General features: G+C 46.6%; 1 protein-coding gene across 1 annotated transcript; it reads left to right on the top strand.

The window, feature by feature from the left end:
• The first annotated feature begins 42,130 nt into the window (after positions 1 to 42,130).
• On the top strand, positions 42,131 to 133,999 carry TMUB2 (transmembrane and ubiquitin like domain containing 2). The gene is made up of 3 exons (XM_078645200.1): positions 42,131 to 42,314; positions 98,601 to 99,200; positions 129,602 to 133,999. The coding sequence occupies exons 2-3, from the start codon at positions 98,626 to 98,628 to the stop codon at positions 129,954 to 129,956; spliced, it is 930 nt and encodes a 309-aa protein (XP_078501326.1). The 5' UTR covers positions 42,131 to 42,314; positions 98,601 to 98,625; the 3' UTR covers positions 129,957 to 133,999.
• The last annotated feature ends 10,180 nt before the right edge of the window (positions 134,000 to 144,179 follow it).

Raw genomic sequence — 144,179 nt, 5'->3', positions numbered from 1 at the left:
GCCATATCCAAGTGAAGCTCTGCATCCATAGGGCCCCCAGAACATGGTTGAAAAGTTCCCTCGCGAAGCAGGACAAGACCTTCGAGTCATCAGTTAATTTCACTCCACGGATCCTGACGCTGTGGCGCCGGGAGCAGTTCTCCAGGTCCTCCAGGTGAGTTTGCAGATCAACTTGTTGGTCATGGATCCATATGATTTCCTGTTCCAGTGGCGCTCTTTCGGCGTCCTTCCCATCACTTTTGCCTTCTAGGTCCGCTACTCGCTCCCCAATACCGTCCAAGTCCCTGCAAACCTCTTTGATCTCCCCCGTGAATTCCTGCTTCAGGGTGTGGATATTCTCCCGCAGGGTGTTAAACAAGGATTCCAGAAAAGATTTGGTGATGGGTTTCGACCCTTCCTCCCGCTCAGAGGTGGGCTGGGTGACATTAGTAGCCATGGGGTTGGGTTGCGAACTCGTCTGCGCTTTAGCGAACAGATCCTTCGAGGTCTTGTCCTTACGCCCCCTGGAGGTGGACATTGCGCGTCCCAGACACCGCTGAAATCGTGGACTAGGCGCACTCCCTTCACAATGATTCCAATTGTTTGAGCAGCCCCAGGAGCCCTGACTCGGGCTTCAGCAACCAACCTAGCTCCAAAGGCTGCACCTTCGCACTCTGGGGCAGCCGGGAGCCTCCGCCACCAGAATCCCCACCTCAGCTCGGCTCGAGACCCGCAGCTCCCAGGCTATGCCAGCCCCTGTGTCTCCAGCCAGCCAGCGCTCTCATCTCCCCAGGGTCAATCTTCGAGAGGTGTACTCTGGATCAGGCCTTGGCCAACGTCTATCAGTAGGGCCACCACAACCACCACGACCACCACGAGCCTTCCAGCCCTGAAGCTGCCGAGTCTCTGTCAAAATGGCGGTCGGGCCCCTCCCCTCCCTGGCAGTCCTCCGGGCCTTATGGGAGCGGTGGCTCCTAGCGACTTGTAGTGCCTGGTGCCCACATCAGCCAGCCAGCCTCCCTTGTGGCTCCAGCCAGACCCACCAACGGTCCCCACACCGGCCAGAAAGCCGGCCTACCTGACCGCCTGATGTCACTTGGGGTCCCGGCTCCAGTCCTCTTAGGCGGCACTCTGGAGACCCGCTGGCGACTCCTCAGTGGGCCGTCTCCGTGGGGGCCCCCGGCACCAAAGACCCTCCGACGCAGTGCTGAGCCTGGTCCGCTCCGGGCAGTCGTGGTGTATTCTGTCACGCAGGAGTAGGCCCAGGAAGGAGGGGGGGCACCGCACCCAACCTAAGGCCTCACCGATCCTCGTCCGCCTCAGCCACAGCGCCCGTCGTGTATTCCCTCCGGCTGCCACTCAGCAGGAGTAAGCAAAATTCAATAGTCTGTCGGCTGCCTCCACGTGGGTCCAGACCCACAGACGCCAACAGGGTAGGCCACACACGCCGCACTCCTCCGTTGACTCTCCACAGCGACTCCTCCGTGCCCCGACACCCTCTGACAGGCTCCCTCACTCTCACCTGTCTCTTCCCGGGCTCACAGGGCCGCCGCGCTTCTCTTCCAGCCGCCCAGCGGGGGAGCGGCAACCTCCGCCAGCGGGCCCACAACCGCCGCCGTGCAGGCCCAACAACAAAGGCACTGCGTAGGCAACATGAGGGCCGGACACCACCAGTCCTATACTGCAGCATCCTCTCTCCTTCCGTACCCTCTCGCCCGGGCCGGTGTGTCGAGGTCAGTCCGGGAGTCGCTGAGCTCTCCGAGCAGATCGGGGACCCGTCCCGGGTCCGCCCTGCAGCCTCCACAGCTCCCAGGCGTCACCGCTCAGCCTCGACGCCCTCGCTGCTGTCCTCCGCGGTCTGCTCCACAAGCACAATCCTCACTTTGGACAAGCCCAGACGTTGCTAGGACATCTCCGACCCCAGACAAGAGTCGACAGGAAGCTAAAACAGGCTCTAGGCCAGTGCTAAATCAGGCCGTCGGCGGGAGCTCACGCCGCCATCTTGGCCACGTTCTCCTTCACGAATACTTTAAAAGAAAGATAGCACGTCACAGGACAACACATAAGACACTGATCTCCCTATCCAAGGAGTGACATCACAAACAAATGAGGGTCGGGGTGAAGTAGCCTCGCATCATCTCAAGCTCCAGAGAAACACAAGTAGGCAGGGACCATGACGGCGGAGGGTGCACCCAGTAAGGAAGTGAGAGCCGAGGATCTGTGCCAGCGTCTCGAACAAGGAGCCAGAATGGGGAAGAGTGACAGAGTGCCAGCTCCATTTTATGAACTTCCGAGGCTTGATATTTAACAGCGGAGGGCCCGTAAAACTGAGAAACTGCCTCTGTAACCTTATTGTTTTTCAGTCAGAGCAATGCACGCACGGCGCGGGGGCCCTCCTCTCCACAGGATGCTGAAGGCCCCTCGGGGACGGGAGGAAATATATATCATTTTGTGCCCCAGGCTCTGGGCAGGTCAGATATATATACACCATGAACATGGAAACAATAAGTACACAAGGCCTGGAACATGCGCCGAGTGACTTCCAAGCTATTTCCCCCAGGAATACTTTATGCCATGTCTTAATCCCCAAAAGGGGGTGGTGATGGACAGAGTATCTGAGTTAATCAGAACACTCCTACCCAGTCAACAGATCAGGGCTTGATCCATCACCATTTTTTAGCTCACTGCACCATCCCAGTTCAGAACCTGGCTATATGCAAATTAGTCTGTCCCTGGCCCAGTGCATCATGGGAACAGGGCAGACCAAACTACCAAGCCAATTCTTGCAAGCCGGGCCGAAGACGGCTGAAATGCCAGAAACCGGTCCCCGGAAGCTTGTTTCCTTCCCAGTGTAAGAATTGGCTTTTGTAGTCTGGTCTGCCCTGTTCCCATGATGCACTGGGCCAGGGACAGACTAATTTGCATACAGCCAGGTTCTGAAACTGGGATGGTGCAATGAGCTAAAAAACGGTGTTGGATCTAGCCCTGATCTCTTGACTGGGTGAGAGTACTCTGCTTAATTCAGAGACTCTGTCCATCACCACCCCTTGTTGTAAATAATGTCTTAATCCCCTGCCTCGGCTGGGTACATCTGTGTGGTATCCTGTTCTGGGGCGAGAGGATTTGGATTGGGTGAAAATGAAAGCCTAATTTACAGAAAAGTCACAGATGGTCAAAGAGCGACAAAGACGGGAAAGTGATGGTGGAGGCCAAGGTGTGGGGGGAGTAGGGATGAAGGGGTGTGTGGTGGTGGGTGTAGTATAGTGAAAAGGCCTGCTCTTTTGGGGTATGTCTAACTCGTTTCAGGATTTTGTAAGGTGTTTTTATTCATGGATCTCACACCACAGGAACAAGTCGCAAAGTCTCACTTGTTTTCACACTTGCAATTTCCATTTCTCGCTTGTTCCGGAACTTTCCAGCCAAAGCGGAAAGCAGGGTGGAGGAGAGAATGGGGAATGAGAAAGGAGCGGAAACCATGCAGAAGGGAAAGTAGGCGAGAAAAGGAGAAAGTACATGGATAGGATATGGAAGTGAGGAAGTGTTGAGAAGGAGTGTGATTGGGAGAAAGGTGAGGAGAAATACAAGTATATAGGATGGCAGGAAGACGTGGAGCAAGAACAAGCAAAGAAGACGAGGAAAGATAGGAAGAGTTCGAGAGAGAGGGGAATGAGACAGCACATGGAGTAGAGGAGTGAGTGAGACCAACAAACACCGGTAAAATGAAGATTGAGGGAGAAACATCTGAGTGAAAGAGATAGGGAGTGAGTGATATAAAATGATACTGAAAGAGAGATTGAAAGGAACCGATGAAAGATACTTTGGGAAAGAGAGGGATAGAAAGAGGGGGACAAGACAAACAAAACGACAGAGAAAGACGTGTTGAGAGAAGGGGGAGAGGGATGGGAACAGACAGGAGCCCATAGAGAGAATGTAAAATATGGAAGGTAATATAGCGAGAAGGAAGACGGCTGATAGAGAAGAACAGAGAGAAAACGACAGAGGGGATTAGACAGATAGACAGGAAAGCAGACAGACTATAGAGCAAAAGGAGCAGGAGAGAGTAGATCAGGGAGAGTGGAGGAGAGCGAGAACCACCGCTACGGGCACTACAGCGACGTATTGCATCCAATGAGGAGCACGCTGCCTACAGAAAACAAGCCCGAGAGTGGTGCGTGCATGCGCGCGCAGGCTTCACTTTTCAAGCACTGCACTCGTGCTTGTGGCGCGCAGCTGCTCGCTCCCGCAAGGTGGATGCTGCCACAAGCATCAGTGTGTGCTTGAAAATGAGCAGAGCTACGGCTAAAGGCCCTCCTATGCAACACATGCGCACTGCGTAGGCGAGACCTAAAAAAAAGCACTATGACGCGGCCAGCGTTAACTGTGTTTTTGGGGTCTGACATTAGCCAAGACGTATGTATAATAAACTTACATAAAGGGACTTTCATCCACCTCTGTTCATTCATTAGTATGTTCTTGTGCCATTCATATTTTGCTTCCGCCCACTACAACAAACAGAATGGGGCAGTGGGTCAGTCTACTCAACCCCTAGTTAACTTGACTTTGAGTGACTGCATTTTGCTCTCTCACAATGAGCTCCTCCACACATAAGGTATTCCCTTCAGTGCCAGCGTTTTTGTTTTTACTTTATAATGTCTGTAGTGCTGCCTTTGTGTTGAGAGCCCAATGTGATAGCAGGGTGCATTCTAGCACAGGGCACATTCCATTCCGGCTTTATCAGTTCCTGTCTCCTGCCAATGCTGTTTCAAGTTTCCTTTGGAGCCTCCTGTGTTTATCTGACTAATTGCATCCATTTGAAACTGTTCTTTATTAAGTTATCCTCATTTTACTATTAATGCAATACACAAACAAAAAGTGTCAACATTATACAATATGAATTTATAAGCACACTATTCTTCAGAACACATTGATTATGGACTCAAGTTTAACCAATGGTTCTTTAATAAATATTAAAAACGAAAAGGAAAGCAGCCAGGCTGCACTCAATTGGATCGAAGAATCAATTCTAAACAAATGTACAACTTAATTAAACAGAATTAGAAAAAACGCGTGCAACAGGAGAAAGGCCCTGCAAGAAAATTACCAGACAGTTATCTGGGTAACCTGATGCACTGCAACAAGTCACTCGAAAGAGTGTACAACATCAGAAACACTTATAAACATATAATCAATAGCATTCAATGGCAGGACACAATTAAACAATCATTAGTCCACATTTGAGAAATAATAGGTAACATGTAGTCTTCCAACGTTGATTTGATGCTTTTTTTATTGAAAGTTCATGGAGATTGTTATGAGTTTCACAAAATCCAGATTATAGGTATTCCATAGTGACATCATGATTGTGAATTAAAAATCTCAATGCATTTTGGGCAATAACATTTGCCCTTCTTCCGGGGAATCTATGGAAGACAATGATAAGCAATTTGGTATATGTGTCTTGTACAGCAGAAACAAATAAATTCTTACAAATGAGGCTAGGAAAATTCCATAGTGAAATATATTGAATGATAACAAACGATGTCAGCAGCTCAATGCAACAAGGGGAGGTAAAGGGAAGGTGAAGGGATGTAGGTGTATAGAAAGATACCATGTCAACCAGTGGGACAAACAATTAAGTATGGAGTGAAAAAGAAACCAAATGAACCAAACTGAAACGAGTGAAAAAACGTATGAAAGAAACTAAAACAGGTGAAGGAAACGAGTGGGAAGGATATTGATAAGCTTTACCAACTCGAGTGGAAAGCTCGACTAACAGGAGATTAGAGAAAGACAAACCACGCGGTAGCGCATCTTTAGCAGATAAATACGTCTCGGGAAGTGAATGACTGCGGAAAAGATAGTAAAAACCGTAGTCACTAAATGTGAGACCAACTGTGCCGGTTAGGAAACAAACGGTGTGTGGAAAGCTTACCAGACGCTAATAGTAATTAGCTGAAGATTGGGTTCACAGTTTAAACGAGGATGTAAAGCCTCCTAAAAAACAGAAAAAAGGAGCATTCTAATAGCGGAACGGCAAACGCGTTATGTAAAGAAAAGTAAAATGTGCAAAGGACACTCACCAGAATGTGAAAGTTAAGTCAGAAGCTAACAGATACACCAATAATTCACTGAGTTTGCCAGCTACCAGCAGACGGGTCGCAGTGGATGCAAACAAACCGTATTGCTGCACGTCGTTAATATTGTGATAAACAGAAAGAACGGATTACGACAAGGTACAGTGTTGTGGCGGCCATATTAGAATGGGTAGTAAAGGGGAAGGGGCGGTAAAGGCGAAGCAACAGAGATCACAATCACATAATACATCAGCTTATAGAAAACATTAAAATACGTGCACATCAGGGGTAGCCCAGCTATAAGAGTCAAATTAAATAATGATAATATTCGATGTAAACGAAGATGTTTACAAATGCATACAAAATATAAACAATCAGTAATGCTAGATCAAGCAATAACATTTCTAAAGAAAAGGCTGATGTTAACCCTATCACGACAGTCAACAACCTGAGTGATAAGAAAACAGGACAAATGCATAATATACAGAATCATAAGAAACAAGCTAGGTCACATTTATCATTTAGCCCAGAAGGGGATCAATGATTGCATGAACCAAATCCAGTGTGTCTCTCGCTGGGATAAAAATGTACTCGTATCTCGATCAGGGCGATGCTAAATTTCTTCAAGTACCCCACATTTAAGTTGAGCAATGTTGTGTCTCTTCGTGCGCCAATGCTGAGCAATAGGAGAACTGGCTGTATTAGTTCTAATGCTACTTTTGTGTTCGGTTATGCGGGTGCGCAAGGCCTGTTCAGTTTTCCCTACATAAAACAAGTCGCAAGGACATTTGATAAAGTACACAAGATGGTGGCTGTTGCATGTGGCGTTAAATTTCAAAGGGATAGGTTTTCCTGACCTGGGGTGATGTATGAGTGCACCAGTGATAACATTGTTACAATTTGAGCAGTTCATACAAGTCATCGTGCCTTTAAATGTCACGAGTGGTTTTGGTGGTTGATTTAGAATTTCTTTCAAATTTCGTGATCGCTTATAAGCAAACACCGGAGGTTCAGAGAACATCCCTTTGATATCAGGTTCTGATTGTAAAAGAGCCCACCTCTCCAAGTATAATGGACTTCAACCTTTTTAGATTGTGTTGAGTACGTGGAGACAAAAACCTCTCTCTGGGGAGAGTTTGGCTTAATAGTTTTTTTCAGTAGATCTTCACGTTTGAGAGCAGAAGCCCTGGTGGCTGCCTGTTCTATCACAGTGGTAGGATAGCCTCTTTGTGAGTATTTTTGCTTGAAAGTATCTATGGTCTGCATACCAGTTAGCTGATTGGAGTTTATAGGTTTAATGCGCAAGAATTGCGAAAATGGTAGGTGACGCTTCAGTGACCAGGGATGAAAGCTCTGGTAGGCAAGAGCATTGTTACGATCAGTCTTTTTTATGAATATGGAGGTCTCAATGTTGCCATCAGTTAAAGTAATCAAAACATCCAAAAATTGAATATTGACTGCCTCAATTTGATAAGTAAATTGAATGCGTGGATTAATAGTGTTGAGATCATAAATATTGTGTTCAAGTTCAGAACGTGATCCACGCCATATGATGAAAATATCATCAATGTAACGTTCACTACAATCTAACACTTCGTTGCACTTCACTAGAGCCGACAAAGGCGGCGCTCTGGTGGTTATGGACCAGTAGAAATATGACCTTAAAATTGAAGGTATGCTACAAGATGCATCCACATATCTCCCATTACTCAATGACCCCACTAATGATTTTCTACGCATCCTTGATGTGATTTTGACTAAGGCTATTGATATGAAATGGATCAACAACAAAACAAAAGAATACTTGTTTACGAAATTCCCACGCAGACCTAGTCTGTACATGCTGCCAAAAATTTATAAATCTTTAACTGATCCCCCCCTGAGACCAATAGTGTCAGGGTGCGGTTCCCTTCATGACACTCTGGGACGTTATCTAGATACATTTTTGCAGCCAATTGTTCAATCAAGTTCAACGTATGTTCAGGACACCACCCATCTACTTAGCATCTTGAGTAACACCCATATACCAACTGGTGAAGAGGTCTGGTTATGTACAGTGGAATTTGTTTCACTGTACACTTCCATTCCTCACCTTGAGGGCATAGAGGCCATAGAATGGGCACTATTGAGAACTGACAACGTTAGAGCCAACCGTGTCTTTCTATTGGAGATATTACATTTCTGTCTGTTTCACAGCTACTTCCAATGGAAGGGACCTTTCTTTCTCCAGTCCAATGGTACGTCTATGGGCTTTTCTGGAGCCCCCAGTTACGCTAATATCTTTATGATGAAATATGAGAACGAATATATCCTGTCTCAACCAAACTGGACTCAATATCTAATAGAGTTCAAACGCTACATTGATGATATTTTCATCATATGGCGCGGATCACGTTCTGAACTTGAACACAATATTTATGATCTCAACACTATTAATCCACGCATTCAGTTTACTTATCAAATTAAGGCAGTCAATATTCCATTTATGGATGTTTTGATTACTTTAACTGATGGCAACATTGAGACCTCCATATTCATAAAAAAGACTGATCGTAACAATGCTCTTGCCTATCAGAGCTTTCATCCCTGGTCACTGAAGCGTCACCTACCATTTTCGCAATTCTTGCGCATTAAACGTATAAACTCCAATCAGCTAACTGGTATGCAGACCATAGATACTTTCAAGCAAAAATACTCACAAAGAGGCTATCCTACCACTGTGATAGAACAGGCAGCCACAGGGCTTCTGCTCTCAAACGTGAAGATCTACTGAAAAAAACTATTAAGCCAAACTCTCCCCAGAGAGAGGTTTTTGTCTCTACGTACTCAAATCAATCTAAAATGTTGAAGTCCATTATACTTGAGAGGTGGGCTCTTTTACAATCAGAACCTGATTTCAAAGGGATGTTCTCTGAACCTCCGATGTTTGCTTATAAGCGATGACGAAATTTGAAAGAAATTCTAAATCAACCACCGAAACCACTCGTGACATTTAAAGGCATGATGACTTGCATGAACTGCTCAAATTGTAACAATGTTATCACTGGTGGACTCATACATCACCCCAGGTCAGGAAAACCTATCCCTTTGAAATTTAACGCTACATGCAACAGCCACCATCTTGTGTACTTTATCAAATGTCCTTGCGACTTGTTTTATGTAGGGAAAACTGAACGGGTCTTGCGCACCCACATAACCGAACACAAAAGTCGCATTAGAACTAATACAGCCAGTTCTCCTATTGCTCAGCATTTGGCGCACGATGAGACACAACATTGCTCAACTTAAATGTGGGGTACTTGAAGTAATTGAGCATCGCCCTGATCGAGGAACGAGTATATTGTTATCCCAGCGAGAGACACACTGGATTTGGTTCATGCAATCATTGACCCCTTCTGGGCTCAATGATAAATTCAATCAGGCAGATTTATAGAGCGCGCTACTCACCCGCTAGGGTCTCAAGGCGCTGAGGGGGAGGGAGGGAGGGGGGGTCCGCTACTGCTTGAATAGCCAGGTCTTAAGTTGTTTCCTGAAGGAGAGATAGTCCTGGGTCAGCCGTAGGTGGATGGGGAGGGAGTTCAATGTCTTGGCTGCCAGGTAGGAGAAGGATCTTCCTGTGGCGGTGGCTCTGCGAGTCCGTGGGACGGTGGCGAGGGCGAGGCTGGTCGAGCGGAGCTGGCGGGTGGGTATGTAGAATGTGAGGCGGTTGATGAGGTACTTGGGTCCCAAGTCATGGAGAGCCTTGTGTGCGTGGGTGAGGAGTCTGAACGTGATCCTCTCGCTGACGGGGAGCCACTGCAGGTCTCTCAGATGATCAGAGATGTGGTCGTGGCGGGGGATGTCCAGGATGAGTCGTGCAGAAGCGTTCTGTATGCGCTGTAGTCTTTTCTGGAGTTTGGCTGTGGTTCCCGCGTAGAGGGTGTTCCCGTAGTCCACACGGCTGGTGACGAGGGCCTGGGTGACTGTCTTCCTGGTTTCAGTGGGGATCCACCGGAAGATCTTTCGGAGCATGCGCAGGGTGTTGAAACAGGATGACGAGACGGCGTTGACTAGTTTGGTCATCGTGAGGGAGGAGTCCAGGATGAAGCCCAGGTTGCGTGCATGGTCCGTTGGCTTGGGAGCGGTGCCCAGGGCAGGGGGCCACCAGGAGTCATCCCAGGCAGAGGGGGATGATCCCAGGATGAGGACTTCCGTCTTGTCTGAGTTCAGTTTCAGGCGGCTGGTCTTCATCCACTCTGCGACGTCTTTCATTCCTTCCTGGAGGCTGGCTCTGGCGGTGGCGGGGTCGTTGGTGAGGGAGAGGATCAGCTGGGTGTCGTCAGCGTAGGAAATGATGTTTAGGTAGTGTTGGCGTGCGATGGCTGCGAGGGGGCTCATGTAGACGTTGAAGAGGGTGGGGCTTAGCGAGGATCCTTGAGGTACTCCGCTGATGACTTCAGTGGCCGCGGATCGGAACGGGGGGAGGTGGCCTCTCTGGGTTCTTCCGGCGAGGAACGAGATGATCCACTCTAGTGCCTTTCCTTGGATTCCGGTGTTGCTGAGGCGCTGTGTTAGTGTGCGGTGGCATACTGTGTCGAATGCTGCTGAGAGATCCAGGAGGATGAGGGCAGCTGTTTCCCCGTTATCAAGCAGTGATCTGATGTCGTCGGTGGCTGCGATGAGGGCGGTCTCGGTGCTGTGGTTAGCTCGGAAACCGGACTGTGAGGGGTCGAGGGATCCGTTCGTCTCGAGGAAGGTGGCGAGTTGTTTGTTGACGGTCTTCTCGATGACTTTGGCAGGAAAAGGGAGGAGCGAGATGGGGCGGAAGTTCTTGAGATCCGTGTGGTCCGCGGTGGGTTTCTTCAGGAGAGCGCTGAGCTCGGCATGTTTCCAGCTTTCCGGAAAGGTGGCGGTGGCAAAGGAGATGTTGATGATGAATTAGCTTGTTTCTTATGATTCTGTATATTATGCATTTGTCCTGTTTTCTTATCACTCAGGTTGTTGACTGTCGTGATAGGATTAACATCAGCCTTTTCTTTAGAATTGTTATTGCTTTATCTATATGCATTACTGATTGTTTATATTTTGTATCCATTTGTAAACATCTTCGTTTACATCGAATATTATCATTATTTAATTTGACTCTTATAGCTGGGCTACCCCTGATGTGCAGGTATTTTAATGTTTTCTATAAGCTGATGTATTAAGTGATTGTCATCTCTGTTGCTTCGCCTTTACCGCCCCTTCCCCTTTACTACCCATTCTAATATGGCCGCCACAACGCTGTACCTTGTCGTAGTCCGTTCTTTCTGTTTATCAAAATATTAACGACATGCAGCAATACGGTTTGTTTGCATCCACTGCGACCCGTCTGCTGGTAGCTGGCAAACTCGGTGAATTATTGGTGTATCTGTTAGCTTCTGACTTAACTTTCACATTCTGGTGAGTGTCCTTTGCACATTTTACTTTTCTTTACATAACGTGTTTGCCGTTACGCTATTAGAATGCTCCTTTTTTCTGTTTTTTAGGATGCTTTACATCCTTGTTTAAACTGTGAACCCAATCTTCAGCTAATTACTATTAGCGTTTGGTAAGCTTTCCACACACCTAACCAGCACAGTTGGTCTCTCATTTAGTGACTACGGTTGTTACTATCTTTTCCGCAGTCATTCACTTCCCGAGACGCATTTATGTGCTAAAGACGCGCTTCCGCGCGGTTTGTCTTTCTCGAATCTCCTGTTAGTCGAGTTTTCCACTCGAGTTGGTAAGGCTTATCAATATCCTTCCCACTCATTTCCTTCACCTGTTTTAGTTTCTTTCATCCGTTTTTTCACTCGTTTCAGTTTGGTTCATTTGGTTTCTTTTTCACTCCATACTTAATTGTTTGTCCCACTGGTTGACATGGTATCTTTCTATACACCTCCTTCCCTTTACCTCCCCTTGTTGCAACGAGCTGCTGACATCGTTTGTTATCATTCAATATATTTCACTATGGAATTTTCCTAGCCTCATTTGTAAGATTTCATTTGTTTCCGCTGTACAAGATACATATACCAAATTGCTTATCATTGTTTTCCATAGATTCCCCTGAAGAAGGGCAAATGTTATTGCCCGAAATGCATTGGGATTTTTAATTCACAATCATGATGTCACTAATGAATACCTATAATCTGGAGTTTGTGAAACTCATAACAATCTTCATGAACTTTCAATAAAAAAAGCATCAAATCATCGTTGGAAGACTACATGTTACCTATTATTTCTCAAATGTGGACTAATGATTGTTTAATTGTGTCCTGCCATTGAATTCTATTGATTATATGTTTATAAGTGTTTCTGATATTGTACACTCTTTTGAGTGACTTGTTGCAGTGCATCAGGTTACCCAGATAACTGTCTTTAATAAACATTGGCAGGGAGAAAAAAGTCCTTTATTATGTTTGATTTGCAGCACTTGTAACACTTTTTTCCTTTCTTCCTGCGTTTTTTCTCTTTGTTTCTTTCCTACCTTCTTTTGTTTATTCTTTGCTTCTTTCTTTCTTTCCTGCTTTCTTTTTCTTTTGACTTCTTTCTTTCCTTCCTTTTCATTTTTCGTCTTTCAGTGTTTCTATTGTTCTTTTCCTTTTTTTATTCTTTCTTTCTGTTTTCTTTCATTCTTTCTAGTTTTTTCTTTTTCTTTCATTCTTTCCCACCTTCTTTCTTTTTAATTTTTTTCCTTTTCCTTTCTTTCTTCACAACAATTTGCTTTCTTTTATGTTTGTGTTAGCCAAGAACTTTTCATTGTTTTACAGCTATGTATATAACATAATTACTTACAGGGGTTTTCATCCACACGTCATCTATTTGTCTCTGGTTGAATCATTCACATATTTTTTCTACCCATTCGCACATGCATCAAGGGGCAACGTGTCAACCCACACCAGCCATTGGCTCTACTTTGAATTATGCCATGCTTTCCTTTCGCAATGATCAAATTCCCACACAAAGTATATCCCTTCAGTGCCAGGGAGTACTATGACAATGGGTGGTATTTGAGACCAAAACATTGTTGCCTTTGTAATTTTTTTTTATTGATTTATGCCTGGGGGCAGCTTCCTGAACAATAATGAAAAAATGACAAAACAAGAATTGCCGAAAGGCTGAAGGCCAGCGCCAATCTCATTGGCTATGCCAATGTCTGTTTTAACTTTCAGACAAGCTACACAGTAGCTGCACTGCTGAACAACGTGGCTTAAACATTAACAAGCCAATAGATCTTGCAGAGGCGAAACTTATTGGCTTTGCCAATGCTTGTTTTATAATGGAATAAACAAGACTACAAGCCCCAGAATTCAAAGAAAAAACCTGGACTTGAGCAGCACAATAATCATTGACCCGAGAAACGTGGCAGGGCTGTAGTAATGGGGTGAGGATGTGGTGTGACGGCCAGAGCTGCCGACTTTGGAACCGGGTTAGAATCTTGGCATTAGCTCAACACCCTGTGATCCCAGCCAAAGTGCTTAATCTCCCTGTGACAAAATCATGAATATAACTTTGCGTAATATGCCTAGTACTCATGTAAAGCGCTCCAGTACCTCCGGGTCGAATTTGTGCCACATAAAACTGCAAAAGAATGAACGTACAGGTAATGAATTATGTTTCGAAGTTTGGGCCTCTAGCCATCTTGGTACTTCACCTGACGAAGTTTATAGTCAGACAGTTCCAGTGATCTCCAAGTTCTAATGTTTTCTGAAGACATTAGAAATAGAAGAAAATTCTGTATAAGAGATGATGCTTATCTTGTATATGTGTAAATGTACTTGGTCGAAGGGAAGTAACTACCTTATTCACACTAATGCAGAACCCTCAAACAAACAAGATATGTTCTCCTATCTTGGGGGAGGATGTGGCATAATGGCCAAATCAAATTAGACCCTGAATTATATCTTGGCGGACGGGTTACTCCATCACAACGGTGACGGATATCCCCTCATCCGAAGTATAAATCCCATTATATCCTACGGGATTTATATATCGCGAACGCGATATCTGTAACCATTGTGGCGGAGTAACCCATCCTCCAAGATATAAATCAGCCCCTTTATCTCCTCTTGCCTACAAATAACAAGCATTGGCATAGCCAATAGGTCTCGCCTTTGGGACCTTATAAGTATTTAGTTATGTAGCACAATATCCTTGGTGCAACAACATCAACTGTTGCATGGCTAATTACTCATAAGATGCCAGAGGCGAGACCTATTGGCTATGCCAATGCTTGTTTTAAGAGCTGAAATGAGATTCATCTTTCAGTAGTCTCTGAGATATTGGACGGTACCGACAAGACAGAAGAGTGTCAGAAACTTTCTTTTTTCCCAAGGTTTTGTTTCATGAACACTAGACGATTTTTTTATGTTACGAATATTTATTTATGGATATGACACCAATAATCATCATGTCAAATTTGCTTTTCAGTAACATGTATGTCTTTTGTTATATATCTAGCTGCACTGCAGGCTAAATACCTCATCTTTCCACTGAAATGTAGTTGAAAGCCTCGAGGAATTAGCATTATATAGGTGCCGCTGAAGTGCCAGGCATCCCACCCCTCCCCCTTCGTCTAACAGCTGGTTGTAAAACCACTTCCCCTGGTACCCCACCAAGCCATCTACAGCTGCCACTGCAGATTAACTAGCTCTCCTGCGGATTGGTTGGACGTCGGAGTGACAGAGTGCTGGCCCGCCCACTTCTTATCTGAATTTCTTGGAAGAGGAGCAGTTCCAGTGAACTGCGCAGGGAGGCAGCTGTGCCTTTTATTTCTTCTCCAGAAGATGATCTCATGCGCTGTGCGAAGAGCAGCAGTGTTCTATTTGCTCACAATGACCGAGTCCTGCTTCTCTTGTGTGCAAATAGCAGGAGACAAGGAGGGAGTTGCTGGGGGGGCCCAACAAGGTCAGACGAGCGAGTGGGCGGTGAGAGAAGGTCGGTGAGCCCCGGGGGCAGCGAGGGAGCGTGTTTCAGACACAGCTAGGAAAACAGTGTATCACAGGGAAGGGAAACGGAAGGGTATACGTAAAGGAGGAGATCAAATGGGGGGCAGGGGCTAGCAGTACCTCAGCAGATGCAGTTGTACCGGGCTCAATGAAATGGCACTAACCTGTTTGTAATGTCCGCTCTATTTAAATCTGCATAGCTATGGCTATAGCTAAGGGCGGAGAGGACCAGGGCAGTTGCCTGTTAGAGCCTGTTAAGGACGGAGAGGACAAGGGCAGTTGCCTGTTAGAGCCTGTTAAGAGCGGAGAGGACAAGGGCAGTTGCCTGTTAGAGCCTGTTAGAGACTGGTCGGGACTAGGGCCAGAAATGCTGCCCTTTTTCTAATTTAGCAATACCCAGCCCACACCATCCACATCCACAAACAGAGCAACACACTCACACCAAATGTACACCACGCACAACACTATGCACAGATTAATGTACCAGCATGCACTACAAACCCAACCAAACCATATCTACACACCCTACTATCCCAACTACCACACATATCCACCATCACCTACAAACAGTACACAACTCTATCCTATACCACTAACCAATCCACTCATCACTAACACAACGCCAATCAACACCATACATAACTACATCCCATTCAGACACACACTCCCTGCTGTAATTACACCTAACAGACCACCTTTTATCACTAACAAACTTATAATCATCCTTCCATCAGTTGTCCAACAAACACCCTCCTCTCCCTTCTACCATAATAACACTAACACACAACACACACACTGCACACCACCACACTTTGTAACTCTTGCAGCAAACCAGTCTAAGATAAACACTCTCACCTCTACTTCATTCCCTCCTACACACAACATACACTCTACTCATAAACACATCACCACCCCCTCTACGTCACAACCTCCTCTCACAAACAATACTACAAAACCAAATCCATTGCATGAAACATATACATCAGCTCCCTTTTTCACTACTCCTCAAAAGCAAAACATATCACACACACACCAGCACAACTAGATCTTCAAAGCGCAACACCTCATAATACTTACCATCACAAAATACAAACATATACCCACCTTTCAAACCACACAAAGGAACAAACTCCAATGCCAAGCTTTCACTCTTCCACCACACCTAACACAGATACAGCAATACAGCACCTCTCTTCTAACCGTCTCTCATCCATTGGACAATTTAGAACATTACTACATGACCCACATGTTGCACCACCTCCCCTGACTCATACACCTTCCGCCTTAAACACACGCAAAACAAATAAGCAACATGCCACACCACACAACTTTGCTTCCCCATGTCTACTTCACAACAATGTTGCACCACAAAAGCAATACAACACTCCAACTCACTCTCAAACACCATCTCCAACACATACACCTGCAGCCCCTTCAAAATGCTTTCTTAGTATGCTGGATGAGGAACAAGATACAGAACAGCTACACGATTGCTATCCTAATAGAGCTAATATCAGCACTAAAAACACACCTGCTACAAACCCACACAATACTGATCACTCTTCTACCAAACAAAGTCCCACTTTCACCAAAGGCCACTCATTAAACTGTCTACTAATAAACGCTCGATCCCTCTCTAAAAACAAGCATCATATGTACGACCTTCTCACCGATGCAAAACCAGACATACTATTCATAATCGAATCATGGTTGGGAGAAGATATGGCTCCAGTCCTGCATGAAGCCATTCCTCTAGGCTATCAAATAATCACCCAACATCGTATAGCCAATAAAGGAGGTGGTCTAGCTGTTGTATTCAGGCAAACAATACATATCACTAAAATTGACAACATCTCCATAAAGAATTGTGAGGCTCTTCTAACAAGATGCAATCCCACACCGCCTTCCTCCTGTAACTTCCTGCTCCTTTACAGACCTCCACCTAGCAAGGCAACATGCCCAGACGCACTTCTAGACACAGTTTCAAACCTGATAACAATACACTCCAACCTATGCGTTCTGGTTGACCTTAACATTTGGTTCGATAAACCAAATATGACCCATCCAAAAACTATAATCACCGGCCTAGACCCATTGAACATGCATCAGATTGTCCACAATCCGACACACACCGCTGGACATATCCTAGATGTCATTGTTGCTAATACTGATCTAGTTACCTTTCAAACTATAACTCCAGTCACATGATCACACCACCACTTACTTGCCTTCCAACATAAAACAACGCTAAGCGACTAACCTAAAACTACCTTACATCCATCCACCTATCGGCCGTGGAACAAACTCAATTTGGAACACTTGGAAATACAACTAACATCCAGTACAAATCTGGAAACCATAAATTCTGTCCAAAATCTATGAGAGTGGCTACAGGAAGCTTTTGACATTCTGATACCACTCAAAACCACACAACAGAACAAAAGAAAATAAGCGCCTTGGAGAAACATAGAAATAAAAGACATAAAAAAACAAATTAGAAAGCTGCAACGTACCTGTCTCAAAACAAACGCCAAACAAGACAAACTTCACCTACAGAAAATTAACAGATTATACAAGTCTGCTATCAAAAAAGCTAAGAAAAGGTACTATTCAGACAGAATTCCAAAACGCTAAATGTGCAAATAAAGAATTCTATAAAATACTAAATGAATTTCGCAAACCAAATTGCCCAGAAGGAACTCATCCTGTTACTCAAGATTTCAGAGACAAAGTGGCAAATCATTACACGGACAAAGCAGACACGATGTACTTTTTTAAAAATAATTTATTTATTTAGATTTTCAACAATGCAAAAAGAGAGAAACAATGAATATTACAAATGTTGCAGCATCCCATTCGAAATTTCTAGAAGGATGTTTGAGAAAAATACAAATAAAATCAATTGTTAACAAAAGAAGTCTATCGGGTATCTGGCTCTGTGCCAACATTTTGTCTTGAGACTTTGCAGGAGTATATTCAATATAAAGTTGCATCTTAACATTATCTATGTCATATGATATTGGGTGAGTGTTAGCTAGGTACATGCAATTTTTAAATTTGCTGTGCGGTCATACCACGGGGACTCACTTATTGAAGTGCCGGATTGTCAGTTCTGGACAATTTGTACAGCAGTTGTCCCACATTCACATAGGCATATAGCATCGACAAACAGCCTCTACATCCCTCTGTTCATATATATTTCACTTGAATTCTACATCCCAAGCTGAGTTCCCTCTGTGTCACTTGGTGCGGGTGAGTTTGCCCTGGCCCTTGCCCATTGCAAAAACGGTTCCCAGATGTTACGAGGTCTAGACGCAGCTGGCATTAGCTCCCAGTATGTTCCCAACTGTGTGTGTCCGTATGTAGCCATGCATCAAATGTAGGTACTTTTGATCTACCCCAACAAATTGCTATTTGTCTCCGCGCATAAAGCAATAAAAGAGCATGCAGCTTCCTGCTTTGGGGTACAGTTTCACATACAAGACCGAGCAAGCCTAGGTGCGGTGATGGGGGATCATTCCGTCCAAGTATTTGGTTTACGGCTTCAAATATCCTACCCCAGAACTCAGCCAGCCTCGTACATTGCCACGACATATGTAGAAAGGAAGCCGCTTCGAACCCACATCTCCAGCACCTCTCATCCTCCCTAAGATGCATTATGTGCAGGCTAACTGGAGTGCGGTAAAACCTGTGAAGGAATTTAAAGTGTATAAGTCTCAGCCTATAATTGGGGGACAATTCCAGCAATTGCTTGCAGCAGAAGGACCACTGTTCATCCGTCAACTGGGGGTTTAGCTCCGCATTCCAAACCTGCATGGACCTGGGGACTACGACCGGCGCCTGATCTTGCATAGCTGTATATAAGCGAGTCACCAACTTTCGCGGTGAGGCCCTAGCAAGAATATTCTGCAGTGCCTGCAATGTTGGGGGGCATCAGGAAATCCCTCCCACAATGAACAACATGCAATTTTCAATTTATGAGAGGCAAACCTCTCTTGAAAAGAGATTTCTCGACCCTCTTCGTCAACTGGTGGGAGCTTAAATATGTCTTCCGGGTATAAGTCTGCAAATGTATGTAACCTCGTCGCTCCCAGCATCACCTCCCCACCACTTTCTTCCAAGCAAGCCAACATAGTATTGTTCCGTAAAATGATAGCAGGCGCATACAGCAGCGGAAGTCGAGCACGACTTTGCAGTTCCCGCTAAGCCCATTTCAGGGTATCCGCTGTGTCCACCTCTAGTGTAGGTCGGGGGGATTTTTTATATAGTGCTACAGATAGTGGCGTTGGCTGCACGGAGTCCAGTTCCACTGCCACATGTGGCTGATACGGGGTTGGATACACCCAAAAATTTAAGAATTGGAGTGCATATAGCTGCATGTCTGGGGCACCAAGGCCCCCCTGTTTCAGTAGCAAAGTTAGGTGGTCCCACGACACTCTGGCCTGGCCCCCCGCCCAGACAAGCGATAGCGGCTGGGAGCGGAGACGCCGGAAGAAATGCCTCGTGAGAGGGATATGCACATTCGCAAATAGATATAAAAATTTGGGCAATACTACCATCTTTTGCAGCGCAACTTTTCCTGCAATGGATAGCGGTAGCTTGGACCAGATTGCTACTTTGCCTTCCAGCCAGTCCACAGCCCGCCCGAAATTCAAGTTCCAGATGTCTTGCATATTACGACTGATCCAAATCCCCAGGTACTTAACCTCTTCGACCTCCCAGCGTAGAGGGAATTCCGACCTGGCCTCGGGTGTGCTGTCCGTTAGTGGGAAAATCACAGACTTCTTCCAATATATGGATATACCGGACAGGCCACCAAACTTAATGAATTCGCGCAACAAGGGATCCAGATTTTCGGCTGGATTTGGGACATATAGAGTCACGTCGTCCGCGTACATGGATATCAATAAACTTGGCGTGCTGAAACCTATTCCTCTGGCCGTATGGTGCTGACGTATACTGGCTGCAAGAGGTTCCATGGCTATGGCAAAGAGCAGAGGTGAAAGCGGACACCCCTGTCTGGTGCCACGAGTCACACTGAATGCCTCCGATATCTTGCCATTTACCCTGACCCTAGCCAGTGGCGCTGTGTACAGCAGTTTTATTTGGGTCATGAATAGATGACTGAAGCCCATCCGCATCAGTATCCGAAACAAATATGGCCACTCTAAGGAGCCAAACGCCTTCGTGGCGTCCAGAAAAATTGCAGCAGCATGCAGTGTGGGATGTAGGTAGTGCAGCACCGAGAAAATCGTTCGAAGGTTGTGTGATGTCGACCTTCCAGGAATAAAACCCGACTGGTCAGGAAGAGCTACCATCACGAGAAGGGGTTGGAGGCGATTTGCTATAAGCTTGGCATAGATTTTGACGTCCACATTTATTAGGGATAGTGGCCTATATGAATCTATCGCCGTTTCTGCTTTATCAGGTTTCAATAAAGTCATTATCACTGCTTCTCGCATTGACGCTGGCAGTACTCCGGTCTCTAATGCTTCCGCTCATACTGCATGAATGAAGCCTTGAGGCCAGCTCCTCTGCGTAAGTCTTATAAAACGCTGCAGTTAGGCCATCAGGTCCTGGGGCTTTATTCAGGGGCAACCCATTAATCACCTGCATGATATCCGAAATGGTCGTAGGCAGGTCCATGTATCTACGATGAGTGTCTTTAAACCATACCAATGCAATGGAATCTAGGAAGTCTTGTAAATGTTCTGGGATTGTCGGCTGAGTGGCAGTGTATAAGTCAGATTAGAAGTCCCGGAATGTGCACAAGACCTCGGTCTGTCCTGTTAAGGTACGACCCTCAGGAGTGGTGATTGTGTGTATGAAAGTGGCTGAATTTGATTTTCGGATCATTCCCGCTAGCGTACGCCCTGGTCGGTCCCCCTCTCCTCGCTTCAGCATATTTGCCCAAGAACTTGAGTTCTCTCTGGGCCTCCTCTGCGAATTCCAGTAGTTTCTCTTTCAGTTCCGCCGCCACCCCGGGCTGGGGATCAAGGCAGAATCGGTGCTCTAGGTCTCAATCTGTTTCTCAAGCGATGTTAGTGTGCCCCTGATCGCCTTAAGGACTCCTGCCTGCCGGGGTATGCAGGCATATCACCACTTAGAATGCGTCCCATAAATTCGCCATAGCGTCTACTGAGCCCGCGTTTAAATCAAAATGTGATGTCAGTTCTAATCTCCTCTTTAAAGGCGTCATTTAGTAACGCTTGTGAGGGGAGTCTCCAGCTAAATGCTTGTGAGGGTGCTTCTGGAAGTGACAGTGTGAGTAAGCAAGGGGCATGATCCAATAGTGAACGAGCTAGATGACCTATTTCTTTCGTCCAGGAGGCTACCTCTGAGGACACCAGCCAGAAGTCCAATCGTGACCAGGCGGCATGTTGGCTCGATATACAAGTGCCCTCTCGGGTTAGTGGGTGTCTGACTCTCCAGATATCAAGTAAATTATCCTCTACCATGATATCGTGTAACGCAGTGCAGGCGTGTGGGTGCAACTGACGGGCTGGCCCCTTGCTGTCCATCGCATTGTTTAACACTACATTGAAATCACCACCCCAGATGACAGTTGCACAGTCTATAGAGGAGATACGTGCCCAGACATCCCTAAAGAAGTCCGGTGAGTCCGTGTTTGGTCCATAGACAGCAGCCAGTATCACAGACCTACCTCCCAGGCGCCATGGATGTGGCGACCCTCCGGGTCAATATATACCATATTCTCCGTCCAATCTAGACCTTTTCTAACAAGGATCGCCACACCTCTTGCATAGTTTGAATAGATCGCTGAATGAACACCCTCCCACCGACCGTGTTTCAATCTTTGTGATGGCTGCGAATTGAGATGCGTTTCTTGTAGGAAACAAATGTCAATGCTGTGTCTTGCTAAATATGCATGCATTAGATGGGCTTTCCTGCCATCTTTCAGTCCCCGCACATTCCACGTCAGAATCCTAATATTTTAATTAGTCAGTCCCATTGGAGACCCCACATAGGCATATATCCATGCAACACCCAGACACTCACTGTTCGGCAGTGCAACTCCATATTCTCCGTAGAGCACAGGCACTGATATACGACAAAACAACCAACAATCCCAATCCGCCCCCCACCCACTCCAACCCCCCATAGCCACATAAGAAGTGGAACAGAACGAACTTAGGGAAACACCCCAGGAGGGCGAGGAAGCGCAGGCATACTCCCCTGTTTTCACAGGGTGGCCGAGGGTAATGGAGTCGCAAGCTGCGAGGAAACAGGTAGCCTGTGCGAATAACAGTAACAGATGAAACTTAGGTGCAATAATAAATCCTCACAACATAGCATTGCAAGGCAGAGTGGTATATACTACAAATTTGCATTATCCGAGAGCTGCGCTCACTTTCCTAAATCTAGCGGGTCATGAGTATGCATCCGCATCCACAACATTACAGTTTCCCGGCACTACGTGCGCATGTTTAAAACTGAAAGATCATGAACAAGAACCTGTAATTAGTACATTACTGGGAGTAAGTAGGTGAGGAGACAGGTCAATCATTATCGCTCAAATGATCAGATCTCAGTTCACGTCCCACCTGCATTGTTTTTGATTTAAGACCACAGATATGCTTTGCATATTTCACAGCCGATTTGGCGTCAGTGAAGAATTGCGCTGTCCCGTCGTAAGATACTTTAAGCTTTGCAGGGTACAAAAGTGAGTATGGAATTTTTGCCTGTAACAATAGGCGTTTTGCAGGGAGAAACTCCCTACGAGCCGCCTGGACCGTTGGAGTGAAATCGGGATAGAAAGAGATAGAGTTTCCTTTATGAGTTATCTGACCTTTTTCCCTTGCCATCCCTAGGATGATGTCTCTGTCCTGATAGTTCAGTAATTTCGCTAGAATGGGCCTTGGAGTGCCGCCTACCGGTGGTTTCGGGCCAAGCGCCCTGTGTGCCCGCTCGACAAAGACTGAAGACAGGTGAGGGTCGAACAGTTCGTGTAGAAGGTCAGTGATATATGTCTCCATTTTGGTTATGGCCGTAGTTTCGGGAATTCCAAGGACTCGAAGGTTGTTCCTTCTCCCTTATAACCGTCAGCAGCTTGTCCATGTGTAGGAGTTGTTCTTTCGTTTCTTGTTGGAATTCGTGCGTTTCAGTGTGTCTGTTTTCCAAGCAGTCCAATCTTGTTTCATGCGTGAATACTTGGGTTTTGACCAAGTTCAGCTGGAAGGTGAGGTTATCCAATTTAGTGTCTATATTACGTAAGCTGGAGCGAATTTCCAGCATCAGCGATCGTAGATCTTCTTCTTGGCTTTCTGTCACTGCATCCTCACCTGTGGCTCCTTGTGCGTCTGTATCAGGTCCTGGGGGTTTGCCAGTGCGTTTGGCCTCAAAGTTTATTTTGGCCTGCCTCGTGTCGTTTTTGCCCATGTCGCTTGCGTTCCATGGGGTCTTAGGTCGGAGGAATATTACTCACTTTGCTGTAGTGCCTGTCCGGCCAGATCCCAGTTCAGTGGGGCACCCCAGGCGCTAGGGAGGGAGATGCTGGCCTACCCGCAGGCCTCCCGTGTGAGGCGAGGACTTGACGTATCACCACCAGCACAAGCCGGCACAGTCAGCAGCACCTCCTCATTTATTTTAGTTTTGGAAGCGTGTACAGTAGCACCCGGGTCCCCGCGACGTGGGTCACAGAGGCTGCAACTCAGAGGACACCGTTGCTGCCCTAAAGCTGTATAGTGTCACAATTCCTCTTTGAGCTCCAATGTTTGTTGCCCGCTCATAAGGTCACGAAACAGTGCGGGGCTTTCCTCGTAACAACACCCTCAAGCGGGGCCTGTCAGTCGTGGCTATTTCCAGGACGAAACCGCGGCACTACCACATGCTGGTCACCCACTCCTTAATCTGCTCAACGTATTCCTGTGGCAATATATGACAGAACAGCAGCCACTTGTAGCTCTACCTCCGTGTGGGTGTTTAAGGAGTAGTCTCTATGTGTAAGGCACAAATTGTTGACCGGGCAGCTCACCCCGTTCCCACCTACATCGACGTCTTCAAGCAGGTCGGGTTAGAAGAAACTTGTGCCCCTACGTCAGTTGTGCCTACAGGGCTGAGTCGCCTCTGCTCCGCCGCCACCCGCTGGGACTGCCACAGTAAGGCGCCGCGAGTCGGGCGCACAAGATGGCGCCTCCCGCCAGGCCTCAGGTCTTCCCCACGGTACCTTGGATTTCAGCTGCTCTTCAGCTGCTCGTTGGCTCTTGGTTCGGCTCCGTCTGCAGGGTCGGCCCGTAGCGTGTATGTTGTGCGCTAAGCTCAGTGCTCCGCAGGCAACTTCCGCCAGTTACCCGGTACGACGCAGCTGGGCCCTCACGTCCTCGGCCTCGAGTTCAGCGGCCAGCCGGCAAGAGCCCCACAGCATCCGGCCCGTGCCTGCGAGTTTCGTCGGCCGCCGCGAACTCCAGGGAAGGAAGGTCAAATCACCTCCTCCGCTCGGGAGACTTAGTTCCACCGGTGCCTCAGCGGTTCCTCACCTCAACGTGGCGTATTCCGCTCCTCTCGCCTGCAATTTAATCAGGATTTTTGTAGGATTAAGCCCTCGGCCGGCGGAGCTCGCCTAGAAAGCGGCCATGTCGCAGCCCGGCTAGCCACGCCCCCCATGGAATCGTACTTAAAACAGAAACAAAGCACCAGAACTAACCCTTGAACAAAACAACAATCCAAGAATGCTCTAATCAAGCCTCTCCGTTCCTTCCAACACATCTCACACGATGAATTTATGGACCTGGTCAAAGCAAGCAGGCCTGCCGGCAGCCCTTCTGTCCCCCTTTCCGCCACAAATTTTCAAGACAATTCTTTTAACAACCTTTGCTGCCACTCCAGTAAGAAGAATTATCAACGATTCCTTAACTACTGGCATATTTCCAGAAGAACTCAAAAAGTCATACATACGCCATTTACTGAAGAAAACAAACTTGGACCCACTGAACTCTGACAACTACAGACCCATTACAAATGGACCGTTCCTGGGCAAACTGATAGAAAGAGCAGCGTTCGCCCAGATGTCACATTTCATTGAAGAGAATGACATACTTTCAGACTTCCAAACAGGATTCCGTCCGGGAAGAGGCACTGAATCTGCCCTCCTTGCCGTCTGGGATGACCTAAAGAATACAGTTGACCGCAACGGGGTTGCTGTGCTACTCCTCTTGGACCTCTCAGCTGCCTTTCACTTTGCGTGCTATAACTATGCAGATGACACGGAAATACTCCTTCAACTGGAATGCCCCAAAGACATTGGAAAATCACCAATTTTCAGCTGTCTCAGAGCCGTGGATCAGTGGATGACCTGGAGCCATCTCAAATTGAATGCTTCAAAAACTGAAATACTCACGTGTGACGATTGGAAACGTTACAACCCGCTTGCTGCATGGCCTGATGAACTGGAATCACTGCATAAAGTATCGAAGGAAGTAAGAAACCTCAGAATGACCATGGACTCCAAGCTGTCGATGAAAGCCCAAGTGGATAAACTAGCAAGATCAAGCTTTGCTACTATAAAAACGCTGTGACAAATTTTCCCTCATTTGGGATTTCCACACAAGGTCCAAGCTACCGTCTCCCTTGTTCTGTCCAAACTCGATTACGCCAATAGCCTCTACCACAGATCACCTTTAACGACCATGAAAAGACTACAACGGATTCAGAACACGGCTGCCAGACTACTCTTGCATATCATACCGCGAGACCACATCTCCCCTGCCTTGAAAGTCCTGCATTGGTTACCGGTTGCCAGAAGATCCACGTTCAAGCTGCTTTGTATCACCCACAAAGCAATACATGGTATGGGACCACTCTTCATCAGGAATAAAATCACCAAACACATTCAACAAAGGAACCTCCGCTCTAAAGGAGCATCTCGCCTCAAAATTCCACCATACACGAAAAAAACCATGGGTGGCACATCCTTCTCTGTTCAAGCAGCCAAACTATGGAACTCTTTACCCCCCCCAACATAAGGTCCACCGACAACCACCTTATCTTCAGGAAAGTACTCAAGATTTGGCTCTTCTCCACATAAGCACCATACGCAAACAGAAATTTACAGCATATCCCTCTGTATACAACCATTTTTTTCACTATAGATATGTACCTATCTTTGTGTATTACTTTGTATAAACATGTAAAATAATTATGTTGTTGAGAGAAAAAAATAATAATAATAATAAATAAATACAAATATCTTTGGTCTACATGTACATACTTCCATTGTGCATCTATGTACCTTCCGTGTACTTGGATCTGTGTGTCTGTTACTTTTCTCCTGAAAAAGCGTATCCAATGCACTACCCTATTTCTCATCCTATGCCTCTATCAATATCTTTAATCTACATATACTTACCTCCTTTATGTATCTATATACTTTCAATGTAATTATGGATCTATATATTTATCACTTTCTTCTCATTTAGCATTTCCAATGCACTACCCTATTTCTCAGCCTATACTTCGCTCAATATAACTTTTAGCCCAACCTTCGGACTCATCTCAAACTTCTTCTACTACTCGTTCCAATGCACTACCCTACCTCTCATCCTATACATCTATCAATATATCCTCTACTTCCACTCTCTCATTTATCTCAAACCCCCTACCGCTAGTATGATTGCCAACATACCCCTTTCTAGACTCTCTCTTACTCTACCCTTCCTTGCATCATCTGAACCCTCTTTTACTATACCGATCCCCTAAAACAAACCTTTCTAAACTCTTCCCTCTGAGTCCTCCCCTCCAAAACTCCTTTTTACTCATCCAAAAGCCTCCTCCTACTGCTAAAAACTATAAAAAAAAAATCCTTCACTCTTTTATCCCTCCACTATCCTTTTCAATCGAAATTAATAGACTAACATGTTCACTTCTCAAATTCCATATTAAACTATAATAATATACTACCCAAATAACTGAATAACATATCTACTACTCAAATTACTACATATTTTTTTTACTATACTAATTTTCAACAGTAATCCTTTATGGGTTCCGGAGTGGCGTGCTACTCGCCAGAAAAGTGCTTCAACACCCATCAGGGGTAACAAGTGCTATATGAATGCAAATCTTTCTTCCCCTTTTATCCCTCCGCTATCCTTCTCCCTCCAAGTAACTGACTAATATCCACCACTGAAATTACTTCATATTTCACCATATTAATTCACCACTAATCCTTTGTAGGCTTCCTGAATAGCGTGCGTAAACAAGCGCTATATAAATATAAACCTTTGTCCTCCTCTATCCTTCTGCTATCATTCCAAATCCAATTAACTGACTAACCTATCCACCACTTAAAATGTACTTGCATGTTTCACTATACTAATTCAACACTAATCATCTATGGGTCCCGAAGTAGCGTGCTACTCTCTGAAAAAGCGCTTCAACGCCTCGTCAGGGGTAGTAAGCGCTATATAAATTCAATTACAATACAATACAATACCCCACCGGTAGAAGGTGGGGTGATAAGGGATTAAGGCGATAAAAAGGGTATAGAAGTAATGACGTAAGTAACACGGTAAAGCGAGGATACTGGAAGACGTATGATGTGAGGAGGACTGCAAATAATCAATGAAAAAGACAGAAGAGGGGGAAGAATACAAAATGAATAAAGTAAGAACGCACAAGAGAGATGCAGGAGATGAAAGGAAGTGTAAGTTAGAAAAGAAGAAACTGAGGAAGGACAAAACTTATGAGAGGTTGACAATGGAAGGAAGGAAAATAATAAAAACTATAGAAGAAGAAAAACAATAGACGTGGACAAATGGGAGCAAAGAACAAAATAAGACAGGAAGGTGGTGAGCGATACAGGGAAGAAAGAAAATAAGGAAGGGTAGAAAGGAAATGTGAACCAGAAAGAAAAAGAAACAAACGAAGAACGATAGATAGACAATGTAAACCAGGAGTGTGTCTGAAGACAGCGAGAAACCAAGATGTGAGTGGCAAATCTAGTAGAGATTGGAGACAAAAGGCACCAATGTGGCACGTGGGCCCTGCTCATGTCGGCCAGAGTGCTTAACGGTGACCACTAGATGGCAGTGAGTCAAAGGGAAATCCACATTAAAAAACAATCAGTCTTCACTTTTCAAGCACTGCACTCGTGCTTGTGGTGCGCCGCTTCTCAATCCCACAAGGTGGATGCCGCCACAAGGTGACATTGACTATATGCTTAGCTCACCATGCAATATTTGTATCTCCGTCAGATCGGTTAGCCAATTTATTTAACCAACAGCACTGTAATACTTGTAAAACTACGCATATATCTTTATCCAAGGTGCATTGATAGAATCCTGTACTTCTACCCCTCTGTTCTGTTTCTTTTATTTATTTTGTGTCTGGAAAAAACAATAAAGCTTTTGAAATCTGAAAAGTGAAGACCGATGGATAAAGGCCCTCCTAGAGCAATACATGTGCGCTGCCTAGGCGAGACCTAAAAACAAGCCTCGGCAAAGCCAATAGGTCTCGTCTATGCGAGAGCTATTGGCTTTGGCAATGTGTTTAGCCAATATGTACACCAGTGTGGCTGTTGTTCAGCATGGCTAAAAGCTTTTGGCGTGGAAGGGGGGGTGGGTTCGATTGAAGTGGGGTAATTTGGGGTAGAGTGATATGGGGTAGATTGGCATAGAATGACGTAGAGTGGAGTGGGGTAGAATGGAGTGGGATGGATTGGGGTAGATTGGAGTGGGGGAGTGGTAGATTAGCATGGTAGACTGGAATAGGGAATATTGAATTGGAGTAGATTGGGGTGGAGTGAGGTAGACTAGGGTGGGCTGGGGTAGATTGGAGTGGAGTAGATTGAGGTAGATTGCAGTGGAGTAAATTGGGAGTGGGTAGATTAAGGTAGAGTGGAGTGGGATATATTGGGGTAGATTGCAGTGGAGTGGGGTTGATTGTGGAAGAGTAAAATGGGGTAGATTGGGGTAGAGTGGAGTGAAGTGTGGTAGACTGGACTTTTAGTCAGGCAGATTGAAGTGGAGTTGGGTAGATTGAGTGCATTGTAGTAAGGTAGAATGGAATGAAGTAGGGTTAGATTGGGGTAGTTTGAAGTGGGGTGGAATGGGGTGGAGTGGGGTAGATTGGAGTGGAGTAGATTAAGATCGAGTCGGGTGCATTGGATTGGGGGAGTGGGGTAAATTGGACTGGGGTGAAGTGGAATAGGCTGGGGTGGAGTGGGGTAGAGTGGAGTGTGGTAGACTGCAGTGGAGTTCGGTAAATTGGAGTGGAGTGGTTTGGATTGGAGTGGGGATAGATTGGGGAGGGATATATTGGAGTAAGGTAGATTGGAGTGGGTAGAGTGGGGTGGAGGGGGTCAGATTGGAGTATAGTGTGGTAGACTTAAGTGGAGTGGGGTAGATTTAGGTAGACTGGAGTGTGGTAGAGTGGAGTGGGGTAGATTGGGTGGACTGGAGTGTCGTATATAAGAGTGTGGTAGATTGTGGTAGACTGGAGTGGTGTAGATTGGAGTGGGGGAGTGAAGTAGATTGAATTTGGGTAGATTGAGGTGAAGTGGAGTAGTTTGGAGCAGAGTTGGGTAGATTGGAGTGGAGTTGGGTAGATTGGAGTGGAATGGAGTAGATCAGGTAGAGTGGAGTAGGACATATTGGGATGGATTTGAGTGGAGTGGGGTAGATTAGGAAAGAGTGGAGTGAATTACATTGGGGTAGGGTGGAGTGGGGTTGATTGGAGTGGTATAGTTTGGAGTGTAGGGGGTAGGGTAGATTGGAATGGGGTGGAGTGGGCTAGATTGGACTGGAGTGGCGTAGCTTGGATTAATGTGGGGTGGAGCAGATTAGGTAGAGTGGAATGGAGTGTTGTAGATTAAGGTAGAGTGGAGCGGAGTAGATTGGAGTGGAATAGACTGGGGTAGAATGAAGTGGGGTAGATTGGAGGGGAGTTGGAGGAGTGGGGTTGGATAGATGGGAGTGGAGTCGCAATTGGAGTGAAGTGAGATAGATTGGGGAGGAGTGGAGCGTGGTAGAGTGGAGTGGGGTAGATTAGGGTGGAGTAGAGTTGGGTATATTGAGTGGATTAAAGTAGGGTAGATTAGAATGGAGTATAGATTGGAGTGGGGGAGAATGAAGTGGAGTAGATTGAAGAGGTTTTATTGGAGTGGGGTAAAGTGGAGTGAGACAGGTGGTGTAGATTTGAGTGGAGTCTGGCATAGATTTGGGTACAGTGGAGTGTGGTAGAATGGAGTGAATGGATAGATAGATTGGGTAGATTGGAGTATGGTAGATTGTGGTAGATTGGAGCAGGTAGATTGTGGTAGACTGGAATGGGGTAGATTGAATTAGGGTAGATTGGGGTGAGGTGGAGTAGGTTGGAGTGGATTGGGGTAGATTAGAGTGGAGTTGGGTAGATTGGAGTGGAGTGGGATAGGTTGGAGTGGGTCGACTGGAGTGGAGTAGATTAGGTAGCGTGGAGTGGGATACATTGGGGTAGATTGGAATGGAGTGGGGTAGATTGGGGAAGAATGGAGTGCAGTGGATTGGGGTAGATTGGAGTAGAGTGGGGTAGATTGGAGTGGGTTATATTAGAGTTGGGTAGTTTAGGGTGGAGGGTTAGGTAGATCGGAGTGGGTGGCGTATATTTGGGTAGCATGTGGTAGATTGGAGTGAAGTGGAGTGGGTAGATTGGGTAGAATGGAAAGGAATGTGGTAGATTGGGGTAGAGTGGAGTGGGGTAGATTGGAGTGAAGGGGTTGGAGTAGAGTTGAATAGATTGGAGTGAATTTGTGATTGCAGTAGAGTGAGATAAATTAGGAAGGAGTGGAGTGCTGTAGAGTGGAGTGGGGTAGATTAGGGTGCAGTGGGGTAGATTGGATGGATTAAAGTTGGGTAGATTGAAATGGAGTGTAGATTGTAGTGGGGTAGAATGAAGAGGAATTTCTGGAGTGGAGTGGAGTGGGTTGGATTGGAGTGGGGTAGAGTTGAGGTGGGGTACATTGCAGTGGGTTAGATTGGATTTGAGGGGGGTAGACTTGGGTAGAGTGGAGTAGTGTAGGTTCGAGTGCAGTGGGGTAGATTGGGTGGATTAGAGAGGAGAGCAATTGGATAGATTGCTGTGGAGTTTGGAGTGGAGTAGGGTAAATTGGAATGGAGTGGGGTAAATTGGACTGGAGTAGAGTGAAGTGGAGTGAGGTAGGTTGGAGTGGGTTGGACTGGGGTAGATTGGAGTGGAGTGAGCTATATAAGAGTGGGGTAGACTGATTGGATTGAAGCAGGGTGGGGTATATTTGAGTGGAGGGTGGTACATTAGGGAGGCATGGGGTGGGGTTGATTGGGTTAGTTTGAGTGGAGCGGGGAACTTTGGAGAGGAGTAGAGTGGAGTGGGGTAGAGTGGAGTGGGGTAGATTGGATCATATTGGAGAGAATTGGGGTAGATTAGAGTGGAGTGGGTTAGATTAAAGAGGGGTAGATTGGAGTGGAGTGGATTGTAGTGGAGTGGGGTACATTGGGGTGGATTGGAGTGGGATAGAGTGGAGTGGGTGGAGTGGAGGGACGTAGAGTAAAGTGGTGTGTTGGAGTGGGTGGCATACATAGAAGTGGCGTGGCATGTCGTAGAGTGTCTTAGAGTGGAGTTGCGTACAGTGGAGTGGCATGGCATAGAGTTGAGTGGAATGTCGTAGAATGGAGTGGCATAGAGTGGAAGGGCATATATAGTAATAGAGTGGCGCAGTGTGGAGTATGCATGGTGTGGTGGTGCACTGCCATTACACACAACACATTTTCTGTTGAAATGACCATTATATTTGCACCGAAATACAGTTTTACGGCACACAAATGATAATGTGTGCAAATGTCATCACCTTGTGTATTGAAGTGTTATTGATTGTATTCAAATATTTGTTTCCACCACACTTCATCATTTTAAGAAATGTGCTTCATTTGTATTAATTCTGATATATTCTGAAACATTAGCTCAGTTGATTTTTTTTATTGTGTACTAGAACAAAATGCTTCTTATAACCTCTCCTCTTACATAGGTACCCAGCAACATTGTCACATAAATTCTCTCACTTTGTAGTCAGGAGAAAGAAAAGTAAACACCAAGCTCCCTGGACGACAGCTTGACATTTGATCTCTGTCTTTGAATGTACAGCAACTGTGTTAAGATAAAACAAGCATTTGCAATTCAATAGGTCTCGCATTTGGGAGAGATGTAGCCTTACGGCTAGAGTGGTCGACCTCGAAGCTGGGGAACCGGGTTTGAGTCTCAAGAACAATGCTCAACATCCTGTAATTCTGGACAAATCACTTAATCTCCCTGTGCCCAACAAAGATTTATGTGTCAGCCTGTAACGCAACTGGTGCTAATGTAAAGCGCTCTGATACCCGATGTCTGGGGTCTGGTTTGCTCTATATAAAACTCTTTATAAAAAAAAATAGCGAGAGTTTAAGCTATTTACATTGTAAATGACTATGCCTTTTATTTATGTTTTCAAAAACCAACACATAAATCAAATGCATTATCATTTAACAATGCCAATAGCTCAAAGCCTCGTAAATGCGAGACCTCTTGTATTGCAAATGCTTCCTGTGCTTCCAGCTGCCGCCTGCCTCTCTTCTCTGCCTCATCTGCTCCACAGGTTTAAGAGCTTAGTGCGAGGGGGAGGGGCGGGGCTGAGCCTTCTTTTAGCGCCGCAGCTCGGTTTCCACTACCCACTTCCTGGCACTTGCAGGCTGTATTGGCGATGGTACATGAATGCTAAAGACTACATGAAACAGAGTTGTTTTTCCCAAAGTTTTCCCATTTCAGGGAAAAATAGTGTAGAAATGTACATAGTCATGGATGCTGAGAAATGACACTCACATGATGACATTATCATTCTGACCCAGTACGTGTGATGCTAGTAAAACAAGGCTGTAAAAAGAGAATAACCCAGCGTGAGATAGCATCCCCCCAAATCTCTAGCCTGCCTCGCGAATGCCGGTAATGACTCGACTTTGTATGGGGTACTCACTGAAAGTAAACCGGAGGAGGCTAAATGGTTCAGTGGTCAGAGCTACCGACTCAGGAGCTGGGGACCAGTGTTCGAGCCTCGGCATCGATCTAAGCAATTTAAATTAAAAATAAATGCACAGCGGCGAGCAGTGTTGATGGGTGAGGAGAGACAAAACAAATATTTGCAATGCAATAGGTCTCGCATTTGTGAGAGTTTAAGCTATTGTAATTTATAATGCCAATAGCGCAAACTCAAGTAAATGTGAGACCTATTTAATTGCAAAGAAGCGGCTGCAATTGTCCATTGATGCTTTGAAAGTGAACTTTGTACCAAAGGGAAGGTGCACCAAAACAAAGTCAAATAACTCCAGGTGTATCCGAAAAATATATCTCTTTATTGTCGTAGAAAATTAGAGTTGAAAATCAGCCAACGCGTTTCGTTCCACAGCTGGAACTTCATCAGGGTTGAGAGAACATACATACAAAAATGACATTTAAATCACACTGAACACAAGACAAAAACAATAATATACCTACAATGTGTACACATAGATATTTACAATTACCAAATTCCAAGAACTTAAAAAACAATAACATTAAACTGAATGACAAAGAGGTCAAGACTCCACATAACATATATAAACTGACAACACGAGTTACAAAAACAAGACTCTAAAACTTAGAGATTATACACTAAATATTTATACCATCATAAAGTTCAAAACAATATTATCAATATTTAAACGTTTAAAAGTGTCGCTTTCATTTTAACTTGCCACACAAATACACTAAACCATCAACCTTCATTAGACAGCAGTTATGTACACTTTGAATCCCATTGGGGGTACGCTGTGCATATATGCACATGTATAAAGTCAATTCAGAGAGGCACACAGAGAGAAGAATTTAACAAATTCGGAAGATTGAAAAGTGAAAGAGGAATTCAGAGTAGAAATTACATACTTTCAGGAGTAACATAATATCACCTAACAAAGACAATAGTATATTGGCCCAATTATACATGCATACGCTTATGTCACCATGCACTGTGCTTAGAATCCACACTCAAAGATTCAAATAAATAGACCAAGGTTCTCACCTTATCTGTTCGGTTTGGTCAAGGCACGGTCTGCCTGCATTAATGAACCAGAACCATCTTAAAGCGCATAAAATAGAAGATGTCTTGAGATCGGGTGAGGAGAATGATAGAACATTAGTCTACAAATGAATGGGGCATGATAGATAATGCCCATCCAATGAGTATATACCCAGACTTATAAATGTCCGGTCACATTCCTAACATCAATCTAAAGTCGGCGTCTTACCTCAAAGTTTTATTATTATAGTGAATTGGTGTATTCCACAATTCCATTCAATAACCCACAGTCTTAGTAATCTTGGTGATGGCCCGAATCCTATTGGGAAGGGGACATATGAACTTATTAGTTTCTTCTCCCACCACAAGATCCATAACATAGTCTATAGTCCAAAGAGTCGAAATTACGTTTTCAGTCTCATTGACAGGTGTCCAAGAATCATGATTCTAAGCCAGCCTTTCCAAAAAGCACACAAACACCAACAATAACATGTCTCCTATTTGAGCTAAATGGATAGTAAGAAAATGAATTATGAATTTTTTGACAATGCTTCCACAGACTCAAAATAAAAGAATCTCTAAGCATCCTCTTACCTCGACATCAATTTTAATGCAGTTCTGAGTTGAACAACATCGTTCAACACCCCACAATTCAGGTAGCCTCCGTGGTGGCCAGTGTCCTATTGTAAAGGGGACATATCTAAATTAGACATCAATATAGCGACGCATGTAATCTGTAAATGTAATCTAACTAGACAAAGATATCATCCCACGATATCACATATATGTAATGTACATGGCTCAAGTACACCAGAAATGCCAACCAAGTTGCTTCAACTAAGATAAACTAAAACCGAGGCAAGATACCTGCTTATGGCAACCAAGACAGGGAGGCACATGCAGCTTTGAACCACTCCAATACATCCTCAAAGCGTGTAATTCGCATGCACATAGGCAGCACAGATCATTTTGTAAAAATAAAACTGGTCTTTTCTTTAAAAAGTTTCATTTACAAACAGGATAGTCACCCAACACACATTGTCTCTAATAAAGTTTGTGAGTTGACCTATTTCAGCCCAAGAGTAAAATATAGGGAGGTAGCGTGCATACTATCCCATGCGATATGTCCCTCAAGCTGCACCAAAGTTAAGACATAGAATCCTATATCTGCGGTTACCCAAAGTAAGTCCATACAGATATGGTTTGCACTGTCACGTTTTCCATCCGTAAAGCACCAAATGGCAACGCGCACGTTATCACAGGCAATATTACACTCAATACCAAAATTGAAATCAAAATGTTTTTCTGTTAACCCAAGGACAACAAGCTTACGTTTAAAGTTAGCAGCACTGAATACGCTCACCTTAGTAAGAAACGACGACAGCAAAAGCACTTCTTCCTCCAAGTATTCGAAAACCAGCGCCATTCTCAATCCGGGGTTAAATAGGGGAATGGGCTGAGTTGCACATGCTCTGTATCGTTCTCTCATCAAACCGGTGTCCCAGCTATGTTAATATCAATTAGCAGCCACATTTACACAGGCGCCATATTGGAAAGGCGTCCTTGCCCACAATCGTGTGTAATAGAGTGCGAAATAAGCATAACATTGCTTGTTAAACCATACCAGATATCAAAGGGTATCTAGAAATAATTTTCTAATAAGACGGGCCACTTTGTAAGCCACGACGGGTATAGCGTTTGAAGAAAGGAAAAATAACCAAAAAAGCTCCTATTTTAAATCATTTAAGGCCTGGATGTAGTGATAGTGTAGATGTAGTGCACAGTGTCCGTATCGTTATATATTACCCTATATGTGTTAAAGAAACACACAAAATATATAACTGATATATCACTATATTCGGCAAAGTTGAACCACTAGCCAACACATTCTGACAGGCGCCATATTGGAAAGGTGTCCTCAGCCGTACTCATATATCATAAAGAGTGTTTAAGATTTGCATGAAAGCTTGTATCAAGAGATTTCTACAGCCTGATTCCCAATTAACCGGTCCGGTGTTACCATCGAAAAAACGGGGAAACATCCAATGTTATTCCTATTTGAGTATTGGATGTGACGTATATAGCAAATTAGTTAAACCGATTCCCGATCATACTAAGGTGAATAATTAAAAACAGTTTGTTTTCAAAACAGCAACCATGGCAATGGAAGACACCTAAAACCAGGCTAGTAGGTGTACATTGGCTGGGTCAGAAAGAACTAAAACAAACATAATGTCAACGCCAAACCCCCTGAAAAGCCTGGAAGTTGCTAACAGTGATTAGACATAGTTGTAGAAGAAGGAAAGGAACACAGTATCAACACATACATAGTGTTACAATTGAATGTGCTGTCCCCTTGCAGTATCATAGAATAACATGCCCCAAATTGTATCATGGGATCGGATACTAAACGTCTCACAATTGTCAGTCTTAAGGAGTTAAAACAGATAAAATCTGATTCATCGACTTTTAAAGCATACAGTGACAGAATGGTATCCAAAACTGGACCATTTCACAAGGTTGTTCATTCTCAAACATTATTATAAAAAGAAATGAATTTCTCCATCAGTGTTATGTCCCAACAGGGTAGCCCTCAATCGGCATATCCATTTTGACTCAGACTGCCTAAGCAGATGTTCCATATTACCTCCTCTAGTTTGCACAGGGACATGATCTATTGCATGAAACCAAAAGGTTAGGTCATCAGGATGCTCACTGTAGTAATGATTAGTGATGGGATACCTGCCGTCTCTTGTTTTTATGACCCTGCGATGTTCCTGAATCCTTACTTTAAGGCAGTGGATAGTACTGCCTACATTAACAATACCACATCAGCAAACAAGGACATACAATACATGTGTGGTGTTGCAATTGAGGAAATGTCCAACTGTGAATTTGTTTAGATGAGTTGTAACAGAAGCACATGGTTTTATATTTTCCCCATGGGCAAACGTTACCCGTCCCACAGGTGTAGAATCCTTTAGGTTTTGTGGGTAGCCAGGTTTGTATCGTCTTAGGTGTAACAACATAGCTAGGACAAAGGGAATTCCTTGACGACATTCCCCTCCTGTATGTAATGGATGGTCTGGATTCATAGTATCCATGAGCCCTGTGATTTCTGTAAGGAGGTGCCAGTTTGCTTTTAAAGTGAAAGCATGCATGGAGCGCTGAATGTTGCAGGAAAGCATGTTGTGCCTGCAGTACTCTCGTTAAAGAAATAGTGCTTACAAACTAACATAAACATACTGTGTAACAACAGTAGTAAAAGGGCCAGTCCTCATGGAAGTTTACAAATGAAAACACGCCTATTAACAAATCAGAAGTCAGCATTTACAAAAGGCAATAACACAAGCCAATGAAAAATATGGGCAGTGAGTGGGTGGGGTTTCAAGTCCATACTCAAATACAGCATGCCTTGTAGAGAAGCGTATGCACTGCCCAGGCTCGACCTAAAAAAGTTTTAAATGCTTGTTTACAGAAAGCGAGTCTGTGAAAGAATATAGTAAACTTGGCTTGGGCAAAGGGAGGGACAAACACAAGATGGACAACCTAAGACAAATAAAGCCAGCAAATAAAAAGCCAGAATATGTGAGTTACAAACCACAAAGGTTGGGGCTACTGCCCGAGAAAGATGGCTGCCTAGGCTGTGAGCTTTGCCACACCAGATTTCAAAATCGGACCATTCTACCGCCAGAGAGATTTCATTGATCCTGCTGGGACGATGCCTGGCTCAGCTGACATGCGGTGACCCCAACAAGATGTTCAGCACTGATTCAGCGGCAATGGTGATTGTGTTTTGAGCAGTGCTTCTGAAGTAATCTCATCCATCTTGGTCTGCTGCTGGAGCCAGCCTGCCCTCAAAATGGCTGACATGGGGACACTACATTAATGAAAGGATCCTCTGCTTTGCACAGACCTATCGAGCGGTGATCAAACCTAAGCACAAGTATTCTTCTTCCTGGCTACTGAACACCAGATGTATGGTAGGTGCATTTACCCAGGTGCTATCCTGCCCACCTCAAGCTATATAACATAGGGATCCATTAATACTGTGCCTGACCCTAAGATGGCCACCGTTGAACCACTGCTTTTTAGGTCTCGCCATACCATCGCGTTAGCGATACTTTGGCGAGATATTAAGTAGGGGCTTTCAAAAGTGCTCCCAAAGTGCGGATCGGGTACAGTGCATGTTCGCCGGGCGCGCACCAATTGTCCGCCTGCTGATCACTTTTGCTGCCGCTTTGATGTTCTCAGTGAGCCGCGCGGCCACTGAGAACATCAAAGCAGCCGCGAAAGTGCTCACCATTTACCACCCCCTCCCTTATCCTACTTCCTGCTTGTTTTGAAAGCAGTCAGCTGAGCCTGCACAGTGTGTTTCATGTTCACAAACGAGTGCAAAAGGGACTAGTATGTATGACTTTTACCACTAGCCTCTTTCTGTCTGGGTTACCTGTTCTCTAAGAATTTGGGCTTGGTAGTCCTTTCTTCCATTAGGAACTTGGCAGTGCACTCTCCGGAGTAGTCATTTTTGTTCTCATTTTCGCTTCTAATAAAAGCGTTTATATAATCTGCAAACAAGTGGCATGGTTTTCTCGTTTATTTAGCGGGGGCGCTATTGTATTATTGTTGTACTGTTGGACTGTTCTAAACCTCGGAGTTCATTACAGTACCCGGGTCTTGCAGGAGGGGAGCATTACCATTTCGGGGCTTAATCCTGGAAATGTGTTACTTTTGTGCTAGGTTTATTCTCCGTGTTCGGTATTTACTCCTCTCACAAACCCCGGCCCTCTCGCCATCTATGGGCGTAATAACACTAGCGCTTGCGGCCAGGGGCTTTGGAGCCCTCACTCCCTTCAGGATTTGCTGCCGGTGCCCTCGGGGTCAGCTCCTGTCTCCAGGTTTGACACATGGACACCTGACTTGCCTAGTCCTGTCTGGGGGTGGGGGGGGCTCTGCCTTTCAGCAAACAGGGCGCCGTTCATGAAATGAGCCACTTGGAATGGTTCTTTCCTCTGTTGCAATCAATGTTTAGGACGCCTGTTCTCCCACATTCGAGTCCGCGCGGTCCCATCCCACAGGAGCTGTCCTGTCCAGCTCTGCTGACGCTGTAACCTGCATAAAACATAGTCCGTGGACGCATTGTTTCAACCTCTACCAGGCCCAGAGGGCAACGTGTAGTAAAATCTTTAGCCTTGGCAGTTGTTCATTAACGAAAACGCACGTTCCGCCCCGTGACATTCCACAGGGTATAATACCTCCGGCTTTCGGGTGCTGGCTGTTGGTTGGAATGTGCAGTTCGTAGTCTGTATACATGTGCGAATAATGCCGACTGCAAGGTCTTCTGAACGTCTGCCACCGCCCCTGACCCCTTGCTTCATATCCTCAGCTCCGAAGGGTTGTCTATGTGCCGGAGGCATATGTGAGGGGGCAAGAAGGAAGGCACGTGCTAGAGGGTGAATCTTTAAATCTGTGCACACGCTGAGCTCTGCTCATGCAACGTTACTGTGTGCCTTTTGCTTCGTCTTGTTTGCAACCAGTACAAATAATGCCAGCACTGAATGCCAGGTGTGTGGGTTTTTTGTGTTTGAAGGGACCGGTGGGTGCGTGACTTCATGTGTGTCTCCCACACATTGTGGTCTCCTTTGTGTATCCTTGGTGCTGTCTTTCTGGATTTTTCAGCATTGCATTTGCACAACCTGCCCCTCTCCCTAAATCATGCCTGGTTGGGAAACATATCCATCCAAATCCCCTTTGAAGGCCCTCCGTTTTCTTGCCAGAGGGACTCCCCCATCTTTTCTTCCTGTGCTAGTTTCAGAAAGGCAGATCTTGTGAAATTGAAACACCAAAGTTGGAATAATGCTTCAGCAAAATTGAAGGTATAGCTGAAAATTTCTGTTGGGCGTCCACACACACACACATACAACCACACCCAACCACAAGCACACACACACAACCACACAAACCCCACACAACCACAAACACAACACACAACCACACACACAACCACAACCAGCCCCACACACACACACACAACCACACCCAACACACAACCAGAAACACAACACACACAACCACACACACACAACACACCCACACACACAACCACACACACAACCACAAAACCACAACCACACATACAACCACAAAACCACAATCACACACACAATCACACCGTCAGTGCACACTTTCACCAGGCACACACACACCACCAGCCGTCAGTGCACGCTTTCACCAGACACACACCACCAGCCGTCAGTGCACGCTTTCACCAGGCACACACACCACCAGCCGTCAGTGCACGCTTCCACCAGGCACACACACCACCAGCCGTCAGTGCACGCTTCCACCAGGCACACACACCACCAGTGCACAATTTCTACAGGCACACACACCACCAGCCATCAGTGCACACATCAATTGTTAATGCATCCACAATTAACTATTGTAGCAATCGCAGGATGGCGCACTTTACTTTAAACATATTCATCTAAAGCGCAGCATGCCACCATTGCTACAAAAATAAATACACACTTTTTTGGCCTACAATTAATAGACTTTTATTGCAATTGGTGTTGCAATATTTAGCAATGCCAATAGCTCAAACGTAATTAATGCGAGACCTATTGCATTGCAAATGCTTGTTCTATAATTATCCCAGATTAGCTGTACTTGTCTTCCATCAAGTAATATTGCAGGCATTTTTCGACCTATGAGGTACATCAGTGGGGCACTGGTGGGATATCAGTGGGTCAATTTGTGACCCTGAACAAATTTGGTCTCTTCCCACATTTGCCAGACTCCATGCACAGCTACTGCCAATTTATATACCCAGCTAGCCTAACCAATCACCCTAATTTGCTCCCAGAAAACCTCACGAGGGAGGCCGTACCCACCGACATGGCTGATCATGGGATACATGATACAAGGGGGAGCTCTAAGGACCTGAAACTGACGCAAAAGAGTTCTAAGAAGAAGCCTCCCACCCTAGACTCCCAATCAAATCAAAAGCTGATAACGGTACCAACAACTTACGGCTACCACCACCCGGACTTCTACCCCTACGGCCAACACCACCTCGGGGATCCCTCCAGGCTGAAGACCACCGCCGATGAGTGCAACAGAACCTGAAGACCTGGCTGAAAGACAGCAAGAAGTTCCTAATCGCTTCTTAAAATATAATCTTGAGCGATTTTGCATCTTTATATATCTGTAACTCTAACCACTAGTATCTTTAGTAGACTTTTGTACTTACTACCATTCTTATGTAAATTTTGAGCTTTTCTGTTTGTAGCTTTAATGTAACTCATGTACTCTGAAGTCCTTATGTAATCTAACTGGTCCTTTTGTAAAGCGCTCTGACACCTTTGGGTAAAGGGTATAAAATCGCAATAAATAAAATAAAAAACAAAACTAATGGGCAGAATGCATTCCTAGGTCAGCCTATTGAATGTACCCAAGAAGTCTTTATCAAACTAGGTTGACTTCGATCTAAAACGAATGGGTCCTTGTGTAATGTAAGGGGTGCAAATGTAAAGCTCTCCAATACCTTCGGGTCGAGTTCGCACGATATATAAAAAAATAAACGGCAAAGCCTAACCCACAGTAAACTATATAATGTAATAAAATATCCGTTGTTTTGATGTCCTGACTTGCATAGAGTACGAGTCGACCCCTTCTCAAAACCCGGAAGTGGCCCTTCCGTATTAGTGGCTAGTAAAATATAGCGTGTACTAATGAATCGGACGGCCATCTTGTAATGGAATATGTTTCAAGTTGACCATTAGATTGGTGCTCATGGAAACGAAAATATCAAGTATGCTTCAGTGTTTTGAATACAAAATGTGTTGTAATCTGCAACAAAGTGTTTAAGATTATGTATTGATGGTGTATCCGATACCACGCGAAATGCGTTTATAATACAAAAATGTAATTTTGTAATAAATTCATGATGATAATATTATTTACACATATTGTCTTGTATATTACTCAGGCTGCTTTTCAAATATAGCAGAAATCCATGACACCAACATTTGCGTCGGTTTCTTGATCTGTGCTCGTCCTTCTTCTCTGCCGCAGCCTTTCGCAGGGGCGCTCTCTGCAGATGTCACCGGCTACAACGGCTATCGCAAGTGACGTTCCTCGGAAGTGCCTCCTCTTTTCGATGACGTCTGACTGTGCTGTGTTGCTGTTGAATGTCCGGGCTGTTCCGAGAAGGGTAGCCATGGAGGGACCAGAGAGTGCTGTAGCGTGAAGCCGGGACCAAAGGTAAGGACGAATCCCCGAGCTTGTCCCAGAGACCAATCCGAAGGGCAGAGCCCCGTGGTAGAGAGTACAAGTTAGCCATGGGGGATTTTGGCCAGGAAAATGTACTCGCCTCTGATTCAGTTGTTACAGCTGCGATGCTCCGTGACAGTTCCTGATTTAATTCCAGACTCTGCTCCTGATTTATTTCCAGGGGCATTAATTTGCTACCCATAAATTAGCTTCCGGGATTACCATCATTTCCTTCATTTCCTTCTTCTGATGAAACCGTAGAAGCTGCCTCTGTGCAATGTAGCTCATGATCACCTCTCCTTCCCCGGGCTCCTACAACTCCAGGTGTGTTCTTCGAGGCTGTCAGTGTCAGCCTACCTCTTGTCCCGTGATTTAATCGCAGAGGATATCATACTGTTCTCTTTCACCCTATTATTCAACCCTTGTGCTTTCACCCTGCTCCTCGTTCATTCCACGAGACTGTCCTGTCACCTTTCAGCCCCTCTGTTTTACATTTGGACATGATTACATTCCGATGCAAATCCGTTCAAGTGCATTGTAATGATGTATTGTACATGTATTTATATTGCACTTACTACCCCTGTCGAGGCTTTGAAGCGCTTTTCGGCGAGTAACACTCTACTTCGGAACTCCAAGGATTAGTGGTGGATTAATGTAGGGAAATACAAGTTGTTAATTTGAACAGTGGACATGTGAGACTTTTAGTTTGATCGAATAGGATGGGGAGGGGAGAGGTGCAAAGAGTCTAGATAGTGTTATTTGGGTGATCGTATTAGTTAGATGATGTTTGGGATGAGTCAAATGAGGGACACCGGAGGAAAGAGTCTAGTGTGTGAGCATGTGATGAGCGAGCAGCTGATACCAGTACCCATACCGGTTATCAAGGAAACACTATGGACTGTCTCAGATGTGGAAGTACAATAACGTGTGCTATCATATATTTTTGCTGTCATCCCCAAAGGCCAACCTTTGTCCCCGTACATACTGACCAGCCTGTAAAGGGGATGGATTTTATTTATTCATTTATTTATTTAAGAGTTTTATACGGCGCTGGCTAGACCCGTAGGTATTAGAGCACTTTACATAAGGATCACCAATGTTACAACAATGATAACAATTACACGTTACATCAAAAATATGAGACGCCTTAAAGAGGGAGAGACCAAATAGAGTGGAGAGTGGGAGTGAGAAGGGAGAGGAAGAGGGGGTGGAGGTATGAGAGATGAAGGGAAAGTCTGCCCAATGACCGGATAGGTAGGTGACGGCCGAGGAGGGAATCCACAGCAGTCATCCCTATAGCTTTCACGGTAGCTCCATCGGGCATCAGTCAGATAGCTAGATAGATAGAAAGATGTGAGACAAGGAAAAAGCAGAGTTACTGAAAATGATGAGGGGGGAATTGCGAGACAGGGAGACATAGAGGAAACTGTGCCCAAAGTCCAGCTGGGCAGGTTACGGTCAAGGGGGTGAACCAAGGCCGATCTCCTCAATAGCTGAACAGAGCAGCTTCACCGGGCGTCGGACATAATGCTCAGACTCCGCTGTCAGAATAGGCATCGGGCAGATAGATAGATGGATAGATAGGAGATAAGGAAAAAGCAGAGTTACAGAAGAGCGATGAGGGGGGAATGGGTGAGACGGGGAGAAACTGTCCTCAAAGTCTGGCTGGGTAGATGACGGTCAAGGGGATGAATCAAGGCCGATCCCCTCAATAGCTGAACAGCAGCTCCACCGGGAGTCGGACATAATGCTCGGACTCCACAGTCAGGATAGTGATCAGGTGTACTCAGAGGTTGTCAGAATAGTGCGGGGGGGTGACTGAAAGACCATGGTCCGAATGAAATCCAGACGCCATCTTGAGGTCAGGCACAGTCCTGGTAGGTTTATGTAAGAAAAAGTTCAGCTCTGGGAAAGAGTCACCACTGGCGGCCATGTAAGGGTCAGGCACCCGTCAGCCACAGCTTCGATTAAATAGTCGCCCCAGCTTTACGAACTTCGTTTGGGGACGGTTTTTAGTGGCCCAACTCCTTGATCCCGTACTTGACAAAGGCCTCATTTACCTTGTAAGATCGCTCCCTTACTCTCACTCTTGGTAACATTGGTAGTACATGGCCTGCACTACAGACTGTCACACTGTGGCTACTTTCGTGAAGGGCAGTAACAGGTGTGACAGAGGTGCAGGATCACTGAATGAGTGGCTTGTTGCTTTGATGTGTGAGTTTCTACATGTGCATGATGTGGTGTCCCTCAGGTTTGGTAGTATCCCTCCTTCGTGAACACCTGATTCGTGCCATGTGGGCCACCTGGCCTCAAATTTGCATACTGGGGCTACTGCTGGCCTTATGGGGCCAACCTGTGGCATAATGGTGAATAACCTTGGTGCATAATGGCATTTCTTGGCATGGTTTGTGACATAACTGTGACGTCATAATATGGTAGTCTTTTTTGGCATTCGTCGTAGAAAGGGTGTCCTGATCCTGACATAATGATGGTTATTCATGCATAATGTGGCATTTGTGGTGCTATTGCTTCTATTCCTGGCACTGTGGTGACGTGGCATATTGGTGATGATGCTGGCCATGCTGTGCGTTGCCTTGGCATGGTCAGCCACACACCCTGAAATGCTTAACTACTTTGATTTATTTTTGGTATCCATTGAATAATAGAAATTATAGGTGTAAATATGGCCCATGGTCCTTTGTAAAGATTTAAGCTAGGCCTAATGCATTGCATTTATACATGTATAAATGTGTAAGCATTATTGGCAGCCCATTCTTTGAAAAATAATGATGTTTTAAAATCCTGCTACACTTTGAATAACCAAACTTGTACAGAGAAGATCTTGTTAAAAACCCACAAACCTGATTTTGTATACCACTCTAGTTATAACTCGGAGATTGCCACGGTCCAAGACTGGGTTGACAGAGCCCCTGGTTGACTATTGTATGGGAGTTCACACATTGGTGTTAATTTAGGGATTACAGAATCTGATTGGCAAGTAGTGCGTGGGTATATGCAGCCTATTGTTCGTGTCTGCTCAACTGCATGTCAGTTTATGCTCTCCCCCATCACCCACACCCTATATTACTGGTACCCTGCATAGCCATCTATAGCAGCACATACACCTAGCACTACAGTCTGCACTACCTAAACATCCGGTATTATACATACACTCCAAAGCTACCACAAACAACTATGCACACCTAGCCCCACACCCAACAGTGTAGCATCTCTGAAGCTAAAGATGGGAGTAAACAACAAGTGTACATCTCTGAAATGCTCCACTAAATATATTTTGGAATTGGAAAGTCGGGTAAGAGCTTTAGGTCTTTGGAATTATACATATAATTAATTTGACAAATAAAAATATAGAAAATGTCCACATGAATACAAGCTTCAAATAAACAAAAAAGGATTTTATTAACCACTTTCTTCATCTGCTAATGTTTTGAATGGGGTTTTGTAGCCAGTTAATGACCTTTAAACCTCAATCACCGAATCTTGGAGTATATTATTTGTGTGTTGGTTTTCCAGATTTCTTTTCAGATAAGAATGAGGAGATCAGACAAGACATTTGTGCCGATTAAAGGTTAGAATCTGCTTTCAATCAATCAGGATTTGTAAAGCGCTGCAAATCACCTGAAAGGGTCTCGAGGCACTGGGTTTTCTTTCTGCTTCATGGTGATCTGTTCATTCCAACAGCCAAGTTTTGAGTCCTTTCCTGAATTGCTGGAGCGTAGGGGAGGTCCTGAGGTGCAAGGGAAGGTTGTTCCAAGCTTTAACCACCAGGTGTGAGAAGGAGCGTCCTCCGCAATTGCCTCAGTGGATTCGGGGATGTCTGCGAGGAAGAGGGTCGTAGGTGTGTAGTTGGTTAGTGGGAGGTCATGCTTTTGTTGATGTACGCTGGTCCCTCGTTGTGCAGGGCTTTGTATGCATGGGTCAACATCTTGAAATGGCATCTCTGCTGGATCGTTAGCTAGTGTAGCTTCTTGAGGTGAGGCGTGATGTGGGTTCGTCTGGGGAAGTTGAAGATGAGTTTGACTGCTGAGTTTTGTATGATCTGTAGTCTCTTTGAAAGGCATGCAGTGATTCTTATGTAGAGCGTGTTTCTGTAGCCTTCTGGCGACGAGGGCCTGTGTGGCAGTCCTTCTGGTGTTGACTGGGAGCTACCTGAAGATCTTTTGGTGCATGCATAGGGTGTGGAAGCAGGAGGATGAGACAGCGTTTACCTGTTTCTTCATGGATAGCTTGCTGTCCAAGATGATGCTGAGGTTGTGGGCGTCGTCTGTCGGGCGGGGGAAGGGCTGAGTTCAGCAAGTGTTTTTCCATGGCGAGCTGTTGTTACCAAAGATAAGTACTTCTGTCCTGTCCATGTTGCGCTTCAGACAGTTGTTCTTCATCCTTTCGGCGATGTTCATCATGCATCTGTGGAAGTTGGCTTTGGTGTTAGTCAGTTTTGACACTGAGAGGATGAGCTGGATATCGTCAGCATTGGAGATGTTGAAGAGGGTGGGCTGAGGGACGATCCTTGAAGTACACTGCAGATTATCTTCTTGAGTTCCGAGGTGAACAGTGGGAGACAAATTCTCAGGGTTTTCCAGTGAGATGTGAGGCAATCCATTTGAGGGCATCTCTGTGATTTCCTATTTGGTGGAGTCTGAGTGAGGTGTTGTGGGAGAAGGTGTCAAAAGTGGTCCAGGAAGATGAGGGCTGCTGTTTCGCCATGGCCCTAGAGGGCTATGATGTCATCAGTGACTGCGATTAGGGCTGTCTCGGTGCTGTGGTGGGCTCAGAATCCGGTTTGAGAGAGATAGGAGGTTATTGTGTTCCAGGTGTTGGTTGAGTTGCTGGTTGATTGCCTTCTCGAGAACCTTTGCTGAAAAGAGGAGCAGGGAGATGGGCCAGTAGTTCTTTGATTCTGGTGGGTCGGCAGAAGGTTTCTCCGGGAGGGGCCTCTCTTTAGCGTGTGTCCAGGCCTCAGGTAAGCAGGCAGAGGTGATTGAGGCGTTCAGGGTTTTCTTGAGCTTGCAATTGGTTTGCTTCCAAGGTTGAAGATGTGGTAGGGACAGGGGGTGCCTGGGTGCTACTGAGTGCACGGAGTTCATGATGGAGATAGTGGCTTTTATTTTATTTTTTTTATTTTTATTTTTTTAGTTTTTTTATTTAAAGAGTTTTATATAGCGCTGGCTAGACCCGAAGGTATCAGAGCGCTTTACAAGAGAATCAACAATGTAATAGAAAAAGATCAGCAATTATACAATACATCAAAAAATAAGCAATACAATTAGGAGAGGTGGGAAAGGAGAGATAAAAGTGGTGGAGGGGGCAGAGGAGGTGAGAAAGGGAGGATAAGGGAAGAGACAACAAGGAGAGATGAAAGGAAGTCTGTCTAAAGCCTGTCTGGGCAGGTGACGACCTAGGAGGGAATCCACGGCCCATCTCCTCTATAGCTAAACCAGGTAGATCCATCGGGCATCAGACAGAATAGGTCAGTCTCGATACATTGAGAGAAAAGAGAAGGAGAGACATAAATAGAGGGAGGTGAGAGAGGGAGGATAAGGGAAGAGACAATAAGGAGAGACGAAGGGAAGTCTGTTTAAAGCCCGACTGGGTGGGTGACGACCAAAGGAGGGAATCCACGGCCTATCACCCCTATAGCTAAACCAGGTAGCTCCATCGGGCATCAGACAGAATAGTTCAGTCTCGATACATTGAAAGAAAAGAGAAGGAGAGACATAAATAGAGGGAGGATGCGGGAGGAGACGATAGGAGAGACGACAGGAAGTGCAACAATGTGGTTCAACAATATAACAGAAAAAGATCAACAATTACACATTATATCAAACAATCAGCAAAACAATAGGAGAGGAGAGAACGGAGAGAGAGAAGTAGTGGGGGGTAGGGGAGGTGAGAAAGTAAGGATAAGGGAAGAGACAACAGTAGAGACGAAAGGAAGTCTTAAAGCAGCGTTCTTCAATCTGTGGGGCGCGCCACAATCCCAGGGGGGCGCACACTCCACCTGAAAATCTTACCTTTGTTGACTTGTTTTTCCTCTGTCCCACGTCGCAAGTTATCACCCATTTCAAATGGGGATTTTTCATTGGCTGCTGCACCCGCTTTCTACAGTCCGCACGCAATGAGGGTGACATCAGCTGGGATTGCAATAAGTTCCGCGAAATGTGCGGGTATAAAGCTCCTGCATTCTGCTTTTGCTGCCTTTTCTTCCTGGTTTCCTGGCAAGGCTTTCCTACGTCGTCCCGACGCCTTCCTGTGAAATACTGCTGAAATCTGCATAGCTAAGAGGGCTTTCTCAAAGTCAGAGGGGGTCTTTTGTTGGGCTGATGTTCTTCTGTAACTGAGGTGTTGGTCACAATGCGTGCCTAGTAAAGCCTCCTCGCCCACAGCGATTTATCTGCACATAATGGCCGACCGCGCGATTTTGACACTGTGCAATCAATATATGTGACAAATATCAGCCCGCAGTGGCGGCCCAACCAGGCCCGCCTTAGTGTTGATGCCTCACAGTGCAGTCTGGCAGCATTGTGAGGGTTTGAAGCAACCATAATTTGAGAATGCTGTGGTGGGTGGCCTCAAGTTGTCGACTCGACTCTTGGACCCGAAGCCGAGCCCGTCGTGCTGGGGAGAGACATCGCACCAGAGGACAGTCTGACCCGTATCGTAACCAGCACTGCTCGTACAGTAAGTGCCGTTTCACCGCTTCAGTCCACCGTTCAGAGTAATGTGGAAACCGGTAGTGAATAGCGCGGATATCCCATTCACCTGGCCCAGTTTAATCAACACCATAGTTTTCATTGTATTGTACCTCTACAGTGCGTGATGAGCAGTCACGCGCGGTGTGTCAAATGGGACAGTTTCAATCAGGGGGGAAAACCAGGGGGTGCTTTTGTGTGCGCTTTCCAGTACCAGCCTTCCACCCTTCCTTCTACTAGCAGTGCAGGTTTAAAGTAGAGAGATGCACAGTAAACTACCCGGCTGCACAGTTAGTATTACAGGAGGCTGGAGACTTAATGGTAGACTTACAGGAATGAAGAAAAGCAAAGGGCAGTGTTGGGGAGGGGGTGCAGTGGGTGATCGTATGGTCGCTGAGGGACACAATGATGGACAAAAAAAGTGTAACTAAGTCGTGAAGGTGGCTCTCCTGAGGGTTGCCCGGTGCTCCTGCAGGCTGGGCAGCACTCTGAATCGACGAGTCAGCCGATTGTAGTGACACAGGAATTATAATATTTTATTAGCAGGAAGCTGAGATCATCCGCGCTGGGACCTCAATCTTCCTATTTGGTACAGTCAGGTCCCAAAGTGCCCTTCTATTTGCAGCAATTTTAGGATCTTCTTTGAGTTTCTGATTTCTCAAATGGTTTAATTTCTAATATTTATGTCTTCCTCTTCATTGCTTGATTTTGCTTGCGAGAAAGTGTCACTCATTGTCGTTGAATGTCACTCATAATTTAACTGAAATGTTCAAAATGTCACACATAAGCAATCTGAAACCTTGGCAGCTATGCGCATTGCTGCACTGCCGGTATCCAATTTAGCCTGTCTGCAGGTGACCTCGTTGGTATTTATACATAATACATATGCAATCTCACCAAATGCAAACAAACCACACGCACCTGTGCAAGGTTTTCAACATGCTTTTATTCTGGCTGGCGCAGCCTTCATTAGTGGCGCTTCCTGTTGCATTGCCATAATATGTTACACTTTGTCTTTCCGGACAAGCAAGAGAGCGACGCTTAAGTAATTGACCGAGTGATCGCTCACGGAAGAATGGACTGCTTGGTAGAGAAAATTGGGAGGTTATGGAGGATATTTACATGGCAAAACGGATCGGGTTATAGTTCGCCCTCCAAATGTAAGTGCCTCAAGACGTGGCTCCGCAGGGCAGGTGGAGGTGGACAGGAGCTGGCACTTATGTCCTGGATGCCACAGGGCCGTCTTGCAAAGTGGTTATCATTCACCCACTCTGGAACCCTTCTGTGCTTGTCGGATTTCAGTGCTGGGCTGGACTGTTTCAGTCCTACATCAATCACTATTGCACGGTTTGCATAGGGACGGTGTGGAGCTGGCAATGATGTTGGTTTTGCCTTTCTTGTGTGAAACTTGAGCCCGATAGCTTATCTTGCTTGAACTGACATCCATCACTAAAAATAGTGCAAAATTACAGTGGCAAATTTCGGATAATCCCGCTCACAGCTTTTACATTTCACAAATTTTGCAGGTGGCAATAAAATGTTACACAGAGTAAGGAAAAGATCATTAGACTAGGTACCCAAAACAGGTCTATGGGAAAAATAAAGTACTTTTTGCAGCATATACTTCACAAAGGGGCTTGTGAAAACATATGGTGGGAAAACACACATATCTGTGAAACTCAATAAAGGCAGGCTGTTCAAGAATCAAACAAAAATTTGAAGTGTTTTTTATTGTTTTATTTGGTAAGATTTTAGGACCACCTCGAAGTCTCAATGAAACATGTACCAAGTGCTATACTCAGTCATGAAGTATTGAGTGCTGTCATACACTTTAGTTCAGTGACTTCTTAAAAGTTTCTTGTTGCTCAACTGGGTGTGATTTCTGATATTAATGTTTCCCTGATCTTCTTTGCTTGATTTTGCTTGCGAGAAAGTGTCACTCATAGTCATTGAAATGTCACTCATAAGACACTAATATTATGAAAATGTCACCTATAGCAATCTGAAACCTTGGCAGCTCTGCACTTCTCAGGAAACCTGTTGACTTTAAGAGTCCCACACATGGAAAACCAAAATATTTGGGGGCAATGGTGCGACGTGTACAAGGTGGAATGGGGTGTTAGGGTACACTTAAGTCAGAGAAGTGTGGCTCACTGGTTAGAGGAGGCAGACCCTGATGCAGAGGTCAGACCCGGGACCAGGGTTCAATTCCCGACGCGGCAGGGTCTTGAGCCCAAATGTCCACGGACTCGATAATTCTCGCCTCGGTGCCTACTCGAATCATGGGTTCACACTCTGCAGCTCTGGGCAATAGCTTGCTTAATCTCCACTACGGCCCCCCCGCGGCGGGATGCCTGGTCTTCACCTTGGGGATGCCCAGTAGGGGTAATCTTGCAGGGAAAGCAAGGACGGGTTCCCAAAGCAAGCGCTAAGAGACCTGTCGGTGATTTGGCGCTATATAAATCGAAATTAACATAACATTAACATAACAGAGTTCTTCAATCAAGGGGGGGGGTCCGCCACCATCTGCAGCAGTATCGTCTTACCCACAGCCATGAGAGGACCGTTTGAAGAACTTTTGGCGTACATCCAGGTCAGTGGTAGTTTTAGGACCTGGCTTTTTTTCGAGTTGCGCTAACGTAGATCTTTTTCGAGTACGCTCTGATCCTCAGTGCATGTAATTATTCCCAGTACAGGTGGCCTGCTGTCTTTCACAGTCTTCTACCGTGCCTTCGTTTTTAAGGAGTACACAGCACATCATTGTTTTGCATTATATCGGCAGTTCCTGCTATTTGCATCGCTCCTGAGGAAGGGACACGAGGTCCCGAAATGCATTGGGCCGAAGGTCATCAATCGCCACGCTCTGTGTTCAGATCATCATTGATTATCATGAAGCAATGCTAATTGTCTCTATGGAACAATGTTCACATTTTTGCCTTATTTGAAAACAAATGAAAATTAATGGTGATATCAACATGAGACTATTGTTTTTATTATATTATCCATAAAATTGTGCTAACATTTGCTAACAAGCCGGTATAACAAGTGAAAACTTTCCCCCAGATGTGCACACTTTTTTTCTAGACTATCGTCTGGAATCACTAAACACGTTAACGTTACATGAGGGATCGGCAGCCCTCTGACACCATTACGCTTTAGTTTGATTCTTTTTTTCAAACAATTCATTTACGTTTAGGATTATTGGCTTGTACTTTTGGTGTGCAAGTGACTACCTTCCATTTGTTATCAATAAGTCATGTGTAAAACAAAGCATCTTAGTAAAAACAATGTTATCTTGGAAAATTTTGTTTTGAGCTGTGTAATAAGCCTCTGTCATTTAACCACACCCACTCACAAACCTACAGTTAACTAAACGCTTATTGCGTTGAACATTATTTGCCGGATATGTCCCGGGATATGCGGATGGGGGTCAATTATGTAGTGTACCAGATTCTAGAAATTTCTGTCAGGTGGTGAGGGGGGGCTCGACATTTCAAAAAATTCAGCTGGGGGGGCTCAACCTACAAAAGTTTGAAGACCTCTGGTCTAAAGACCAACTGGGTAGGTGACGACCAAAGGAGGTAATCCAAGGCCCATCTCCCCTATAGCTAAACCAGGTGGCTCCATTGGGCATCAGACAGAATAGGTCAGTCTCAATACATTGAGAGAGGAGAGAAGGAGAGAAATAAAAAGAGGGAGGAAGCGAGAGGAGACGACAAGAGAGATGAAAGGAAGTCTGTCAAAAGACCGACTGGGTAGGTGACGTCCAGGGAGTGAATCCCCGGCCTGTCTCCCCTATAGCTAAACCAGGTTGCTCCATCGGGCGTCGGACAAAATAGCTAGATCTCAAATGACGAGGGAAAAATTCACAGATAGAACGTGGGGGGCTAAAGGGCCCGACAGGTGAGGGCAAAGGTCAGAAGCAGGAAAGTGGGTAAGAGTAGAGCGGGGAAGGGTATGGGGTAGAGGGAGATAAGGTCAGAAGAGACGGAGGAGGGTTTGTTGCGGCCGTCATTTTAGGCAGGTACCAGCAATATTTACATGAGGATCAGAGTTACAGGTTATAAGTTACATTTGTTCCAAGAGCAAAATAAATATAGGAATTAGGAGTGTGACAGGGGGAGGGAGGGAAAGGAAGGCGGGAGAGATAAAGGGAACTCTGCCCAAAGACCGACTGGGTAGGTGACGTCCGAGGAGGGAGTCCCCAGCCCAGCACCCCTATAGCTAAATAAAGTAGCTCCATCGGTCATCAGTCAAAATAGCTAGATCTCAGCTGACGAGGGAGAGTTCACATAAGGAAGTCCAGTGGATACATATGGTGGTAACTATAAGCAGGGACAGGTGAGGATCCTTTGAGGTGAGGAGTGTGTTTATTATGGTAGCCATCTTAGGGTCAGGCTACATCAGAAAGAAGCTCCAGAGCTTTTTCCGCGATCCTCAGTGGACTCTGGAGACCGCCATGTCCCATGCTCAGCCTCCTCTGGGGATGTCACATCCGGCGATCCGAAGCTGAGTGGGAGGGTCACAGTCGGTGAGCAGGTGGTCGGGGTTTGTGTTCATGGGTGTCAGCAGACTGATGCTGCCAGCGGCGGACAGTTGGGGTTCAAAGATTTCAAAGATGATTGAGATGTTTTAGTGGAAAAAGTCTGTTAGGTTGTCACACGGTTCTTTGGAGGGGGTGATTTAATTCCCTGCGCTGCAGGGTTGGAGACCTCCTTCACAGTGGCGATGAGCTCCTTGCTGCGGTTTGTGCTGGCTTCTATGCGGTCTGCTAGGGTGGTGTTCTTTGTTTCTTTCAGGAGGCGGTGGTACTGGTTTAGTGTTGTCTTGAAGGTAGTGTGGTCTTTTGTCTATTTGCTGGTGCACCACTTCCATTCAAGTTTCCTGCAGTTGTTTGGTTGATTTCAGCTCCACGGTGAACTAGCTGGCTGTTCTGGCAGGCCCTTTGGAATTGGCTGGTATGGCCGGGGGGGATTGTGTTGGCATATTCTGTTATTCAGTGGGAGAAGTTCTCTTCAGCCTGATCAGGTTTGGATGTTGTGCTTGGGAGGTGGGAATTGAGTGTTGTTCCACTGGTCTTCTAATAACTTTCCAGTTTCTGTGTTTGGACCTGGGGGGTTGGTGCCAATGTTGCTAGGTCCTGAGATGGTGAAGTGGATGCTGTAGTGGTCGATCCAGGTACGTTTTGAGATGTGGGTGTAATTGACTCTGTTGCTGGATGTGAAGATGGGGGTCAAGTGTGTGTCCTGCTATGTGGGTAGTCTCTGATAAGTTGCTTGAGGCTGATGATCATGTTTTCCAGGAGGTTGCTTGTGTTGATGTTTCTGGAGTCATCGAGGTGAAAGTTAGATTCCCTAGGAAAATGTAATGCTCAGAGTCAATTGCAATTGGAGCAATGAGGTCAGGGATGGCGTTGCAGAACCTGGGGTATAGTCCTCAGGGTTTGGAGGCGAGATTACCTCTAATTGTGCTTTTTCTGTCTGTGTGGAGTTGGAAGTTGAGATGCTCCATTATCGGGTCGAGTTTTCTTAGAAAGTCGTGCAGCGGATGTTGTCCTTGTAAATGATGGCAATTCCACCTCCTTGTTGATTTGTTCCCGGCGTATTATCTTGTAGCCATTGGGGTTGGCCTCTGTGAAGATGACGTCCGGGGTGAGGGATGAGATTGTGTCCCAGATCTCCGTGGCATGTTTGCCGAGCTATTGTGCGTTGAGTTGAATGTACTGGAGTTGTGCTGTGGTGATCTTGGTCAACGTGGTGGTTGTGTTTGCAGTGTCTTTGGGGTTTTTGGTCACTACGGTGTTGCAGGTGAAGCGGCAGTGCTGGCAGGAGAATGGTCTGCCGGTGATGTGCGGAGATATGAGGTAGCAATTGTTGATGGGTTCGGGATCTAATGCTCGGAGGTCTGCAGTGGTGTAGCTGTGCATGGTGGAAGAGCCAGAATTTCTGGCCCTGGGCGCTATCCAGATGTGGACTTCAGTGCGCCAGCTGCGCACGTCCGCTGCACTGCATCTTTCATTAAGTATGCCGGGGGGGAGGGGGGGAACAGGTTTTAAGCGGCATGGAACGGTTGAGAAACTGGCGAGAGCACGAACTGGTGCAAAACAGGGAAAAGAAACATTATATGGCAACCAAAAACAAAAAAGAAATGCTAAATACTAAGTCAGGATGGGTCTAGAAGGCAGAACAGCTAGGCAGTTAGGGGCAAAAGGACCGGAGGCTGAATAAGCAGCAGCAGGGGAAGCAGGAATTAGGACATGCTCAATGGGGTCAGCAAGACAGTTGGGGGCAAAAGGATCGGAGGCTGATTGAGTAGCAGCAGGGGACCAGGAACTAGGAACTTCTTTCTTTTAGTAAACCCATGCACAACACTAGGACTCACTATTTAGGCAGTAAAGCAGCATACATTGAATTGCAGGGGACCAGGAATGAGGAACTTCTTTCTTTTAGTAAACCCGTGCACAACACTAGGACTCACTATTTAGGCAGTAAAGCTGCATACATTGAATTAGATACTTGTTGCTGCTAGACACTTTATCTTACAATAGAAGTTAGCTTGATTCCTAATTATGTTATGACTGACCTGCCACAGGATTGCACCTTTTACTCCATTTATGCTTGTCCTCTATATTTTGTACTGTATTGCTCCTTTTGAAAAAATCTTGAGTTGCTTTTATTATATTATGTATTGCATGCTGCTGCCTCATATGAGAAGTTCAAATCAGAGTCTGCTCTCTATCTCTGACAAACTAAGCCTAGAAATGTAGACTTTACTTTTACTTAGCACATGCACACTGATACTCTTCTCCCTTTAAACAGGAGCCAGGTGCAGCAGTACAATGGCGTATGTAAAATATGACTCTTTGTACCTGTCTGTGTTAGAGGGTGGAAGGTAAAGAGCCACTCTGCCTTTTTGCCCAGGCCCCATCGTATCTTTTACATCTCCTTCAGAGTTAGCTTATCTCACACCATAGCCCTGTTGGACACCCACACATGTATTATGCATGTATCTCTGTCTAGGCCATGCCCACTGCTATCGCTATGCTAGCTAGAGTAGCAGTGGGGAAACATTGCATACTTTTGAAAAAACTGTTTATTTAAATTTCCTATTACACTGTGCTTTAACGCTATCTCCTGTTTAAAAAAATAAATAAATTCTTGTGGCATACCAGCAGGCTACTGGTTCAAGTAGAAAATATCTCTTTGTGAGACATTTTCTTAATGAATCGGCCTACTGCTTGTATCTTGTGAGACTTTTTAATGTGTGATGCAACTTGGGTAAAAAAAGTAAATTATCAAAATCTCTTATTGTATAATTTCAAGAAATGTCACACATTTCGTATTTTATGAAACATAGGAATTTCCATTGTGTAATTAGAATCCTGCTCAGCCAATATCTATGCAGGGAACAGACCTAATCCGGCATATGGTTACGGGTTTATGCTTAATCACGTGGTCTGTGATCTAAAAAAAAAAAAAAATAGGGCACCTCTACAAGCTACTCAAAGAAGACGCTACTGATATATTCAATCTTTCCATGATTAGCATATTAGCTGGAAAAAAACTAATTAACAGAGATGGTGTGTGGGACGTGGCGGGGGATGCTTAGTCTTGCTGGAAGTCTGTGTCTTCAGCACCATCAATTGTGACATCTGCTTTTCAGACCAAGAGCTTGAGAGACCGATGCCACTGCTCTAGACTGGCTTGATTTATTTCATTTCAACAGCTGTCTATTTGTTTCTCTTTCTCCACTCAATTCTAGTACATATTAGATATGAGTCGCGTATATTCTTCAACACATAAATGCAACCTCTGGTTGAGCTAATCCGTTCACTCAGCATTAAGTTTATGAACTGTGTTCATAAATACACAAATTATTCTGCTACTGTATTTGCTTGACTCCTAATATAACAGCAGTTTAGATTTTGGTAATTGTACGATTACACTGGTTAGATGTTTGAGCCATAGAGTTTGAAACTCAATCAATTTAAAACAGAGTACGCTAGTAGGAAGCGCTGCCGGTAACACTGACAGATGTAACTATTCAAATTGGGACTGGTCCCCAAATCCACTATAGTCCCTAATCTTGGGGTATTCTGTGACACTGTTATGACACTGATTCCCTATAAAATGTTGATATTAAAAAGTCTACCTTGATTATCCCAACCACGCACTCCCTGGTAGTCATTTGATAGTGCTCTCTAAGTAAAACTATGCTAACTCTCGATCCTGCTATATAAAACGCTCCCTAGAGTTCATATCTCCCCTATTAAAAGAATTATATTGTCTCCGCGTTTCTAAACACTTTCAATTCATGGCTCTATGTATAGAGCCGAGAGTGCAGTAAATGAAATGGGTGACCTTTATTTGAAACATATATTGGTTCCTTCTAGGTCCCAGCGAACACTTTGTTGAGTGCCAGTTTTATTGCAGTTCTCTCCCATACCGCTATGTGTGGCTGCCTCTTTACATTATAAATGTCCTGGACCAGGAACAACTTACCTGCTATTTCTGATCATTTCCATACATATCTAAACATCAGGCCTTTCAACCAACCCACCAGTCCCCTACAAATGATGTGAATAGACCACTTTGAGGTGATCCTATACTTTTCATAACATAAACCTAATTTCTAAACATGGGTATCATTTAGGGGCAATGACACAAAGTTCAGGTGTGGTGGTGTTGCTGGCTATATGTACATTCAAAGTTAGAGCAGTAAAGCAGCCTGTTGAGTCACCTCCTGTGGGAAAATGCAAACTCGCCCATTTAATTTGGATTTGTACCTGCCAACATACTAAGTTGCAACATGCTATGTTGGAAGTAGATGACCTATTTAATTTCAGGCCGATACCGCAACGGCCGTCCCTGGAAAAGGTCACTGATTTATAGAGGGCAATGTCATATTTTCCGATTTGCACTGGGTTTTTGCCCCAATAGAGAGGCGAAGGTAATCGGTATTGGATGATATTTGTGTTCTGGCAGAGTGGGATGCTCCAAGCAGCTTTTGTAGCTATGGACCACCCCATTCTGTCAGGAGCTGCATCATATAGGGATGAGTGGGAAGGATCTGCAATTGGTAAACTTGTCTGTCACTAGAGAAGTCCAAGCCATAGCCAATTCCCTCGAATCCAGATAATGGAAGAGGTATTAGGTACCTCGGATCCATCGAAATCCAACAGTTTTTCAACATATGTAGGAGACTCCCTATTTACATCATAAGAGCAGTGGTTTAGAACTGTATGTATATTCTGATGATGCCCACTTTGTCCTCCATTCGTAAGGAGACCTGATGGAGACTGATCTTGTTTAAGGTGAACAACATGTCCGCCATAGTCTCTTCAGTTAGTCGAAACATGCTGATATTGAATCTATCTAAAACAATGTGCTACAGGTTGTGTGAATGTTCGCCAGAGCAATAGCAACTTGTCCCACACTCGTGATGCTGATATGCTGTCTTGCTTTCCTAATAGTACATAAGTTAACACTATGTCCACAGATGACAACAGTCCTAAAGCGTGGATTTATTTTTGCATTTCAGGCTGAGGCCAAGACTTCTGCCCTATTTGGCATTCTCTCATCAAATCACATTTGTAAGTCTATTTGTGGCTCTGGCTTTAGACTAGATCAGCAGTATCTCTCTTTGTCTGCCTAAAACAACTTTACAAAACTTCAAAAAATGCAAAATCCGCCAGCCATCATGCTGCTGGAAGGCAATAATAAGAATAACTTTTCCATTAGCACTTTATACTTTGCACTGACTTCCTCGGGGGGGGGGGGGGGGGGGAAGAGAAATCGTGTTCACACCAGCTTTTATTACCCAGCGAGCCTATATATGTTTTAATAGAACAATCTAACTCTGTGTACCATTGAGGACATCTGGCCCACAATGTCAGTTAGTATTGCTGTGTTTTAAATATCCCGAGAGGGAGCAGGAGCTTTTTTGGTGTAGGTGATACAAAGCTAAAATAAAATCTTGCTCAAACTGCCAGTTGCGAAGCGTACTATGATTTAGACTAGTTCTAAAAATACAGCTCTTGGCAGGAGCTTTCTGATACTCGGTTACATCACTGGTTTTAGTTACATTCTGCTTCTGAGCTCCTAAGTGCCATCCGGCAAAAGAACGCTTCAGCTACACCCAAAACCAGATACTCAACACCACAATCTACATTCTACACCTTTTGCACCATGTGCTGTTTACAAATATAACCTAGTGAATAGCCACACAAGTCTTTATTTTGCTTCATCTTCCAGTACATCATTACACTACTGACTACACTTTATACCCACTACGCAGATATTACTCCCAAACTGCACCTACACAACTACATGCACCTTTAAAAAAAAAAAAAGTAATATCTGTAATAAACTCAAGTGCTTGGTTTCTAGATTTTCTTGTTGTCCACATTACAGAAGCGTTTTGAAGTCAACCTCCCATTTATAAAGACTTGCTGGCGTTTTCCTTAAATTTCCTGATCTAATTTAGCCTTATAGCATGACGTCAAGTGCTGTACCGTTTTCAAAGGCCCTGAAACTGAGTTATATAGGCCCGATGCTTAGGCTAAGTCGTATAACGAAGGAGAGGGTCTTTAACAACCAGTATAGCCCAAGGCAGAAGGGCTATAAAGCTATTAGAACATTCCACAAACTAAGGATAGAATATTCTAAATTAGGAAAGGAGAAACATAAAGACAAATATTGGAATGTTGGAGCAGAAGGCTTATAAGCCCGGAGCAACTCCATTGTCTTCAATGGAGCTCTCAGCATTCAAATGTTCTAATGGCCCTTCCAGTATGGCCTATAAACACACATGTTCGAGGCATGTGGGCTGCTAAATTCATATCTATTGCATAGATCGCCGCCTAGTGTTGGGTCCGGATGATTGCACATTGTTGTCCTGGAAGAGTCTTCGAAGTATCACGAGATAGGTGGCTCCTCCCCTGGACTACAGTGCGCATGGGCATCGACTCCATCCCCAGATTGTTTTTTTCCGCCATTGGGTTCGGATGTGATTTCGACGTCTCCGTGTCGGAATCGAAAAAGTCTACTCTTTAAGGCCAAAAGGCCTTCGTTACCTGCGTCGGTATTGTTTGCGTACGGTCTCGAGCATCTCCAGCTCTTTGAGTCGGAATTCTGTGGAGTCGAGTAACTCTTCGGACATCGAGGCCCTCTCGTCGCAGCAAGACCCCGACGAACTTATCATGGAGCGGAGTCCGTTTAAGTTCTGCCCTGTCTGTGGATCCAAATATCCACATATCGACGTGCATCCAGTATGTAATATATGCCTCTCGCCGGACCACAACGAGGACAACTGCATGGCCTGCTCTAAGTTCAGGTCAAAGAAAACGCTCAAGCTTCGGCGAGCGGTGCGCCTTGAGGCCCAGCGAGCGGCTCCGGCACCCGACGACATATTCGACGACCCCGCAAAAGAAGGCCGAAGCCATCATCTTCAAATTTTACCACCGTCGGCGGAGGTCCAGGCCGATCCCGAAGAACACGTCGAAGGACAGGGCCAAGACCTTGAATACGTCGAGGAGGTAGGGGACGACGAAGAAGTTTATGGGGCCGCGGAAGATAGCTCAGAGGAAGAGCTATGCCCCGAAAGTTACATGACTCAGGCTCAAGTCACGGGATCGCCACTCGGCCTTACCCACGACCCTGCACCGCTATCCCCGGCCCCGCCTTCTGGCCCAGCCCCGGACACACCAGCGGAGCCGCCATTGCGCGTATCTAAACCGAAACCTTCGGAATCGACTACACCAAAGATGGCCGACGTCCCACCAAAAACGAAACCGAAACCATCGGATTCGACAACACCTAAAATGGCCGACGTCCCAACAAAAATATCAAAGCCTGCTCCCTCATCGACTCCGTCGCCCTCCGGCCCTCCGAAGTCGAAGAAAACTGTCGAGTCGACAGCGCAGCAGAAGGTGGCCAAGGACCCGTCCTCTAAGAAGATTGTCCATCACGTCTCGAGCATGGTCGCTCCGGCACGTTCCACTAAGGCTGTTGACACACCTTCGGACACAGCTGTGGCGCCGACAAGTAAACACACAGTCGAAGCGAGGTCAACTAAGAGCCACGATCCGAAGTCCGAAGGCACAACGCATCGGCACACGGCTGCCGGGTCTTCAGCAACGGCGTCTGCGCCTAAGCCTACAACGGAGCCAAGAGCCGTTGGAGCTGAAGATTTGTCGGCGGGACACTCGTCGACACCGAGGGCCTCCGATGCTACCGAACATCGCTCGTCGGTTACCAAACCCTCCGCCTCGTTCACAAAACAGGTCACCGACTCCCTCAAACGTATTCGGGAGAAGACTTTGACGTCAACGGCTCCCACGCCGTCGGCTCCGAAACAGGTGGACACACCTGCGAAGACTTCGACCAAGCTTCTCTACACTTTGCCACCTAAGGTGGCACCAAAGGCATTTGCACCCAGATCGGTGCAGAAGATCACTGACACGTCAGCACCCTCGACGCAAAGTGGCCGATCGGATCGACTTCCAGCCTCAGAAGAACAATCTGAGCATTACATCGATGCCGATACAGGGAAATTGACCCTCTATAAAAGAAAGATCACTTCCCAGCCATTGGAATCCTATGTCATTCCACTAAAAAAGAAGAGGCCGGCACAGGACATTCCTGCCCTTGTTGAACCTATTCAGCCACCACCAAGAAGGAGTCCATCACCTTCCCCAAACCAGTCAGGGGGAGAGGATGACGACCAAGATGAACAGTACAATTTCCCTGCTGACAATGACCCTGATGGTCAACAGGGGTCATATGACGACACTGGGGACCAAGGAGGTCATCAGGTGGTACAGGATCCACAGGGTTTTGGTGCCCGAACATCACCAACTTTGGATTCCGCAGCATTTAATGCTTTGATAGAGCGGGCCGCAGCAAATCATGATGTGGACATGCATGCTGACCCGGTGGAGGAAGATTTTTTGTTTGACACTTTCTCTGTCTCAGAAAGAACAGTCAAGACACTTCCTATGCTAAAAGGTGTCCTTAAGCATGCCCCAGAGATCTTTAAGGAACCTACCAGGGCGAGAGTGGTGAATCCACGTATTGAAAAAAAATACAGGCCGGCACCTGGAGACCCGGCATATATTCGGGGACAGTTGCCTCTGGATTCGTTGGTGGTCGCCAATGCCCGCAAGAGGGCAAACTCCCAAACAACGGGTGAAGCTCCTCCCCCAGACAAGGAGTCGAAAGTGCTTGAGGCATCGGGCAAAAGAGTGGCTGCGCAGGCTGCCAATATCTGGCGTATATCAAACACACAGGCACTATTGGCACGATACGATAGGGCGCATTACGACACCCTAGAACAGCTCCTTCAACACCTACCTGATGAGTTTAAGGTGGCAGCCGAAATGCTCATACAAGAGGGAAAGCTCATCTCAAACGCAGCAATATAGTGTGCACTTGATGTGGCTGATACAGCGGCTAGGGCGATTAACACTAGCGTCATGTTAAGGCGACAAGCATGGCTTCGCATATCAGGCTTTAAACCTGACATTCAAACAACAATACTCAACCAGCCCGTTAATCCTGACAGACTGTTTGGCCCAGATGTTGACACCACCCTCGAAAAAATAAAAAAGGACAATGAGACTGCTAAGTCCATGGGGGCGCTTCAGTCCCAACAATTCAGGGGGAGCACTTTTTCGTCGCTCAGGAGCACGTGGTGTTACCAGAGGACACTTGGGTCAACAGACACAATTCACGAAAGGTGGTGCACAATCCTCATACCCAAAGCAGGGTAGAGGGGGTTACAGAGGTAACAGTGCCAAGGGCAGGGGCAGAGGAAACAACAACTCCCGTTCCTCTGCCGCCAACAAACAGTGACTCTCTGTCACTGCCCCCCGACCATCCAACACCTGTCGGGGGAGACTCCAGCAGTTCCTGCCGGTCTGGACATCCATCACCACAGACAGGTGGGTAAGACAGCTTATCCAGTACGGTTATTGTTTGGAGTTAACATCAACTCCACCCACCATTCCCCCAAAACACCGTCCTATGTCGGCAGAGCACTTGCACTTATTGCAGCAGGAAGTTGTGGTGATGCTGCAAAAAGGTGCAATCGAGCTCGTACCAGTGGAGGAGGAAGGCACAGGGGTTTATTCCCTGTACTTCCTTATCCCAAAAAAGGACGGATCCCTCAGACCCATTCTGGATCTACGCCCCCTCAACCTGTATATACTGTCAGAACACTTTCACATGCTTACACTGCAGCAAATTCTTCCCCTGCTGAATCAAGGAGACTTCCTAGCAACCTTGGACCTCAAGGATGCTTATTTCCACATACCACTCCACCCATCCCACAGAAAATACCTCAGGTTCACAATTCAAAACAGGCACTATCAGTTCAAAGTCCTGCCCTTCGGAGTGACCACTGCCCCCAGAGTATTTACAAAATGTCTGGCGACAGTTGCGGCGCACCTCAGGAGGCAGAACATACATGTCTACCCTTACCTAGACGACTGGCTCGTTCAAGCAAAGTCGGAACAACAGTGCGCCGCGGACATGTCCCACACCATTCACCTCCTTCACAGTCTGGGTTTCTCGCTAAACTACCCAAAGTCGCACCTTCAACCAGCCCATGTGCGGCAGTATCTAGGCGCGACAATAAATACCCTGACTGCTATGGCTCAGCCAAACCCGGTCAGGATCGACAACATTCAGTCGCTGATCCAGAGGTTCAGACCGCAACACCCCCTGCCAGCGAGTGTTCATGCAGTTGATAGGCATGATGGCCTCCTGCATCTTCATAGTCCCGCACGCGAGGTTGCACATGCGTCCGCTCCAAGAATGCTTGGCAAATCAGTGGACACAGGCTCAAGGACAACTGACAGACCTAGTGTTGGTGACCGGTCGGGCATACAACTCTCTGCATTGGTGGAATCCACCCAACCTTTGCAAGGGACGACCGTTCCAAGAGCCTGTGCCACAGATTATCCTAACAACGGACGCATCTCTCCAAGGGTGGGGAGCTCATGTGCTCCACTACACGGTGCAGGGACTGTGGTCAACGCAGCAACAAACGATGCACATCAACTACCTGGAATTGATGGCAATCTTCATGGCGCTCAAGTCCTTCAAAGTACACCTGTGCAACAAGGTTGTGTTGATCCGGACGGACAACATGACAGCCATGTAGTACTCACGTAGTACTCTAGGCACTCACTCGCCACAGCTGTCTCATCTGGCTCAGGGCATGTGGAAGTGGGCCATTCAGAGGAACATTTTCCTCATGGCAGAACACCTCCCGGGCAAGGACAATCAGATGGCGGATCTGCTCAGCAGATACAGCCATCAAATGCACGAGTGGGAGATACATCCATCAGTACTCCACCCGTACTTCCAGCAGTGGGGTCATCCAGAGATAGACCTGTTTGCCACAAGGGAAAACGCAAAATGCCAAAGCTTTGCCGCCAGGTTCCCTCACCCGGAATCGCAAGGGAATGCGATATGGATGAACTGGTCAGGCAAATTTGCGTACGCTTTTCCCCCAGCGCCTCTCATTCCGCTGGTGGCAAGAAAGCTAAAGCAACACTCGATGACACTCATCCTGGTTGCTCCAACGTGGGCACGCCAACCATGGTACACCACGTTTCTAGAACTTTCCGTGGTACCGCATCAAAGGCTGCATCTCTCCCCAAGCCTATTGACGCAGAACCATGGCGACATTCAGCATCCAGATCCGCAACAGCTCAACCTGGCGATCTGGCTCCTGAAGTCCTAGAGTTTGGCTACCTCAACCTGCCTCCAGAATGCATGGATATCATACGGGAGGCAAGAAAGCCCACTACCAGAGCTTGCTATGCAGCAAAATGGAAGCGGTTTGTCATTTACTGTACAGAACATAACATCAACCCGCTAGATGCATCCATTCCTAACATCATCTGCTATTTACAAATGCAATCTAGCGTACGCTTCCATTCGGATACACTTATCCGCCATAGCGGCTTATCTCCAGAACAGGCAGCATCTCTCTGTTTTCAGGGTGCCTGCCATTAAAGCCTTCCTGGAGGGACTGAAAAGAGTCATTCCTCCAAGGACACCACCAGCTCCAGTGTGGAACCTCAATGTGGTCCTCACTAGGCTGATGGGCCCACCTTTTGAGCCACTGCACTCCTGCGAAATTCAGTTTCTAACATGGAAAGTGGCTTTTCTCATTGCTATTACATCGCTCAGACGTGTTAGTGAGCTGCAAGCGCTCACAGTCCAGGAGCCATTCATACAAATTCATTCCAACAGGGTAGTGCTACGCACTAACCCCAAATTCCTTCCAAAAGTGGTGTCACAGTTTCATATCAACCAAACTATTGACCTGCCCGCGTTCTTCCAAAACCCACAAACCGTATCGGAAAGAATGCTTCATACATTGGACGTTAGGAGGGCGTTGATGTACTACATTGACAGAACACAACCCTTTAGGAAAACACAACAACTTTTTGTTGCCTTCTCAGCACAGCACAAAGGCAACCCTATTTCCAAGGCAGGAATAGCCAGATGGATTGTTAAGTGCATTCAGATCTGTTATCTAAAAGCTAAACGTACTTTAACAATACCCCCAAGGGCGCACTCCACACGCAAGTTGGGGGCCTCCATGGCTTTCCTAGGGAACATCCCTTTGGAAGACATTTGTAGAGCAGCCACGTGGTCTACACCGCACACATTTACCAAACATTACTGTGTCGATGTGCATTCCAAACAGCAAGCAGCTGTAGGACAGGCTGTTCTCAAGACACTCTTTCAGACTTCTGCAGCTGGCACGGGCAACCGCCCTTAATGGAGGGACTGCTATGTATTCTATGCAATAGATATGAATTTAGCAGCCCACATGCCTCGAACTGAATATGCTACTTACCAGTATGCATCTGTTCTTGGCATGTAGGGCTGCTAACATTCATATCGCCCGCCCTCCTCCCCGGTGCCCGTAGCGGCTGCAGATACTCTCTTGCATTCAATCATTAGCATGGACATCCTTTACACTATTTCACTCCATCTCTGCCACAATGGCTAAAAACAATCTGGGGATGGAGTCGATGCCCATGCGCACTGTAGTCCAGGGGAGGAGCCACCTATCTTGTGATACTTCGAAGACTCTTCCAGGACAACAATGTGCAATCATCCGGACCCAACACTAGGCGGCGATCTATGCAATAGATATGAATGTTAGCAGCCCTACATGCCAAGAACAGATGCATACTGGTAAGTAGCATATTCAATATAAATTGTTACTCTCAAGCAAGCCTTTCTTCAATCTCAAATATACCAGGTCTTTCTGCCCTTTGTGAATTAGGAATATCAAGTCAAGTCAAGTCAAATTTAGCTTTATTCAAGGTTCACTCATAAAAGCATTGAGAACTCCATATATTTCAAGGATACATATCAATTTAAAAATGAAATTAAAATATCATTTACAAACAGATTAATTAAAACACAATCCAAAAGGTAAAATTCATCTCAATTGCTATTTACAAATGACTTATAGATTATAAATACTAATTTTATACATTGACTAACGAGTCCAATATTCCTTTACATAAGAACACAATCAACGATCAGTATCTAAAAGCTTCAATCTAACCACCCATGCCCAACCTAAGTATTTAGCAATAGCTACTGAAATCGGGAATAAAGTGCTAGTGCGTATGATTCTTAGAGCTTCAGAACTACTAGTTGTACCTAAGGACTTACACAGAGGGGTTAACCATGCTCACCTTGGAGATTCATAGGCCGGGCAGGCAAATAAAAAATGGCCAATAGTCTCCTTATGATCTCCGCATGCAGGGCAGTTACTATTAGTCGGACTGCCCCACCTGCCGGTCAAAGACCTAAGGGGAAGGGAACCTGCTCTAAGTTGGGAAAAAAGCTTCCTGTCCCCTGGTTTAGTAATTACATCCCAGTAAGGCTCTAAACAGGGATTAAGCTTTGCCTCTAGGAAACCTCCGGCCATAGTCGAGGAGTCCGTACCGCTCCAATTTCGGAGAGCCACCTTCTCCCAATAAATTTCCTTTAGAGCCGTTTTTGATGGAAATGGTGCTGTCTCCGGATTTTCCCATAGCATTTGCAAACCTAGGCCAAATAAGGTGTCTCTAAGTTCATTCAGCCAACTTACTTTGTGAAAAACATCAGATTTAATAATGTCCAGGAATCCTACCGCATAATGTAGGAGCTCTGGAGTAGTCCAGAGCCTCTGCCAATATAAGATCGGACAGAGCCTTGCTAGATCCAAAATAGTCTTCCTTCCGAGGTCATACCTCAGAGGAAGCAAGGGAGTGCTCACAGGAAGTCCGGTGATACCTCGGAAAAAGTTGTTTTCCGAAATTATCAGAGGCTTCAATTTCTCAAACCCCCACAGCTCAGCGCCGTAAAGCGCTGAGCTGAGAGCCTTAGCCTCATACACCTGGAGTACGGGCTTTATTGGCATAGTTATGGATCTTTTGTGCTCCAAATTAAGGGCTCCTGCAAGTTGCCTGTGCCTTAGTACCACCATATCTATATGTTGTGTCCATCTATTATCCTTTGCCACAAGAATCCCTAAATACGTAAAAGCATTGACCACCTCTAATGGGTGTCCATTCATAATGATCTTACTTTTAAAACTACGATGAGGATTAAAAACCATGAGCTTGGTTTTAGCTACATTGACTTCCAAACCATGGTCTGCACAAAATGTATCAAAAATAGATAGGGCATGCTGCAGACCACTCGGGGTCTTTGATAAAATCAGCGTGTCATCTGCAAACATTAAAATTGGTGTCTTGATGCCAGCCAAAGTAGGGGCGTCCGTGTTTGCAGATAACATGCCCGCGACAACACTGTTAATATACAACGTAAAAAGCGTGGGTGCCATCGAGCAGCCTTGGCGAACACCTCGCTGCACCGGGAAATCAGAGGTAACCAATCCCTGCCCTCCCCACTGTATCTTAGCGAAGTTTGCTTCATGCAACCTCATCAGTAGTGTTAACAGATCTAAGGGTAGGCCCAGATTTTTAAAAACTGCCCATAACTGAGAGCTGGGAACTAGGTCAAAGGCAGCGCGTAAATCGACGAATGCCGCATACAGACTGCCTTTGCCCAGCAATACAGTCTTCCATTGCAGAAGGGTAAACCGAAAAACTTGATCTATCGTGCCGGTGAACTTTCGGAACCCTGCTTGAAAGGGTGATAAAGCACTAGTCTCCTCAGCCCAATCAAGTACCCTATTCACAACCATCCTCCCCACCACCTTTTGGATAGTATCGATAAGGCTTATGGGCCTATAATTACCAGGTTGCGATTTATCTCCTTTCTTAAAAACTGGTATTATCACTGCGCCCTGCCATGATTCCAGGACTGGAGCTCCCTGGGCCACAGCGTTAGCAAGAAGCAAGATATACTTGCCCCAGCGTTCTTTGTCATTAAGAAAATCATCCGCAGGCACCCCATCAAGTCCCGGTGCTCTACCACTTGCCACTGTACTAAGGGCCATTGAAACTTCATCAATATTAAAAAAGTTACCTTTATAAAAAACTGGCCTAAGATCTACTAGTGAATTATCCAACTGGTTGCGGGCACATTGAGGTTTAAAATAATTCACCCAGTCCTCCTGCGAAACATTATTTTCAGGAGGGTCAGGTTGGCCCCCCCTACCCCACTTGACTATGTTCCAGAATTTCCTAAAATCTTTACTGTCGCTGGCTTCTTTTAGGTCTTGCCAGTGCCGATCGTCCCACAGTTTCTTGGCCCTTAATATACACCTCTTATACCCCTTTCTAGCAGTACGAATGGCCTCCATATGCCTTCCTTTGATAGCAATGCCTAGGGTGAGTCTAGCATTCCTACATTCGGTGTTGTACCATTTAAGCGTTTGAGGGGTTACCTCAATGTTCCTCTTTACTGGTTTCAGAAAATGATCCCTAATAACCGAAAAGAGATTATCATGAAGTTTGGTTACTTCCATCAAGCCATCTACTGATTTATTCATTTGTTCAAGGGCCTGTATGACTTTATCAGCCTCTTCCCCAATATTATCCAAGGCCTGTTGGTTCGCCATAACATGCACCAATTTGAGCCTACGAAGATCATTTGAGAGGCGACTTGTAGGCAAACAATTCACAATTACATCCCTGACTGTTACTTCTGTTTCCCACCATTTATGCACCACACACAGCGGGTTGTAATCACTTTCGATTCGCCCCCTAACCATCATATCATCTACGAGTTTCCACAGCTTCATATTACATAGGACATAATCGATCCTACTGCTATATCGCCCATTATCAAAAGTATTAGCCCCTGTCTTGTCACTCGCAGTTCTCCCGTTTAGTGCCCTTAATCCCCTTTCACAACAGATCGCATTTAGACATATAACATCCTCAGTTCATCTAGTTACAGGTTTCAGATCCAATTTGGGAACACCCCATTGCCTGTCTTCCTCATCCCCAGGATCCTGATCGTGGGCAACCAAGGGCTCGAAGGTCAGATTTAAGTCACCAGCTATAAGTATATTATTATTTTCAGAATTAATTTCTAGGAGCTGATCCAAATCCACTATTACTTGGGACCTCCCACCATTATTACCCCTAGCATAAATATTGTAAATATCCAACCAACCCAGAGAGCCCAGATCGACTTTAATGAGCTGGATGTCATTACTTCTAGTGGCTACCTCTTTGATCGTAAGTGATGAACTCTGAATTAGGAATATATGCAAGGCAGTGTTGGACCAATGGCAAACACTCAGTGCCTTTAGAAAATTGACGACCTCAGTGGGGACAACACATGGTATATCTTTCCCGAGCCTACCCTTTGCTAGAAAGATGTGTTTGTATTTTTCCATGAGGTTGTTAACCAAAACCTTTTGATTTTACTAACATTGTACGTATAATATACTTAAAAGGGCTTTCAACCAGCACTCTTCATCCATTGGTATATTATTGTGCCATTCACATTTTCTTCCACCCGCCACAGTATACAGCTTGGAGTAGGGTAGTGGGTCAGTACATTTCAGCCATCAGCTGACTTGATTCTGAGAGACGGCATTAAGCCCTTTTACAAAGAGCACATCCATACATAATGTAGTTTCCTTGCGTGCAAAGGACTGCCATGAGATTGTGTGCTTTTTGATACCCAAAAATATTTTCGCTTGTAAACAGTTTTTGGGTGTTTGGCAGCGTTCCTAACAATATAGTTTTACAAAAATCATGATTTAACAAAACAAGCATTGACAAAGCTAAAAGGCTGAAATCCTACACCAGACCTATTGGATTTTCCAGTGTATGTTGAATTGTCAATAAGGAGTATCTGACGAGAACCAGCTGACCGGAAATGATGGCGTCTGAGGTATATTCTTCTCATTACCCCCGGGTACCCACAGTGGAGAAACACAGGTTATTTTCCTGTGTCACTAGCCTTGCAATCAACAGCACAATTGTAAGCCTCCAAATCGGATACTCCAACCAACGAGCATTCTGTCGGAAGTTCGCAGTTTTTGTAATTCGGACCACTGTTGTTTGCATCTTATCTCTGTCACTCTGGCGCCCTGTCAGTACCATCACCCACATGATTACTATCGGACACGCAAGGGGCCGCTAATAAAACGCATAGGCCCACCTAAAACTGAAAATTACGAACAGTTTATACACACATACAAACACACTCCGTAAATGCATAGCTGCCAACATTAACCATGTCACAAGTGTCACAAAAGCCAGGTCTGTTGTTTGCATGCTGAGACTTGTACCATCTCCCGCATTGTAATGTGAACATTGAAACTTCATGTCCCAGCATGTAAAGTGTGGGACACATACTCTGAACGTTCACATAATAGCAGAACATGTCGTTTTAATATTCAGATTACAGTAAGGGGACGTACAAGTCACAGCTTCTAAACATCAGATCTGGCTTTTGTGACCCTCATGGGGTGGGCCCTGTTGGTAGCCATATGTTTATTATTTTCTACATTTGAGCAGAATGTGCGGAATATTCTGGAATCTCAAGTCGAGAAGTTAGGCTTGAACAAGTCTAGTCCGGCAGTATAGTCCAGGGTCAAGGAGGCAGGTCTGGAAGTCATAGCAGGGTTATCATGGGCAACACTTTCTTAAGCCAGTCAAGATTGGCGGTCTGCGGGGCTACTGGTTGGCCCTCTCCCAGACACTGAACTAGGGCAGAGTGTGAGTGCTGGAGGCCCTCACGTGTGCATGAGCCCTCGCCCAGACACAGAATGAGGGCATAGTGTGCATGAGGTGCAGAGTGTGTTCTATTTAGTCTCTGCCCCCTGAACCGGGTGGTAGTTATGGAGGCTAACTTTACGTGATCACTTTGCAGGGCATATTTCCTACAGGATCTCATCTCATCTCAGCACCAATCTATTTCAGTAGCTTTTTGCACTTGTTTGAGGATTCTGTTGCAGACTGAATTGTGGTAATTGTGAGCTAATGTAAGCGGCAGGGACAGTGAAAATATTTGATGTGTTGTTAATAATTAGATATATTAGCGGAATGTAGCCTGAGGTCTCACCAAGATCCTAACTTGTTAATTGTGGCCTTTGGTTTGCACCCTGCCTAGCAGGTTTGTGTGGGTCTAACTAAGTTTACTGGAAGTATCTATTGGGATATCTGGGCTGTGTTTGGAGTCTGTTTTCAGTTTAGACACGAACTCTTGTATCATGGTGAGCGTTGACGATATGGTTGAATGCTGTTGTGGGTGTGCTGGTTTTCACCTGAGGGGTATGCCTCTGCATTTTTAGGATCTTTGTGAGGTGTTCTAATATGTTGTGTTGGAAGTCCATATGTATTACTTAGTGGAAAGTGGTGTTGGCACAGGGTGAGCGACGCCCAACTCTATTGCATGTCTGCACCGCATTCGTATAGAGTTTGTCTAATGTGTTCTGTAGTAGGTTGTACTAGTATGAGGCGCACTTGTGCCCCTATGACCGCTATTTAAGGCATAACCAATCTGTGTTGGAAACGTGTGTTTTGGTCAAAGTGAAGTGTTGTGTGGGTGAGACACCCTTGTTCTGAGGGTATCCTTGTTCGCTGCTTTTTGTATGGGAAGCATTGGGTTCAGTTGCCCAGGCTGTGTTTTTCTTTCTCTTTGTTTATGAATTTGAGAACACTTTTATAGAATTTCAAAGACCATAGAATTTCAAAGACCACACTATTAGTTATGCTAAAGCGTGTTTAACATTTGAAAGGTGGCCAATACCTCAAAGGGTTTGGCTTTTTCTCATAGAAAGTATAAGTAATACATTGGGAGTAAAATGCATAACCTAAGCTTTGGAGAGCAGCATATTAAATAGAACAGTTTTTTCCCAGGCAGGTTTTGCAGTTCTCGAACACGTTATTCTGATAATGAAATTCAAATATTTGTGATATTAGAATCATGATTGTCATTCAGCCTTCCTGGTGTCCTTATCCATTTAACTTCAACGTTCTGTGTTGCAGTGGCCGTTTCTGTCCAAATACACTTTATTATTAGGAAGTGCGGCTGTGTGGCCCAGATTCTGTCGAAGAGGTTACATGTATGGTTCTTAAAGAATAATGGATGCAGAACGGCCAGAGCTGGCGACTTTGGTATTTGGGCACTAGGTTCTAGTTTCGGCGTCGGCTTTACGTCATCTGAGTCTGGGCGAATCACCTATCTCCCCGTGCCAAGAAATAAACAAAACAATAAATGTGGCCTGTAACTGGTACACCTGTAAAGCGCGCAAAAAACTTAGGGTTGACTTCTGCTATATAAAACTGAAAAAAAGACAGGCATTTCAGTTGCTTTGTTTCCACACTGCCATCCTTTCGCGCGCCTATTACGTTCTGATAAGGAATGTACACTCGGCTTGACCAGCTCTGAACCGGTTAGCTATTTCCCCAGCGGGTGTCGGCTTTGCAGTGCGAGAGCCCTTGGGAGGATCTTGCTGTCGGTTGCGAGATCGCTGTTGACACACATACCAGATACCACCAAAAGCCCTCCCTGTTTTAATTCATGGCCCGGTTGGCTTCGGCTCAGGCCAGCCCGTCCCAGCAGCGAGCAGAAACTTCCGGCAGCTGAGCACGTTTCGGATTTCAGTAAAGAATGTTCCTCCTATCTTAGAGAGCTTGTGTAACTGGATTAATTTAGTGTGTTCCCGAATCAGTTCTCTGGCATACTGGTCTGAAGTTTGGATAATTTTTCTGTGAGAGAAGTGTGTTCACAGGTTGGATTCTAATGCAAGACACGCAGGTCTTCTCCGTATGTAGAATTTAGATACATTAAGGTTTTAGTTAAAAAAATAACAAGCATTTACAATGCAACGGTTTCGCCTTCGGAAAAGTTAGAGCTATTGGCATTGTAAATGACAAACTTTTTTATTTATGTGTTGGTTTTGAAAACAGATAAATAAATGGCATTGTCATTTACAATGCCAATAGCTTACTCTGTCGCAAATGCGAGACGTATTGCATTTGCACACACACACCCACACAAGAGCCCCACACACACACACAAGAGCCCCCCACACACAAGAGCCCCCCACACACACACGAGGCCCACACACACACCACACAAGAGCTGATGAATAATACAGCAAGAAAGAAGAAACAATGGCAGTGCTTCCGGGTGGGGGTAAGTGGGGTGGCAAAGTAAACAAACCTGATTAGAGACCGATAAATGCTAACATTTGCAAAGCAAGTTAAACATGTGTGCGAGGAAAATTGGATAAGGGCGAAACAAAGGAAGAAAAAGCACGTAACAAAAGAAAGAAAGATAGAAAATAAAAATGGAAGAATGGAACAAGGGATGAAGGGAACTCTCTTCCGGCGGGCGGACCTTTCTAGAAAGGGTCCAGAACGCGCAAAGTGGAGTTTTCATTTAGACAGCCTAGGGAAAGTCACTCATGATGCTATCTACTTTAGCATAGGAGAAACCAGGATAAAAACACGTGAGCGTAAAGTAAATGCGATTTTAGGAAAGTCACATGATCGAAAATTAAAGCACAAACTAAGAATGTCAAGAAGGTAGGAAATTACAACCAAACATGCAAAAATGTGTCATCCAAATTACAAATCAACTGCAATGCTATGACAAAACAAAATACAAACTAAGGGAATGAGACCTACAACTGCGATAATATTAAAAGCATATCAGGCATCACATAATTACACGTTGCCACATTGTTAGTACCCAGTGAAAAAGAATTATAATACATTAGGCACTGCAAACGTGCTCTAGTGCAGCCTCCGGGCACCCGTTTGTACCTAAAACATGATCACTACTATCAAAACATATACAAATATGTTACGTTGGAAAATTAACCATGGTCTGTATTGTTTATCATTATTGTGCACAAACACCAACGCAGGGTTGCTTCAGAAAGGTAGAGGCTCCTAATTAGGTTAATTATGCGAAACTGTGCGCCTAATCCTTGTCCACTCTCAGTAGCATAAATGTGGCAAATAGCAGAAGTCGATTTAACAGTTGTACACGCTCCCGTGAGCTCGCCTGCCAACCAGCTGCTAATTTCAGCCGGGAGGCCAGTGAAGCCTGGGGCTCTGCAGGGGTCGGGGTCGCCGTGTCAGCTATGGATACTGCTACTCCCTCGTGTCTCCTGCTAAGGCATGCCCCGGGGCTCTTTCAAGCTCCTGAAGCCCACTGGCCAATGAGAGCGCTCGGACCCAGGAATTCTCCCCTCCCCACCCCACCACCCAAAACCCCTCTCCAGAGTTTTCTTTGTTCAAAACTATGGCCATGCCTCTTAGAGACTACAGCCCCGCTCCATCTGCATGTCGATTGACTCACAACACGTTTGCACGCCGCGTTTGGAGAAAAAACTAGTCACTGATAGCATAATTAAAGAAGAGAGCGCCATGCTGTGCCGAGGAGACCCGCTGTCAGACTCTTCCGTGAAGTGCACAGGGGGGCAGGAAAGGCACGGACAGCGGGGGGGGGGGGGGCGGGAACGGCACACGGTCAGCGGGAGGGGGGGGACGGGAACGGCACACGGTCAGCGGGAGGGGGGCGGGAATGGGCACTCACCTGGACTTCTTCCGGCGGCGGTCGTCCTGGAATGAACAAAACAAACCTAACAAAAAAAAAAAAAAACAACCCGCCCACCACCGCATGACGTAGGAAAAGGGGTGGGATGAGTAAAAATCGCGGGAACGCCCACGAATCTGCTCCGGCCATGACGGACAGATGTCTGTTCCAATGGCTAGCCTCCATTTGCCAATGGAACAGAGGGCGGATTCCCAAGCCACATACTCTAAACAAAAGATTTCGCCTTGCGTGAAACGCAGCTTGCGCAGCTTTTCGCCAGGTCGAAACCTAAAAACGGTCCTGCCATTTAAACCCTTAAAGTTAATTGTTTGCTCCCCAAAGATGGCTGCTCTCAACACACTATGACGTCCTTGAGCGGCAGTCGAACACCAGCCTTTTATTTGTACTAATGTCTTGCAGAACCGGGATAATTTTTCATATACTTCTTGTGTTATCAATTAAATTAAAGAGTGCGGTGTCCGACATATGTTACTGCAGCATTAGGGGAAAAGCTACATTTAAAATATATTAAATCCTTTTTTCATTGTAAACTTTTTATATCGACTTTCATGAAGTGTAGAATACACACATATATACTTTTCTCTGAAAAATACAAGGGTAGCAGGGATTTGCCGATGGCCTGCCCAGGTGCTCCATCCAACCTCCAGTGGCCATGGCTTTCAACAGCGCCCAGTGTTGGTTTGGCCCGTCGCTCAACTCACTGCAGGCAGCGAACCCACTGCGCACGGCTTGCGGCTGCAAATGATGTTTGGTCTATAATCGGACCCTTCGTATTTTAGGTCTCGCCTGTGACAGCTCATGCACTTTTTCTTGCGAGACATTTTGTTTACTAAAAGGGGGCTTATTGCCCACCCATTGCATACCACTGGTTGGCTTCATCGTCACTCTCATTTGCTTGGTTCTCTTTGGCCATACCTTCACTTCCACTTTGTGTGTTTGTTGTTTACCCCCATCCCCCCGGAACATGGCCCAAATACTACTTCCTTGCTCAGTGTCTTTTCACTGCTTGCGCTTTCGGAGCTGCTTTGTTCTTTTAATTGCTGTACTTTATAAGAATACTTGTGTTTGTAGGTCATCTCTCCGCAAGCCTCCATCCCATGTTGTTGCATGCACCCCCTTCCTTGTTGCTTGCCCTGTTCATTCCACCCCTTCCTGCATTGTTGCTTGCCCTTCCCCTGTCTAGCTGCACATCCCGCACTGTTCCACACCCACATGTCCCCGTGGCCAACATCGCCAGAACCCATGAACTGAACATCATATCCTTCGCCAACAACATTCAGCTAGTTCTCTCACTATTCGAATACCTCTCCACCACGATGGCCAACTTCCATAGATGCATAACAAGCATTGCAGACTGGATGAAAAACAACGAACTAAAACTCAACACAGACAAAACGAAAGTGCTGAACTTCAGGAACAACACCTCCCTGTAGAACGACTCCTGGTGGGCTTCGGAACTAGTACTCTCACCCACTCCAACGGACCATGCACACAACCATGGCATTTTCCTGGACAGCAAGCTCACCATGAAAAGCCAGATAAAGGCAGGCTCCTCTGCCTGCTTTCTCACTCTTCGCATGCTCTGTAAGATCTTCAAATGGCTCCCCGGCAACACCAGATGAAACGTCCTTCAAGGCTTTGTCACCAGCCGGCTGGTCTATGGTAACTCACTCTACATAGGAATCACCCCACACCTCCTGAAGAGACTGCAGTCCATACAGAATTCAGTGGCTAGACTCATCCTTGACCTCCCAAAGCAGACTCATATCATCCTCTTGCCTCAAGAAGCTCCACTGGCTCCCCATTCATAAGAGATGTCATTTCACAGTGCTGATCCCCACTTACAAAGCCCTGCATAACCAAGGACCAGAATACATAAACTACTGCTTGAACTTCCACCAACCATCCAGGCACCTGCGCTCCGCCTCCCTCGCCCATGCTCTCACCACCCGCATCCGCCAAAGCAACATTGTAGTATGCTCCATCTCTTCCCTCGCTGCAAATTCCAGGAACGACTTCATTCTCTCTGCTGGTATTCAGGAAAGGATTCAAGACCTGTCTGTTCAACTCATCCCTTCCATAGCAGAAGGGTTCTCAGCGAATGGATACCCTCACAGGTGATTAGACACGCTATATAAGCCCTGATTGATTGATTGACAGCCCTTTTCTGGCTTGCCCTGCCCCTCCCATGTTATGATGCTTGCCCTGTTCCTGATGTTGCCAGTCCCACGTTGTGTTGCTTGCTGTGTCCCTCCCCCTTTCCATATATATTGGTCATGTGATCAAGGCTCGTCGGGGCCGAAAAGTTATTGCGGCACAGCAAGAAACATCTAAGCAATCTGGAATTTGGGGTCCATGTTTGAAGCGCAAGTTCTATGCACGTGGAGTGGAGGGATTTATATAAGTATAAGTACTCCCTTGTTGTGGCCTCCGCCTTTCTTGCTGAAGGGATTTCCGTTGCATTTTATCACGCCAGCCAGCGGCGTGCTACGGAGGCCCCTGCACACAAGTGGCCTGATCATCCCTGGCTTGTCTTTGCTCCGGCGAAGTGTTTTTCAATTCCGAGGTATTGGAAAGGATCAGGCCCACCTCGGACGGCGGGAGAAATGGAAGCCGTGTCAGAGTCACTATACTCTGCACTGGGCGAGGCGAAACCTCGCACTTGCCCCCGCGGATCAAATACCTGCTAGTGGAGGTGGTGCAGTTGGGGGACCCAAGGAGCCTCAATGTTTCAACGGGCACTGCAGGACATGGGTGATGGGCTACACGACTCCCCGCTGTTTTTGCCAACACTCGGCGGCCCTTTCCTGGCAAATCGATGCATGCTGGGAATTGCAGTCCAGTGACCATCCAGGCACGACTGCAGGTGACACGGATTATCAAGTGGGCGGAGCTAACAAAAGTTGCTTAAAGTGGGGTTCGACTATGGATTCCGTGGCAACTCATTCACCTCCTGTTTTACTTCTGGGCGCTGACGAGGCTACACAGCCGAAATGCTGCATTCGCCCCTCTGTGCCCTAAACTGAGAATAAAGGACTCCGAAGTACTCCCTTGTTGTGGCGTCCGCCTTTCTTGCTGAAGGGATTTTATATATATATATATATATATATATATATATATATATATATATATATATATATATATTCTTCTCATCCTCTCACTGAAATCCTTGCAGTGTGAAGGGAATAGTAACTCAAAAACAAAGGGGTGACAAGTAAAATCCAGGTGCAGGATACTTTGTGATTGGGTGACTACTTGGTCATAAATCTATGAATAAAATAACAGCATTATTGTCAACCTGAAAAATATACATCAGTGGCCTTCGAAAAAGAAGACTTTTTTGGGACAGTGTTGATGTGTGAAATAAATAAACCTGCACTTCCTGCCTCTTTATCTCAATCTGGTGGGTCCTTTTTAGGTCTCGCTATTCCATTCCGCAAGGAATGAATAGCGAGAATTATAGGGTTGCATCAGGAAAGCTGAACCAGCCAGCGGATTTCCACAAGTGAATGTGATCGTGAACGCGCATCCGCCTGCTGGTTTAGCTTTCCTGATGCAACTCTAACCGTCACTTCAAAGGGATCCGCTCCGCCACCTGCTGCACGCGCTTTCCATCCAGCGCGCGAAGGGCGTCCACACCAAAGCCATCTGTTGCTTCCCCCAGCGAGCTCGGCCTCACTTACTTCTCCTCCCCCCTAATTAACATCCCTCACGGCCGTCGTGGCAATAAGCTTGCAAATTACTAATTGTGGTAATGGCAAAGCACATCTCCACACATGTAGCAATATTTGTGCAGATTTTTCGTACTGCGGTCTTGATAATGGGGGGCTAGCATCTCCCATGCATGTTTCACTCTAGTGGCTTTACGGCAATGCCCATGCGGTGATGTCAGAGCACAATTCTTCCATTCACACTACAACTACCATGCAGTTACTGTCATCTCGTGGCAGTAACCTTGCAAATGACTAATTGTGGCAATGGCAAAGCACATCTCCACACATGTAGCAATATTTGTGCATATTTTTCGTACTGAGGTCTTGATAATGGGCGGCTAGCATCTCCCATGCATGTTTCACTCTAGTGGCTTTAAGGCAATGCCCATGCGGTGATGTCAGAGCACAATTCTTCCATTCACACACACTACAACTACCATGCAGTTACTGTCATCTCGTGGCAATAAGCTTGCAAATTACTAATTGTGGCAATGGCAAAGCACATCTCCACACATGTAGCAATATTTGTGCATATTTTTCGTACTAGCATCATTGATGAGATCGCAATACCTAAGCCGTTTTCTTTCAAGCCATGGCAAAACGTATGTACATTCCTTTCACACTAATGGAAATGAATAAGTATAGTGCTTTCACGCTGCTAGCAATTAACAAGCACACTTCTTCCTGTTTTTAAAGTTATCTGTGAAAATGTTTTCCTTTCGGATGTTTCTATCAATTAACCTTTCTTTCACACTTTCAACCCCAGTCTGATTTCACACGCTGCCCACCCTCCAGCTCCACCTCCAGCTCCACCCTCCAACTCCACCCTCCCCCTCCCCCTCCACCTCCACCTCCACCCTCCAACTCCCCCTCCACCTCCACCCTCCACCTCCACCCTCCACCCCCACCCTCCAACTCTACCCTCCAACTCTACCCTCCAACTCCACCTCTACCCTCCAACTCCACCTCTACCCTCCAACTCCACCTCTACCCTCCAACTCCACCTCTACCCTCCAACTCCACCTCTACCCTCCAACTCCACCTCTACCCTCCAACTCCACCGCTACCCTCCACCTCCACCCTCCAACTCCACCTCTACCCTCCAACTCCACCTCTACCCTCCAACTCCACCCTCAAACCCAACTCCAACTCCACCCTCCAACTCCACCCTCCAACTCCACCCTCCAACTCCACCCTCCAACTCCACCCTCCAACTCCACCCTCCAACTCCACCCTCCAACTCCACCCTCCAACTCCACCCTCCAACTCCACCCTCCAACTCCACCCTCCAACTCCACCCTCCAACTCCACCCTCCAACTCCACCCTCCAACTCCACCCTCCAACTCCACCCTCCAACTCCACCCTCCAACTCTACCCTCCAACTCTACCCTCCAACTCCACCTCTACCCTCCAACTCCACCTCTACCCTCCAACTCCACCTCTACCCTCCAACTCCACCTCTACCCTCCAACTCCACCGCTACCCTCCACCTCCCAACTCCACCTCTACCCTCCAACTCCACCTCTACCCTCCAACTCCACCCTCAAACCCAACTCCAACTCCACCCTCCAACTCCACCCTCCAACTCCACCCTCCAACTCCACCCTCCAACTCCACCCTCCAACTCCAACTCCACCCTCCAACTCCAACTCCACCCTCCAACTCCACCCTCCAACTCCACCCTCCAACTCCACCCTCCAACTCCACCCTCCAACTCCAACTCCACCCTCCAACTCCAACTCCACCCTCCAACTCCACCCTCCACCCTCCAACTCCACCCTCCAACTCCACCCTCCAACTCCACCCTCCAACTCCACCCTCCAACTCCACCCTCCAACTCCACCCTCCAACTCCACCCTCCAACTCCACCCTCCAACTCCACCCTCCAACTCCACCCTCCAACTCCACCCTCCAACTCCACCCTCCAACTCCAACTCCACCCTCCAACTCCACCCTCCAACTCCACCCTCCAACTCCACCCTCCAACTCCACCCTCCAACTCCACCCTCCAACTCCACCCTCCAACTCCACCCTCCAACTCCACCCTCCAACTCCACCCTCCAACTCCACCCTCCAACTCCACCCTCCAACTCCACCCTCCAACTCCACCCTCCAACTCCACCCTCCAACTCCAACTCCACCCTCCAACTCCAACTCCAACTTCCAACTCCAACTCCACCCTCCAACTCCACCCTCCAACTCCAACTCCAACTTCCAACTCCACCCTCCAACTCCACCCTCCAACTCCACCCTCCAACTCCACCCTCCAACTCCAACTCCACCCTCCAACTCCAACTCCACCCTCCAACTCCAACTCCACCCTCCAACTCCAACTCCACCCTCCAACTCCACCCTCCAACTCCACACTCCAACTCCAACTCCACCCTCCAACTCCACCCTCCAACTCCAACTCCACCCTCCAACACCACCCTCCAACACCACCCTCCAACACCACCCTCCAACTCCAACACCACCCTCCAACTTCAACTCCACCCTCCAACTTCAACTCCACCCTCCAACTCCAACTCCACCCTCCAACTCCAACTCCACCCTCCAACACCACCCTCCAACTCCAACACCACCCTCCAACTTCAACTCCACCCTCCAACTCCAACTCCACCCTCCAACACCACCCTCCAACTCCAACTCCACCCTCCAACACCACCCTCCAACTCCAACTCCACCCTCCAACTTCAACACCACCCTCCAACTTCAACACCACCCTCCAACTTCAACACCACCCTCCAACTTCAACTCCACCCTCCAACGTCAACTCCACCCTCCAACTTCAACTCCACCCTCCAACTCCACCCTCCAACTCCAACTCCACCCTCCAACACCACCCTCCAACTCCAACACCACCCTCCAACTTCAACTCCACCCTCCAACTCCAACTCCACCCTCCAACACCACCCTCCAACTCCAACTCCACCCTCCAACTCCACCCTCCAACACCACCCTCCAACTCCAACACCACCCTCCAACTTCAACACCACCCTCCAACTTCAACACCACCCTCCAACTTCAACACCACCCTCCAACTTCAACACCACCCTCCAACTTCAACTCCACCCTCCAACGTCAACTCCACCCTCCAACACCACCCTCCAACTCCACCCTCCACCTCTACCCTCCAACTCCACCCTCAAACCCAACTCCAACTCCACCCTCCAACTCCACCCTCCAACTCCACCCTCCAACTCCACCCTCCAACTCCACCCTCCAACTCCAACTCCACCCTCCAACTCCACCCTCCAACTCCACCCTCCAACTCCACCCTCCAACTCCACCCTCCAACTCCACCCTCCAACTCCAACTCCAACTCCACCCTCCAACTCCAACTCCACCCTCCAACTCCACCCTCCAACTCCACCCTCCAACTCCACCCTCCAACTCCACCCTCCAACTCCACCCTCCAACTCCACCCTCCAACTCCACCCTCCAACTCCACCCTCCAACTCCACCCTCCAACTCCACCTTCCAACTCCACCCTCCAACTCCACCCTCCAACTCCACCCTCCAACTCCACCCTCCAACTCCAACTCCACCATCCAACTCCACCAACCCCTACTCCACCCTCCAAACCCAACTCCACCCTCCAAACCCAACTCCACCCTCACTCTATCTATTGCCCTCCCCCTCACTCTACCACTCTACCGCCCTCACTCACTCTACCGCCCTCACTCACTCTACTGCCTTCTCTAATTCCCTGTTCACTTCTCTTCTCCCGTACTGATCTGCTGCTCTCTCTTCTCCCGTACTGATCTGCTGCTCTCTTCCACTGCCTCCTTCTCTAGCTCCCTGTTCTCTTCTCTTCTCCTGTGCCGATCTGCTGTTCATTTCCACCCGCCTCCTTCTTTAACTCACTGTTCTCTTCTCCTGTGCTGATCTGCTGCTCTCTTCCACCCCACCTCCTTCTTTAACTCCCTGTTCTCTTCTCCTGTGCTGTTATGCTGCTCTCTTCCACATACATCCTTCTGTAACCGCTCACACACATACAACCATGCACACACACAATCACACCTCACACAACTCCACCTCCACCCTCCAACTCCACCCTCCAACTCCACCCTCCAACTCCACCCTCCAACTCCACCCTCCAACTCCACCCTCCAACTCCACCCTCCAACTCCACCCTCCAACTCCACCCTCCAACTCCACCCCCAACTCCACCCTCCAACTCCACCCTCCAACTCCACCCTCCAACTCCACCCCCAACTCCACCCCCCACTCCACCCCCCACTCCACCCCCCACTCCACCCCCCAACTCCACCCCCCAACTCCACCCCCCACCTCCACCCTCCAACTCAACCCTCCAACCCCTACTCCACCCTCCAAACCCAACTCCACCCTCCAACTCCACTCTATCTATTACCCTCCCCCTCACTCTACCACTCTACCGCCCTCACTCACTCTACCGCCCTCACTCACTCTACCGCCTTCTCTAATTCCCTGTTCACTTCTCTTCTCCCGTACTGATCTGCTGCTCTCTTCCACTGCCTCCTTCTCTAGCTCCCTGTTCTCTTCTCTTCTCCTGTGCCGATCTGCTGTTCGTTTCCACCCGCCTCCTTCTTTAACTCTCTGTTCTCTTCTCCTGTGCTGATCTGCTGCTCTCTTCCACCCCACCTCCTTCTGTAACTCCCTGTTCTCTTCTCCTGTGCCTTTATGCTGCTCTCTTCCACCCACCTCCTTCTCTAACTCCCTGTTCACTTCTCCAGAGCTGATCTGCTGCTCTCTTCAACCTGCCTCCTTCTTTAACTCCCTGTTCTCTTCTGCTGTGCTGATCTGCTGCTCTCTTCCACATACATCCTTCTCTAACCGCTCACACACATACAACCATGCGCACACACACACAACCACACACACACAATCGCACCTCATACACAATCTCACACACAACTACACCCAACCACACACACAACCACACATACACACCCAACCACACACCCAACCACACATACACACCCAACCACACACCCAACCACACATACACACCCAACCACACACCCAACCACACATACACAACTATGCACACACCCAACCACACATACACAACTATACACACACCCAACCACACACCCAACCACACACCACCACACACAACCACACAAACACACCACACACACACAATCTCACACACAACCACACACACAACCACACACACACATAACCACACATACAGCCACACATACAGCCACACACACAGCCACACACACAACCACACACACAACCACACACACAACTACACACACAACTACACACACAACTACACACACAACTACACACACAACCCCCCACACAACCACTCACACATACAACCACTCACACATACAACCACTCACACATACAACCGCACACACATACAACCGCACACACATACAACCGCACACACATACAACCGCACACACTTACAACCGCACACATACAACCGCACACACTTACAACCGCACACACTTACAACCGCACACACTTACAACCGCACACACTTACAACCGCACACACTTACAACCGCACACACTTACAACCGCACACACTTACAACCGCACACACTTACAACCGCACACACTTACAACTGCACACACTTACAACCGCACACACTTACAACCGCACACACTTACAACCACACACACACAACCACACACACACACAACCAAAAACATCTATCGCCCTCACTCTATCTATCGCCCTCACTCTATCTATCGCCCTCACTCTATCTATCGCCCTCACTCTATCTATCGCCCTCACTCTATCTATCGCCCTCACTCTATCTATCGCCCTCACTCTATCTATCTGTCGCCCTCACTCTATCTATCTGTCGCCCTCACTCTATCTATCTGTCGCCCTCACTCTATCTATCTGTCGCCCTCACTCTATCTATCTGTCGCCCTCACTCTATCTATCTGTCGCCCTCACTATCTATCTATCAATCTGCCTCACTCTATCGCCCTCACTCACTCTATCTATCTATCAATCTCCCTCACTCTATCGCCCTCACTCACTCTCTATCTATCTATCAATCTCCCTCACTCTATCGCCCTCACTCACTCTCTATCTATCTATCAATCTCCCTCACTCTATCGCCCTCACTCTATCTATCTATCTATCGCCCTCACTCTGTCTATCGCCCTCACTCTGTCTATCTATCGCCCTCACTCTATTTATCTATCTATCGCACCACCACAGCATCACTCAGGGGCACCACAACATCACTATGCGCTTCCACAGCATCACTGAACACCACATCATCACTCGTCGCCTACACAACATCTCTCCGCGCCACCACAGCATCAATCAGTGCAACCATTCAACAACAACTGGTTCAAATATGTTCTCTCAATGTTTCAAGCTTTATTACAAATGTCACAAAAAAGACGTTAATATTTCACTTCTGTTCTTGGATTTTCGTCACAATAAAATACACTGAACATAATCTTCACAAAAGGTATTTACAAAAGTTTAAGCTATTGCCATTATAAATTACAATAACTTTTATTTAAGTATTAATTATTTAAAAAAATTAAAAGCCATTGTTATTTGTAATATCAATACATCTAAGTCACGTAAATACAAAACATGTTGCATTACAAATGCTATAAGTGTCACATTTGCAAAAGTTAAAAGTATTCGCATTGTAAATGACAAAGCTATTAATTTCACTATTTTCAAAACCAACACATAAATATAAAATGTCATTTACAAGACCAATAGCTCAAACATTTCTAATGCGAGACCTATTGCATTGCAAATGCTTGTTTATCCTTGCATTTTTCTTATCCTTTATTTCTCTTCCTCCTTCTCTTTCTCTTTTTCTGTCCTTCTCTCTTTTGCACAGTGCCAAATTTTGATGATGGAAAAAACATCATCTATAACCAAAGGCACAACTTAAGCACTGGTTTTGGTGTTTTCTTATCCAAGGCCGTATGTAATGAGACTGTGTTGTGTTTTACAACTAGTGGGAATAATGACTGTTGAAGAACTTTAAATGTTTTTCATTCAGATCAGGGATAGTTTAATATTTTAGTTTTGATGTAGAGAATTGTATTGAAGAGTTTCAATGCTAATTGTCTTGTATTGTATCTAGTATATGATGGGAATAGATGTATAATTATTGTATGTTAGAAAGATAAACATTCTGTTTGCTAGGCTACATTTTAAAAAAAACAAAAAAGAGGCATCTTGAATTTGTCAACATCCCTTTACATAGGCAGCCTTCAAAAGTACAGGTTGGTCTTACCGCTGCTAAAGCCTGACATCTTACTCCATGTCCCGCTGTACTGCAGCATAGCTGCTTATTTCTCACAATGAGTAATTTTTCCCAGACAGGTTATTTAACTGCCACCATTGAATGCAGCAGAAGCTCCAAAGCCGTTAACAGATTTTGAATGGCAGGGAAAGTTGGTGAATGTCTTTTAGCTCCAAGTCTAGTACGTTACAAAGCCTGTACCCCAATGGATGACATTAGGTTAGGTGTTCTTGTATAGTGCAACCTTTATCTGGTGATGGGTATCCTGGTTCTTGGAAGAAATCAAGCTTAAGCCAAAACTAGTTAGCTTAGAGTAAACGAGTGGAAAATAGAGGGAGATATTGCCACATAACTAGCAGCTAGATGCAAAAAGCTAAATCTTTAGCGAATTCCTAAAAATTCCATATATGGCAAAGGTGGGAGGCAACTGGTTCCATTTCGAGCAATAAAAAATTCCCTACCACTGATAGATTTGAATTTTGAATTTAGGAATGCTCACAGAAATTTGTCCTTCGATATAAGTAACCCTCTATGCTCGTACCATTGAAATTTGTGGGCTAAAGGTCAACAAATAGCTTTTAGGACCAGGCAAAACGATTTAAAAATATTTTTATTTTATTGGCCACCACTGAAGCGATACAAGAGCTGTAGAAATATGATCTTGGGGGCCAAATACCCAGGACCAGTCTTGCTGCATACTTTGAATCCGTTGCAAATTTTGAATCTGATAGGATGTAAGATAAAGTTAAGTGGAGTTACAGTAGTCTAAACTGGCAAATGCATGAAGAACCTACCCTATGACGGAAAGAAAAAGGATCAGGCTACATTTTAAAGAATGAAATTGAAATAAGCTGGACTTTCAAATGAGATCTGGTCAGTGATGGTCAAAGAGGAATCTGTTATCAAATGTTTTTAATGAATGTAGGCATAGGGGATGGCCCACGTCCTGTGGCCAAAAAGGAAGCTCCCACAGTAATGATGGTTTTAAAGGACAGAGGACTTCTGATTTGTCACCATTACGTTTTCGATGGTTTAAACTCCTCCATTGTTGCAAATTTAAAAGAAAACCTTGTCATTTTTTTCTGCCAGATTGCAAGGGTCACCCCTTATTTTAACAATGATCTGGGTATCATCTGCATAAAGGAATAATTCAAACCCAAAAGATTTAATCAATCAAGCTTGTGGCACCATTTATAGCTTAAAGAGTAGTGGCAAACGAATGGAGCCTTGTGAGACGTCAAACAGGCACGATCTGACAGATAAAATATAAGGGGGTGGAGATCTGAAATTCTTGATAGAAAGTGAGCAACCCATGACAAAGCTACCTTTCAATTCCAGTTTCGACAGTCTGTATAAGAGGGCTTGGTGACAGATGGTATCAACAACTGCTGAAACATCTAATAAAATCATAGCCACAGAGCGGTTAGAGAAGGCACAGCAGTGACAGTTAATTTAGCACTGTGCCCAAGGCAAAACCCATTTGGGCAGAATGTAAAAGATAATCAAGGACAGTTGAAATTTTAAGACCCACAGGGGTTGACTTCCCTAATAAGACTATATTCACAACAAAAAGAAACCCCTGGGTCTACAACGACATGCTCTATCTTAGGGTAACCTCCTTGCTCCATGAAGCCTAGTCATGGTGCAGGCTACACCCCTCTCTGATAGGGAGGAGCTCAGGGATGTTTCTGAAAGAGGTATAATACATACCTTTGACGAGCTAGGTGTAATGAAGGGAGCAGAGCAAATCAAAATAAGAGTGTGATAAGAATATTATTGATCATTCAGGGACATTATGACCGGCATCCAAAGCAACCCGGGTGACGTTGGAGCCTATGGAGTCCTAAATAGATACTGTTGCTACAGAGGTCCCTCTGCTCCAGGCTGATTTGAGAAAAGTCAATGAGCGGACCTCGCAGGGCGAAAACACTCTGGTCCAACTTACAGAGGAGTTGAAATCCTTTAAAGCCAAGGTGGACCAACGACAGAAGTAGAGCGCAGCAGTTCAGGACAGATGCAAAGAACATCCACGTGGTGGTAGTCCCTAAGCGGATAGAGGGGCCTAGCTTTGAGTTGTTCCTATAGGACTTCATACACTCAAGCCCAAGTGGCTATTAAACTTCTTCTTAGTGGAACAGGCTCACAGGACGCCTGTCCTGCCGCCGAGGACAGGGGTGTGATTTTTTTAGGCCGCACGTGCCAGGGAAACACTTTAGTTAGAATATGCAATGACACACCTTAACCCTTAAGGTCCAGCAACAGAGGCGGAATTTCTCGGAGGTATAGAAAAAACCGTGAGAGGGAAGAAGCTGTTCCCTGCGCTCCTCAGGGTGCTTCATGAGGGCAAATCCTGGACTTTTCAAACACCTCAGGAGGCGTGGGACTGCCTCGATGGTTGGCGATCGGTGGTGAGGTGACAAGCAGGGAATACCAGGAGGGAACGACGCCCGATTGATCTGGGTCCAGAGGTACAAGGACGCACTGGAGGAGTGGGCTTGCCGATGGGTGCCCAGCCGGAGGGTGGTAGATTTGCAGTGAGAGACTCCCTGACACAGGTGGAGAGGCAGCTGTGGACCAAAGGGAAGGTGCTGATGTAATTGCGGAAGGGAACAGGACTGAGGAGGGCTCTTTTTCCCTCACACCCTTCCCTTCTTGGTAAGGGGCACAGGACGTTTCTGGGTGTCGCTGACTGTGAACTTCATGCTGTTTGTTATGATGCCTGGCTAGGCCATGGTACAGACACATGGCTGACCTCTGTAAGTACTAATTAGGTTTGATATTCACCAGGGTGGGGGGGACGGGTGCAGGCCCTGCAGCTATCGCTGTCAAAGTGGATAATTGTTGTGGAGTTCCAACTGACCATGAGAAGGAACTCTTGTTAGCCTGAGGTGTACACTGCTGTTGGGGTAACAGGCACCCTGCGCATTGGGGCTGGCGGGCTGTTTGAAGTCTGTCTTGGAGGGGGGTAGTTGGGTTGGGGGGGGTTAGAGTTACCATGTCATTGGCACGTATGTGTCTTACAACCCTGAACTCGCTGCAGGACTATGTGGGGGTTGGATGGCTCGGGACTAAGCAGACTTACTTTTCAGTGCTTCTTCGAACCGTGCCCCCCTAAATGTGCAGGTGACGCCTTACATTTTGTGTGTTGGAATGTCAACTGCCTGCGGAGTAAGATTAAGAAAGGGATTGTTATGCAGAGCCTAGGCCACCATGACCCTGACATTGTGATGTGGGGTCAGGGGTCCATTATGTGAGGTATCAGGTTTTCTAAATGCCATGGGTCTGGGGTATGTCTGGCAGGGCTCTTAACCCTGGGAAGAATAACTTCACTTACCACTCTGTGTCACATCACACCTCTACAAGAAGTGATTACTTCCTCACCACATGTGCATTCCTGACTGTTTTCCGTGATGCCAGGATTATGATGTGCAGCATCACGGACCATGCGCCACTCTGGGTGGAATCATGGGGTCCGGCCTCTGGGACAAGTTGCGGATGGAAACTAGACCCCTGGTACCTGCGGAAGGAAGAGATTGTGGATAATATTAGGAAAGGTACTAAATTGTACTTCATGAAAATGTGAGTACGGTAAAATCTGTAGTTACGCTGTGGGAGCTTATGAAGCTGTCCTGCGGATTCAGGCCAGGTCATTGATAGCAGGGGAAAAAGGGAGTGAGCTGACAGACTGGAGTAAGAAATACTGAACCTGGAAACTAATAGGGGGGCTTCCCTTACGCAGGAGTATAGGCTTTGGCTTAAGCGCCAGGAATATAGAGACAGGGCAGAGAACTAAGCCTACAGCATTGCTTTGGCCACCCAGGGAAGGGTATATGAAGTGGGCAATAAGGCGGGACGCCTACTAGCTTGGTTGGGAATGAGGGAGAGGAGCTGGGTCCATGAACTGCGGATGGTTACGGGAGAGGTACTCAGAGGTAATGGAAAGATTGCGGAAAGATTTGCAGCCTATACTATTCCCTCTATAGTAAGTCCACCATGAGGTCTGTTATGGATATCAGGGAGTTTTTTCGGGTTCTCAGGATAAAGGAGCTTACAGTGGTGGCGCAACGCGATATGGAGGTAGATATTTACAAGGTAGAGGTTGTACTAGCCAACAGAGAGATTCGGACCGGGAAAGCCCAAGGCCAAACGGCGTACCAGCAGAGCTATATAGGAAAATGGAGAGCGAACTGGGCGCATCTGTGTAACATGTTTTGGGCTGCTAAGAGACAGGGTAACCTTCTCCGTGACTAACAGCTGGCTTCTATCATACTGATCCACAAGGAAGGCTGGCCCCATAGAGATTGTGCCTTCTATAGTAAGTAAGTAAGTAATTTATATTTGCATAGTTAATTAAAACCATTGCAATTCCTCATTTAAAACATTTTCTACACAATACATTTTTCATCTCAACCATAAATTTACATATATATATATATATATATATATATATATATATATATATATATTCAAACAAAGAGTTTAGCCCTCAGTGGAAGAAGCCACAAGAATGGTAAAATTTGGATCCATTTCTTTAAGGAGCAGCTGCAACAGGAGACGCAGAGAGAACAGTCACCATCTGTTCGTGTACAGCCAGACCGGTTTCGGGAGTCTATCCCTTCTTCAATGGCTCCTGCTTGGCAATGATGATGCAGTATGCACTCGTGATATTAAAGCCTGCCTTCAAGGGCGTGGTCAGATGAAATGGCCTTCTGGGTCCTGTAGTGCATACACCATGTACCTCGTGTGAGTTCATCATTGTGGCAGTTAATAAAATTACGATTAAAACCCATGTGGGCTGGTGAGCCTGTGGCTCTGGGTGTCCTCTTGTCTGTGGTCAGCTGCTTCTGGACACCACTCCCCCGTGTAATGATCGCACCGTTGGGCGCAATCACGGGTCCGCAGCAAGCGGCGGGCTTTGCTTCCGCGACTGGGCTCAGCCGCAAAATATTCAAACAAAGAGTTTAGCCCTCAGTGGAAGAAGCCACAAGAATGGTAAAATTTGGATCCATTTCTTTAAGGAGCAGCTGCAACAGGAGACGCAGAGAGAACAGTCACCATCTGTTCGTGTACAGCCAGACCGGTTTCGGGAGTCTATCCCTTCTTCAATGGCTCCTGCTTGGCAATGATGATGCAGTATGCACTCGTGATATTAAAGCCTGCCTTCAAGGGCGTGGTCAGATGAAATGGCCTTCTGGGTCCTGTAGTGCATACACCATGTACCTCGTGTGAGTTCATCATTGTGGCAGTTAATAAAATTACGATTAAAACCCATGTGGGCTGGTGAGCCTGTGGCTCTGGGTGTCCTCTTGTCTGTGGTCAGCTGCTTCTGGACACCACTCCCCCGTGTAATGATCGCACCGTTGGGCGCAATCACGGGTCCGCAGCAAGCGGCGGGCTTTGCTTCCGCGACTGGGCTCAGCCGCAAAATATTCAAACAAAGAGTTTAGCCCTCAGTGGAAGAAGCCACAAGAATGGTAAAATTTGGATCCATTTCTTTAAGGAGCAGCTGCAACGAGACGCAGAGAGAACAGTCACCATCTGTTCGTGTACAGCCAGACCGGTTTCGGGAGTCTATCCCTTCTTCGATGGCTCCTGCTTGGCAATGATGATGCAGTATGCACTCGTGATATTAAAGCCTGCCTTCAAGGGCGTGGTCAGATGAAATGGCCTTCTGGGTCCTGTAGTGCATACACCATGTACCTCGTGTGAGTTCATCATTGTGGCAGTTAATAAAATTACGATTAAAACCCATGTGGGCTGGTGAGCCTGTGGCTCTGGGTGTCCTCTTGTCTGTGGTCAGCTGCTTCTGGACACCACTCCCCCGTGTAATGATCGCACCGTTGGGCGCAATCACGGGTCCGCAGCAAGCGGCGGGCTTTGCTTCCGCGACTGGGCTCAGCCGCAAAATATTCAAACAAAGAGTTTAGCCCTCAGTGGAAGAAGCCACAAGAATGGTAAAATTTGGATCCATTTCTTTAAGGAGCAGCTGGGTTTCGGGAATCTATCCCTTCTTCAATGGCTCCTGCTTGGCAATGATGATGCAGTATGCACTCGTGATATTAAAGCCTGCCTTCAAGGGCGTGGTCAGATGAAATGGCCTTCTGGGTCCTGTAGTGCATACACCATGTACCTCGTGTGAGTTCATCATTGTGGCAGTTAATAAAATTACGATTAAAACCCATGTGGGCTGGTGAGCCTGTGGCTCTGGGTGTCCTCTTGTCTGTGGTCAGCTGCTTCTGGACACCACTCCCCCGTGTAATGATCGCACCGTTGGGCGCAATCACGGGTCCGCAGCAAGCGGCGGGCTTTGCTTCCGCGACTGGGCTCAGCCGCAAAATATTCAAACAAAGAGTTTAGCCCTCAGTGGAAGAAGCCACAAGAATGGTAAAATTTGGATCCATTTCTTTAAGGAGCAGCTGCAACAGGAGACGCAGAGAGAACAGTCACCATCTGTTCGTGTACAGCCAGACCGGTTTCGGGAGTCTATCCCTTCTTCAATGGCTCCTGCTTGGCAATGATGATGCAGTATGCACTCGTGATATTAAAGCCTGCCTTCAAGGGCGTGGTCAGATGAAATGGCCTTCTGGGTCCTGTAGTGCATACACCATGTACCTCGTGTGAGTTCATCATTGTGGCAGTTAATAAAATTACGATTAAAACCCATGTGGGCTGGTGAGCCTGTGGCTCTGGGTGTCCTCTTGTCTGTGGTCAGCTGCTTCTGGACACCACTCCCCCGTGTAATGATCGCACCGTTGGGCGCAATCACGGGTCCGCAGCAAGCGGCGGGCTTTGCTTCCGCGACTGGGCTCAGCCGCAAAATATTCAAACAAAGAGTTTAGCCCTCAGTGGAAGAAGCCACAAGAATGGTAAAATTTGGATCCATTTCTTTAAGGAGCAGCTGCAACGAGACGCAGAGAGAACAGTCACCATCTGTTCGTGTACAGCCAGACCGGTTTCGGGAGTCTATCCCTTCTTCGATGGCTCCTGCTTGGCAATGATGATGCAGTATGCACTCGTGATATTAAAGCCTGCCTTCAAGGGCGTGGTCAGATGAAATGGCCTTCTGGGTCCTGTAGTGCATACACCATGTACCTCGTGTGAGTTCATCATTGTGGCAGTTAATAAAATTACGATTAAAACCCATGTGGGCTGGTGAGCCTGTGGCTCTGGGTGTCCTCTTGTCTGTGGTCAGCTGCTTCTGGACACCACTCCCCCGTGTAATGATCGCACCGTTGGGCGCAATCACGGGTCCGCAGCAAGCGGCGGGCTTTGCTTCCGCGACTGGGCTCAGCCGCAAAATATTCAAACAAAGAGTTTAGCCCTCAGTGGAAGAAGCCACAAGAATGGTAAAATTTGGATCCATTTCTTTAAGGAGCAGCTGCAACAGGAGACGCAGAGAGAACAGTCACCATCTGTTCGTGTACAGCCAGACCGGTTTCGGGAGTCTATCCCTTCTTCAATGGCTCCTGCTTGGCAATGATGATGCAGTATGCACTCATGATATTAAAGCCTGCCTTCAATTTTATTAACTGCCACAATGATGAACTCTCTCTGCGTCTCCTGTTGCAGCTGCTCCTTAAAGAAATGGATCCAAATTTTACCATTCTTGTGGCTTCTTCCACTGAGGGCTAAACTCTTTGTTTGAATATTTTGCGGCTGAGCCCAGTCGCGGAAGCAAAGCCCGCCGCTTGCTGCGGACCCGTGATTGCGCCCAACGGTGCGATCATTACACGGGGGAGTGGTGTCCAGAAGCAGCTGACCACAGACAAGAGGACACCCAGAGCCACAGGCTCACCAGCCCACATGGGTTTTAATCGTAATTTTATTAACTGCCACAATGATGAACTCACACGAGGTACATGGTGTATGCACTACAGGACCCAGAAGGCCATTTCATCTGACCACGCCCTTGAAGGCAGGCTTTAATATCACGAGTGCATACTGCATCATCATTGCCAAGCAGGAGCCATTGAAGAAGGGATAGATTCCCGAAACCGGTCTGGCTGTACACGAACAGATGGTGACTGTTCTCTCTGCGTTTCCTGTTGCAGCTGCTCCTTAAAGAAATGGATCCAAATTTTACCATTCTTGTGGCTTCTTCCACTGAGGGCTAAACTCTTTGTTTGAATATTTTGCGGCTGAGCCCAGTCGCGGAAGCAAAGCCCGCCGCTTGCTGCGGACCCGTGATTGCGCCCAACGGTGCGATCATTACACGGGGGAGTGGTGTCCAGAAGCAGCTGACCACAGACAAGAGGACACCCAGAGCCACAGGCTCACCAGCCCACATGGGTTTTAATCGTAATTTTATTAACTGCCACAATGATGAACTCACACGAGGTACATGGTGTATGCACTACAGGACCCAGAAGGCCATTTCATCTGACCACGCCCTTGAAGGCAGGCTTTAATATCACGAGTGCATACTGCATCATCATTGCCAAGCAGGAGCCATTGAAGAAGGGATATATTCCCGAAATCGGTCTGGCTGTACACGAACAGATGGTGACTGTTCTCTCTGTGTCTCCTGTTGCAGCTGCTCCTTAAAGAAATGGATCCAAATTTTACCATTCTTGTGGCTTCTTCCACTGAGGGCTAAACTCTTTGTTTGAATATTTTGCGGCTGAGCCCAGTCGCGGAAGCAAAGCCCGCCGCTTGCTGCGGACCCGTGATTGCGCCCAACGGTGCGATCATTACACGGGGGAGTGGTGTCCAGAAGCAGCTGACCACAGACAAGAGGACACCCAGAGCCACAGGCTCACCAGCCCACATGGGTTTTAATCGTAATTTTATTAACTGCCACAATGATGAACTCACACGAGGTACATGGTGTATGCACTACAGGACCCAGAAGGCCATTTCATCTGACCACGCCCTTGAAGGCAGGCTTTAATATCACGAGTGCATACTGCATCATCATTGCCAAGCAGGAGCCATTGAAGAAGGGATAGATTCCCGAAACCGGTCTGGCTGTACACGAACAGATGGTGACTGTTCTCTCTGCGTCTCCTGTTGCAGCTGCTCCTTAAAGAAATGGATCCAAATTTTACCATTCTTGTGGCTTCTTCCACTGAGGGCTAATCTCTTTGTTTGAATATTTTGCGGCTGAGCCCAGTCGCGGAAGCAAAGCCCGCCGCTTGCTGCGGACCCGTGATTGCGCCCAATGGTGCGATCATTACACGGGGGAGTGGTGTCCAGAAGCAGCTGACCACAGACAAGAGGACACCCAGAGCCACAGGCTCACCAGCCCACATGGGTTTTAATCGTAATTTTATTAACTGCCACAATGTCGAACTCACACGAGGTACATGGTGTATGCACTACAGGACCCAGAAGGCCATTTCATCTGACCACGCCCTTGAAGGCAGGCTTTAATATCACGAGTGCATACTGCATCAACATTGCCAAGCAGGAGCCATTGAAGAAGGGATAGATTCCCGAAACCGGTCTGGCTGTACACGAACAGATGGTGACTGTTCTCTCTGCGTCTCCTGTTGCAGCTGCTCCTTAAAGAAATGGATCCAAATTTTACCATTCTTGTGGCTTCTTCCACTGAGGGCTAAACTCTTTGTTTGAATATATATATATATATATATATATATATATATATATATATATATATATATTCCATTTCACGTTTCCTATTTGAAATCATAGGATTAATACATTTTAACAAACGTTAAATAAGATTCAATTTGATATTAATGTCCTCTAAGGGCTTTAGCGAAGGGTCGAGTTCCGGCATTCTCTTTTCTGTCATCTTCATAAATTTAATACTTTTTAGACAACATTGATAGCTCAGCTGGATTTAGTAAACTCTAAGAGCATAATGAAGGGTCAAGTTTCTGCATCTTTTTTTCTACCTCCTTCATAAACTTCACCAAGCTACAGTTCATCTGCGGGACGTTTGGTGCAAAACAGGCAAGGACTGCATGTCTTCGTGAGCGTGTTCCTCGCTGGTTAAATTGGAATTTTAACAAACGTTTCCTTTCCTCCATCAATTTGGCACAGGAGCACAACAAGTGTGGCATGTCCTCAAACGCCATGCCACATAACCGACAGAGGGATTGTGCCTCCTATAGGCCGATCTCACTCCTAAATATGGAGTGCAAAATCCTTGTAAAATTCATACAGATACTGGTGCATCCTGATCAATCGGGCTTTATGCCTAAGAGAGGGACGCAACAAAATCTGCGGCAACAAATGCTTGCATTGAGGGCACCAAGGCAAAGACTGAGCCAGAGGCAGTGCTGTCCCTGAATGCAGCCAAGGTGTTTGACACTTTAGAATGGGACTTTCTGTGGCGCGTCCTGGAAAGAATGGGATTTGGCCCTAACTAGTTTGGGTGGGTCAAGCTGCTGTATAGTTAGCCGCTGGTGCATATTAGAGGTAATGGAGTGTGGCCCAGGCCATTCGTGCTACACCCGGGCACCAGACAGGAGTGCCCACTGTTGCTGATGTTGTTCATCCTGGTGCTAGAGGCCGTGGCGTGCTGGGTGTGGGCTGACAAACTTGTAAGTGGGCTGACTGGGGAGGGAGATGGGAGGATAGAATTTTCATCTATGCCGATATCCTCCTGTACGTGATTAGTCCTGGATCTACCGTCCCCTGGCTCCTCCATATCTTTCATCTTTATGGCACTTACTCTGGCTTCCGGATCAACTGGAGGAAATCGCTCCTCTACCCCTTATGTGTGTGGGCTGTGAGCTGGCACCTCCCAAAGGGACTGGTAGTGGAAGATGTGGGTTTTAAATATCTCAGCCTTAATGTTGCCAGGCGGCCTGATATTTTAATCTCGGCCTATCTACACTCTGTGCTAGACTGATTTAGAGCCAATGTGCAGCATTGGCAGAGGCTCCCACTGTCGCTCCTCGGTAGGACGTATATGTATAAAATGATGACCCTAATGAAACCTTTCTGCGCACTCCAAAATTTGCCGTATTGGGTTCCGCTCGAGCTCTTTGGAAAGGTTAACCAGGCAGTTTGTCAGCTCTAATGGGATGGGGGGTTGGCTAGCATAGCACTCCCTAAACTCGCGAGGGGGTGGTTTGATGGGGGCATAGCCCTTCCTGATGTGAAGAAATACTTCTGGGCTTCCCAATTGGTACTTATCAATTAGTGGCCTTTGCCCCTCAGGAGGAGTCCTCGATTAGGACAGATCTCAGAGCATTAGATCCCAAGGACTATCAAAGAGCACTACAGGTCCTTTCCACCTCTAGCTAGGGTTGTGACATCGGTATGGTGGGCGGCTACTAGATCCCTCAGCTAGCAGGGGAGACCCATGTCGATGACACTGCTCAGGGACTGTTATATTGTGGGTAGGTAGGGAGGCTTAAGGGGTTTTCTAGGTGGGACTTAATTGGGATCTCTGCTCTGGGAGATGTATGGAAGGGGGGAAGTTAGTCTCCTGCGAGACACAGTGAGAAGAGTATGACATGGCACTTGGTGACTTCCTCCACTATCATCAGCTGAGACATGCCCTGATGGCTCAAATGGAACAGAATATGCCACTGGAGGATGCCTCATCTCTGGAGGATAGGTTGTTGACTGAACTGCTGCGCTAGAGTGCGATCTCCATTACTTATAGTAAACTGATCCTCAACGCCCCTGATCCCTTGTGAAGCCATGTGAGGCCATGTGAGGAGGCCTGGGAGGTAGATGTAGGATGAGGAATTGGGGGGGAAGCAAATTGATCGCCCAGGAAGATTGCCACCAGAGCGCGCTTTCAACTAGTGCAATTGCGCTTATTGCACAGATCCTACTACACAAGGGAGCTCATGCATTGGATGGGACTGGCTTCCTCAGATAGGTGTAATGGGGGATGTGGGCTAACGGGGGGTTTCTTGTATATTCTTTGTGACTGTTTATGGCTGAGGGGCTTCTGGGCAAGGCTTCGGGGAGGGGCGGTGGGGGGACTCCAGACGTTGGTAGGTCTCTGTAGTGAGATCCCAGTCAAAACGGTCCGTTTGAACGGGTGTGGGGGGAAGGGAATCCAGTCTGATGGTAGAGCATTAATGCGTCCTTTGTTGCAGACTTATCATGGTCCAAAAATGGTAGGCTTCTTCCAGGTATGTCTCCAAATTTTAAATGTCACCCATTTGTTTTGTCACTATTCCCTTTACGCCCTGTACTGGTCACACTCCCTCCACCTATCACTCTGCAGTGTTTTTCTGTTCAAGTGAAAAACACACATTTCCTATATTTGAACTGTAGTCTTTCTCCTTCCATTCATGCTACTATTTGAACCCTACTCCTTGCCTTTTTCGAAGCTTGCACAGAATTCGCTTTGTACCAGAGTACGATACCAAGTCCATTGTAGTTGAAAGTGATCACTACCATGGAAAACCATACTCTTTCATATTTATACCCATAATCAATTATGAATATTTCTGGGGTTTCCTTTATAAATTACTAGTTTTTAAGTTAAGATTAAAACTAATTCCAGCACATATGAAGGAATCTGCATGAATGCTCAGTCCGCATACAATGCATCTTGTCTTGGTCCGCATTCTGACAGCACTTTCACGTGTTTTATAGTACATTAAACATTGGCATGATGCAGTTTCTTTTGGTTGCTGTTTTTCAGTTTAACGTCCATACTGAGAGGAGACATGGAAACCACCGATACCACCTTCATTGAGGGCTTGGGAGACGAGGTGACGGTGGTTGCTGGCCTGCTGGTACTCCTTCTGGCTATAATCCTGGCATGGCTTTCCACCTATGTTGCAGATGGAAGCGACCAGTTTCTGGGAACTATCATTGCTGTTGGACGTGGAGACTCCATGATAGGCCTGAGCCACGTGGGAAATGCTGTTGTTCAGGAACCCACGGAACCCCCACGAGCAGTGGACTTGCCTGACGAGAAAGCTGAGGACGAAGGGGATGATGCCTCAGCCGTGGACCCTTTGAGCAGGGGACACCCTGAGGAGCACAGAGACACTGACGGTGGCTCAGATTCCTGTCTTGACAGCTTTCTAAATATCCAAGCAGTGCCCAAAAGATCCTCCTCTGAGCCAGTTGCGGAAGACCAAATTCATCAAGAACTCCAGGAAAATACTGATGTTCCTCTAGAAACAAATTCTGTAGCCTTGGAATCTGGTCTTATTAAAGTACGCCTCAAATTCTTGAATGACACAGAAGAGATTGCTTTGGTGAGGCCTGACGACACTGTAGCTTCCCTCAAAAGGTAAGACGACATTCTTAACTGTGTGTTCTGATTTGTTTTAGCCAAACAGATTGTTTTCTTGCGCTTAGCTCAGGAACCTCGAATGTTTATTTAACTTAAGCACCACGTCTATAGGCAAAGTATTCCATTGGCATTGCAAGTAAAATGGTCATTAAAGAAGGAAGTGACAAATAGCATCACATTGTCTTGCCTTTCCTCCTTCCTGCTCCGAAAACACTTCCATTACTGGTGTGTAGTGCAAATTGAGGGTATACATATCTCAAAAATATTGGTTCATCAGAACTAACTTCAGATTAAGACAACATCCAGTATTGTATGCACAGAGGATTAAATCTGCGTAATTTGTTTTCTAACTAAATTCATTAGAATACGACTGTGGTATGAGACAAATTTATATTCTAATTTTCTCATAAAGATAAATACTCTTATATAATGGAATGCTCAGGTGTTCACGATTGTACTGTGACCAACAAAACGTAACAAAATGGTGTAAAAACTGTTAAAAGAAGACAGTTTCTTCTTACTGTCTCTTAATTAGAACCCTTTAATGGCGTTCACTGCTCATTGGTCCACTCATAATTCGACGGGTTGACCCCCTAATGGCTAAACAGTGTGTGGGTGTTATGCCGCACAACCAACGTAGATTGCATTCTGGCCATAGGCTTGGGATTGTAGCAGTCTCCCTGTTCTTGCTACATTTCAGGAGGCAGACTCCTATATTTATACCAACACGCACAATGTACTCTATCTGGAAACCATTATTGGCACAGTACATTTTTCCACCTCTAATGTGATAAACACCACATTAGCTGTTCTCGTCCCTCTAGACCAATTTCTCTGACCTTCCTTTTCAACCCATGTCTGGTTAAATCCTTCTTTCACAAGATGGCCTCTATTAAAACGTTCTAGGAAGGAACAACAAGTGCAATATTTGGTTCTTCCCCATCATGGTCACTTCCGCAGTCTGTAATATTGTAGCATCCTAATCGATCATGGCAGCACTGCTTCCTGACTGTCATTTCCTGCTTCCTCATTCACTTGCTTCCTGTTTCGTGCTACATAATTAAGGCTCCCTATTTTCCGTTTTTACTTATTTTTACAGATAAATACAGACAGAAAGCATTTAATGTTTGCCTGTATGTATTTCTAAATGTGGATAAAAACTGATATTGAATTGCTTTTTGAGTAATTTTGAATACGGTCTGCCATGACTGCCAGGCCAATAGATGTGTGGATTGATAGATAAGGGGGTTAAAAAAGAAAGGAATTTTAGTAAAGAGGCTTTAACAGCAGTAGATATGCACAAGATTGATTCTGAAATTTGCATATTTTCATATAAGTGCACCGATTTATCTTCTGCGGGTGTTCACAGCACTGAAACCTGACAGGCATTCAAAAAGGAGTGAATATTTATAAATGTGCAAATATACCAATTTCAACTGGATTTTTTCCACAAAACCCAAAATAAATATGGATAAATACAGAAACAATTAGCAAAAAATAAATATGGATAAATACAGACCGAAATGGCAAAAAAATAAAGACCATAAAACAAGGAGCCCTATATATAATTAGCTGGAACTCAGTACCATGTGTTGCAAAGAGCCTACTTACTGTGGTGGTGGGTTTCGTCTTGTGGATTTTTGCTCTTTGTTTCCTGGGTTTTCCTGTTTCATCCCCTGGAATACAGCTTCATTTCTTTTAATCTAGCTCCATCTCCTGAAATCCTTGCTTCAGTCTCTACTCCTAGAATTCTTCTACTGCTTGATCTGATCCTCTGCTTTGAATATTCTGTCTACCTGTAGGTTTTATATATTTTTTTGTGTTACATGGCTTTTTCCTGTAATTGGTGACTGTTCAATTACATACCATTTTGTTTTTATGTGAAATTCTTAAATATTAACCAACACAGTGGCTACAGTAAGAAGTTGCTCTTACTTCTGGCAAGGTCAATGAGAGAAGAACGTGCAACTATTGCATCCAGCTATTGACACCGGATTATTATAAGGACAGCAGGGTCAAAATGATCTATGATTAGATCAGTTACAGATGATAGACATGAGGCTGAATTTACGGACGGTCTGTAAATAAGACCAGCGTACTCAGAATGTCAGTATTTCATTCTGGGCTTCTAATGCTGACATCTCCACTCTCTAGCTAGTCGTGCCCATTCTGTCATCTGCTGCCAGGACTGTGCAAGATAATCTTTATGTTCATCTGCTACCAGACCACAGCTTCCCAGGCCCCAGCCAGTCCAGGTCAGCCCACATCACTGCAATGCATGAGGTGTGCAACTTAATCCGGAAGGTCCACTCTGATGCTGATCACTGAATGTTGCATGCGTACAAGAAATGAAGGAATGCTGCTAGTGCTGCATGCCTGTATGTTTCTGGAACATCACGGTAAGCGGCTTGTGAGTGCTTTTGCTGCCCAGACCACTCTGGCGTCACTGCACTTGCGGTCACCTGGAAAAGTGTTGCACGTGTCGCTGGAGCGCTAAGAATGAATGACGGCCATGTGGTCCTTGAATCCGACGTGGAATGGCAGATGTACAACTTGGGCTTCTTCGATCACACGAGCCACATGGCATTTTGAAAAGGGTCCTGGCCAAGACCTATAACCAGCCCTTCCCAAGATGGTAGATTTGATCATAGAACAGTATACAAGATTTACATTCTAAGATAAAGCAATCTACTGCTGCTTCTCACTCTGTCCACCAGCGGTAGTGTATCACACTCCCACCCTCATCTAGCTTCCTACTTCGCCACCCAGAATGAATTCTTGATCCTTTCACCCGCAGTACTTCTTCCAAACATACAACCCTGTAGTGGTAATATCGCCCACTGTCTCTTCTACTGACTGCTGCTCTTCACTCCGCTCCTCCCACTGCCAGTTACTCATGTTCCCCTCCAATGGGAGATGCTCCCATTACCTGAAAGTGCCATATTATCACATTGCTCACTAATTCTCCATTTGTCTTTTGAGAACCAGTAACTGCCAGTTATCTACCCCACCCCTACCCCCCAATTGGCAGATCCTGATGCTGCTGGCAGTGCTGGCTCAATACACTATTCTCCTGTGCACGCCTCTGAGCCAGCTTCCGAGGTTGCCCCTCTGAGCCAGCTTCCGAGGCTGCCCCTCTGAGCCTGCTTCCGAGGCTGCCCCTCCGAGCCTGCTTCCGAGGCTGCCCCTCCGAGCCTGCTTCCGAGGCTGCCCCTCCGAGCCTGCTTCCGAGGCTGCCCCTCCGAGCCTGCTTCCGAGGCTGCCCCTCCGAGCTTGCTTCCGAGGCTGCCCCTCCGAGCCTGCTTCCGAGGCTGCCCATCCGAGCCTGCTTCCGAGGCTGCCCCTCGGTGCCTGCTTCTGTGGCAGCCCCTCCGAGCCTGCTTCCGAGGCTGCCCCTCCGAGCCTGCTTCCGAGGCTGCCCCTCTGAGCCTGCTTCTGTGGCTTCCTATCAGAGCCTACTTCTGTGGCTGCCCCTCAGAGCCTACTTCTGTGGCTGCCCCTCAGAGCCTACTTCTGTGGCTGCCCCTCAGAGCCTACTTCTGTGGCTGCCCCTCTAAGCCTGCTTATGTGACTTCCATTCTAATCCTGCTTCTGTTGCTGCTCCCTAAGCCTGCTTTTGGCACTGTCCCTCTTTGGCTTCTTGTTATTTGCCCTTCAGTATTTGCTCTGTTTCTTGAACTGCTCCTCAGTGTGTGCTTCTCACAGTGCCCTCTGTTTCATCGTCTTTGGCCTTGGCTTCTTTCATGTGCTCTTTCCTGTGCCTTGTCCTCGTGTCTTCACTTGTGCTCGTCTTAATTGCACTAATTGCTTCACCTCTTTTTTTAGCTGCCCTGAGCCCCAGTTTGTCTTGTCTCCCCCCCCCCCCCCCAGTGCTTGCTTCTTGTGATGCTCCCTAGTTTTTGCTCCTTGCGCTGCTTCCTCATTGTTGCTCCTCGCATTGTACTCTTAGTACGGCTCATCACACTATACCATCTCCTCGTTGCTTTGCCTCTAGTGCCCTCTTTTCAGGCTGACCAACATTATCAGCTAGCCCCCCTCCTCTTAAGTGCCAGGTGCTCATACTGCCAATCAGTATTAGCTCTTGCGCTGTGAACCAGAGCTAATCTTTTGCTGTGTCCAACAGTCTTAACTTCATACCCTGTGTATCAGTACTCTTGACTTCTACAGTACCAACCCTTCATATTACTTACCAGTTTCCACTCCTTATTCTGTTCACCATAGTCTTGTTTGTTGTAGGACCTACCTATGTCTGCTTCTCACTCTATTTACCCACGCCTTCTCAAACTTCTACATTTCTCACTAATTCTCCCTTATCTTTTTGACCTCAAGTATCTCTCCTTTCTCTTCCCCATACACCTACAACTGCCAGATCCTTTCATTCTCCTTCCCAGTGCCTTGTCCTTACACTCGCACCTAATGCTTGCTCATCACACTTTTTACTAATGCCAGTTCCTCATCCTACTTACTAGTGCAATTTCCTGACACCATCTTCTAGGGCTTGCTCCTCGCTGCTCAGTGCCTTCTCCTCATGTTGCCTCTCAGTGTGTGCTTATAGCGAACCCAAGCAGCTCTCGCCTTGCGCTGCCCTTCAATTTCGGCTTCACGTACTGCCTCTAAGTGGCTGCTTCTAGTGCTGTCTACCAAGACCTGCTTTCTGCACTGCTTACCAGGCTGTCTCCCCATATCTGCTTCTCGAGCTGCTCCACGTACCTCCTACTCTGTCTGCTCCTTGTGCGTGCATCTTGGGATGCTTCCCATACTTGCTTCTCAAACTGCATCCTTTACCTGCTTCTCGAGCTGCCTTCCGTACCTGCTTCTCTGCTTCTCCCCGTACCTCCTACTCTGTCTGCTCCTTGTGCGTGCATCTTGGGATGCTTCCCATACTTGCTTCTCAAACTGCATTCTTTACCTGCTTCTCGAGCTGCCTACCGTACCTGCTTCTCTGCTTCTCCCCGTACCTCCTACTCGGTCTGCTCCCTGTGCGTGCATCTTGGGATGCTTCCCATACCTGCTTCTCAAACTGCATCCTTTACCTTCTTCTTGGGCTGCCTACCGTACCTGCTTCTCGGGCAGCCTCCTTGAACTCCTTCTCGGGCTGCATCCTGTACCTGCTTTTCCTGCTGACCGACGTTTCTGTTTCTCATGGTCCTCCCTGGGCCTGCTTCTTGTACTGCCCCATGCCTGTTATGTTATGTGTATTTGTAAAGCACACTATCATCTGCGGGGTATCCTTGCACTGAGTAGGTGTGTGTGTGTGTGTGTGCATAGCCCTACCTATGGTAGGTTGGGTAATTGAAAGCCAGGTCTTTAGCTTCTTTCTTGTGGAATTCAAGAAAAGAGGAAGAGGCTCTTTTGTGCAGTGGGAGGTCGTTCCACACTTTAGGAGTGAATTAAGAGAACGCCCATCCTTCTGATCTGATTCAATGTATGCATGTGGTGTGTGTGAGTAGGAGTCTTGCGGAGGTGTCTGGGTGGTTGGTGGATGGAGATGTGACTGTTCAGGTAGACGGGGCCTAAGTTTTGTAGTGCCTTGAATGTGTGTATTAATAGTTTGAAATGAATACATTTGTGTTTCGGGAGCCAGTGGTGCTGCCTGAGGTGTAGTGTTGTATGAGTTCTGTGTAGGAGATTGAGAATACATCTGGCTGCTGAAGGCTGGATGATTTGTAGTCCTCTGAGGAGTTGTTTGGTGATCCCAGCGTAGAGGGTGATCCTGTAGTCCAACTTGCTGGTGACTAAGGAGTGAGTGGCAGTTTTTCTAGTGTTCGGTGGGAACCATGTGCAGATTTTTCTCAACATCTTCAAAATGTAGAAACAAGATACAGTGATGGCGTTGACTTGTGCAGTCACGTCCTGTTTACTGTTGTTGATGATTCCAAAGTTCCTTGAGTGGGTAGTGGGTGTGGATGTAAGTCAGTGTTTGGCCGGCCACCAATTGTAGGTGAGGTGCTCTTGCAGAAGATCACTACTTCCTTCTTGTTGGTGTTGAGCTTGAGACAGTTGGCTTTCATCCAGGTAGCGACTATGTTCATGCGGACGTTGAACTTGTTTCTTGTGTTGGGGTCTCTTGTCCGAGAGGAAGAGTATGAGTTGCGTGTCATCAGCGTAGGAGAAAATATTGATGTCTTGTGTGCTGATGACGTTGGCCAGAGGGATCATGTAGGCGTTGAAGAAGGTGGGGCAGAGAGATGAACATTGAGGCACTCGCAGATGAGTTTAGGGGCTTCTGTGGAGTAAGATGATAGGCATACAGCTTGTATTCTATCTGTTAAGTAATGAAATGTAAAGTGGATTTGTAGAGCACTGCTTAGGGTATCCAGATGCTGAGTAGATGAGTGTAGTTGTGTGGTGAGACAAGGCCCCTGAATACAAGCAGTCTTGATGGTCATGCAAGAAGATTAATTTAATAGCCAGGTCTTCAGCTTCATGTTAAGAAAGAGCAGATTTAACGGAGAATGGGTCTTTGGATGCTAGTCCCGTGCAGGTGCCTGATGAGGATGGGGTGTGAGACTGTCAGATGTCGCAGAAAGGCCCAGTAGAAAGAGGGCTGCCATGTCTCCTCTGTCAAAAATCATACAGATGTTGTCTGTGCTGGTATTGTGTGTTGTCTTTGTACTGTGATTGGACCTGAATCTGGACTGTGTGGTGTCAAGGAGCTGGTTGTTGCTGGGGCATCGGTCGATTATTTTTTCTTTGACCTTTTCCAGCTATAATAGGAGGGAGATAAGTCTGTAGTTTGAGAGCGTGGCTGAGTTAGCAAATGGTTTCCTGTGCAGGGGAATGACAGTGGCTTGTTTCCAGGTGTCCAGGAATGTGGTGGAGTCGATGGAAGCGTTAAAGATGGGAGTACTTCGCTTATCGGGAGGAGTCTTTTGGTGAACGCGTGGTGAAGGTAATGGGAATATGGCGCCCTGAGTGGAAGGTCTTCATTGTAGCATCGGTTTCGGGCGCGATGGGATGCTGAGTTGCAGCGGTGACGGTTTCCAGTTAAGGGTTGAAGTCACCATATATGGAGGTGATTTTGTTACAGAAGAAATTCCAGAGTTAGTTGCAACGGTCTTGGGGGCTGGTGTTCCTACAAGCGGCAGGAGGTGTGATGAAAACTTTGATATCAAACATTTCCTTTAGGTTGTTGAAGCCAGCATCTATGCCATCTGCATAGATGTTTTACGCTTGTTGTTCCATATCTGCCTACATTTTATCTTACCCAATACTTGCTTCTTGGGCTGCCCATACCTGCCGTTTGTGCTGTGTTCATCCCTGCTCCAGTGTTGCTCTAGTGCCGGCCTCTCTGGAGTCCTGTGCCTGCTTTTCATCTGCCCTGTGCCTGTTTTTGAGCTGCTTTCTCTGCTTGTAGCCTAGCCCTTGTATGCCCTCTTTTCCCTGCCCCTATCCTCCCTCAGAGCCTGCTTGTCGTGCAGCCCCTAAGAGCCTGCTTCTTTTCAAATTTCTCCCCCTCTCCTCTCTCAGCAATTGGTACTTGAGCTGCCCTTCTGTTTCTGCTGCTTACATACCTGCTTCTCATGCTGCCCACCAAGACCTACTTCTCACGCTGACCACAAGGGCCCGCTTTTTACAATTCCCACTTGGGTTTGCATCTCGCACTGTCTGTACTTGCTGGTCGGGCTGGCCCTCGGAGCCTGCTTTTGTGACTGCCTCGCAGAGCCTGCTTGTCAAATAATTCTTATTATTGCCCTACCTTCCTCCATGTTTGATCCTTTAGTCGCCCTCCACTTTTGCTCGTCGTACATCCTCTTAGTGCCTGCTTATTGCTTCTGTCACTACCCCGTTCTTGTTTGCTGCATTGCCCTGCACCATCTTCTTGAGCTGCCACCCACTTTCCTTGTTTCATTTATAATTCTGTGTGATACCAAAAACCCATCAAACCTCTTCCTTGGAGACCTGAGGGTCACTGCATAAAAGGAAAAATTGGCCCTGTGGCTACAGATGTCAGACCTACACACACCAACCACCTGGAAATCTAGCGCACTGTTTCTAGACATTACTGTCTAGAATCAGACTCTAAAGCATGCACCCAAATGAGCTACGTCTTGTCATCTAGTATATTCTGGGTCCTTTCTTGCTTTATCTTTTACTATTCACAGTGCCACTGTGTTAGAAATGGGATTTTTGGTAGGCTAGGGCATGCGCCAAAGCCAGGCAGAAACCACCACTCTCGTGAGGATAAGGGAGTTACACTCTTAAAATAACCCCTGCTAACCCCCTTGGTATCTTGACACGAGCAGTCAGGCTTATCTCTGAGGCAGTGTGTAAAGCATTTGCACATAACCAACAGTAACCAACACAGTAATACTGTGTAAGCACTACAAAAGACGCCACACTAGTTTAGAAAAATACCCAATATTTTTATATACTTAAGACAAGACCAAAAACAATAAAACTTGAAAAATAGTTCCTTGATGTCAATAGCTCTGTCCGGGGCTATCACGACATCGTGAACAATCCAATCCAAACAGTTCTGGCTGACCACAGCGTCGCGGGCCAGCTACGGTGTCGGGAAGACCTGCAAAACAGAACCTTTTAGAAATGCAGGGCATTGGCGACCTGTCGTTGAGCTTCTGAAAGCATGGCGGCCTTAGGCGTCTGTTCCGGAGGTCGGTGCAGGAGTCGTCGGGCCCTTAAAATCACACTCGTTGCTGATCGAACTCCTCTCTGTTGAAGTCAGGAGCACTGACGTCTGCAGGTGTTGGGTGCTGCGGTGCGGTGCCCTCAAGTCGCAGTGGGAGCAGCGGCTAGGTGGCGGTGTGGGATGGTGGCGTGGTTAGACCAGAGTCGCGTTGCGAAGTGAATGCGGTGGTCGTCGCGGCGCTGGCAGGTCGCGATACAAGCAGCAGCTTTGTCTTTGCTGAAGCGCAGTTGTCGGCTGACGGACTGGAATCGATGGCGCGGGCAGGCCAAGGCTGCGGTGCAAGATGAGGGCGATGCATCTTGTCGGCGTGGAGCGTCGTCATTGGGGATACAGCGGCGTCGTCGTGAAGCGAGGCGGCGCGGAGTGCAGTGCCCACAGGTCTAGGTGCGAACAGCTGCTCAGTGGCGTCATCAGCAGGTGTCGTAGGTGAGACCAGGGTGGCGTTTCGGCGGTGTCCTCTGCGGCGCTTTCACGGAGTCGGGAGCGGCGGCGTGGACGTCGTCCGGTTGCTTTTCGTCTGTTGCAGCACAAAACACACAGTTCCCAGTGCTGAGGGCAGAAGAGCTTGAAGTCTGTGCTCTTCCTGAGACTTCTTGGACAGGGGCAAGCTCTACCTCAAGCCCTTGGAGAAACTCTCAAAAGTAGATTGCAGAAAGTTCAGTCCAGTCCTTTCACTGCCCAAGACAGAAGCAGCCACTGCAGGCCAACACAGCAAAGTGGTAGATCCTCCTCACAGCTTCTCCAGCTCTTCTTCTTGGCAGTATTCTTTATCCAAAAGATTTCTAAAGTTCAGGGGTCTGGGCCCCAGTTTTTATATACCAAAATTATTTGATCTCTTAGGCAGAGCGTGTCTGTGCCCAGCCAGAACCAGTTCTGCCTTCTCTGTTGTGACTTCCTGGCAGGAGGTGGAGACGGCATTGTCAGAGGCAGACCAGGCCCCTTGAGGTGCAAGGAAATCTTCCCCCCCCCTCCCCCCCCCCCCTTCCCCAATTGCATCTTGGTGTGTGTGTGTTAGGGTCTGGCACAGCAAATCTGAAAGAAACAGGTTAGTATTAGATTTCTTACCTTAGAATACCCCCAGGCGTCAGACTGGATCCGGAAACGTTTGCGTAGCAGTACCCTTGCGTATCGGTAGGCGTCGTCTGCGGCTCCGCGTCTGTCGTTGGTGCCGGGATGACGTCGCCGGAGTACTTAGACGCCGCCCTCGTGCGCTGACGTCAGTTCCTATTTTTTCCGCGCCAGCAAGCGCCGATCCGGGAACAGTGGTACCTTTAGTCACTTTTTGACTAAACCTTTTGATCTCTTTTGATCATTTTTCGAAGTTGAACGACTCAGACGGTGCCGGTAGAGATGCCCGGGTTCAAGCCCTGCGTCGACTGCAACCGACTAATGCCGGTTACCGACCCCCATCGCCGGTGTCTTCATTGCCTGGGGCCCGACCACGATGACAAGTCGTGCCCCGACTGCTGGGCCTTGACGTCGAAGGCTAGGCGGGAGCGGGTCCGCAAGCGCCTCGAGCTCCAGCAGTCGGCCCCGCGCCGGTGGAGGTCCCGGTCCAGAAGGAGGTCGAGGGACCGGTCGCGGGTCCGGAGTCATCACGGCTCGGAGGATCGACACCACTCCTCGAGCTCCAAGTCCTCAGGTAAGAGGCACAAGAAGTCAAAGAGGCGACATGGCTCTTCTGACTCCCCGCGACGCGGCCGGGGGTTCGGGTGACACCGCCCATGCGGCTCCGCTGGAGCCGCAGGCGTTGCGGCCTGCTCCATACCCGCCGGTCCCTGGGCAGAACGCGACGCCGGGGGAGATTGAAGCCTTCCTCATGGCCATGAGGTCGCTCACTCCTCCGTCGGGTGCCTTCGGGCCAAGCGGCCCCGACTGGGAGCCCAAGCGGGCCGTGGACTTCGGCCCCGGCGCTGTCGGGTGCTTCGGCCCCGGCGACTTCGGTCCCGACGCCGCAGGCCCCCGCTGGATCCGAGTCGTCAACCTTACGACCTCGCCGGCGCCAGCTCCTAGGGTGTCGCCCCGGCGCCGACCACGCTCAACGCCGTCCCCAGTCCCCCCCTCGGTACGGTTCCAACGTCGGAACGGCGTCGCTCGACACAGCTTTCGACGCTGTGGGAGATTTTTACTTCTACGATCCGGCCCCATCTTTTGACCCTGAGTACCAGGAGATGGGTGGCGAGGAGGATTGGGAGGGGTCTGAGGACCCTCTGGCACAGGAGTGCCAGTCTTATCAGGACTGGGCAGGTGAGCTTGGGGACGCCAGTGGTCTGGACATTTCGCCAGACACTGGTTTTGTCTCCCCTCGTACCGTGGCTACGGAGGAGGGGGCAGCCTATAGTGTGGTGTTGACGTGGGCGGCCAAGGCCTTATCCCTTGAACTCCCTGTGGCGGCCATGAGGACTAACCGCCTCACTGAGGTCCTTAAACTGCAAGCAAGCTCGGCGGAGCCTCTGTTGCCGTTTAATGAGGCCATGTCCGACGTTCTCCTGGGCACCTGGTCCAGGCCAGCTATAGGTCCCCCTGTAGATAGGAACGTGGCCAAACGCCACCGCCCGGCTCCGGGCGACCCTTGCTTCCTGTCCACCCACCCCACCCCCGAGAGTCTGGTCATCCAGGCTTCTAACTCCCAGACCACATTCCCGACGGCTCCCCCGATCGGGAATCCAAGAGGTACGAGCAATATGGTAAAAAGATGTTCTCCTCCCTGAGTTTGGGGTTGCGGTCAGTTAACACTTCGTACCTCTTGGGCCGTTATACCCACTCTCTGTGGGACACGGTCGCGGCCGTGCTGCCACAATGTCTGGAGGAGGCCCGGACTAAACTCGCCCAAGCCCTTGCGGAGGGTCGAGGTGCGGCAAGCTACTCAATCGGATGTGGACAGGATACAACGGACTCGCTGGGTAGAGCGATGGCAACGACGGTGGCGATTCATAGCCACGCCTGGCTGAGGTCTGCCAATTTTTCGGCTGATGTCCAAAACACTCTTATGGACATGCCGTTTCATGGCCGTCGCCTCTTTGGCGACAAGGCAGACAGTGCGCTGGAGCGCTTTAAGGACTCCAGGGCTACGGCCAAGTCCTTGGGCCTGTCGGCCCGCGCTGTGGTATATAAATAAATAATACCGGATCTAGGTTTGACTGGACATAGCAATAACAGATAGCTCAATAAATAAGAGTCAAGATTCGAGGTAGTAGGAGTTTGCAGGTTTAATACAGCATAAAGGACAGGAACAGGACAACCTGCACGGGAACAGGATGGCAGGGCCCTGCAGGGGGGACAGGGAATGAGCGCGCTAACTTTAATAACAGTACACAAGCATATATACTAAAACAATTGCATTACAAGACATACGATAGGCGGAGCAGTGGGTGTGGTCAATAGCAGTCGCGAAAGATAAGGGTGAAAGTGGGTGTAACAAGAGGCGTATACATAGACATGTGATGTAAACGTAACAGAATATGTCATAAATGGGGCGGAAACATGGAGGGGGCTACCTAAGGAGCCGGGACCTCTGACCTAATGGTGTGCGCAAACTGACAATGACGTGTTACTAGGAGAAGCTGGGGGCTATGAACTCTGCGCTAGGAGTAAAGACTGAAGTCTGGAGAGTCAGGGCGACATGTACCTAAACCCTATCTAGTATCTGATGTTTAGAGGACATGTTGATATAAACTAAGAGTCAGGAGGGGAGAGGCTAACAGAATCTAAGACTGGAGCATGCATTATTCTACATGTAGTGCGTGTTGAGGAATATTAAATGACCATTAAATACAGTATTTCTCTTACATGGAGACGTAAAGGCTAGACAATGACGGAAACTATTGATGCGATTCAGTAGCTTAGGAATGCAGAGAAGGAGGGCTGGACTGATAACTAGAATCATAAAATACTCTTGGCAGACTCGTAGGCAGAGCCAGGCCGAGCCGGGCACTGCGAGGCAGGAAGTAAGTGAAGGGTCGAGGATACAGGTGGGGGCTGTATCACTCCTCAGTGAGGGTTCAGGAGACAGGAGCTGAATCTGGTGTCCGGGCCCTTTTGAGGCCTAGAAACGGGGACTTTATAATGAAATAACGTGCACACTGAGAAACGTGGCAACGTAACCTTACATAGGCCTAATACTCGTAGCTTTCACGAGAACTGGAAACTGGCATACTAGGGATAGACACAACTGTAAGTGCGCCTTTTAATCAAACATGGGGAATACATATGCATATTAATCATGCACACATAACATAAGATGGGGAACACGTAGGGACACAGAACATGGCAAAATTTACTTTTCCACATTCCCTCCTTGTCACTACGTTTCCCTCAGGAAACATCAATATTCATGATACCATCTATCATTTCATACAGTATCATTTGCTCGTCTCGAATTTTCTTGGAACTGGATTTAGAACGGGACTTGGGGCTAGGAATACAAGAGGTAGCACAAATGCCGCAAATCGCAGGGCCACATTGTAAACAGAGGCAGCAACTGAATATGATCGCTACTGCAATACCTAGAAATGACAATACTTTCCATCCCCAGGCGGAAATTATATTCCAGAACCAACCGGACCATGTCCAGGTGCCTGGATTCTGGTGTAACATATGAACAATTTTATGGAGTCTGGTTATAGCTGAATAAACAGACGGCGCGTTATTAGGAATGAAAATGCAGCAACTAGATCCGATGACTCTACATGCCCCGCCCCTATCGGCCAGTATGACGTCAAGGACGAGACGATTCTGGAGCACGACAATTCTCATAAAGGATTGCTCTTCGGTTAAGTTACCTAGAGCAGAAGTAGTCTCAGTCACTACTGCTTCAAGGGTTCTCGTTAATCTACGTATCAGTTTACTATTCACGACAGTACCTAAATAGGGGAAGACACCTTTATTGATATCTATGTATTGTTCTAGAGCAGTTTCAGTATAATCGACAATCAGGAGGTCTCTCTTGTGTCTAGTATGTACTAGGTGGGAATTCCTATGATAGTCAGGTGGGGCTAGAAAAACTGGTGGCAGTAGGAAGGCAATATAACAGGTACCCTCCCAATCGAGGGGCAGACGAACATATGCGGTCTGACCACAAACAAAATAAGAATGACGTGAAGCTCTGAAAATAGATTTCCTACTGTCACTATACTTTACAACAGTAGTACAATCACTATGACCTACATGTACGGAACCATTCTTTCGGACACATAATTCGCCTTTGACTGGTAATACTGACATAGCAGGTAAGTCTTGAGTAGTATCAGACTGAACATTCAGGACCATGAAATTCGAAGAATAATTACCCAAATTATAAACTTCATTTTCTAGATCTAACCCTGTTCTGTGGGGAAGACCTTGCTTGTCTGGGAAACATGTACTGTTAAGAAAAGACATATCTGTTAAGGATGACGTTAACGTGGACCATGCTCCACACGAACCATTATGTGAAAATGGATAAGGAAAGAGTGGCAGAACTCCCTTCGGTGTCTGGAAAGGGGGGAGTCGACCACACACCCAACAATTAGTGGCATTGCTGGTCTGGTGTGAATAATGTAACATGCGGATAAAGGAATTATTACGCATAGCAAGACGATATGAGAGTTCATGAGGAGGTAGATCACTAAACGTGTGCTCTACTGTAACATTAGAAGACTTATTTACATGAGAAACTGGAAAATACAAATAAAATGCATAACTTGTGCAGGTAAACATAAGACTGAAAAACAATATGAAACTTAGAAAAACGATACATCGGATTGAGTTTTGACTAACTCTCTCACTATGGGGGTCTATTTTATACATGTCAGAAACCGGTCTAACCGTTTCACCTAGGGGAGGACTTAGACAATCAAACTGGCTGACTTATTTTACTAGACCTTAATTTTTTCTTATACTCCTGCTGCGGAGTTTTCTCTAACAGGGAGGAATCTGTATCATTGTCTTTTGCAGGACAGTCCTTGAGAATAGTACTTTGGCAATCCTTAAAATCCTCGGAAATGTTCTTTGAAACAGTCTTTAGTCCGTAAAAATTTTTCACATGAGACAGGTGGACCCAGCCCTTCCTGCCTTCCAGCTTGACGGCAGTACGGGTGGCCAGGAGGACTTGCTTGGGCTCCTTCCAGCGGGGCTCCAGCGGACTTGAACGATCAAAGTTCCTTACAAGAGCCATGCATCCGGGAACGATTTCATGCGGTGCCACCTCGGTATTGTCTGGAAATGCGGCGGCAACCTGTGAACGACAAGAGTGTAGGGCAGACATCAAGGAAGCTAGGTAATCTGTCAGCATATTACTTGAAACATCTGTAATACTTCGAGGTCTAGGTGTACCCCACATATTAGGGGGGCGGCCGAATACGACCTCGTACGGGGACAGACCTGATCTGGAATGTGCGACCATGCGCATATAAAACAAAGCGACTGGCAGAGCTACTAGCCAGTCCACACCTTTCTCTTTACATATTTTGGCGATGCGGATTTTCAGGGTCTGATTATGTCTCTCTACTAGACCGGCTGCTTCAGGATGGCGTACACAATGGAACTTCCACTGGTACCCTAACAAAAGGGAAATGTGTTTCATGAGCTCAGATGAGAATGGCTGGCCGTTGTCAGAATATACGACCCTAGGGAGTCCGTAGCGGGGGAAGAATTCACGAACCAACTGCTTGGCAGTGGTCGCGGCTGTGTAATCTGGGACTGGATATGCCTCTGTCCACCTGGACAAAGCGCATACAACTACAAGGACATACTTGAAACCTCGACATCGCTCCATCTGAATATAATCCATCTGGAGGACTTCAAAAGGGTGGTCAGGGGGCTGGAATCCACCTTGTTCCACCGGGACACTTTTACCTGGATTAAACTGGCAACATATCATACAGGTACGGACTTTCTGCTTGGCTGCAGCTCGTAAATGCTTGTTGAACCAAATGTTCTGGATACTATCTAACATAGCTTTTTCTCCTAAATGTGCTGGACTATGTGCGGTATTGATAATGACTTGAACCATAGAGTCGGGGAGAAACCATGTGGCTCTACCCTTCGTTACCCATCCCTGATCTGTCTGGACCCCTCCTTGTTCGGACCATTTCTTGATTTCATCGGGAGTAGCATGTAACTGGATATCTATGACATCTTGAGTGGGGTCCTTAACTGTCATACAGGTAGTCGGATCTGGAGTATGTGTCTGTGTCGGATTAACTGACATGTCTGCAGTCTGTGCTGTAAGCTTGGCTGTGCGATCTGCTAGATCATTACCTTGAGAAATAATGTCAGTAACCTTAGTATGTGCTTTGCACTTCATGATAGCGATAGCTGTCGGTAAGTGTATGGCATCTAACAGAGCTTGAATAAGGAGACCATGCTGAATCTTGGTTCCATGAGAAGTCATGAAACCTCTCTCCTGCCAGAGCACTCCGAAGTCGTGTACGACTCCGAATGCGTAGCGTGAATCTGTGTAAACATTGACTTTCAGGTTCTTGGCGTGTATGCAGGCTTGGGTCAGAGCAACTAGCTCTGCTGCTTGAGCAGACAGGGTGTCAATACGGTGTGTTTCTATAACTTCAGTGTCAGTAGTCACTGCATACGCGGCTACTAGTTCTCCTGTACTTGTTCTCATACATGAACCATCCACATAAAGTGTCAGGTCGGGATCTGGTAATGGAATATCTGTCAGATCTTGTCTTGGCTTAGTCATAGTATTAACTACTTCCACACAGTCGTGTGTGGCAGGATTCAAATTAACTGACGGTAACAGTGTAGCAGGATTTAGAACGTTGCAGCGTCTGATTTCTATGTGCGGCTGGAACAGTGTCAATTCATAACCTGTCAAACGTGCAATTGTCAAGTGCTGAGTCTGTGTTCGGTTTAAAAGAACTTCCACGGAGTGTGGAACTTGTACTGTCAAAGAATGTCCTAATACTATGGAATCACTTTGTCTGATAGCTAGTGCTGTGGCTGCAACTGACTTGAGGCACGCAGGCAGAGCCTGGGCTACAGGATCTAGTGTGCTCGAAAAATAAGCACAGGGCTTGTATTGTCCTGCTTGATCTTGTGTGAGAACAGATAATGCTGTACCTTCACGTTCTGTGACGAAAAGTGTAAAAGGCTTACTGTAGTTCGGTGTAGCTAGAACTGGAGCTTGGCATAAAGCTTTCTTTAACTCATTGAAACTAAGTGTATGTTCAGATGTCCAAGGGAGGACAGTCGATACGGCTGCCTCCTGTGTCGTTAACTGTATCAGTGGTTTGGCTAAGAATGCATACTGAGGAATCCATTGTCTGCAATAAGAAGTGAGGCCGATAAAAGCACGTACCTCCTTCTGGGTCTTGGGCTGAGGAAGACTCGCTATTAACTGGATACGGTCGGGTGTCAACTGCCTACCCCTCTTGGACAGTAAGTGGCCTAAATAGATCACTTGCTGGACACAGAATTGAAGCTTCGAAGGAGACACCTTGTGCCCCATCTCGGCAAGGAAATACAAGACTGTAAGTGATGCTCGCTCGCAAGCACGTTCAGAACGGGCTGTGATCAGTAGATCATCGACATACTGGAGCAGGGCAGTGTCAGTTGGCATGTGAATATTGTCTAGTTGTCTCTTAAGTGCTTGACTGTAAATACTAGGACTTTCTGTGAAACCTTGAGGAGCTCGTGTGAACATATAGCTCCTTCCATTTAAACAAAATCCGAAAAGAAACTGGCTATCTGGATGAATGGGGACACTGAAAAACGCGTTCTTGAGGTCTATGACTGTAAAAAATGAGGCTTCGGAATCAATGGCTGTCAATAGGGAAGAGATATCTGGGACAACTGGGTACTGAGGAATAATACATTTATTGAGTTCTCGAAGGTCAATCACTAATCGATATACTGGGGGTGCATTTGGATCAGTACGTTTCATGACTGGAATGATTGGAGAATTACATATATTGGAGTCAGTTTCTACAACTACTCCTTGAGCGATGAGCTCGTCAATAATTTTGGATAAGGCTGTTACATCCTCAGGTGGCAATCTGTACTGTCTGATTCGTGGTAACACTACACCTGACTTGAGAGTCACACGATGGGGTGTGATTTGCATATAACCTACATCAGTTGGACCTTGCGCCCATAGATGCTGCGGAACATTGGACAATCTCGGATCAAAATCTCGTAATACATAGTGACCCTTGAAGTCACGTAGAAACAGGCGTATTCCTTCTGGGGAGCAGCAAATAACTGCACCTAATTCTTTCAGTGTTTTAATACCTAACAGATTTTCTGGACACGACTTCGTAAGTAACAGATCAGTAGTGCGGGACAATGGACCTACTTCTAGAGTAACTGGCTTAGATATCTCGTTTACAATAGGCTTTCCTGAAAATCCAAGGGAAACATTTCTAGAGCCTGAGAGCGGAGCCCCTGGAACTTCGGCGTGACTTATAGTGGTCCTACTTGCCCCTGTATCAATCAGAAACTTTCTGTCTTTCCCTAGTACTTGACTATGAACATAGGGACCCTCTTGATCTACAGGTATCTCGATGAGAGGCAAGCCTACCTCCCTCTCTAGGCTGTTTCATGAATATGGCTGATACTCTGGATACTCTGTGCATACTGGTACATCTGCTGTGTAACATGCTGTGTTGCAGCAATAGGCTGCGGTGCTGGAACTGTCTGTTGTGCATTCTGTGGCTGAGAAGCCTGTGAAACTTGTTCTTGTCTAGGCGGACGTGGTCTTTCTTTAGTCTTACCGGTAGCTATGTTGTGTTTCAGAACTGCACACTCGTTTATATAGTGACCTGGCTGTTTACAATAATTGCAGGTCCCTTTAACGGGAACTGCAGGATGACTGGCTTGATTCGGACCCCTCTTCTGACTGTCTTGTGGAACAGATTGTGCAACTAGTACTTTCATGTTCGTGTCTTTCATACGTTTTTCTTTCATGATCTTGCTCTTCTCTGATTCTATTCTGGTGATACTGAAGCATCTGTAACATTTGGGACGGGGTATTAGCTTGCCAGGTACTTTCGACTTTCAAAACTCGATTCTTAACTTGTGGACTTGAATTCTCGACTAATTTAGTAACAAAAAGATGAGGGTATGACTCGCTACTTGTCTTGAGGCCACTGTTAATACTAAAGCATTTCTCAAATCTAGAATAAAAATCACTAGTGTCTTCGTCTTGTTTCTGTTTACAGGCTGAGATTGCATCCCAGTCTTCCTTTTTAGTGGCTAATAATCTTGGCAAAACTTGTATTAACAGTTCAGGTAATTCTTTACATTTCTCTCCAAGACCGGTACCTGGTACTCGTATCTTATCTTCAGCTTCTAGAACTGCCCAATCGATCTTTTTCTCTCCCACCTCCCATTCCTTTTCCTTGAGTTTTTCATATACCCCTGCGGGCAACAGGACCTTTAACATTTTAATTATATCTGGATACGTGTATTCTCCCATACGGAGCATGTCTTTTAATTCTCGGTGGAACCCTGCTGGATCTTTGTCATGACAGGGAATTAATTTCTTCATTTCTAAGAGTTCCATCTTTGTAATCGGGGTGTAAACAAACACTCTTTGCATTTCACCATCCGCTGTCCTAACTGGGTGTACTTCTCGTAACGGATTCTGTCTGTCTATGTAAAACGGTTTACTTTCTGGAGGTGAAACATGAACAAAATGCGGGTTCAAAAACGTTCTATATTTGTGGCGCTGTTCTAGAATGACACTAATTAAATCGGTACCTAAACCTTTCCATCTATACTGGAGTAACTCGTTCAGGACATCGTGTAACGGACCTGGATCAGAGTGTTGACCCTCATACAATGTAATGAGGTGCTGGATCATATACATACCCACCAGTCGTTGCTCGGCTGGGGGCAGTTTCAGAAACATTTGTGCCACTATTTCGTCTGGAAAAGTGGTAGAATCAGTAGTCCATCGGACTGCTGATCGGGCTAGTTCTTGTTCATGCATAGTACTTAACTCACTGTAACCGATTCGTGATTTCAGAATATGATCGGTAGCTTGAAATACTTGTTCTAGAGAACCTTGTTCTGGTGCTGGGTGATGAAAAACTGACTTGTGTTCTAGGCGTAAATGGCGGTCTGGGAATCTAGATTTTCCTACATACGCTATTCTGGCGGGATTCTCGTCCTCTACCTCTTCTGTAGAAGAGTCATTTTCTTTCTCGCTTACTTGTGCTGCTTTGCGTTGTTCGTGTAACTTTATTATTTCCTTACGAATTCTCTTGTACATACTCTCTATACTACTGATGGTTCTGTGCTTACCCTCGGCTATATTATCACTCCACCTTGTCAGGATTCTCATTTCGGCCGGATCTTTGGTCGGATAATCTTGTTCCCTTATTAAACAATTAATCAGAAACTTTAATAACATGAGCTGGATCTCAGCTTTCCTTTGAGACATGGCTTCGCCAATACTTTCTGGATCATTCCCTGTACGGATGAAACGATATATTCTGTCTAGATCTTCTTTCATATCCGGTAGGGTGTCCAAATACCCGGTCACCCGTCTTACACGGATGGAATATATAACTGTACTATCATCACCTGCAACTGGATCATAGCGGCATTCAGTAAGAGCTCGTCGGATATCTGCAACGGACTTATATTTGGGCGTACGCTGTAACGCACGTTCATGTAACTCGACTAACGTTACTCGTTGGTGTGGTGGCGGGGTACCAGGAGGACCTCCTCCTGCGGCCCCTAAACTAGAATCGTCGACTGATACTCTTCGTGCTGGCAGAGTGGCTGATGTGGCGGGAAGTTGTACTACGGGCTGGACCGGGGGTACCGTAACAGGTACTCCGGTGACTGGAGGAGCAGGATTTACATTATTTACAGGAGCTGGCGGAACAGGATTTGCATATTCTGGGACTGTGTCGTCCAAATAGGACGAAATAAAAATATCAGCTGCGGTCGGTTTGTGACGTAGCTTGGTCGGAACTAATGGTGGCGGAAAATTACTGGATGCCTCCGGGGTTGCTTTTGGCAAGCCCTCGGCAAGAAGAGGATACATACCCTTAATGAGGGCATTCCTCTGTCTGTCGGACTGTTCGGTTCTGACTCGTTCACCTATCTCGATTAGTTCCCTTTCTTGGGCTCGTTCTAAGGATTCTCTACTTAGTTCTGACTTTCTGATTTCTTTTTCGGTTCTTTTATGAGATTCTTTGCGCCATAACTCGATGGCATCTTTCTGTGACTGTCTGGCTTTCTTTTTCCATAATGCTTCTTCTACTCGCATGATGCACTCGGCATCCCATGTGCCTGATACAGGCCATCTATACTTTTCTTCTAACTCTTTGGTGTACTCCACCCATAAATCTAGATATAATATGGCACTTATGCCATGCTTCTGATACATAAAGTGACCTGGACTGTCCCTAGGCGGGACAGGAACTGCTGCTTCTAACAGACCTTTTCTAGTTTTTAACTGACGTAGTTTGGAAAATAGGGGCATGACTGAACTGTAATCTAGACACAATACAATACACAATGAACACGATAATTACACCACTTTCATACCACGACATTAAAATACATGAAGAACATTTTAAAATAACAGTTCGAACAGAATACTACCTGGAATACTGGAAACAGAATACATGAGTTTTCTCGAGAACTGAACTGACTAGAACAGAAACTAGATGCACTGCTAAAACAGTACGAAACTTACCGGTCTCATAAAGAGACACGTCAGGACCCGCATCCACCGGAGTGGACACTTCGTGTTGGGTCTGTGTACCACCAAAACCCACGGACCAGAGTCAATTAGATTGACCCTGTCTAGATACTACCCCAGCAACGGTACTCACCGGGCAGCAAGAACGGAAGGCCTCGGACTGGACTGGACTGCTTCGACGCCGGACGGACGAACTTCGGACTTCAGTTACGGGTGGGCCTCCGGATACCTCGGACCTTGGACTCTCGGCTTGGGCTCTGGTCGGGACTCGCCGCGTTCCTCCACCGCCTCGTCTGGATGCTGGACCGCCACCTCCGTCTCCTCCGTAGGCCTGAGGGATACTTGAAGCAGAAATATCTGCACGTGCACGGTATGGTTCCGTCACGGCTGCAGAGGGTCAGGGGGCCGGCGTGGCTTCACCGGCGCGTGGGGAAAGGGCAAGTCCCTGTTCGGGCGCCATTATGTGGTATATAAATAAATAATACCGGATCTAGGTTTGACTGGACATAGCAATAACAGATAGCTCAATAAATAAGAGTCAAGATTCGAGGTAGTAGGAGTTTGCAGGTTTAATACAGCATAGAGGACAGGAACAGGACAACCTGCACGGGAACAGGATGGCAGGGCCCTGCAGGGGGGACAGGGAATGAGCGCGCTAACTTTAATAACCGTACACAAGCATATATACTAAAACAATTGCATTACAAGACATACGATAGGCGGAGCAGTGGGTGTGGTCAATAGCAGTCGCGAAAGATAAGGGTGAAAGTGGGTGTAACAAGAGGCGTATACATAGACATGTGATGTAAACGTAACAGAATATGTCATAAATGGGGCGGAAACATGGAGGGGGCTACCTAAGGAGCCGGGACCTCTGACCTAATGGTGTGCGCAAACTGACAATGACGTGTTACTAGGAGAAGCTGGGGGCTATGAACTCTGCGCTAGGAGTAAAGACTGAAGTCTGGAGAGTCAGGGCGACATGTACCTAAACCCTATCTAGTATCTGATGTTTAGAGGACATGTTGATATAAACTAAGAGTCAGGAGGGGAGAGGCTAACAGAATCTAAGACTGGAGCATGCATTATTCTACATGTAGTGCGTGTTGAGGAATATTAAATGACCATTAAATACAGTATTTCTCTTACATGGAGACGTAAAGGCTAGACAATGACGGAAACTATTGATGCGATTCAGTAGCTTAGGAATGCAGAGAAGGAGGGCTGGACTGATAACTAGAATCATAACATACTCTTGGCAGACTCGTAGGCAGAGCCAGGCCGAGCCGGGCACTGCGAGGCAGGAAGTAAGTGAAGGGTCGAGGATACAGGTGGGGGCTGTATCACTCCTCAGTGAGGGTTCAGGAGACAGGAGCTGAATCTGGTGTCCGGGCCCTTTTGAGGCCTAGAAACGGGGACTTTATAATGAAATAACGTGCACACTGAGAAACGTGGCAACGTAACCTTACATAGGCCTAATACTCGTAGCTTTCACGAGAACTGGAAACTGGCATACTAGGGATAGACACAACTGTAAGTGCGCCTTTTAATCAAACATGGGGAATACATATGCATATTAATCATGCACACATAACATAAGATGGGGAACACGTAGGGACACAGAACATGGCAAAATTTACTTTTCCACAGCGCCAGCAATCTGCTGCCTTTCACCCCTTTCGTGGCCATGGAAGGGGCGCCCCCACACGTCCTGCCAACCACGGGCCGCATACTAACATCCAACGCGGTGGCGGACGTGGTTCCCGCCGTGGCGGTGCCCGGGGACAATGGCGAGGCCAGTCCACATCCACCCCCGGAGCATCCGCCTCAAAGCCCTCCTAGTCCGAGCTTTCAGGCCCACGAGACGCCAGTGGGGGGCAGGGTTCGCCATCACCTCCTCCACTGGTGCGACATCACATCGGACAGGTGGGTGCTGCAAATCGTCCGAAGGGGCTACTCCCTCCCCTTCGAGGCGACCCCTCCAGCCATGCCACCGCAGTACCACCGCGTGTCGGGGGATCACTTGAATCTTCTGCGAGAGGAAGTTACGGCCCTCTTGGCCAAGGGGGCCATAGAGCGCGTTCCTGGGCCAGAAGTAGGGTGTGGTTGTTACACCCACTAATTTCTGGTTCCCAAGAAGGGCAAAGGGGGCCTACGCCCTATCTTGGACCTGCGGAACGTCAACGGCTTCCTCCGGAAGGAGAGGTTCAAGATGCTGACACTGGCTCAGGTCTTAGCTGCCCTGGACCCAGGAGACTGGATGGTAACGTTGGACTTGCAGGACGCGTATTTCCACATCCCCGTCCTGCCGGCCCACCGGCGCTACCTGCGGTTCGCGGTAGGCCAAGAGCACTTTGAGTTTACCGTTCTCCCCTTCGGCCTTACCAGCACCCCACGGGTGTTCACGAAAGTGATGGCGGTGGTTGCAGCTCATCTGCGCAGATTAGGGGTGTCAGTCTTCCCCTACCTCGACGACTGGTTGTTGAAGGCGGGCTCGCCCCAGACAGTCGTCAGCCGTCAGCCACCTCCAGACTACGGCCGACCTTCTGCACCTGCTGGGGTTCTCCATCAATGTGCCGAAGTCGCACCTGTGTCCCTCTCAGAAGCTCCTCTTCATCGAAGAGGTTCTGGACTCGGCGCAGTTTCGGGTTTATCCTCCTGAACAGCGGGTTCGGGATATTCAGACTCTGATTCCGATCTTTCAGTCTTTATCTCAAGTCTCGCTCAGGTTGACGCTGCCGCTTCTGGGGCTGATGGCCTCCTGCCTCCTTCTGGTGCATCACGCCAGGTGGCGGATGTGGGCTCTTCAGTGGGACCTAAAGTTTCAGTGGGCCCAGCATCAGGGCAACTTGTCCGACCATGTCTTGATCTCGGAGGGCACTGCAAGACAGTTGCAGTGGTGGCTCACGGACCGCGATTGGGTCAGCGGCATATCCCTCTCCCCTCGCCAACCGGAGCACGTAGTTGTGACGGACGCGTCCCTCCAGGGCTGGGGTCGCCACATGGGAGAGGCGGAGATCAGAGGACTCTGGTCTCCGGCGGAGTCCCAGCTCCATATCAACCTTCTGGAGCCTCGGGCGATCCAACTTGCACTGAAGGAATTTCTTCCCTCTGTCCGGGGAAGTGTAGTGCAGGTGTTCACGGACAACACCACCGCCATGTGGTACTGCAACAAACAGGGCGGGGTGGGGTCGTGGACCCTTTGCCAGGTGGCTCTGCGCCTCTGGCAGTGGCTGGAACATTAGGGTGTGACCCTGGTGGCTCAACACCTGGCAGGTTCCCTGAACGCCAGGGCGGACGAACTCAGCCGTCGGTGCATGATGGATCACGAATGGCGTCTGCACTCGGACGTGGCGCAAGACTTCTTTCAGCAGTGGGGAGAGCCTTGGTTAGACCACTTCTGCCCAGAGTGCTGAAGAAGATCAGGCGCGACCGGGCCCAAGTCATCCTTGTGGCTCCGGACTGGGCACGGAGGTTCTGGTATCCCTAGCTGATCAGCATGTCTGTCGATCCCCCGATTCGTCTGCCTCTTCAGGAGGACCTTCTGTCGGAGCAGCAGGGGACGGTCCTCCACCCGAACCTGTCCAGTCTCCACTTACATGCGTGGAGATTGAGCGGCGGCAGTTGAGGCCATTTGACTTGCATCCTGAAGTCTGTAATGTTATTCTGGCAGCCAGGCGTCCCTCCACAAAATCGGTATACGCCTGCAGGTGGAACAAATTTGTGGCATGGTGCACAGCAAAGGCTGTGGATCCCCTTTCTGCCCCTCTTTCAGAGGTTCTCCTCTTTCTTCTTTCTCTTGCCCAGCAGGGCTCTGCTCTGGGCACTCTGAAGGGCTACCTCTCGGCCATTTCTGCCTTCTTAAGGCTACCTGATCAGCCCTCTTTGTTCAAGTCCCCGGTTGTAAATAGGTTTTTGAAGGGCATCACTCATATGTTTCCCCCAGTTCCTTTTGTGATGCCTCAGTGGGACTTGAACCTTGTTCTAACTTTTCTGATGTGCGCTCCCTTTGAGCCACTTCATAACTGTCCTCTTCGCCTCCTTACTCTGAAGACCGCTTTCCTGGTTGCCATCACCTCTGCCAGGAGAGTGAGTGAGCTCCAGGCCCTTTCTTCTAAGCCTCCTTTCCTTTCAGTCGATCCGGACAAAGTTGTGTTGCGGACGCGACCCTCTTTCCTGCCCAAGGTAGTCACAGCCTTCCACATCGGGCAGTCCATCACTTTGCCCACCTTCTTTCCGCCTCCGCGTCCCTCGAAAGAGGAAGAGAGGCTCCACTGTCTGGACCCAAAACGTGCACTCTCATTCTATCTGGATCGCACACGCCAGTTCCGGGTGGATGACCAACTCTTTGTTGGTTACGTGGGCATTAAGAAGGGACGGGCGGTGCACAAACGAACCATTTCTCGATGGGTCGTCTTGCGCATCAAGGCTTGTTACTCTTTGGCTCGAAAGGAGCCCCCTGTAGGGCTTCGTGCCCATTCCACACCGGCCACGGCGGCTACTACTGCCCTGGGACGGGAAGTCCCCTTGCAGGACATCTGTCAGGCAGCTACGTGGGCCTCGCTGCACACGTTCGCAAGACACTACTGCCTGGACAGCCAAGCCCGGAGAGATGGCTTTTTCGGCCGTTCCGTTCTCCAGGACTTTCTGGTGTGATCATTGGTTCGCAGACGCACCACCGGGGTTGGTATTGCTGGGGTATCTATTCTAAGGTAAGGAGTCTAATACTAACCTGTTTCTTTCAGATGCACAAGTTACTTAACCTTCGGTAACGATATATCTGTAAGAAACAGTAGTTCGTATTAGATTCCTTACCGCCCCACCCATCCTCCCCATTCTGCGAACCGATATCTAGGGTTAAGGTCATCCCCTTTCAGGGCCCTAGTTTTATGGCACCAGTGTTGGTTTTTATCATGGCGCTGCGTTTTCTGGCGCGGAAAAGCTGTGTATAAGAACTGACGTCCGCGCGTGAGGGCGGCGTCTAAGTACTCTGGCGACGTCATCCCAGCGCCAACGACGCAAACGACAGACGCGGAGCCGCAGACGACGTCTACCGACGCGCAAGGGTACTGCTACGCAAAAGTTTCCGAATCCAGTCTGACGCCTGGGTTGTATTCTAAGGTAAGGAATATAATACTAACTACTGTTTCTTACAGATATATCGTTACCGAAGGTAAGTAACTTGTGCTTTACGTTTATAGTCCATGTGCATGTGTCTTTCTTTAAAGAATACTATGCAATACTAACCTACCTAATTCATAACCCCTAATTCACAATCTTTTGTGGTCCATTTTCATTTCACCCACATGTTTTCTTCTAACAGTTAACACTTCTTACTAAGTGTCCTCAAGCATTGGATTCATACCCTTAGGAAGCTGTCAGAAAGGACCTTAGAAACACTAAACCGGAGTTTTATATAGCGCAAACTTGACACGAAAGTATCGGGTATGAGAGCGCTTTGCACGAGCACCAGTTGAGTTACATGAGGACACATTCATTTTTGGTAGGCACGGGGAGATTAAGTGATTTGCCCAGAATCGCAGGATGTTGTGCGTCCCTGCCGAGATTCGAACCTGGTTCCTCAGCTCCGATGTCGACCGCCCTAGCCGTTAGGCCAACCCCTCTCCCAGGCTGTGGAATTGAAAACCCTATCACGTTTTACTCACCTATTCATCTTTTTAAGGCATCCCTTTTTCACAAAAAGTGTTGTATTTTTTAGCATCTTTTGTTACTTTTTTGAGGAAACCTATTTTTGACCTAACTTGGATGCAGGTTTGAAAAATGTGCTCTTTTGTCTTCACTAGACACGTAGGCTCTTCCAAGTACTGCTTCCACTGTCATGACGATGTATCAGATGATGTAGTATGACCTCTGTACGTGCCTTTTCTGCCTGACTCGTTACCATCACATTGCGGTCTGCAGGCACTGCTTTAAGATGAGCCCAAGAGCCTGAACAAGCATTGTTATTTTGAACATCTTCTTGAGGAATTAATTCAAGAGTCTGAGATATAGATTTGGTCTTAGACCCCCTTCCTCCTTAGGGATCAAAAATAATAGGACTAGCACCCCATTCCTCTCTTTCTCTGGATTACACATGTGGTGAATAACATCATTACTTCTTTTTAAGAATTGAGCCGTGATCCACTGGAGAATAAACGGAAGAAATACAAGGAGGTGTATCCAAAAATGGAAGAATGGAACCAGCTTGGATAATGAAGGGCCCTTTATGCGATGTGGAGCGCCAGTAAGGCAGGCAGTGTTTAATTCTGCCACTGACTGGTCTTAACATTTGGTTGGCAGGTGAAATAATGAGGTTTGCTAACAATGCCAGAAAAAAAGGATGACTAGTATTGTTACTGTTTTTGTTTGCTTTGTCCCACCTGGCCACCAGTGTGGGCCCCAGAATTGAGGCTGATTGCCAACCACTAAAACCTCAGTCTTGTTTCAATTCAATTTTAGATAGTTGTTCCTTATCCATCCTGCGACTCCCACCAGGCTGGGGCTAAGGTTGGGTGGACCCATACCATACTGAGAAAGACAGACATAATAATCTGTGTGCCATCAGCATATGCGAACAGAGTCAAGCCATGTACCTCTAAAATATCGGGCAGAGGACAAACATAACACTTAAACAGTGTAGGGCTCAAAGACGAACCCTGGGTTACCCCATATGGCAGCTTAAAATCAGAGGACTCGTAAAGCTTCAAAATCACCTATAATGTTTAGTTTTGCAAGAAGGAGCAACCCCATGGGAAAGCCATGTCCTGGATGCCACACTCTGCTAGTCTTCGTAAAAGAACGAGATAGGAAACTGTATTGAATCCAGTGCTTAAATCCAGCAAGATGAGTTGTTGCATCCCTCTACAATCCAGAACCCGCCTGTGGTGTTCAGTAACGCCTAGCAGCACGGTTTCTGACTAATACCCGTACGGAAACCTGACTGCAAAGTGTGCAGCATATTGCTGATTGATATATTTTCCTAATATCTTTGCACAGATCGGCAGTAGAGATATTGGGCGATAATTTGCCCAGTCTGTAGCATCAAAGTTAGTTGCATTTTTTGGGCAAGGCAACAACAATTGCATGTCTCCAGGTCAGAGGAATAATGCCCCTATATATTCAGGAATTAGGCAGGTTAACCAGATCTGAGGCCAGCATGGAGCTTACAGTTCTCATGATCATCAGTGGAAAAGAATCTAGCAGAGTCTGGTGGCATCCAAAAGTGCAATGAAAGTGGTGATATCTAAATGATGGAAGGTGGCCAAGATTGAACTGTGGGACACAAGTGGGTCATAGCACCGATTCGTGGCCAATGGAACATTAAAAGAGGCTTGGATATCCACAACCTTTCTAAAGAAAAAGTTGGCTAGTAGAAATTTGTGGTTGGTTACTCGGTGCCATTGACTTTTTGGCGATGTGGTCAATTGGTTCCAAATCAACACAGATTTGTTAGCAGCAGGGCCTGCTTCTCCAGTCCTCGCAGGGGCCTTTATACTAGAAATGTGCTGCTCTGGTAGCTTAATTTGCCCATTCTCCTCATACTGAAGGTGGCTCTCATTACAAGTAAAGGCCAGACATGATGGCTTAGCCAGTGCTTGTTTAAAAAACGTTGCGGTGTTCGATGTCATTAACTGTAATCTATCAAAGTTGTGCATACAGAATGAACATCTCAAAATAACCTGAACAAAAATACTGCAAACCAAGAAGAGACACCAAATGGAGTTAAGCATTTAGATGTCTGCCACAGCGCTAGATTTTCATTCAGTCATTATTTTGGTGTACAAATCAAATATTGCTTATGAGAATTAATATGTTAAAATCAAAGTGTACCTATTTTTAAACCCACCCTGTAATGTTTACCCTCTTGACCAATTTGTGCCAAATTCGACAGGGTTAAAGCTAGCCTTATGAATGTATAAACCACAGTTTGTTTCCAATTGGTCTAAGGGGTAGGCACAATGTTGTTAATTAAGTTAAAATAGGTATCCCTATGGAGTGTTGTGTTGTTCATTACTACGGAGATGTGTAGCTCTGTAGAAGTACATATATATTTATACATCACACACATCCTTGACTGCTGTCATCTGGAGAGCTGTTACAGAGTTGTTTTGATCCTGTATCTGAAGTAGACGAAGTGCTGTTTCTGTATCTACCATAGCAGTAGCCATGATCAGGCGTTTGTGTACAACACGAATACGGGCAGCTTAACCTCTTTATCCCATGGGTATATGCATTTGAAGCTGTGACAGTCACACCAGTTATGATGGTCTACACCAGGCTTCTCCAACGAGTAGCTTGTGAGCTACTGTTAGCTCTCCAGTTACCTGTAAGTAGCTGTCCTATGTGTAGGACACTGAAATACATTAGAAGCTTTTCCTTGGTTAAAATTATATGAATGGCAAATTTATAAACTGATTTTAGGAGAAAAATTGTTGCATTTCCAAAATATATCTAAAGTTGGTATTTGAGTGATAAATCAATCCGTGTTGGGTTGGCTATTACTAATATTAACTTAGTGCTACGGGCACTGCTGCTATTGCAGGTAGAGATACCCTAAGCTGTATGGGTGGGATCAGCTTAACCTGTTTGTTCACCTTCAGTAGTGATTGTGTAACCTGTATAACCATATTGGGAAGAGGCAGCTTAATCTGCAAGCCCTCAATAGGGGAGAGGCAAGTTAAATAGTTTGCGCTTCATATGTTTAAACATCTTAAAATGTCTGTACACCTTCGGTAGATGCAGTTATGTTATGTTATGTTAGCAGGTATTTATTAAGCGCACGGCTACTCCCAGGAGTGTCCCGTTGAACCTACATGTGCATTGTAAGGAAATGGAAAGTGAAGAGAACGGCTGGCTAATACGATATTTGCTGGGGAGGGGTTAACTATCATGTTCAGGTGGTTTATGGCAGTGTTACCCTTACTGGGATGTGCTGTGAGTTAGAGACAGCGGTAGCCTAGTTTTCATGTAACTAAACTAGTGAAGATGTGTTTCTGTAAGATATGTTTTCTAAGAATTTCTCTTCTAAGAATAGATCACACTGCTCTGCCTGCACTAGAGGAATAATTATTTTCTCTTTTTTCTCAAAAGCAAATCATTTCCTGGCCAAGAGAACCAGCTGAAGCTCATATACCAGGGGCAGCTGCTGCAGGACCAGACACGAACCCTGCAGTCCCTCAACGTCACTGACAACTGTGTGATCCACTGCCATGTTTCACCTGCCAGCACTGTTTCAAGCCTTGACAATGCCGCTGTGGTCACGGAACCGGCAGGGGTCACACTCAACTTGGGCAACTTGATGCTCCCGATTTTTGTGGCAATGCTAGCTGTGATCTGGTACTTCCGCATCAACTACCGTCAGTTCTTCACTGCCCCAGCTACAGTCTCTCTTGTGGGTGTCACAGTTTTCTTCAGCTTCCTTGTATTTGGGATGTATGGCCGATAAGCAGGAACAGAATGAGGGGATAGGCCGTTTCCTTCTTTTTATCTGCTGGGCAGTCTGGAATTGCTATTAAATTCCAATGGTATTGCCGATGGCTGAGTAGCATTGGCCAGTGGGCTTCTGGCGCACAACCATTAGGTGGGTGTAGTATTTTGCACCTAGTCCATGCATAGAATCTAATCTGAGTAAGAATGAAAGTAGCATTGCTTAACACATCGCTGCCTATGAACCCTTCTCCTGATGTTGACCGTATGTCCAGTTCTCCTTCTCAAACTTGGACATAATTTATTTTAACAAATCTGACTGTGCCACACCTCCCACTTTCTGAAATTCCTCTGGTATAGTTGATTAACAGAACATTGTCCTTCACCATTGCCAAATCTTTGGTGATTTCATTCTCCTGCAGCGCTTAGGTGCTGCTCACTTTGCTTTTTATGTTTTGTTGCTGTGTGTGCGCTAAATAATTTTACTCATATTTTTGTGGATCACAGAGACAGAATGAAAACTGCCGTGAGCACTGGATAGGGAACAGGACTGAAGATGTTCTGCTACTTGCAGTACACAATATTATACTAGTTGCCATGAATCAATCGTGAAGTTTATTCTCACCATCATATGTATACAACAATGTAAATTCCACTAGCAGAGTCTGGACACTGCGACCTGTGATATAGAGACAGCGACCCCGGCACTTCCTTGTTATTGCTGCAGTTCTGACTTGGCCTCCAGCTCTTACAAGAGGATTTGTCCAAGTCTTTGTGTGCATGCTCTGCCGTGTTTTTCACCCCCATGCTGTGTACATACACACTAGTACAACAGTACACTTCAGAGTGTGTCCGTCCCTCTGCCAAGCTTTGATGAGCCACAACTGGACAACTTTGTAATTGGGCACTTCAGCGTATTTGGATAGAGGCTGGAAAAGTAGTAATTCCTGCTTTGATCTGCTCTTTACTTGAAGAGGGTGGACCTCACTGAGGTTGCGGGAGGAGATGTAGGATGGGTGGCATGCAAGCTCGTGTTTGATGCAAAAGATGCTTTGTTTTGAAACATGATAAGTCTTCTAAACTTGCAGTTGTATGTGTCCTAAATACTAGTAGGCATGTGAAACTGAAAGAAAACCGAAAAACTGAACTCTTCTAAGGATCAAGGTTTGGCACGGTATGCAAGGGAATTTCATTTTTGTGATCTGGTGTACAGTTTTTTAAACAATGAGCCAGGTTCTCGGGTTATAAAGAGCTTGAGATTAAAATGGAAATAGCTATAACATAGCTCTGTGAAACTAGGTTTTCTAATGTAATTTTGTAGCAAGCAAGTGAAAACCAAACTGTGGGCTTATTCAGCCCAGTGAATATGCTGCATGAACATGTGTTTTAAAAAAATGTATTTATAATTATTATAAAGTGTGCAAATGCCAAAAGGCGTCCTAGCGCCTTAAGCATAACAATCAGCACTTAGCACTTTCTTAGAACCTAAACAAACGCTTCATCTTTTTTCCAAAATTCCAAATAATTAGAAAGGCACTTGATAAGAAAATCTCTAACACCCAGACAAGATTTCAGAATTTAAGAAAACATGTGCCAGAGAGCATAAGGTTCTGGCCAGCGTGTACCATCAGAATGTGTTTGATTAAAAAGTAAATGCTGTGATAGAGAGCTTTAAAAACAAAATGTAGAGGCTTTTGACTAAGATATATTTGTGATTTGGGAGACAATGTAAGGCCCGCTCATTGCCGGAAACTGAAGCATGAGTGGGCAGTGTAAGAAGTAGTCTAGCTGCAGCATTCTGCACCAGTTGGTACTGGGAGATGGTGCTTGAAGGCAAGTACCATGCATTAACGTAGTCTTTGCATGCACCAGCTGTTGCTTGGAGAATCGGATAAGGGCTGTCCTCTGAAAGAAAATGTACAATTTTCCTCAAGAGTTTGAGTTTGCGTAAAGCAAGCAGCAGAAACCTTGTCAGTTAGTGTAAAGGATTACTCGGCATTGAATGCAAGCCCTAGATTCCTGACTGTGTTAGAGGGGGAGAGACAGTGACCCATGGTGTCCAGCCACCAGCCTCAGGACCAAACTGCGGGTGACTACCAAGAACCATTACCTCAGTTTTTTACGAATTTATTTTAAGACTTCTTTAGTGCATCCAGTTGGTCACTGCTCCCAAGCCCGATTGGAAATTTGTTGCTAGCTAAACAAGTATTTCCATCGAGTCTAAGACTTAGTTGAGTGTCATATGCATAGTTTATGCAAGAAATATGAAATGATCTCTGCAAGAGGATCCACATAGAGATTAAACAGAATGGAACATGATCTGTTAAAAATGAGTTGATCTAGTCCACATCTCTTCAGTAATGTGCCATGGCACATAGTATCAAAAGCCACTGATGGTTTTTAGAATATATGGGCAGCTACACCCCTATGATCAAGAATCATGCATAGCTTATTTTGCACTGCTACCAGTGCTACTTCCTTGTCATGAAATGCCCCGAATCCCACTTGAACCGGGGCAAGGAGAATTATTTTCAATTAGGTTAGATAGCTGAGAATTCACTTATTTCAATTTAACAGGAAAATGCATCCTTATATTGTCCTGTAATTACTTAGCATGGGCATATTTAATGAAAGCTTTTGGAGGAGCAGGACGATAGGCGCCTGCTTTCAGTAGGAAAGGGGGTAAAAGGCCAGTAATAAAAGTCCAGTTGAGCAGGTCACGAAGGACAAGTGACACAGAAAGCACTAGCAGGTAAAACACGTAAGTAGGGATGGATCATCTGGAGAGACCGACCAGGTCTCATGATCAAACTGGACTGTGTGATAATGATGTATAGAAATTCAAACATATTTTGATGGTGGTTGTGCCTAGGAACAACGAGGCCTCAGATTGAGCATGCCGGAACATGAGGAAGGAGAAACATGTTAGCATAAGGGGGTAAGGATTGATAAGTAGCCAGAATTTGGTCAGGAAATAGACTGAAAGGGAAGTGCAACCCATATGAGGATGTATAACCATTTATAACTCACAATTTTGTGGCAGAGGCACTATCTGTCAGCATCACATTGTCTTAGTAATCACAGGTAATGTGAGGATTTTATAACGTCATATAAGAGTTCACGAAACCAAGGACCTACCACAACCGTCCCCATGCATAAAACAAAAAAAGTGTTTTTTTGCCTATTTCATAACTACCAAGAATAAATACGGTTCAGCACTCCATGTGAAGTAAGCCAAAATCCAAATTTGAAGTAAGACCAGCAGAAGGACCACATAAGTAAACTTGAGAGTCCTCTTATAATCACTTGATGATCCAATGTAAAGTTAAAAAAAATAGTCTTTATTCCATAATCTTCTTCACATTCATTAAAACATGATCCAATTCATTTGTAGTAGCCAATGCTCTTCGTTCATAAGAATTTCTTCAGGGTTACAAAAATCATGACAAACAATTCACATAAGCACTTAAAAAAACTCTTAAAAAAAAAATAGACCTTTTAGGCCTAATGCCCAGATCATGCCTACTATATACAGACTGCATGTAATATTCAAAAAAGTGTACCGATGTCCTCCGCCTAAGTAATGTTTATTAACTTTTATGTTATCACAGATCATCTACCATTGAGCTCTTACAATTATGAAACACATCATATTTCATTGGAAACACTGTTAATAAAGTGTTAAAGAAGAAACAGTAATCTATTTTTTAAAAAGAACTAAACAAATCTCAGTTTTTCGAAACCAAAATGGTACCTCATGTATCCAGTGCAATTCAGGTTTGTTCACAAACATATGTCATCGCCAAATGTTCATTTTTTGGCTGACAGTCAAATGTACTTCTAAAAACAATGTTCAAATAATATGTAATGCAACTAAGAGATGTACACAAACATAATACCTATATATGTATATAATACTATATGATGAACACAAGGTACATGAATGAGTACTACCATTTCATCCCAATATGTCTGTAAATTGAAGTCCTCAACCCATGAAGTTCATTCATGCTTCAGTCCATCCCTATAAACATCACAAATAAACTTCTCCAAATGATTTAACTTATGCCAAATATAACATCTGTAAAAAGCCCAACCAAACAGTGTACTATAATAGGTTGCATCTGTAAGAAAGTGGCTCTGTATAGACTGCACCAAAGTAAGGTACAGTGTGCACAGAGTCCAGCAGTCTCCAGAGGTTTGGCAGAGGCTAAAGTTAGATATAACCTTACTCTCCAAAGTGGTAGCTTGGTCGAGCAGTAAGGCAGTATCAGAGGACAGTGTAAAGCATTTGATGTACACACTCAGTCAGCAAATGGTCTCACACACTCAAGAACTGAACTCTAGGCCAATTGTTGTGTATAAAAAAAATACTTATTATTTTATTTTAGAACCACAGCACAGGTTGGTATAAAAATACTTTCTCAGAATGAGATGCCACAGTTGAAAACTTTCAATGAGCAATAGACTTTTGGATGCAATAGAGACAGTTGTTACAATAGGCAACACAAACTTAACACATTGATAACATTGAGCTCAATGGGAATTTTAGGCAAACTGCAATATCATTTACTTTACAAAAACGTTTTTCTTACTCAGGGCTGGATCCTGGATTCAGCCCTGGTGCATCTCCTGAAAACAGTTGAAGGAAATCGTTTTTGTTAAACAGGCGATTTTTAAGGAATATTTGTATGTTGCATAAATCGACACTGAAGAATTTCTGGTGAAAACCAGGCAATGTTATCCTATGTTGACGACAAATCAGGTTATCGTAAAACCACAGTTATTATCACTTTTTCTGATCAGTGCTGGGTACTAAGATCTAGCACTGGGATCTCTCCTGATAACAGGTGAGTAATTTCGTTTTCGTTGATTGGATGATTTTTAGTGAATATTTCAAAGTTTCAACACTCGACAGTCAATGTTACCCTATGGAAAAAATGTAAGTTATCGGCTTTCAGGTAAGTACTCGACTGGCAGAGTTAAGGTTCTGGGGTACGACTCCGGGGTCTCCCAGGTTCAGGTTGGTACTGTAGTTACACCCTCAGCGGCACGGGGCAGCCGGGTGCAGAGAGAGTAGGCCCAATGTTAGCCTATGGCGGGTAGGGGGCCTTCGGTTGGTAGCTGCTAGCAGGCAGGCCACACGGCTGTAGGAGTGGAGCTCCTGGTCACTTGCTCAGGGCAAGTGGGGAAGTCGAACATAGTATTAGGTGCACTCCCAGCGACACTGGGGCGACTGGGTGCAGGGTGCTTTTGGGCCGTCGGGCGCCCAATGGATTTCAATGGGAAAGCTGTGTGAAGAACAAAGGCTGCAAGCAGTGGCGTCACTAGGGTTGGTGTCACCCAGTGCGGGTAACTCATGATGTCACCCCCTCACGACTTACCCCATGAATCCATAATGGACCGCCTTGAAGAGATGTATTCATCTGTGCAGCACCCACGGAGGGGGTCCTTCTTCTGGGGCCTTTCCAAGCCCACTCCTCTACACCGGAGTCTAAAGCACTGCAGAGGTGTTACCCATCCTTTCATAACTCCTCCCCTTGCTCCTTGGAGGCCATGCGCTCTACTCAGAGTATTTCCCTGCTTGCTTTCGGTCTTCCCTGCAGTGTTGCCACATTCCTGTCCACCCCAGCTTTCTATCACTACCCTCCCTGTTTCGCTTCAGTCTCTCTCGCTTCCCTTCACCTGCCCTCCAGTCTGGCGGCCCTGACCCTGTCTGATCACGTCAAAAGGCCTCCTCCTATCTCCGCCTGCTTGCCTCCCTGACCCTGTCTGATGACGTCAGGATGACCTCCTACCTCCTCCTTCTGGCCTCCCTGATAACGTCAGGATAGCCTCCTACCTCAGCCTGCAGGCCTCCTCCGGTCCTTCCAGTGACAGGGAGGCCGGGCAGGGAGCCTGGAGGGCAATAATTTATGGAGGGCGACACAGGATCGATAAACAGGCTGAAAAGCATGGGTGGGAGGGTGCTGTACCAAGAGCTAACAATGTGTCTGACTGTGAGCAAAGGAGACTGGAGGAAGAGGCGTCCATCTTTGAAAATGACATTTTAGGAATCAGCCAGACAGGTGTTAAGAGGAGCAATCACCTTAAAGTGCTGTTACACCTGTGACTACATCCTCCCCCCCCCCCCAATGCGTGCACAATGCAAGCATAGCTGCCAAGGTTTTAGATTGCCATGTGTGACATTGTCATCATTTCAGTGTAATTATGAGTGACATTTCAACGACTATGAGTGACACTTTCTCACGAGCAAAATCAAGCATTGAAGATGAGGGAAACATAAATATCAGAAATTGCACCCCTTTGAGCAACGAGAAACTCTAAGTTAACTGCAGAAAAGCGTAGGAAATAATTGTTTAACAGACTCTAGCCAAAATTGCAGAAAATACATAAAACGGTCTGGAAGATGTTCATAATTTAATTATAATCAGCAGAGGGACTTGCAACTTTACTGGACTTCCGTGAGCAACATGAGCCGTAAGCACGGCTGCATTGGAAAGCAGAAAGTGGGTGTTGTAACTTAGCTTGACCCTTTTCCCTTGTTACCTATTTCCCCCCCTCCCGTTCCCTGCTCTTTGGTTTAACCCCCTGCTGTCAGCTTGGAGGCAGCATTGGAACGTTGTTGATCTGAATGCGACCCAGCTGGGTACACCGGAGAATTTATGACGAATATATACTCTTATCTTCCTCATTGTGTAGTGTCATTTTACTACACTTTATGGCGACGAGGGTCAAGGTGCTGAGCCAGGGTCAGCGTGGTGTACCCCCCTGGAGTGAATTTTGCTGGGTGAAGTAAAAAATATCAAAGATCATTCACCTACCTGATCTCGTGAACCTCTGCCTTGCGCTTTCCCCGTGAGTCTCCTCAGCTGCTTTTCTTTTGGTCGGCGACCGGAAGGAGAAGCGTTATTGGTTTAAGAGGAGGAATCCTGTATTTTTCGGGAAGGTTGCTGTGATCCCAGTGATTGGCGGCAGAGCTGTCTGGAAGGTCCCGACTCCATAATCGAAGGTTCGTTTACATGTTGAAAGGAGCCGTGTGACGTTTGAGTTGGATCGTATGGAGCAAAGTGTCTGATTCCAGCCGAGGCGTTCAAGGCTGTTTAATGCGTGTGGACATCTACTTTTCACCGTTTCCTGGCCGCGCAAGAGGTTCGTGTCCCACATTGACTCTGTGCTTGGTGTGGGAGTGATTTATGAGACGTCGTCTCAGTCGAGCCCCGAGGTGGAGAGAAGCCGCGATTCTGAGAGGGGCGGCGACTTGGTGGAGCGAGACAATTTAGGTGCTGTGCCTTCTTTCCCCAGTCCCAGGCTGATTGCTGGCGGAACGTTTTCTATTCTCTTCAAGTTTTCCACGTCAGCTTGGTGAAGGAGATCAGTGAACGGCGGTCGCGCTTTCAATCACGGTGAGGCAGAAGGAAAGCGACGGCGCCCACCTCAGGAAGTTCCCGCCCATTTCCTTTTCTGACTAAAACCAAGGAAACTGAAAGGGTACTTGAGGGATTATTGTAGCCTGGTGTTAGTGATAGTTTCAGGGTTAAGTACTGGTTCATTTAATCCTGGGGAGCATTACATCGTTTTTCTTCCAGTGTCAAGCATATGCAAGTGTGTGCCTATTGATTTTATTTGGGGAAACATATATATTTTTTTTACATTTACTTCCTCAAATTTGAGTTCAGTGACAATTTGTTTGAAAGCAAGCATTTTTAGCCCTCCACTGTATGGCCATGGCAGGTGCAGGTATGAGCCAGCCCCCACCTTTCCTAAATGAGCTAGGAGAGCCGGAAATACCTTGGAAGAGATGGGTGGGGATTTTCAAGTCGTATCTCATAGTGATAGGGGGAGCTAATTATAATAATGTAAGGAAACAACACATATTGTTACACAATTTGGGCAAACAAGGAAGAAAAGTGTTTGAAGACATATCAGGAAGGCTAGTAGATGACGAGCAAGAAGAGGTAGAAGGGGTGAATGTTTATGATTATACCTTGATAAAATTAGAAGAACATTTTAAAATGAAGCTCAATGTAGTGCTGGAAAGGCATAAGTTCTATAAAAGGGTCCAGAAGAAAGATGAGAAAGTCACAAACTACGTAGCTGTTCTTAAGGGCTTAGCGGCTACATGTGATTTTGGGGCATTAACAGACTCTATGGTAAGGGACCAGATTGTGAGGTGCACGAATGATTCAAGGATTCAGGAGGAGCTTCTTACAAGAAACCCTGACCTGGAAGAGGCTTTGAGCATAGCTAAGGGGTTAGAGCATACAGCCATGTGTATGAAAGAGATGAGAATACATGATGGGGCTTCAAGGGAAAGGAATGAGAGTAAGGGGGCACAAGAGGGGGAGACAATTTGCAAGGTGGGAGAGAAAATTAAGTCTGGTCAGCGCAATAACCCACAGGGATGGTTATGTTACAAATGTGGTAGCCCCAATCATCTGGCTAACAGCTGGAAGTGTCCTGCCAGGGACACCCTATGTAGGAAATGCAACAAAAGAGGACATTTTTCGAAGGTGTGTAAAAATGTAAACCAGAAAATACACATGGTGGAAAATGTTGAAATTGAGGATGCTAAGGAGAAGACGTTTATTTTCCAGGTGGGGGATGAGGAGGAGAGTGAATGTAATGAACATCCAAAATGTGAGATTACCTTGGATGGGAAAAAATTTGAAGTTTTTGCTGATTCATGTTCCCGATACACACTCATAGATAAGGAGTTTGAGGAAAACTTTGCGGGACAAGGGGTAGTTTTGGAGAGAGCAGATATAAATCCCGTAGGATATTACAAGGAGCGCATACCGCTAGAGGGAATGACAAAAATGAAAATAACTTTTAAAGATAGGCACACAGTAGGGACAGTGTATGTAGCCAGGAGGGGTTCTAATCTGTTGGGTTGGAAGCACCAGAAGGATCTTGGTATCAAATTGGATCCCAACAACAAGGAACAGGTACTCTTGGTGGAACCCTCTACTGTTGCCGATGAGGTCATCCAGGAGTTTGAGGAAGTATTTAGTGAAAAGTTAGGGGTGTTAAAGAACTATATGCACAGGATTACACTGAAGGAGGGGGCAAGGCCTGTGATACACAAAACACGTTCCATACCCCTACGCATGAAAGAACCATTGAAAGCCGAGTTGGACAAACTTGTAGGTCAAGGAGTGATCAAAGAAATAGAGACATCTTCATGGTTGGCTCCAGTCGTGATCACGACCAAGGACGGTGGTAAGAACATCAGGTTATGTGTGGACCTGAGAGACTTGAATGCAAACATTCTTGTGGACCGGTACCCCCTCCCAAGAATTGGAGAGATGTTGACCACCATACAGGGGGCGAGGTATTTTAGGGTGCTGGATTTATCCTCAGCCTATTATCAGATAGAGCTACATCCAGATTCACAGTCCCTGACAGCGTTTACAACACCTTTTGGCAATTTCAAATTTTTAAGGATGCCTTTTGGCTTGGCGTCAGCGGCAGCAGCCTTCCAAAGGGTAATGCAGCACGTACTAAGGGAATGCAGAAAAACCATGTGCTTCCAAGATGACATTCTCACCTATGGCTCAAGCGAGGAAGAACACAGTGAGAACTTGAAAGGAGTTTTAAGGAAGCTTAGAGATGTAGGATTCACCACCAGGCTGAGCAAATGCAAATTAGGTGTGAGCTCCGTGAATTACTTGGGGCATACCATCTCCGAAGAGGGAATTAAACCTAAATGTGATTTGGTTAATGCGGTCAGAGATGCACCAACGCCCTCCAACAAGGAGGAATTGTCGTCATTCCTTGGTCTGGCAGAATACATGGCTAAGTTCATTAAAGACTTTGCAATCAGAACACATGCCATGAGAAAATTGGTGAAGAAAGACAGCAAGTTTGAGTGGGGTGAAAGGCAGGAAGAGGCCTTTAGAGACATAAAGTATGCCATAATTCAGGCCCCTTTCATTGGCAAATTTGATCAAGAAAAAGAAATAGTAATAACCACAGATGCAAGCAACAAGGGAATAGGAGCAACATTATCACAGAAGATGGAAAAACAACTCAAGGTGATAGCTTTTGCATCTAGGACACTTACTTCCCCAGAAGCGAATTATTCTACAGTGGAGAAGGAGGCTCTGGCAGTGTACTGGGCCATCAAACACTTCAAGTTCTACGTGTGGGGGGTACCATTTGAGGTACACACGGACCACAAGCCATTGATCCCACTATTCAGCAAGAAGAATATGGAGGATATGACCCCACGCATAGCCAAGTGGGTCTTGGGCTTACAGGGGTATAATTTTCGAGCAGTTTACATTCCTGGACAACTTAACAGAGTGGCGGATTTCCTCTCAAGGGCTCCGGTCTCCGAGGAAGCAGCTGAAGAGTGTGTGCAAGATGAAATCTTGGAGATAGGTGTAACGGCTGTGATGAAGGAAGAGTGGGAAGAGAACTTAAGAAAAGATGAGACTCTGAAGAAAGTCAAGGAATACATTGTCAAGGGATGGCCGAAGAAGTGCAAGGAGCTGGAAAGAGAAATCCAACCATTTTGGAATGTAAGAGAGGATCTCTCTATTGATGCTAACAATGTCATGAAGTCAGGGAAACTAGTGCCTCCTGAGGGAGTGAGGCAGCAAATCATCAACTTAGCTCATGAAGGCCATCTGGGCAGAAGTTTGTGCAAGAATAGATTAAGAGCAGACTATTGGTTCCCAGAGATGGACCGTGAAATGGAAGAGAAAGTTCGTGACTGTTATGCTTGCAGCATCAGCGACAAGTCAAAAATCACCAAGCACGCTCCATTAATACCAGTTAAGGTTCCAGAAGCGCCATGGAGTAAGCTTGGATTTGATATCACAGGACCGATTCATGGAAGAGGATCACAGGAGATGTATCTATTGGTGCTGACAGACTATTTTACCAACTGGATCTCTCATAAATTCGTGGCTAACATCAACACCAAAGCTTTGATAAGTTTCTTGAAAGAGGTGTTCACGAGAGAGGGGTTTCCCGCTACAATAATAACAGACAACGGGGTCCAGCTGGTTTCGGAAGAAATGACTGAATTCTTGAAAGACTGTTCCATTTCCCACGTCCGCACACCGTTGTACTGCCCAAAGGCCAATGGCAAAGTGGAAAGGGCGAATCGGCTACTAAAAGAAAGCATCAAGTTGGCAGGAAGATCAGGGAAAAATATTGAAGACGCGATTGTGGAAACTTTGTGGGCTTACCATACCACCCCTAATTCTACAACAGGGCATTCACCTTTCGAACTAATGAGAGGGAGGAAAGCAGGATCTAAGCTGTCCCCACAGTGGATGGAGAGAGGAAGTCGTCTAGAAATAGACTCTGGAGAAGTGAAGAAGAGAATTGAAGACAAGCAAGACAAATATAAAGAGTGGTATGACAAGAAATGGGGAGCGAGAGAAAAGAAACTAAGTAGTGGACAAATGGTGTACATCAGGAAGCCTGACAGAATGGGGAAAAGTGAAGACGGGTTTTACCCTCCAGGGAGGATAAGAGAAGTCAAGAGCAATGTGGTAGTTATGCAGGATGGGAGGGTGTGGAGTCAGGATAGAGTGGTTCCTACTACAACAGAAGGAAACTGGTTAAGGGAAGACAGGGCAGGATTAAGCGACAGAGCAAGGGAGATGGGGCACCGCAGGGAGAGCCAAAGGAAAAAATACGTTCCTGCATGGCACCGTCAGTATAGCATGCGGTGATCCTGTCCATCCTGCAAAAGCTTTTCCTGTTCTTTTCCTTAGATACTGTAATTGTTGCATTTACTGTTTTCTGGGACACATGTTATCCATTCATGCCTTACCCCTTTGTTTTTCCTCTTTCCCTCTTTTTGTTCCTTTAGGGGAAAAGATGTGTTGTAACTTAGCTTGACCCTTTTCCCTTGTTACCTATTTCCCCCCCTCCCGTTCCCTGCTCTTTGGTTTAACCCCCTGCTGTCAGCTTGGAGGCAGCATTGGAACGTTGTTGATCTGAATGCGACCCAGCTGGGTACACCGGAGAATTTATGACAAATAAATACTCTTATCTTCCTCATTGTGTAGTGTCATTTTACTACAGTGGGAGGCACACATTTAGATAACAGCTAGGCAGGCTTAAAGTACATTTTATTTTTGAGTCGTATTATCATTTGAAAAGGTCACTGCTATATCTGCCAGCTGCCAATAGACCCGCCTAAGGCAGGAGACTCGACTCCAGCTTTGTTTTAACTGCCTCCCGCTTTCCCCACTCCAACACCAGGCCTGGCCTGACAGCTCGAATGTCCCGCAATTGTACGGCCCTGTTTATGGGGCTGAGTCGCCCACTGTGATCCCGACTGTCCCAGCCCCGCCGGCCTCACACAGATCCAGGGCACCACGGCTTTGGAAGGGAGCGGAGCTGGACTTGGTCTCATCTTTACGCTGTTTCTCACAGCGTCTTGCCCTTCTCTCTAAGCTGCCATGTGTGGAGGGGTGCAGCTTCACCTGGGACAGCGAGCCATGGCCAAGGGGGCAAGCGTACTGTGACTGCTTGCTTCCGTTGCAGTCAATTCTGCCTCGACAGGAAGGAGCCAAGGAGGTGACCTACACGAATTCACGAAAACTGGCTTATTTGCGTGCAGTCTCCCCGCAGCGCCCGGTCATGCAGCGCCTGTGATCATGCCACCGCGCTGCCATGATGCTGCCTGTGCTGACTGACCCTGTCTGTGACTATCTCAGCAGGTGAGGTCGCTTTGCCTGCGCGTCCCGCCGCGGCCGGTTTTAATGTAAATGATTGCCTCTCCTGAAGTGCACAGGCAATCTCATTATAAAACGGGCGGTCGGCGGACATTGTACTTTGCTTTCATGTGCGCTGAAATGCTCATCATCATGACACTGTCTTTGAGCACGTGCGTGCTCTTTTTTTTTTACATGTGCACTATACCTTCACAGTTATTTAAAAATACACACATTTTATTTAATGTATTGTATTGTTAATTGTACTTTTTTGCATGTGTATGTGTGCAGGGCTCCGTTATACCTTTACCCTGTGTGTTGGTGTCACCCGGTGCGGTCCGCACCCCCCTAGTGACGCCGCTGGCTGCAAGCTCGGGGACGGTGATTCTTCAGGTGCGACCACCACTTCGAGGGGTAAGTTGGGGAGCTGTAGTTTGGGTAGACACCCAAGAGTTGGGCACAGGGGGCCGTGGGGCGCAGGGTGTAAGGGTGTCTTTAGGCGTCGGGAAATCTTACACTCTGCTGGTTGCCGTTGGAGGGGTCCTTGGTGTTGAGGGTGCAGGAGTCGTCCGGAGCGTCGAGGGGAGTCCTTGGGTGCTGGATTCTTGGTCACAGTCGCCGGGGGGACGTCTTCGTGGTCTTTGTTCACACTGGCACAGGCTGGGCTCGGCGGGTGCAGATTGTGCAGGATTCGCAGTTCCTGGCTGGCACCAAGAGCTGTAGATGTTTGAGCAGAACCACTGCTCGTGGGTGTCCCAGTCTTTGGTTCTGCAAGGCAGTCGGGTCCTACGGGGTCTTTGAGATTGCTGACCACAGGAGATGCCGGAGTTTAGCAGGAGCAGGTTCGTGGGTCGACAGGCCGGTAGGGCTGGGGCCAAGTCAGTTGGTGTCGTCCTCTTGTTAGCAGCTGTGTGGCAGGTCTTCTTTCTTTTTGTTCTTCTTGTAGTTTTGGAATCGGGATCTGAGGAAGGAAGGTTCAGGGTGCCCCTAAATACTAAATTCTGGAGAAGCTCACAAAGGCGGTATGCCTTTGAAGCTTCCCCTTCGTGAACCCTGCCCATCCTGGGGGAGGAGGCTTGGCACCTCGTCCCAGGATGTGCATTGTTTCAGGACCCCGAGAGCAGCAAGCTCTCGACCTAGGGTCCAGAAACATGTCTGGTGGTGGCAGCATCGGCAACCACTCAGTCAGGTCACTGGGAGTTGGTCGAATTTCCGGGGGCATCTCTAAGATGCCCTCTGTCGTGAATTCTACATTATATCCCACACTGATATCAGTGTGGGTTTAAAGCTGAGAAGTTTGATACCAAACTTCTCAGTCTTCAGTGTAGCCATTATGGTGCTGTGGAGTTCGTAATGACAACCTCCCAGCACCATCTACTTTTAATGGCAGCACTGCACTTACAGTGCCCAGGAATGGCCCTGGGTACTATAGGGGTACAGGGCTCATGCACCTGCACTCTCAGCACTGGCATAGGGCACCCAGCTAGAGACTAGGTGACTGATGTATGCCAGGGCAGTGTTCTGTGGGCGTGGCACACAGGGATGTGTGCCATGTCGAC

The sequence above is a fragment of the Lissotriton helveticus genome, chromosome 5_1 (assembly GCF_964261635.1).
Source record: "Lissotriton helveticus chromosome 5_1, aLisHel1.1, whole genome shotgun sequence".
In the NCBI taxonomy this organism is placed as follows: Eukaryota; Metazoa; Chordata; class Amphibia; order Caudata; family Salamandridae; genus Lissotriton; species Lissotriton helveticus.
The sequence above is the reverse complement of the archived record's forward strand: the minus strand, read 5'-3'. Positions and strand labels throughout refer to the sequence as shown.

Bases quoted from the DNA above. Each gene is read 5' to 3' on its own strand.
- TMUB2 (XM_078645200.1), top strand. From the start codon at position 98,626: ATGGAAACCACCGATACCACCTTCATTGAGGGCTTGGGAGACGAGGTG. The intron at 99,201-129,601 runs GTAAGACGACAT...TTTTCTCAAAAG, and splicing joins ACTGTAGCTTCCCTCAAAAG to CAAATCATTTCCTGGCCAAG.